The sequence below is a fragment of the Notamacropus eugenii genome, chromosome 2 (genome assembly GCF_028372415.1).
Source record: "Notamacropus eugenii isolate mMacEug1 chromosome 2, mMacEug1.pri_v2, whole genome shotgun sequence".
Classification (NCBI taxonomy): domain Eukaryota; kingdom Metazoa; phylum Chordata; class Mammalia; order Diprotodontia; family Macropodidae; genus Notamacropus; species Notamacropus eugenii.
In genome coordinates, this window is record NC_092873.1 from 3,221,117 (window position 1) to 3,343,012 (window position 121,896).

Below are 121,896 nucleotides of genomic sequence, written 5' to 3' on the forward strand. Positions count from 1 at the left end.
TATAGTAACTGCTGTCGTAACTGCTTTAAAATGGATGTGGATGTCAAGAATGGGAGGATTGGAATTTGAGTGGTGATGAGCAGTCGTCTGGGTCTTGATAAGAGGAAATCAACATGGACTAGTGGAAATAGTGATGGACTTGGAATCAGGATACCTGGGTTCAAATCACAGTACAGATAATTATTAGTTATATAATCTTAGGCAAGTCACTTTCCCTCTATGAACTTCATTTTCCTTACCTAAGAAATGAGAATAATACTTGCATTCTTCATCTCACAGGGTTGTTGTGAGAAGTGTTTTATTAACCTCAAAGCACTTAAAGAAATGTGAGTTATTATTCTGATAATCATCAGAGGTTGTTTTGTCAACCTTCTTAATCTGCTAATGAGTTGACCTTTCATTAATGGAATTTGTCAGCTTGTCCTTATAAAGCCTGGGGCCAGTCAGTATAGTTTAATAGATTCCCCAAGGGAGGAAAAAAGGAAAGAAGAAATCAGAAGAGCTTCCTATCCCTTTTAGGCTGACTTCTGTAAATTATTAAGCCATTGGATCCTACCTACCCCTTCCCTGAGCCCTTTGAAATCTGCTCTCCCAAAAACAGACTGCACCTGGCTTTCTTCTCTTCTCCCATAATGGAATTGTCACTTTCCCCTAAAGTTCCCATCATTTCCACCCCGGGAACTACTTCTTCCTTACTGATCAAAACTAGATTCAGAATAAACAGTTCTCGCTGACACTTTCTCCATTTTTAAAAAGAACAAACAAATTTAGGCAAGTTCAGAATTTCTAAACTTCTTGACTTGGCTTTGGGAGAAAGTTCAAAAGGATACTTAGATAATTGAAGTCCTCCATTACTGTTATATCACCCCTCCATTCCGGATTTCTGATCTATTCCGTAAGTTCTTCATCTAATTTCTCCTTCTGTTCAAATATTCTGTAGCAATATAGTTTCTGTTTCTCTCCCATATCGATTTCCCCCCAAATATTCTCTGCTATGATTCTTGGATTTTCCTCATCTCCAATGTTATTATTTCCCAGTCCCTTTTATCTAGCCTATTTCTTTGTGATAAGGCATATCCTTCCAGAGTCATATTCTGGTTGAATCCCTTCCCAGCAAGGCACAATGATGCTTATAAGCAACTATGCCTCCCTGCCTTGGGATCTCTCATCACCCGGTTCTAAAGAATTAATGCATTTCTATGTCAGTACCTGAAATGAATCAGGCAAGCTATCTCATATTATCATAGGTTTTTAGATCTAGAGCTAAGAAAGCTCACAGGGGTCATCTAGTAAACCCTCTCATTTTACAGATGAGGAAAATGAAACCTAGGAAAGGAACATGGCTTGCCCAAGGCTACTCAGGTATTCCTAGTGCTCTTCTTGGATATTGTCCCTCTGTGAATACTAGTCCTCTTCTTCTACAGTTCTTCCTACATTATACCTGCTCCTATCTCTGGTACCAGGTCTGGCAGATATATGTGGCCAATTTTCTCCCTCTTTCTTCTTTTTCATTAAAAATTCTCTTGATCAGATTAGTAAGGCTCCTGATAAATGCTTTGACAGACCATTGCTAAGTATACTCCTTCCTAGGTCAAATACTTATTATTCCTGTTTTTTAACTGACTGTGATCCAGAAATCTAATCCCTAGTTACCATCTTTTTAGCTTGCTGTTGACTTTCTAAGTCAGCCTTCCTGTTCTGAACCTCCATCCTTCCATGAACAACGGTGAAAAAAGCCATCATTTTCCTTAAGGTCTTTGATTTTTAGCCCCAAAGCTGGTAATCCTCAGCAATAGTTTCTATGTTCCTCCTAATAGTATTATTTGTCCCCACAAGAATTGCCAAGCATGAGTGAGTAGTAGTCACTGAGTGTGACAAGTCTTGCAGGCGCTTAATCAATACTGGTTGATTTAACAGCTATCAGCACAACCTCTGGCAGGCTCTACCAATCTGTTGGAGACATTGATCCCCAACAGGCCATATAGGGGTTCCCATTCCATTTCTCAAATGGCAGTGGATACTGAGAAACCCAGAGACTTGAAGAAGGGCAGAGGGGACACCAGAGTAGATGTCTTTGCAGAGGCATGGATCAGCTCTTTGGGACTCAGCTGACCCCTTGGCTCATTCACTGACATTGAGCCCCCTCTGTGGGTGATCTTGGGAAACCAATCATTTTGTTTGCATCTCCTCCAGTAGATAGATGGTAGATCAAAAAGTCAGGACTCCCCAGTTTCTGTGCCTCCATTTCCCTTTACAGTAGGATGAGGAAATCACATAATTAAGAGGGAAAGGATCAAGAGATCATTTGATCCAACCATCTTGTTTTCCAGACTTGGACACTGAGGACAAGAGAGGTTAAACAACTTCACACAGGTAGTAGGAAGCAAGGTTAGGATTTGAACTCAGAATTCTCAGCTTTAAACCCAGTGTCCTCTCCGCTAACTGAATGGTGAAGAAAAACCAGCTTCTTGCAAAAGGTGGGAATGGTGATTCTTCCATGTTGTGTTTCTGACTATGCAAACCAGAGGGGTCCTAGCTGTATCCCTGGCCTTCAGCCAGTAGGTTACAAACTGGGGCTCCTCATGGAGTCCTCCTTCAGCCCAGCCTGATTTACAGGAAATCACAGCCGAATCAATCATCCTTAATTTTTAACAGGCCAGGCCAGTGTCCAGGGCCAGCCCATGGCTAGGGCTGGTCCTCTCCACCCCATCTGGGTTGGACTCTGGGGTCACTCTTCTCTGAAGCTGCCCACTGATCAGGAGCTGGGGAGCAGGTTTGGCTCTGGGCAAGGTGGGAAGGGTAACCTGTCATGGTTTTGAGGAGAGGATGGCCTCCTGTCTCTTAATTCTCATTGGAGAGGCCCCAACTCATCCCATCTCATCCCTACTACTGTCCCTAGGGTTTTTCCTTGAAATTTTTCTCGACTTCTCTCCTTCTCCGCTGTGCCCCTTAGCCCCCTCAGCTCTCCCCCTACTCCATTCCTACCCCGCCTAATCCAGGGCCCCATCTCCTGCTGCCCTGCTTCTGTTTTCTGCCAGAGCCTGGACCCCCTCCGCTGAACAGATGGACAGAGACTCTGGCCTGGGAGGAGAGGAGGAGGGGAGGTGCAGAGTTGGGGTGGGGTTGGTGGGGGTAGGGGAGAGGGAAGGCCAGCTGTGCTGGGAAATGGAAGAGATTACAGGAAAACAAAACCGAGGGGTGGGGCCCAAGAGGGGAAGGCCCAGGGACAGAGAATCAGGAACGAGAGAAAGAGGAGAAAGGAGGGCTGAGGCAGCCCAGGGCCCCACCCCCAGTCCCCAGTGCCCCAGAACTGGAGCCCGCCCCTTTGGTCTCAGCAGGCAGGGGACTGACCCGGGACCCCCGGCATTGGTTCAGCAGGTCAAGGCGGACAGCGACGCCCAGATGGCAGCCCGGCTGACCCCGCTGCTGACCCTTCTACTGCTCTTTCTAGTAGCCCGGGCCTATGTAAGTGCCCCTACCCGAACACACAGTAATCTGGGGGCGGAGGGGGGGAAGGAGGCGGGGTAAAGAAGAGAGGCACGTGATTAACTCTTTGTGTTCTGCGAAGAGTAGCCGGGAGCTACCCGTGGCGTAGCCCAAAACGCGCTGGATGTATAGGGCATCCCAGGCTGTTCGCACTAGACCGAACCTTAGGGATCATCTCATTTGACCCTGTCGTTTTACAGGGGAGGTAAATGAAGACCGGAGAGGGAAGAGACTCGTCCAGGTTCACTCAGCTCGGTAGTGGGAGAGCCAGAACTCGGACCCATTGCTTTCTTCCTTTGAAGTCGCTGAGTTCAAGCCTGGCTCAGCCACGATTACCTGTGTGACCTTGGACAAGTCCCTTGTAGAGCTAGGAAGAAAAAAGACAGAGCAAAACAAAACGTAAACAAACAAAACCCTAGTTCCTGTTCTCTGGGAGCTCAAGAAATATTTAAAATATAGGCGTAAAATGTGGTTTCAGACCTCCTGAGACAAATCTACCTGCCCCTTAAGGTGGCTGGCTGGCTAACTGTATGTGTAGTTGGGGGTGAGAGGTGAAAGGGGCATGGGAGTGAAACAGGACCGTGAATCAGATATGCCTCTGGACAGTAAAAACCTGGAAAGAAGTTTAAATTTCAATGGAAGAAAACATTTCTTTGAATTTGGGCCTTTGAGTCTTTGAGCCCCTTTCCATCTCACTCTCACAGGATAGAGAGCATGGGAAGGCCCAGCATTCTCAGTCCCCACCTCCTGTACGGTCAGGCTGACATACTGAGTCCTACCTGAAATAGGACCCAGTCCTTCCTTCAGGCCTCCAAAGCTTGAGAGAGTAGCCTCAGTATAGATCCTATTCTGGCCCATCATTCCTCACTAGAAGTTTCAAAAAGACAAATTTAGGAATAGACTCGTGGACTTTTTGATGAAGGGGTTCATAGAGGCCATATAGTCTAACCCTCTCTCCCTCAAGGCCCAGGAAGATTAGTGACTTGGCTGAAGTCACACAGGTGGCAGAGCTGTGACTTGAACTCATGTCATCTGATTCCAGAGCTAATGCTTTTTACACTATGATCGGCTGTTTGATGTGAGGATTAGATTCCTAACAACAAGAGTCATCTTAAAGTGGAATGGGTTGCCTCTAAAGACAGCAGGTCTTGTTTAAAGTCTTCAAAAAAAAGGTCACTTTTGAGGTATCTTGTGTTTTATGAAATTTCCTGTTTAGATATGGACTAGATGGTCTCTGAGGTCCTTTCCTGATCTGAGGCTGATTATATGGCTTTTGACATTTTAAGTAGCCTGGTCTCCCGGACTATATACTTAAGACAACTTCTCCCTTTCTTCTGGGCATTTGAAGGTGGACCATGATAGCAGAGAGGGACGGACAAATAAGAATGGTACATCATTGACCCAGTCAAGTGGAAAGAATGGCTCAGAAGCTGATCTGGATAACCTTAAAGACCACATCATATCCCAGAAAGTGGTACAAAATGAAGAAACTGGCGAAGAGATGGTAGAAGTCCACACAAGATCAAGCAAGAAGCCATTTGTGAAGCCTTCTACCAAATCTCCTTCTGAACCCCTCACAGAATATCCCATAAAGTTTCCTACCAACCTCCCAACTCATACACCAACAGAATATTCCACGGAATCCATGACCCAACCAACTACTCAATGCCCTACAGAGCCCCCCACTCTACCAACTTCCCAGCCAACCACTCAGTCCCCTCCTGAGCCTACCTGCCTGGTTCCTGACACTTTCTGCTCTGAGATCAAGACTCAAGAAGCACAAAAGATGTTGGGGGTAGCCTTGACAGACTTCTCCCTCAAGCTGTATCATGCCTTCTCATCAGTGAAGAAAATAGACTCCAATATGGTCTTTTCCCCATTCAGCATTGCAAGCCTTCTCACCAACATCCTGTTAGGTAAGGGCCTACGTGGACACTTCCCATCATAGCTGCCCCTGGTATCTTCATGGCTACCCCAATCATAATCACCCTATATGGGATTACACCCACTTCTGTCATAACAATATGGTTTCAAGAGGAAATCTTCCAAACAGTGGTGATTGCATCAGGTGCTAACCCATTCCTGCTCAAGCACCACCTGGGTGGGGGGGGACTTTGCAAAGGGTTTCAAGGGATACCAAGATGCCCAAGATGTTGTCCTTGCTCTTAAGAAACCCATAGTCTAGTAGAGGAGAAAAGCCATATATATGCATATAACTATAGTATGCAGCAGTATGTGGTGAGTACCCTATAAGTGGGACAAAGTATTATAGGGGACCAGAGAAATGAACAGCTGGTGAGGTCAGCTTCTTGGAAAATGGAGCAATATCACTAGACCTGGAAGGAAAAACAGAATTTAAATAAGGACAGATGTGGAGTGGGAAGAGAAGGACATTCAGAGAAGCATAATAGTACATATAGAGGGACAGAATGCTGGGTTCATATTCTAGCTTTATTACCTTTTAGCTATGGGCAAATCACTTCATGCCTCAATTTCCTCATCTTTAAAATGGAGATGATTATAATCTTCACACTATCTCCTTCACAGAGAGGTGACTTACTAATCCTAAAGGTTAGGGTTACTCTATGCCTCCAGATGCAGAATTTCATCAATGTGATTAATCACTCGAATGATATAGATAGCAAATCATCCATGCCTGCCCATCCCATGCCACCCTCATCCATGTCCTCCCACAAACTTGGCACAGGAAGTCGAACCAGCATGCTGAAGTCTTTGCTCCACTTCTCTCTGGTTATCCTAGAAAACAGTTGTTGCTATGATATTCCAGGCTTGGGGGAACGCTAATTATTTTATACCCACCACTGTATCTAAGGGCACCAAAATTCATCTGACAACAGCTTACCCAAATTGCAGGCCTGGAGCCTAAAAGGAAAGAACTAGCTTCTAGAACAGGGATATGTAACATTTTGTGCCTCCTGGACCCCCTAGACTAGGGGTGGGGAGTCTAGTAAAACCTGCCACTCCTAAATTAGTGCTTTATTCATTCATTTACTCATTCCCTACCATTAGAGATCCCCAATCAGGGCCTGGATGACCACTTTTCCTTGCTGAGAATGTTACTAATGGCTCTCTTCTTAAGGTGTCGCTTAGATGAGATGTCTCAAAGTTCCCTGTGATTCAGTGAAAGATGGGCCAAAGAGGGCAAAGAACAGAGGCCAAGAGAACAGCCTCAGTAAGAGGTGATGAGTAGGCCTAGCTCAATGAATAGAGCAGAGAAGAGGGATGTTTTTAAAATTCATGGGCATGTAAAAACTAAATACATTTCATATATATATAATATATATTATATGTACATGCACACATATGTATTTATATGTGTGTACATACATACATAAATACATATATATATGTTTGCTGTATTGAGGATTTCATGGGTGCAGGGGGCTCTTGGTAAGGAATTTCCTTTACCAATTCAGGTTGGCCCTTGATTTACCAGATATCACCTTAGAGAGTTGCCTTAGAGAATCAAAGAGAAGTTAGGTGTCTTGCCCAGGGTTGCACGGTCAGTACAGGTCCAGAGACAGAATTTGAACTCAGATTTTCTTGACCCAGATGTCAGCTTTTGTCCATGCCACATTGTCTATTAATGAAATTAGAAAGGGAGGGACTTTAACAGATATAGAAATGAAGAGGTAGGAGTCCATTCTAGTCTGGGGAGATGGCTAGGGTGAGCAAAGCCAAGGAGACAGAGCACAGGATGAGAATGAAGCATGGTCAATAGCTCACGGTATACTGCAGAGAAATGCTGGGGAACATGTGTCCTGCTTCTTAGCAGAGAGGTCATGGATTCTAGCTGTGGAGTGATGTATGTTTGCATATATAACTTGTTCTTTTGTTGTACTTTACTGTACCTTAGCTTTGTTGTTACAAAGGTGGTTCCTATTGGGTCTGAGAAAACAGTCCAGTTTGGCTGGAATTTTGATTTCATAAAAGGGAGTAATATGGGATTGATCAACAAGCTTTATTACTGTACCTACTACAAACTGGGCACTGTCCTAGGTACTGACAATATGAAGATAAAATGGAAAACAGTCTCTGTCCTCAAGAAGCTTAGAGTTTAGCTGGGGAGGTGACTTGTCCATATCAAGGCCTATCCAAGATAGAAGGTGATTTTGAAAGAAAGGCAGTAGCAGCTGGGGGTCTCAGGAAAGGCTTCTCATAAGAAAATAAAACTTGACTTGAGGCTTGAAGGAAGCAGTAGATGTTATAGCTAGCTCATAGAGGACCTTGAATAGCAGGATCAAATATTTCTGTTTTATTTGTTAGGCTATGGGGAATCACTGAAGGCTTTTGAGTAGAGGAGTAACATGATCCTAGCAGTACTTAAGTAAACAGAATTATTTGGGCAGCAATGTGGGAGGTTGATACAGGGGGGAGTGAAGCAGAAGGATTGGATGCAGGAGATACTGCTAAGATAAGAATGAGTCTAGATACAAGGATTGAGGGAGAAAACTAGATACAGCTAACTAGATACAAGGATTGAGGGAAAAAAAGAGTCCAAGGTTGCAACTCTAGGTAACTGGAAGGATAGTGATACCCTTGACAGGACTGGAGGAGTTAGAAGGAGAGACCAGTGTAAGAAAGAAGATGGGGAGATTAGCTCTAGACAAGCTGAGTTTGAAATCTTAGCAGAGCATTTATCTGGAAACTTTCACTAGCTACTTGGAAGTGTGTCATTGGAGCACTAGGGAGAGATAGAGGGTGAAAATATGGAGGGGAGTCATCTGCTCAGAGGGTAAAGCTGAAGCTGTAAGAGCAGAGGCATTCACCAAGTGGGAGAGTAAAAACAAGCAGTTCTAGCCTTGTTGGGAAGGAAGAAGCCTCAGTTTTTGACATTTTCCAAGGCTTCTCATAGCATGAAAATAGACCCTTTTTTGTGGCCTGTCCCAACTTGGACTCCGTCTTAGCTACTAACCTTCAATCCTGTCTCATTTACCCCAGGGGCTGGCAATACCACCAAGAGAAATTTGGAAGACATTCTGTCTTATCCTAAGGACTTTGACTGTGTCCACCAGGCCCTGAAGAACCTGTCATCCAGTGGTTTCATTTCAGCTTCTCAGATCTTCCACAGTCCTGGTGAGAGGCCATCAGCAAGGGTAGACGAGTCAGCTGCTCCCCACTGCTAAGGAGTTCTCTAAGGGTTCTTGGCAACTGTGTCTTCTGAGATCCCAGAAGTGGAAAAGTTGGGGAAGTGTAGACATGATAAGAACCATTAAACCAGAGTTCAAGACTTTTGTAGAACTGTGTATGACACTGAATGAATGAATGAATGAGCATTTATTAAGTGTCTCCTGTGTTCATTCAAGGGCTGTGTGTCAAGGTCTAGTGATAGAAATACAGAAGAAAGCTGCCCTTGAGAGGCTTACATTATAATGGTGGGAGAGAACCCTCAGGGGAATGGTAGGTAGGAAAGGATTCTTTGGCCTGGGAAATCACAGGGATGTTAAATAGAGTCAAGTGGCAATCAGTTGACATACATACTCTTTCTAGAAGCATTGGTAGTGTTCATTTGACTACCATTCTCAGAGTAAGAGGAGGAAGGGGCAGGAGCCAGATACAGACCACGACATAGCAGGAGGATAGATGGGAAGGAGCATGATTGGGTGCCAGCTAGATAGAATGGGCTTTCATCAATCATCACCCCAGGAAGGGAGATCCAGAGCTGAGTGGCTTAGCTCCTTTAGGGCATGGTCTCTAGAGATCCAGTTTGGAGGGCACCGAAGCATCAGCAGAGTAAGGCAGGAAAATTGCCAAGGTGCTTGTGTCATACATTAGGAAGACTGAGTGTGAGCCCAAGGGAGCAGGAAAGACAGGGAGGAGAAGGAGACCTTGTAATCCAAACCTTGCAGCTTTGATGAAACATGAAGTTAATACAGAGACTAGGAGAGTGGGGGTGTGAGGGACAAGAAAAGAAAGGATTCAAGGTTGGACTTAGATAAAGGAAGACCTCCATTCAGATCCTGCCCATGCAGGATTCTTGTCCCTGGACCCCAGTTTCCTCATCTATAAGAAAAAGATAACAATAATGTTGTTTTCCAGCTCTGCTCTAAAGGATTGACTGGCAAACCCCTTGTGCCTCAGTGTCCTCCATGCTGAAATGAAAGAGTTAGACTAAGGTCCCTTACCAGCTTTCATACTTCCCTGGAGTAGGAAGAGGAAGACTAGTCTATACATGAATTCAGCTAACAGCTACCCTGGTAAGGAGGTGAGGAGGTTCCCTCTTCTCCTCTCACCATGACCTGCACATTATCATTCTCCCAGACCTGATTCTAAAGAAGAGCTTTGTGAATGCCTCCCAGACCCTGTACGGCAGCCAGCCCATGGTTCTGAGCAGTGACAATGAGGCGAACTTGGCCTTGATCAACTCATGGGTGGCCAACCAGACCAAAAACAAGATCGTCAACCTCCTGAAGAGCCTACCATCCGAGATCAGGCTTGTCCTAGTCAATACTGTCTACCTTAACGGTAAGGGATCAAACATGAGGAGAACTCATGTAAAAGGCATGATCAGATTTAAAGCATGATTTAAACACCAACTTCCACTGTTGCCTGCCACATGAGGTCATGTGACACACTGGGTTGGTTACTGGGCTTGGAGTTAGGAAGAACTGGGGTCAGATACCTCCTTTGACTCTTGAGGCAAGTCACTTCATTTCCACATTGCTTATCCCTGGTTACAAATAGGTAGAAATCTGGATTTGAAGGGAAATTCCCACACCAAGAGTTCTAATCCCAGAACTTTTGGGTCTTTTTATAGCCTTATGGTGCTGACTCCCTAGAAGTCTGGAATAAGCTGGAGCTCCAGGAACAAGCCCTTCCTGTCCTAAAACTTCTTCATAGGTTCACCCACCTCAAGGTTTTCCACATTTCATCTTAGAGCTTATAGCTCAGTCACTACCAAACCCTCTAGAAAACCTGCCAGGTAGCTCTCCTCCAAGAGGCAGCTGGGTATGGTGCAGACAGCATGAAACCTGGAGTGACTTGACCTTAGTAGTCTTTCATTTGTCAGCTATGTGACTATGAGCAAGTTATTTATCTTTCTGACACTTACTTTCCCATGTATAAACTTTGGTAGAGCTGTGAACTCAGTGATGTGACTAATTATGTAATTTATTTGATTCATTTCATAGTTGAATAGGCCTATTATTTAGTTTGACTTTTAAAAGTTACTTAATAATTTTGTGTAAATACTCCATTTACTATTAATTTAATAAAAATTTCCACTTTTGTTGTTATGAGGAAAGAAGTACTTGGAAAGTTGAGATTGACAGAGCATGTGAGCCATTAGTAAGCCTTTCTCCAGCACAAGGCACATGGCTTCCTGCCTCTGTCTCCTTACTCTCTCTCTTCTTTCCTTTAGCCAAGTGGAAGATAACATTTGACCCCAAAAAAACTTCCCGGGAGACCTTTTACCCCAAATCTTCCAAGGTGAAGGTGAAAGTACCCATGATGAAGAGTGAGAAGTACCCGGTGACCCATTTCACAGACCCCCACTTGAAGGCCAAGGTGAGAATAAAGAGTCTGGCCTCCAGTCATCTCAACCCTACACTCACCTCCTAGGATACTTTTGTATTTCTTGTTTTCATAGACATGGAAGGATCTTTCTGCTCCAACCACTCTCCCTCCAGGACCATAGAGTCTCATTCATCCTCTGGGTTCCTCTCCTTCTCTTCTTTCTGTTCTGCTTTTTACAACTTTCTTCTTTCCAGTAGTTGCCTGAGGAAGGCAGGGATCCCTGAGCTCCTTCACCTCTCCAGCAGCAACTGAGTTCATATGAGTCACACTGAGACTCAGTATCCTCTTCTGGCCAAACTACAAGAGAACCCAGAAGGCTGAGAAAACTGTGTTTATGTGGTGCATGTATATGTGTGTGCACATGTGTGTGGTGCCCTAAATTCCTCAACAGAATGAGACTAGCAAGAACAGTTTACACTTCCAAAGTATGAAATACAAGGATCATTATCCCCATTTTACGGATGAGGAAAACTGAAGTCACTTGCCCACAGACACACAGCACATATCAGAACCTCAAAAAGGATCAAGAGGGACAAAGTGAATGTGTCCCTGATCCAGCTACAGAGGAAGTGAGTTGAGACATATCTCAAAGCCTGGAAAGTTCTGTTTCATTACTTCCTGTGTGCCTAGCACTGTTCCAAGTGCTATTCAGACTACAAAGAAAGCATGAGAGACAGCCCTAGCCCCCTGAGGAGCTTACTGTGCTCTTGGAGAAATCAGAGGTTCACACATAAATAGAGTACAAGAAGATGGTGTCCATTTTACAGACCAACTGGATTAAAGCAGACAAGTTCTATAGGTGATCAAAATCCAGGGCTGGAAAGGACCTTCAAAGTTCTCTTATACAAACCCTTCATTTAATAGGTGAGAAAACTGATGCCCAGAAAGTGAAGAGTCTTACTCAAGGTCATCCTTGGCAGGAAGCCTGAGACTTAAGATTCAAAATCAGGTTTTCTTACTCCCACACCAAAGTATTTCACTTCTACTGTACTTCTTCACAACAACCAGTTGAAATAGACAATGAAAGGGCTATCACCCCCATTTTGCAGATGAAGAAACTGAGCCTTAGAGAGTTGCCCATGGTCATGCAACTAGTCAAGGTTGGAGCTTAGACTAAACCTAGGTTTTCTGATACCAAGACCAATGCTCTTTCCAATCCCCCCCCTCACTACCCACAAGTGGGAAACATTTGAAGTGTGATTAAGTGCTGGGGCAGGGAGTAGTAGCCTATAAATGCAGGAGAGAGGCTCAATGGGAAGGGGAGGTGGGAGGTAGTTATAGAAGGTGACTTTGTGGAGCAGGGGACATCACAGAGAGGTTCTGAAGGATGACTAAGAATGATACCCAAACGTGAGCTTTGGCAGATGGTTGCTCCTCCTGTGGAGTGAGAGAAGTTGCTGCTTGGTGTCCTGGCTTTCTCACCAGCTTCAAATATACACCATCTCATGTTTTTTTCCACTTCCAGGTCTTTCAGGATCATACAAATCCTTTAAGGTTTACAAAGTACTTTCCTCACTACAGACCAATTAAGTAGGTGGTACTGGTAATGCCATTCCTATTTGAGGGAATACCCAGTTGAGGAAATTAAGGCTTAGTGGCATAAATTGGCTTGTCTAGGGTCAAACAGTTAATTAATATCAGGACCGGGATTCAAACCCAGACCCTCCTATATCCAGATTCCAAATGCTGTCCTACACTGACTCTTGTGACCACCAAATATTTGCCTGAGCCCCAATGTCACCTTGTCACAACTCACACTGCAGAGCCCATTGTTCCTCCCTGGAATTCCTCAGAGGCATTAGAGTTAATATTTTCCATCACCTGAGGAGCTCCTACCCATTTGGAGTCAAAGGATCTGAGTTTGAATCCTCTCTCTGATATTTGTGTGACCTTTGGGAAATCATTTAATTTCCTGGGCCTCAGTTTCCATATATGAAAAATGGGAGAATCATACTAGATTAACTCCAAGATGCCTCCCAGTCCTGGATTTCTTATTCTATGACCCTGTAGCTCACAAGGCAAGGGTGAGGTTTCCCTGGGGTTCAGCAGATCTAGTAAAACAACTGCTCAGATCTAGCCAGTGATGAGAAGGCTGAGGGACCACATCTTTTGGTCCTCAGGTGGGTCTTCTGCAGCTCTCCAATGATCTGAGCCTGGTGATCCTGCTGCCTCAGCACTTGGGTATTCAGCTTTCTGAGGTTGAACAGGGCCTCAGCAGCCCAGTCTTCAGTGCCATCTTGGAGAAGCTGGAGAAAAGCAAGAGTCAGTCGACCCTGCTGACCATGCCTCGACTCAAGGTGAACACCAGTCAAGACCTACTTGAGATCGTGGAGAAGATGGGTAAGCTCTGTAACCTCATTGTTTTTCCCCAGTGTAGAGCAGTAACAGGGATCACAAGGGAATAAGAATGCAATCCATCCAGATAGGTCTTGGGACTCTCCTAAATACTTGACTCTTAGAACAATCCCTCAAAATGGGCAACATGGCAGAGTGGAGAGAGCACTGGACTTGGTGTCAGGAAGACCTGCATTCAGATACTGCCTCAGATACTAACTGCATGGCTCTGGGCAAGTAACTTCCTGTTTCCAACTCTAAATCTGATCCGATGATGCCATTTGACAGGTGAGAAAGCTGAAACTCAGAATTCAGTAACAAGTTTGAGATCACATAGCACAGAAGTACTGATCCAGGACTAGAAGTTATGGCTCCTCATTCTTAATCCCAGGGTTCTTTCCATTTCACTAAGTTGAAGACACTGGAGGGAATGGATGGCTATGGTCAATTCCAGACTCTGTCCCGAGGGCCTTTCAGAACTGGGTCCAGTCCCATGGAACAAGTATAGCCTTGGCTGGGGGAGGGGGTGGAGAATGGAAAGGATGTTTGCAGATCCCTTTTCATGCTGGTAATCTATGGAGTCAATCAGTCAATCAATAAGCATTTATTAAAAGTCTCTTATGAGGGGTAGCTAAGTGGTACAGTGGATAGAGCACCTGACCCTGGAGTCAAAAGGATCTGAGTTCAAATCCAGCCTCAGACACTTACTAGCTGTGTGATCTTGGGCAACTCACTTAATCCCAATTGCCTCCAAAAAAAAAAGTCTATTATGAGCCAGACATTATATTAGACACTGAAGTTACATGCAGGAAAGAATAAGATAGAGTATCATTCATGAGAAACAGCAGGAAGGTCTATTTGTCTAGACAGCAGACTGTGGGAAGGAGAGTCATTTATAATGAAACTGAAAACTACTAGGTTCCAGTTAGGTTATAAAGGGCTTCAAAAATCAAGCAGGGGAGTCTCTATTTTATTCTAGAGGTGATAGGGAGCCACCATAGTTTATTGAATAGGAGAGTTAACATAGATCTGTACTTAAGGAAAATCACTTTGGCAGATGCATTGAAGAAAGGAGAGGCATGAGGCAGATACGCCAATGAGAAGCAATTCATAGCAATAATTCAGGGGAGACATGTTGAGGGGCTTCATGACCAGGGAGAATTGGATGGATGTGAAATATTGTGGAGGTAGAAATGGTGAGATTCAGCAGCTGATTGGAAGGGTGAGAGAGTGCTGAGGCTGTAAACCTCAAAGAATGGGAGGATGGTGCAGCCCTTGGCAGAAATAGACCATTCTGAAAAAAGGATGGCTTTGGGGAACATAGAAAATGAGGTGAGTTTTAAACATATTGGGTTTGAGATATCTATAAGCCGTTTGGTTTGAAATGGCCACTAGGCAATTGGAAATGCATGAGTGGAGCCCAAGAAAGAGACTGGAGCAAGATGTAGAGAATCATGTTCATGGAAATGAAAATGAAACCCATGAGAATGATGAGATCATCAACAGAGATGTCAAGGGAGAAGAGAGTAAGTCTCATCACAGAGGGTTGAGGTCCATCCACAGTTATGGCACTTGATCTGCATGAGCCAGCAAAATAACCTGAGGAAGAAAAGACAAACAGGAATCCTGGGAGAGAGAGGTGTCACCAAAACCAGGGGGAAAGAGAGTCCAAGTGAACAAGGTGATCAACAGTTTCAAATGCCTCAGAGAGATTAAGGATAAGGCCTGACAAAAGAAGCCATTGGTGGAGGGATTGCTTTCACTGGAGCGCCAAGGATGGAAGTCATTTTGCAAAGGATTTAGAAGGGAATGAGGAGAGGCAAGAAATAGAGGCATCTTTTTTTCCAGGAGTTGGGCAAGAAAGGAGGAGATAGAAAAGTATAGTGAAGGCTTCTTTTCTGGATAAAGATGGAAATGTTTGTAGACTGGAGAGGAGCCACAATGACAAGCGTAAGTGAGACACAAGAAGCTGGAACTATGTTGTATTGGAAGAGGAGAACACAGCACACACAACAGACACTTATTAAATGCCTACTGTGTACAGACCCCTCCCCATTGTAAATGTGCTGAGGGAGACACAAAATTTAGATGAAGGCACTGTCCTTAAATACTTTATATTCTAGGATTCGTGACACACATATAGATGACTGGAAAACACATTTCTTAATTGTAGTAGCGTTATCAGTCAATCATGAGCACTTATTAAGCACTTACTATATACCAGACACTAGACAGACAAATAAAAGCATGAAGCAATTTCTACATATTTTTCTTTTTTACTTTTAAGTTGGGGGATGGAAGGAAGGAGATGAGAATTTAAGGACCAGATACTTGCTACCAGGCACTGTACTAAATACTTTTACAAATATTATCTCATTTGAGGTGGGTGGAAGAGAGAAAAAAAATATGTGCTTATTAATTGAAAAATTAAATAAAGTAATTGGGGAACCTAATTTCTGCTCTCAATCTAAAATCTAACAAAATGCTATGTGAGGTCCAGTGAGGGGTCTCATTAAGAGTCAGGGGCTTCCCAGAGAAAGTAGCTGGATTTGAGATGAACTTTAAAGGCTGAGGAGAATTTCAATAGATGAGAAGAAGCAATCACTTAAAACATCTTTGGAAGGTTCTCAAGGAATTAGCATTTGTGATCTACCTTTAAATTAATTCAAGTCAACAAACATCGATTAACCACCTACTGGGTAAAGGGGCTAGTGATAAAAAGAGAAAAAATGTGCCAGTCCTTAAATGAGTGTTCATTCTCCTTGGGGTATGATGCTCATAGAGCAGTATAATATAAGTATAGTACCAGGGGCTATGGAGAGGCCTAGATCAAGTGTTCCAGGGCATTCCAGGAAGGAGAGAACACTTCTAGCAGTAGGCATTAGGGAAGGCTGGGTGGAGATGATAGCACCTAGGTTGATCCTTGAAGAAAGAGAAGCAGGACTAGCTGAGGAAGGAGTGCCTTCTAGGCAGAGGGATTCAGCTGTCTCTTTGCAAATATAAAATGGAAGGAGGTAGAATATCAGGTTCTGGAAATAGGTAGCAGTCCAATTAGACTGGAATGTAAATGAGACTGGAGAGGGAGGTTGGAAGCAGACTTTATGAGTTCATTTCCTGGGGTTGGGAGATAGGAATGCAGAAATGACTTCATTCTCCAAGGCTAAGAGCATAAGGCAAGGCCTGTCCACCCTCTGTGGGTAAGGATGGCCCTGGGTCTCCCACCTGTCACACTGACACTGACTTTCTCTTCCTTGCAATCTTCGGCCCAGAATTCTTTGACTTCTCCTATGACCTCAATCTGTGCGGTCTGACGGATGACCCGGAGATCCAAGTGTCTGCTGCCCATCACCAGACCATGCTAGAGCTGAATGAAGCAGGGGTGGAGGCCTCAGCAGCCTCCACCATCTCTCTAGCCCGCACCATGTCGATCTTTGAGGTGAAACAACCCTTCATCTTCCTCCTGTGGCACCAGAAGTACAAGTTCCCTATCTTCATGGGGCGTGTGTATGACCCCAACTCCTGAGTTTTGAGGAGACCACTGGTTGCAGAGCACCCTAGGCCAGCCCAGGCCACCTCCTTCCTGTCCTCAAGCAGCCAACTTTGGGCCCTGGCTACTACACAGTAACTACTTTACACCTTACCAACTTCTTCACCCTTCCTTTCTACCTTTGAGGGCCCATATGAGCCCAGCTTTTACTAATAAACTTGGCAGGGCAGACAGTTTTTGGGCTTTTATTTATCCCCCGCAGCATTTATATATGGAACTGCGTGGTGATTGATTTCACCATGAACCACTGATTATTCTTCTAGAGTTGGAAGGAATCTTAAAGATTCTCTAATCCAGAGGGCCTTAACCTGTATCTAAGGATCTCCCAGGGGACTGTGGATAGACTTCAGCAGGCCCATGAACTTGGATTGGAAAAAAATTACATTTTTATTTTTATTAAACTCTAGCTAAAATGTAGTACTTCCTTCAAATATATGTATGTGTGAGTGTGTGTGTGTGTGTGTGTGTGTGTGTGTGTTTTGCTCAATTACTCTTCCTCTTAGGGTAGCTAACATTTGTATAATGTTTTAAGGTTTTCAAAGCACTTTACAATTTGATCCTTATGACAATCCTGTGTGGTGAGTGCTATTATTGTCTCCATTTTACAGATAGGGAAACCAAAGCACATAGGGTTAGGTCACTTGCCCAGGAACACACATCTAGCAAGTGTCTGAGGCAGGATTTGAACTCTGGTCTTCCTGACTCTAAATCCCACGCTCTATCCACTGTGCCAGTTTGTGTAGTCCTTTAAGGTTTGCAAAGTCTTGGCTGAGCCTCACAATTAACTCATGAGGTTGGTATGATTATCTCCATTTTACAGAAGAGGAAACTGAGACTGCAACAAGTTAAGTGACTTGCCTATAAGTATATGATAGGTAAGAATTTGAACTTAGCACCTTCTGACTAAATTCAGGGCCCTATTCATCAGTCCATAATAAGGTTCTTAGTTGATTCCTGAGACATGTGATTCCAAGGAGCCTGCTGACTGATATACTTAGCTCTTTCCTGCTGGGAACTGTTTTCTCCTCTTTAATGTCCCAGTTGCTGCCCTTGTTCCCCTTTGCTCGGTTCTTTATTATCTTATTTCCCAAGGTCTCCAAGTCTCTTATCTCCTACTATCCGTCCCTCTTACTCTTAGTGTTGGCCTTTCTCTTTTATCTCATTTCTGCCTCTCTTATCTCCTAATATCACTTTCTCATTGCGTGGTTTTCCAGGTACCTTCTCCTCCCAACCCTTATTCTCCCTTGCTCATATTCAAGGATATTCACACTTCTGCTGCTTAGTGTGACCCACACAAATCTTTCCTGTATTCTCTGGATCATGGGATTTTGAGCAAGGACTTTGATTGGATAGATGATAAAATTGAGGCTTAGGGAGATGATGTGACTTGTCCAAAGTCACACAGGTAGTAAATAACCAAGCTGGGAATTAAGTTCAGGTCATCTGACTCCAAATGCAAACTCCTTCCACATAAAATGATGCTGACTGTAGAACACAGAATGTCAGTAATGGAAGGAACCCTAACACATAGAGCACAGAATACTAAAGGTAGGAAACAAAGAGATTAAACATTCATTTAGCACCTACTAAGTGCTTTACTTTACAAATATCATCTCATTTCCCCCCTCATTTTACAGTGGAGAAAACTGAGTCAGACTGAGGTTAAGTGACTTGCCCAGAGTCACACAGCTAGGAAATGTGGAGGCTGGATTTGAACTCAGGTCTTCCTGATTGAGGCTCAGAGATTTATCCACTGTACCACCTAGCTGTCTTAGGAGATAGAATATGAACTACCAGAGTCATTCCAGGACCTTATTGATTATCTATCTAGTCCAGCCCAGGGAGATGAAGTCACTTGCCTATAGATCTTCCTACTTCTTCAACCCATAAGATGCCACACTTGGACCCTGAGGTATGACTACTCAGCAAGAAGGTTGCTTGGACACCGACCAGTATAGGGAATTGTTGATTCCAAACATCCTACACCCAACCAAGGTGACTCACTGAGTTGATGGCCTCTGAGGGTTCAAAAAAGGCCACTCTTTTCCCTACAGCCCCCTCATCCTCTTGTTAGAACTGGTTTTTCTAAGTCTTTCCATGGTGGTGGTATCACCTTGGTGCAGAAGAACTGGGAATCCTGCTTTCGATAGCCTTGGGTGACATTGGCCTCTTTAAAGAAGTATGACAGAGCACATAAGCTCAAAACTGATATGAGGCTGCAAAGGAAGCTCCCCTCCAGTCTCTGGGATGGGACAAGAAGGAAGAAGAAAGATAGCCTGAGTCTCTGAGAAGGTTCTTGCTAGTCAAGGACCCTAGAATAGTTCATCTGTGCATGGAGTTAGAACTGAAAGGTACTTCAGAGATAATCCAGAGCCAACTTAGGTTATTTTACAGAAACTGAGAAAGAAAGGGCTTCTCCTTTCCCCTTCACTGCCTAAGGTCATCTAGAAAGCAAGGAGCAGAAATAGGATTTCAACCCAGACTTTTTAAATGTTTTTACTTTATTTTTTCAGTAAATAAAAATACATTTTCTCTCCCTCCCATCTCCTCTATCCCTCCACTGGAAAAAAAGATGATGAAAAATAAAACTCTAATAAATATGTATAATCAAGCAAAGCAAATTCCTATATTGGCTATATCTAAAAAAAAAAATGCCTATTTCTAAATCCTGAGTCCATTCCTTTATCAAGAGATGGGTAGTATCTTTCATCATCATTGGTCCTCTGGAATCAGGCTGATCATTGCATCAATCAGAGTTCTTAAGTCTTTCAGAGTAAACTCAGGTCTTTCAATGCTAGATTTAGTTTTCTTTCCCTAGCACTCCACTCAAAGATGCAGACCAGTAACAAACAGATCCTTCAATGAGGGAGACAGTTCATTGTCATGAAACAGAATGAGTTTTTCCCTTGAAGGTAATATTCCCATTGTATCAGAAGATTCAAAGAGAAAAAAATTTTGCTTTATTAACATATATTTGTGTTGCATCAACAAAGGAGTCCAACATAAAAGACTGAGAACACGTTGAGTTCTCAGTTAGAAAAGGTAGTAGAACAACTGGCATTAGCCACAAGACTATACTGGAAGAGAAGGAAAAGATCAGACATTCAAACAAAATGAGTTGGGTTACCCTACTTGGTGGGTAGAAGTGATGAGTCCATGGGAGAAACCAGGTTGGAAAGGTGGAAAGCCTCAAGAATTTACCAGTTCCAGGATGATGTGGGTGGGTTGGCATAGAAGTACCAAGAACAAGGTTGAGACCATGGGCATATCTTATTTCCTTGAAAAAAAGAAACAACTCCTAGAGCTAATGGAAATGAAAATCCCTTTCCAAACAGAGATGAAATGTTCAAGTCTGTTTCCTAGGGGATTGGTGTCAGACTGTCAGTGGTGATAGGGAGGGCCCCAGGCCATTGGCAGTGCCCAAGATTTTCTAGAAGGAACCTATATCAAATCTCCCTAGACTGGAGAAAAGAAGAAGCTGGAAATAAAATATCCAATTTCAACAACCCGAATTGAGGGAAAAGCTCAGAGGTACCAACAGCCCTATTTGGGAAACTAACACAAAACACCAAGGGGAGAAAGGGTCCATCTAGTCTAGCTCCCTCATTTTATAAGTGGGGAAACTGAGGATTGGAGGGGAAAAGTGAATTACTTAAGATCATCCCACCCAGTAAGCAACAGGCAGGATTCAAATCCAGGTCTTGGAGCTCAACATGTTGAGTTCTCGGTCAGGAAAAGTGGTAGAGCAACTGGCATTAACCACCAGACTAGACTCGGAAGAGAAGGAAAAGAATAGACATTCAAACAAAATGAGTTGGGTTATGCTACTTGGTGGGTAGAAGTTCAGCGTCCATTTGGCCACCAGAAGGCTTGGGGAGTGGTCAGCCTTGTAAGAAGCATCATGGAAGGTTTGCCTGGAGAACTGGAAAAAATAGAAGAAAAACCCTGAACAGGAAGAAGCTTTTCTGACTGGGTTTCTAACCAGGCTGATGCTCATGGTGTGAGGCTAGACACTCTTGGATATGTACACAGGCTTCTCTGAAAGATCTCTGTCATCTTCCCTTGACATGGAGCACACATACAGGCTGCACATGTTGTCACCATTCTAGGAACAAGCGAAAAGTGTAATACTTGGTAATCAGAGCTATAACTAGGGTAAAGCAGTCAAGGATTTGTCCCAGAGGGCCAACTCAATGGGGCGAGGCGGGGGTGGGAGAGTAGGGGGGTTGTTTTATCTCTTTATCGATCCGGATTACACAATCCTTAAGTCTCATGGTCTTACATAGTTCTGCACCTTCAAAGGGGATGAGAAAGGAGGAGAGGTAGAAAAGGGTAAGGCAGTCAAGGATTTGTCTCAGCTTGGGGTGGGTGGGGGTGTTCTATAGCTTCAGTGGTCCAGATTCCACCATCCTTAAATTTCATGGGCTGACATATTTCTGCACCTTCAAAGGGGATGAGAAAGGAGGGGAGGAAGACCCTGGAAAAGTTCTTCACTGACATAGTTGATAAGAGAGGAGGAATGTGGTCCAACCCCATCTATGAATGTAAAATTGTACTTATCACTTTCCCACTTTCCCCAACTACTTTTTATCTTCAGGGAAGGAAAAAATACTAGTTATTGCTCTGCTAGTGATATCTAGGTCTTTTGTCCTTGAAGGAAAGTGTGAATAACTCTCAAGTGAGAGGGCCGCCTAGGATACCCCCGGAGGCATTTGTGCTCTGAGATAGACAAAGGTTCTCTCCTCTTACTAAAACCTTTGGAATCTGCCTGGAAAAACTCTGAGGTTCCTGTTTTGAGAGACCTCAGCTCCTCAACTCCTCCTTCCTGGATTCTCCTCGCTAAGCAAGCAGATCACAGAGTTTCCATTGAAAGTCACTTAGTTCTGATTCCACTACCCACTTCCACCCTATACACCCCATTCTCTGATAGAGTGCAATGAGTCAGCCCCTGGAGAGTTGGTTGTATATCCAGTTCCTGGCCTTGACCCATTTCTCTCATCTTCTAAGAGGCTTTTGTGGCATTTCTGGTCCTATTCTCCCCCTGTTCATTCCCCTCTCCTCTGTGTGCCATCAAATCTGCCCAACTGCATTCAAAACCTTCCAGGAAGGTCTAATATAGAGTCATGGGCCAAGAAAAATGTGAGTACATGCCCAAGACTCAATTATCAATCCTTTATTTTTCTCCAGCTCCACTCTCTGCTCTGTAGATAGAGGAGTTTGGGCCCACTTTGCAAGGCAGTTATAGAGCAGTTAAAAAAGGAGAGTTCGTCTTGGAGTATACTAAACAAGGAATGGTACCTTAGTCTAAGGAAGTAATAGCCCTAGTTATTCTAATGTCCGGGGTTATCCTATATAAATGACCAGATAGTTACCTCTAGTAGGTAGTGCAGTGGACAGAAGATTGGTCCTGGAGTTAGCAAAATGTGACTTCAAATCTAGCCACAGATGCTTCTTAGCTGTGGCAAATCATTTAACCTCTGTTTCATTTCCTCAACCGTAAAGTGGGGATAATAATAGCACCTACTTCTCAGTGCTGTTGTAAAGATTAAATAAGATAGTGTTTATAAAGGGCTTAACACAGTGCCTAGCATATAATAAGTGTTTAATAAATGCTTTTTAAAGTGTTTAATTAAATTTAATTAAAAGTGTTTAATAAATGCTTTTTTCCTTCCTCCTTTAAAAAAAAGCCTCAAATAAAGGACCTAGGCATCACCAGCAAAATAATGATTAGAATATGTTTTCGATGAAGTCCAGTTCTTGGCACACCATGATTATAACAGTTAGTATTCACATAACACTTTAAGGTTTGCAAAGTGCTTTATAACTGTCATCTCATCACACAAAATTCCTGAGAGGTAGCTAGTAGTATTTATTATTTCTGTGTAAACAATAAGGAAAATGAGTCTGAAAAAGACTCAGTGACTTGCCTAGAGTTGTACAGCTAACAAGTGGGCCATATGGGATTTAAACTCCAGATTTCCTAACTCTAAAATCAGCTTTGTAGTCACTGATAACCCAGTGCCTCTATATAGCAGGCTCTTCAGGAATGCTCATTCATTCATTCATTCATTTGTGCATTCATGTATTCATTCATTCCTTGTCCCACTCTATCCTGATTGGGCCCCATCTATAGAATCTGGTTCAGTTCTGGGCCCACAAAGCTAGAGGGTGTCCGGAAAAAGGTGACTAGGATAGTAAATGACCTCTACATGATGTCATGTGAGGATTAGGTGAAGGAAATGAGGATGCTCAACCCAGAGAAAAGAATATCCTAGGAGATAGGACTGCTCCCTCCAAGAATTTGAAAGGCTGGTCTGTGGCAGTCCAACCAGATTTTGTTTGCTTGGCTCCAAAGGGCAAACTAGAACTAATGGATGGGAGTAGCAAAGAAATGTTTTGAGCTCGACACAAAGTAACACTTCCTAGCTATCCAAATGTGGAATGAGCTGCCTCAGAAGGGAGGGTCTTTAAACCTCAAGAAAGATCTTCTAAACAAATGCTGGATGGATACATTTTAGAGGGATTCTCAAAGAGGGCTTTTTGTACTACAGAGCTCCACTCTAGATCTCAGATTCTTTGAGATCTCATCCATCTTCACAAGGTGGAAATGATTCCCAATCTTCATCTCTGATCTTGACCTTGGTCTTTGAGCAGGAAGTCCAGAAATGGGTGTGGGCCACTCTCTAGGAAAAGGGAAACTTTTCCAAGTTTATGCTTCAGAAACAGCAAGGAACAGAAATTTACAAGTGCTCCTCAACCATTTCCAGATATGTTTCCCAATGGAAACTCTGATAAACTTGTACATGTGGTTTTTTTTTTAATTTTCTACAATGAATTGTGTGATGTCTAACTGCTCCCAGGTGTCCCATTTACTAGTTCCACCAAAAGGATAGGGTCTTGGGGGGATAGATTAAAGGAGTCTGAACAAGATCGTATCAAAGTTCCCTTCTCTAATATTCTCTGTTCTGTTTCTGACATCAATCTGGACTCAACAAAAAGTCCATTTCAGCTCTGACATCTTGGTTCTAAGGTTTCTTCTGGATCAGTCATTCTATCAGGCCCCCTATGCTTGGAAATTTAGTAGCTATTGACAATTAATCTCTTGGAGCCTGTTTCCTCCTCTATGAAATGGGGTAAAAATGCTTGCACTATTTATGCCACAGAGTAATTGCCAGGACAACCTTTTGTAAACTTGAAAGGGCTACATAAATGTGAGCTGTTCTTATTATTTTCTGTCTTCCATTGTCCCTCCCAGATTTGACCTTCTGCATTCCAAGGTTCCTTCCAGTTTAAACATATTGTGCCTCTGATTTCAAGTTTCTGAGCAGATGTGGGAGTCATGACCAGATCAGCACCAGGACCCTCATCCTCCCCTGTCCCTTCCTCTTCTCATCACCCCACATCTTCAAGAGGCCAACTTACTAAGCTGAGACTAGAGGGGCAGTGTGTCTCTCATGAGATACATCTAGTTCTCTGACCTGAAATATAGGGGCAACCCCTCCTAGGGTGGAAAGGGAAGGGGAAGAGGGGGGACAGTTGTAAAAAGTGGGAGATGGGAAAAAAGATCCAGGAATACTAAGGAACCTAGAGAACTGGATGAGACAGGAGCACGAGGGAGGGAGGAGTGGCCCAGGGCAAAGTTGGAAAGGGGACCTCAGAACAAAAGAGGCTTATCCCAGCATGGGGCTTTGGAGCCCAGGGTGATGTAAACACTGTGGCCAGGGCTTTCCCATTCTTCTCTAACCTCTGTTACTTCAGGGAAGTTTTTTCTTATTGCTTGGCTGGGCTCCTGTCACCATCTTCCCCACCGTATGGACATGAAAAAGGGTTCCAGTCTGGCAAACTCAAGAGTCTTGGCCAGTGTCCCTACCCCAGCTGGTCTGGAGCTGCCCCTGCCAATGCCTCCTTCTGCTTTTTGGCAAGGCAACAGATGGGTTCTGGGCTTTCTCTCTTTCCCCAATACTTCTTCTCTTTGCCCTCTTCTTAGGGGGAGAAGGAGATAGTTTGGCATGGGTGCCATCCTCTCCCCTTAATTTGCTGGTGTCTCCACCACAGCTCCAGTGATTGCAGTATGCCTGACCCACCTATGTTTGAGATCCTAGGCCAGCAGAGGCAGGTTGCTGTGGTGATCCCACCTTCCTGTAAACTCTGTAGACTCTGCTCTTTTGGGGGCTGATTGATATTCCCCAGTGTGAATTTTCAATTCAGCCCAGACTGGTCCCCTTTCGGATCTCCCAAACACTTCTTAGTAATATCTGTATTGGTTTAGAAAGGACCACAGAAACAATGGAAACATAGGCTAATAGATCTCACTCTAAAAGGAACCACAGAAATTATTTGGCCCAACCTATATCTGAACAGGAAATCCTTTCCACTTGAAGCCCTCGAGTAATGGGAAACTCTTTACCTTACGGCACAACCCACTTCATTTTGGTTCAGCTCTGGTGAGTAGGAAAGTTTTCGCTCTAACAAGCTAAGTACTGGTTCTGGGCAGTTTCCACTCATTGCTGCCATCTCTGGCCAAGCTGAACAAGTCTGATCCCTCTTCCATATGGCAGCCCTTGAGATTTTTAAGGTAGCTATTATTCCCCAAACCTTCTTGAAGAAATCCCTCCTTCAAAGTATAGCTGTTCTTGTGCTTGAAGACAGCTTGCATTATGACCCACCCCTTCTCGAACCTTCTCTTCTGCAGACTAAACATTTCCAGTTCTTCTAATCTGTCCTTCTAGAGCTTGGTTCCCAATATCCTCACCACCATTGTATCCCTCCTTTGGGCAAACTCCAATTAATGTAATGTCCTTCCTCAAATGTAGCACTCAGAATTGAACCCAGCACTCTAGGTGGGGTCTGACCAGAGCAGAATATAGCCAGAATGTGATCACCTATCTCCTTCTGGAATCAGACTCTATCATCACTCTGTGATCTGGACCCATGTAAGGAATGAATGAGTACATCAATCAGCCAATCAGCAGCTGGGTGTTATTCATGGAAGTGTGGATCCATAGTGATATGAATGTGTGCAGATGAAAGTGCGTTCATGTGCGGATACATACTGTGTTGTTTCATAAACCACTTCACCTTGCTGGGTTTCTGTTTTCTCACTGGTGAAATGAGAGGACTGTTCTCTCATTTCTAATTAGTTTTAAAGTCCTAGGAGAAAGGAGAGAACCAGGTAGATGGAGACAGAAAGACAGACACAGAAAGAGACTATTTTCTTACTTTTCGTTCAGGACACTTTTCTGAGGCATAGGGACAAAGGAGCACTTTTGCCTCCCCTGGCAAAAGGCTTTCCTTGCTCATTTTGTAGACATTCAATGTCTGAGCGCACTCATGCTTGCGAGTTAGTGCATATATTTCTGGAAATGAATAGGAAGGCTTCGTTCTCTCCTCCATTTTTTCTCTGTTTGCTGGATGAGACTCCATGTCCCTTCAGGAGAGCAAGCTGTGGGAGTCCCAGAAGGAAAGTCTGGCCTGAAGAAAGGAGGGAGGAAGCTGAATCCCAGGTAGGGAAACCACCCTGATGCCTCTTCATTCCTCCACAGTTTCAGGTCTGCCTGAATCAAACCCTGCCCTTTAGGGACCTGGAGAATGGACTCATTTCCAGAACCAGCCTGGACTAACTAGGAGGCCCCAGACCTTTACGAACTGAGCTGCCAGACCACTACTTCTCCGAACTAAGCAGCCAGACACTCCTGTGTTTACCCGGGTGGGTGTGTCCCAGGGACTCTGGGCTCAGTGGGGCCAAACTGAGGGTGCTCAGTCCAGGCTGAACTCTGTGATCATCTCCTCTGACCTTCTGATATCTCCAAGCCAAGAAGTAGCCCCAGAGTCCAAGATGAATCCTATGAACACCTCTGATATTTACTTGCGAGAGAAGAGGCACAGGGCTGGTTGGATATGAGAGAGAAGCCAGAGCTGGGAGAACTGGGGCTTCTCCTATCCCAACCCTGGGGCCACATGGAGGGGTGGGAGTGGGGGTGGGAGTGGGGGTGGGGGTGGGATTCAATCCGCCTTCGGCTCCGGCCAGCCCTGCTGAATCCTCTAGGGAAAGTGTAACAGGAAGCGCAGGGAGTGGGGAATTCTGGAGGGAGGGGGTGGAGGGGCGAGAGGCCAGGGGAGGGGGTGCCCGGGGAGCGCCATGACATCATGGTCTATTGGGAAGGGGAGGGGGTGGGAGGGGAGGGGAGAAAGAGGGGACCTGAGAGCCAATGAGAAGGAGGATCTCGTTTCAAAAGGGTTAACCTGCAGCCAATGGGAGCCAGGGGGAGCGATCCTGCTCACTCCATTCAAGAATCCCAAGTATTCAAGATGGACGGCAGGGAGTGTGGAAAGAGAAAAAGGGGGAACAGGGGGATGAGAAGAGCAAGAAAAGGAGAGAGGGCACCGAGGGCCAGCCGGCCGGCTGCCTGCAACTCCCCTCCCAGCCGGCTCTTCTAAGGAGGCTGCACAATCTCATCTCAGCCAAGACTTGGGAAAGAGGGAGGAAAAGGAGGAGGAGATGGAAAAGGCAGGAGAGAGAGGGAGTGGGAAAGGGGGAGCTGAGGACAGACACAGGAGAGAGGGAAGAAGAGAGAGGAGAAGGGAAGGGGATGGAAGGGAAGGGAAAGAAGAGAAGGCAAGAGATAGAACAGGGACAGAGGGAAGTAGCAGGAAATTGACCATAATGAAGAGATCTCTAGATATCCTCAACTCCTAGAAGGGTAAAACCAAAGATTTTCTCCTTTTATTTTCTCTTCGTTAAAGGGTCGGGGTCTTCTGGTCTCTATTTCCCCCTTCTTCCCTTTCTCTCCTTTTTATCTCCCTTCTTTTCCTACTTCACTTGTGGGCATCTTCTCTCGCTCTGAGCTGCCTCTACACAAACAACCAAAACAGCAATTAACAATTCTAAAGCGCTAGGAATATCTTGCTGGGTTTGTTTAACTGTCATTTTCCAACCGGTTGATTGGGAGGGGGCAAGAAAGAGAAGTGGGTTTGCAAAGACATAGATGGGGTTGACTACTGTATAGTGCGTGTGTGTGTGTGGGGGGGGGGTTGTGTGAAACTGTAGTGTGTGTGTGAGGTGATTGACAAAGATGATTGTGTGGGGAAGGGTGTTCTGGGTGGTTTGGGGATTCCTGAAGAGGCGGGCTGTATGCATATCTTGATAGGAGTTGTAACTAGCCAAGTGCAAATGGACTGTGTGTTTGTGTTGTCTGTATCTGAGGTGTGGCCCAGAGTTGTGTTGGGGCGACCTGGTCCTGCCTAATTGTGGTGAGGGGCACGGAATGTGCTGAAAGCTGTGAATTCAGTTTGAGTGAGGGGAGACTGTGAAGTAAGTGTGTGTGTGTGTGTGTGTGTGTGTGTGTGTGTGTGTGTGTGTGTGTGTGTGTGTGTGTGTGTGGTCTGTGGCTGGGAGGTGTGTGGGAGGCACAACTGGGTGCTGGCGGTGGGAGTAGGGGGAACTTCTTCCCCCTCCCCCCTTCCCAGCTGCCCTCTTCTCTCTTATCCCATTCACATAACTTGGCTTTTCAGGTCCCTCCTGGTCTCCTCCTTTGGTCTCCATGGCTGCAGGGAGGGGGTGGGAGGGGAAATTCGACCAACCCACCCCTCTCTTGAGCCCCCGGCCCCTGCTGCTCTCAGCTAACCCTCCACCTGCCCTTTTCTCTCAGATCCTAAGGGCTTGGTCTCACATCCCCTGCAGCTCTGGGGCTGGGGCTGGGATTGGGATTGGGGCTGGAAGACCAAAACCAGCCATTTCGGGAGAGTGAATGGGATGGATTCAAATTCCTCCCCTCCCCCCCATTTCCTTCGAGATCTCTACACCATGGTCTTGGGAAGAACTTCGAGGAACGCCTGGCTCCTGGGCCCAAGGTGGGGGAGGGGCCATTGCAGACTGGGTGAGTCCCAGGGTTTTTCTCTTTGGGGATGAAATGGAGGCGAGAACCGGGGGGAGCTGTAGTCCCCCACCCATACCCTGTATCCATAGCTTCCATAGCCCAGGCCCCTATCTTTACCCTGCCTGAGTAGATCAGTAGTGGGAAGGACTCCTCTAACTAAGGAGAATCAATTCTCTCCTTGCCCCTTTGTCCCTGGTTGGTGTGATCCATTTGCTAGCTCTGACAGGCTTGCCCAGCACTGGGGGCAGAGGTCAGGACCCACCCCTGGTGACTGACCCCAAGCTAGGCTCCCACTTCCTTCCATTAGGACTATTTCTGCAAACAGGGCCCCTATGTTTAAAGATCGTTGGACAAACTGCCCTGTTGAAGCTGGGAGGTGGAACCTGGTGTGCAAACAGGAGAGGGGCGGGGTGTCCTTTAGGCTGCTGCTGCTGAGGGATTCAGTGGGAGGTCCCATCCCCTCCTTATAAGGCCCTGTATGGTGGAGGGATCCCGAAACCCCAGGAACCAACCCTTGACTTGTCCTTTCTTCTCTACACCAGCTCCTGGGAGAGTCTTGTCCTTGAAAACCTTTTTCCAGCTGGAGGGAGGAATTTCCCAGGGTAACGAAGGGCCCCACGCTGGGAACAGTCTTTCTCTTTGGCTGATGGTATCCACTGCAGAACAACTGAATATTCTCTGAGCTTCAGCTATCTCTTACCCTTGGCCTTTCACCAATCTTGAGGGCATTGTATAATTTACTTATGAGAAGGTAAAGTCCTCAAAGGTCAGGAAAGACCAAAGAAGCGAGTCTTCTATCTACCAAGGTTCATTTTTAAAGTATGGTGCTTATTCATAAGCCCTCTGGGCACAGAACAGACACCCACAGACAAGAGTCAGGGCTCACAAGTTTTTTTCACTGCCATTATTTGACCATGGTTCTGCTTAAAGTAAAGAGGTATCCTTCATGTATTGCTCAACAGTGTACCCATACAGTGTTTTGCAATTCTTAAATAGAAGTCCCAGGGGTCAATGGCAGCAACTTGAAACCAGTCTACCTAAGTAAGTTGCCTGTTCCCTGTTGCATATGGGCACTCTCCCTTCTCCCTTTGTCTCCCTGTTGCCCACCCCCATTTCCCACCCTACCCCCCTAGACAAAATCTCTTTAAGGTCTAGAAATGGAAAACTGCTGCCCAGGGATGGAGGGAATGGAGTTCAGAGCCCAGGAAGGTCATCATGTTCTAGCATAACTTCAGTTCAGTCTGGAAAGTTGGGAGAGAGAGGTGCCTTCAAGATTTATGAAAGAGAAAGACTTGATTAACATAGCACTAGCACCCTTCACACACACACACACACACACACACACACACACACACACACACACACACACACACACACACACACACTCTCTCTCTCTCTCTCTCTCTCTCTCTCTCTCTCTCTCTCTCTCTCTCTCTCACAAAGGCTTCTGAACTGTCCACCTCTCCCTGAAGCAAATGCCTGGGGTCAAACTGAAGGTAAGAATCAGCATCTGGGCATTTCCTTGGTTGAACCTGTATCTCATACTTAAACAATGAAAGCACCACACAGCCAAAGGAGTTGTCATCTCAACTTTGGGCAAAAATATCCCTGTCTTCTCTATGCTGGGAATAGGGATTGGAGAGATGAAGAAAAGGAAGAAGTGTGGAAGTGATGAGATTGAAAATAGAGACAAAAGACTAAGGTAAGTAAAGCCAAAGAAAGCCAGGAACAGAGAAGAAGGGGAGGGGAGAGGAGGGAGGAAAATTCAATGAAACAGAAGAGATGAAGACACAGAATGAGAAGAGGGGAGATGCCCGCCAGAACCCAGACGGCTTCCACTCCTGGCCGGGGCTCTTTTCACATTGTGCTACTGTCTGCGCTTGTCACTAGCAGTGCAATGTAAAAAGGGCATTGGCTGGGCAGTACCAACTAACACCAATGTGACCTTTTTCCTTGGACCCTTCCTCAACCTGTGCCTGCATTAGCTGGATTTTGGTGTTGGAATCTGCATGGGTCCTGGCATCATCCTGAGACTGACCTCAGCTTCGAAATCATCTGGTACAACCCTGTGTGAAGGAATGATTTGTGTGGGTGAAAAATCAACATATTTGTGGGTTTACTATGGGGATGGAGAGGGCAAGGAAGGTAGCTATGCCATCTGTGGTTAAATGAGGGTCAAAGTCTTTAGGGGTAGAGGCACCTCCTATATAAGGTCCCTAGTTGGTCTGGAACTTTTAACTTGAGCACAAGAAAAGAGCCATCTGACTGCCCCTTTTCTTTTCTGGCAAACCCAGAGTAGGATTGGAGGGGTACAGATAGAGGAGCACAATAGAACCAAAAGAACCTCTTGTTTGGGACAGGGAGAGAAAAGCAGAGAAGAAAGTGAGCCCACTCATTCCTGTCAGCCCACACCAGCTGCTCCATCCCTGTGTGTTCAGGGAACAAGAAGACAGTGAAGGAGGCAGCCATCATTCTCTTGTCCCCAACCATAGGATCTCAGATTGAGAGGACCTTGAAGACCCTCTACCCTTAAAGGTTCAGAATTGGATGGGACTTCAGAGTCCTCTAGTCAACCTGTATTTGGACAAGTACCCTCCATAGCATACCCAACTAACAGTCATTCAGCCTTTGCAATTGAAGACCTCCACAGGTAGGAAATGATAACCTCCTCATTGTATAGATGAGAAAACCAAGGCTACCAAACTGGCAAGTATGAGAGCCAGGATTCAAATCCAGATTCTGTAACCCCACAATCAATGCCCTGTCAAGCAACATTGAGAGTAATTCCTTAGATTCAGGCACAGGTAGTAAGGGGTGGGTCCTCCTGGAAGAATCTTCCTCCTTCCTCCCCCTCCCCTATCCCTTTTAACCCTCTGAAACGTTCATAGGATTGCCCAGAGCCTGATCAAATCTCCCATGGTGCAAACAGGACAAGGCAATCCAAAGGAAGCCCATAGGGTGAGTTTTACTGACTAGGTTGTAAGCACCTTAAGGAAAGGAACCACACCAAATTCTATTCCTGAATCTCTCATAGTTACTAGTATAGGATAAGGCATGCAGCAGGTGCTGTCTAAATTACTTGTTTGAATTAAAATTTATTCACTGAAATAGACATGATTTCCACGATGACATCAGCAGCCTGGACATGGTCTGCAAGGGCAGCTTCCAAACAGACCCCAATAGGTCACCTCTGGTCACATGGACCAGAAAACTTAGTGATGGAGTGAAATTCAAAGAGAAAAGCATAGTATATACCTGAAATGAGCCTCTGAGAGCATCTCCATCTTGCTTTACAGTTGAGGAAACTGAGGGGAAGGCATTCTTCCTTCCCAGTGTCCCCAGTCACTTGGGTAGGCAGAATCCAAGACGCTAGAGAGTTCCACCTGGGACCTGGAGGCTCAATATATAGGATAGCGGCCCCTTCCAGTCCAAGTGCTTCCATTCTGTCCTTCCTTCATGTGTGCTGCCCCCCAGTGCCCTCTCAAGCAGTCTGGGTACTGCCATCTTCAGCTGGGTGGGCTCTCAAGAGCAATGTTGTTTTGTGAGGCATGCTTAATGCTACTTATGTCTGTTAGAACCTTGCCATCCCTCACTGTCCTCCCTCCATTTCTGTTCTTCAGCCTTAAGTATTAAATAAAAGAATGGATTTTGGTTCATTTGGTTTGTCGTAAAATGTAAACTGATGAAGACTTTGAGCTCCTTGAGAGGAGGGACTTTTTTGCCTTTGAATCCTCAGCACTTGGAGCACAGTGCCTGGGCATATAGTAGGCACTTAGTAAATCCTTGTTGAGCAGAGAGCAGAGATGAGTGGGTCCTGGAACTTTTTTATGAAATACTTAAATTTATGTTTGAAGTAGGAATTGAATGAGATGACTTCCAATTCATCACTCAGACTTCATGGTTTTGTGATCTGTACTATCTTCCCAAGCACTTCAGGTACTGATTAAAGTACCCCAATGATGGAATGACTCAAAACTGACCAATAGTGACCCATGGTTGACTGAGCCCCAGTGATCCTACAACTTAGAGCCACTCCCTTCCAGTTTCGGCAGATTGTGGGTAGAATCTTTACTGATCAATTTTTTTAAAACCTAAAGTAATGTCAGACCACGAAGTGGATAGAGACAACTATCTGAAAGGAAGACCTGCGTTCAAATGTGACATATGACCTCATTAGCTATGTGACCTTGGACAAGCTAATTAACTTTTCTGTGCCTCAGTTTCCTTATCTGTGTAAAAATGGGATAGTAGCACCTACCTCTCAAGGGTGCTGTGAGGATAAAATGAGGTACTATTTGTAAAAGGCTCAAATGTTATCAGTATCCTGAGAATCGACAGAAATCAAGAAGCATCTCTAAGCTCAGATCACATCATTTTCCCAAACTTGAAGTCAGGCACACCTGGCTGAGGCATGTCACAACCACCCCAACCTCCAGCACAGAATACTAGGAGTCAAACTGGCCTTTCCAGATCATGAAGTACGTGACACCCTGTAGGCAAAATTTCCTCTAAAAACCTAAAGGCTACATAGAGTTGGGTCTCCTACTAGCAAAGGAGTTCTGCTGCCCCCTGGTGGATGTCAAGGGGAAATTATATATATATATATTTAAAAGCACTTCTCCCCTCACGGACAGTTGGCCTGCCCCTGGTGTGGGTACTACAAGGTAGAAAGGGCAAACCTCTGAACTCAGCTGTTTTTTCCCATTTTTATTAAAAATAAACTCAAACACTTTTTAATACAAAAGTTTCGTGCGCTGGTGGCAGCCACAGGAAAGTCCGGCCTGTGGCACTGATTTCCCACCTTGTTCCCAGTTGTCTGAATCCCAGGAAAGCAATGGCCTGAGCCGTGTGGCCCCCTGGGGACAAAGCCAGCTGGGGAGGGAAGTCACGGGGGCAGCCTCCCCCACCCAACCCAATGGCAAAGATTATATATGCAAAAGTGCCTCATTAGTGCCAAGTGAAATGGAAATCCCAGTGCTCCTTCTATATCTTCCAAGGACTTGGGATTGAGGTCTTCTCTGTCCCCAGGGAGGCCTTTCTTCAATCACATTCTAAAGCTGTGAGCTCCCAGAACTGGAGGACAGTCTCCCTCCAGTCACTGAGGCCACAACCTCCTACTACTTGCCTGTGGCCTAGGACCTCCCCACATCCTAGGCTGGTCTCTGAATGCCTCAGTGGCAGAGTTCTTCGCCCAAGTATGGAGGCTAGGCCATATTTGAACCCCTCCCTGCTGGAAGGAGAGGTTGTACCCTGCCAGTTCCCATCATCCAAACACCCCAAGAGTGGAAGGATCTGAATTCTGTGACTCTGGAGCCAAAACCATCACCCCAACTTTTTCTAACCCCCATTGCCATCCACTGTTCCTGTCCCTTGAGCATTCCCCTCTGGATACCCCAGACCAGCCCAGACCCCTGTTCTGAAGGGGCCTCCATAGGGATGTGGTGGGGTAGAGGGGCTAGACAGAGCCAGGTTTTCCCCAGGGGTCGGGTTGGGACAGTACTGGTGCTAGGATGGACAGCATGTGGAGGCCAGGGGCAAGGTATGGGGGCAGGGTGTGGGGCATGCGGATGGGGCATCCTGCCTGAGCCCCTCAGTCCCAGCCGTTGTCCTTCACCATATGCGACATTTCAATGATGTACTTCCCCTCCTTGTACTTCTGGCTTGTCTCAAAGGCTTGTTCCTGGTAGAGTGGGAAGCAGTGAATGGAAAGGCTCTCTAGCACACCCTCTAGGCCCACATCACCCCTTCCCAGCATCTCTGGCCCTTCCCTGGAGTCTCAAACAATGGCAAGTGCCTTGGAGGGAAATGGGGGTCTTGGCAAGTTTAGATGAGATGGTTGCCTCACCTCAGGGAGCAGATGTCCTGTTCCCAGAATACTCACATATTTCCAGCCCAGGGTGGTTTTGCAGCTCTCACAGAAGATGTCAGCCACAGAGTGGAGGCCAGTGAGCAGGAGCCGTTGTTCAGCTGGCCCACAACCCACGTTGACCCTGTCTCAGGAAACAGGAGGGCCCAGCACAGCCACGCAGAGGGGAGGGGTTCTGTTACTCAGGTCAGCACCCTGACCAACCCATAGGGTTCTTCTCTAGAAGGATCTCACCCCAGAAATCTGGAAATATCTCTTTTGAGACCCACCCACCCTTTTTTGGTTGATCCCTGGGAACCACTTTCTCTAGTGATGTGCCTTTAGCACCTCAGCCCTCCCCATGGGCTAATTCCTGGGAGGACCACAGGCCAGGCTCCTCTGCTATGGAGGTGCAAAGAGGGACCTTTGTCCCACTGTTGGGTAAGGGAGTTTCAACACCTGTTTGCTTCCCTTTGATTGCTAGGGGGAACTTGACCCCGAAGCCCCTTGCTCCACAGGGAAAAAACAAGGAAAGAGGGAGACTCACACAGAGTTAAACAGGTAGGCCCGGCCATGGCTCCCCTGGAAGGACTGTGGAGACACAGGATAGAGAATGACCACCAGGGACCCCATGGCCCCACCACCTGTTTCCCCTCAATGCCACAAATGTGGGAGGAATTTTTTATCAGAACTGGTCAGCTCAGTCCTGGTAATGTTCAGATAGGTGGGATCCTAGCTGGAGAAGAGCTCCCTCACTGTTTGTAGGGGAAGGGAGAAATTTGGGTCCTTGGCATACCTTGGATATGAGTTCATCATGCTTGGCCAGGTGTGCCCGGCAGTGAACACAACTGTATGTACGATGACACCGAGGCAGGTAGCTGCGGAAGGTCTTGGTGGGGAGGCAGGCAGGGCCTGGGCCAGGCTCGCAGCTGGGCATGACAGGCTGGAGGGCAATGCCCTGCCGGGCTGGGGGGGCTGGTGCTGTGCAGCCCCCACACAGACGATCGCAGGTGAAGCAGCGAAGCAGGTTGGCTAGAGCCGTGTTTCAGGACAGGAGAAATGTGGGGGGGCTGCCCAACCAGGGCCCCCCCCAGACGAGAACCAGGTAGAAATGAAGGTCACCTGCAAAAAGAGGAAGGGGTGTGTGAGGAGAGCACTGAGGCAGCTAAGAGCCTCTCCTGGAATGACAGAAGGATCCTGTCACTTGGGGCTCCTGGTGATCATTCACCCTGACCTGCTGTCTCCTTCTGCCTCCAAGACTAGCCCTTTCCTAGGAGAGCTTTCCTTGATTCTAATTCTGCTCTGGCAAGTCCAGCAGCAGCTTCAGGCTCCTGGCATGAGTCAGGGAGTCAATATGTGGGGTGGGGATAGGGAGGCTAGCAGCAGCCTCCCTCATTTCCCACTGAGAGCTTGACAACAAGAGGAAGGATGCTTAGAAGCCCCGTCATGGGCAAGTGTCTTCTTGGTTGTGCATCCATTTGGGCAGCTTCCAACTATGGCTGCATCCAGGTGCAGACTTGGGCCTTTGAAAGCTGAGGTGTTTGATTTCTTAGTTTCCATTCTCCCATTTTTCAATCCACAGTATTCCCCACATACAACACCATTTTCATGTGAGTGGAAAGGTGGTGCCAAGACTTCGAAAAGATAGGATGTGTGCGTGGGGAAAGGGGGAGGGTTATCGCGGCGCGTGCGTTTGGGGGAGGGGCGGGGAGTGGCACTGCCGCGCGTGGGGAGGGAGGGGGGAGTGGCGAGGCGGGCTGCCGAACACACGCACACAGCTTTCCTGCTTTCCCACTGTTTTATATTGTGGAGTTCTTCTTTCACCACTAGGAGAAAGAACGTCGCTTTCCCGGCTGCTGGATAGCAAGGCTCACTCATCTCTGGGGATGCAGCACTCTTAGTGATGGAGGTACGCTATGCTCTGTAAGTTCACTTTCTGGAGCATTTGGTTCAAAAGTACCATTCTTTTTGTCTTGAGCGACTGATGTCCATCATGCATCCAGAAAACTGAAAAGATTCTCTTCTCTCTGCTCTGTCCCCACCTATTCCCCCTACTCATTCCCCCACATGGGAGCTCATGGGAGCATGTGTACACAAAGTTGGGAAGAATAAATAAAGCCTCCAGTCCAAGTTGATGGATCCAGGACTCTTGTTCTAGAAAGGCTTGTTTGGGAGATTAGTTCAAGTTTCCTACAAAGGAGAGAGTCTCATCTTTTTAAAGTTGTGAAGTGAGAGCTTTCCTTCCAAGGCCCATCTTGGTCTGGAGGGTGTGCTGGAGCCTCCAAAGTTATAGTATCTGAGCACAGGCTTTGGCAGGTTCTACCAAACTGGAAAGGTTTTGAGTGTGGCCCTAGCGAGATACTTGTGGCTCTTTGTTGTGTCAATGTTCAAGAAGCACATGACCAAGTTAACCACAGGATAATGACTTTTTTGGCCACAGAAACTCTTAAAGATCAGTCACTAGATGGTAGAAGGGTCTCAATACACACTGGTGGACAAAGTGACAGCTCTCTGAAGTACTGAAACAGGGACAAGCAGAAAAGACACTGTGGGAAAGTGAAGAACTACATTGCTAGGATAAAGAAGGGTTCTCTCACGAGGGATTTTGAAGATGAATGCTCACTTCTAGTGAAACTACAACTCTGCATTGGTGTATAGTGAAAATAGGGTAATATACGCATCAGTAGGCAGACTGTGTGGCATTGTGCCTCCTTAGTCTCTTCTGTGCTCATTTCAAATGGCCTGACTGATGGATAGTCTGGAAGTACAGGTTGCTTGGAGCGAAACAGGTATGTCTTTGGTGCAGATAAAAGATTCTAGGACTCAGATCAAGCCAAAGCAGAACTGGATTCCCCTTACCTCAGGATAATGCCTCATCCTTCAAATTGCCTCCTAAAGATTTCTCTTTTCCCCTCCAGGAGTCAGACTTCCCTACTGACTCATATATCATTTCCATTAGAGGTTCTTCTCTCACTACATATGATCCAGGTAGGAACATCGGCTGTTGTATTCAGGGTGACATTGTAGTCCAGAATAGTGCAATTAGTCTTCGACTTCAGCGCCTTTTATTGGACGACTTTTCAATTTCTCCTTCATCTCTTTGACTTCAGCTTTCCTGCCAAATGTTCTGCTCCAGGAGATCCCAAACCTGCAAGCACTTTGGAGTGCCCCAGACCTTCTCTCTTAGTCAGTTCCCCGCCCCCAGGAAGGTGGAGACAACACCAAACATCAGAGGATAATGGAAAAAGTGACAAGAATAGGGATGGGGAGGCCGCCTGTATTATTCTCCCTCTCAAATAACAGCAAGAAAGCAGGTTGAAAACAACAACAGAAGAGCAAACCAAGCGGTGGGAAGAGGATTTTCTACCCGAATATAAGTGGGGCTGGTCTGGAGGAGGTGGGGAGAAGAGGAGGAAGGGGAGGAGGGAAGGAATCCAAGCACCCCGATAGCCTTACAGGAGCGTTCTAGGACCAGATGCTAATCCCACGTCTCATTGAAAAAAAGCGGGGGGGGGAGGGGGGGGGAGGTAAGTAGCACAGAGCGCACAATGGAGCTTCTCGTCAGCCCCGAAGTCTCATCACCCTTGCCCCCCGCCCCCAGCGTTGAATTCTAGAGCTTGAAAAGGTTTACTGACCCCCCCCCCCGCCCCAATCACTTGGAGTGCTGTCCACTCGCTTGAGGAGGCCAGAATCTGGAGGGGTTTTTCCTCCGTTGCTGGCCAGCAATCTCATCCGCCAAACAATGAGCATCACCGATCACCCCCGCAGCGAAAGTTGGTGGGGGGCGGGGGGAAGAAAGCCTGGGGAAGATGCGGAGCTGGACGGGGCTTGCAAGATGCCCCAAAGAGAGGGAAGGAACGCGGCGGAGGAGAATGAAGGGGGCGCGGGAGGGAGGCAAGCGGGGAGCAGAGAGAGGACAAAAGGCGGCTGGATGAATAATGCATTGGCAAAGAAGATCAAAGCGCCGCAGAGCGAGGAAATTTGAAAAGAAAAAAAAATCCGATTGGAGCTGCCCCCTCACCTTGAGGTCTGCTCCAGAGATCTCCGTATGTACGTGTCTCTCACTCTTCTCTCTTCCTTTTTTTTCCGCCTTCGATCGGGAAGGGGATGTGGGTCCCGAAGGGCCTGGGCCCGGGGCACGCTGGCAGGGGGCCTAATCGAACGCTGGGGACATGAAGGGGGGGTGTGTGAGGGTGGGAGGGGGTCTCTCCTGCTCGGGCTCTGTCTGTGGGTGAATGTGGCTGTATGTTGTGGAGCTGCCTCATAACACTGTGAGTCATCCAGCCCCCAGCCCCCCCCCCTCCCACGTCAGAGCAGGGCTGGGAGACACAGGGGGCGGGCCAGGAGGGAGGCAGGGAGGGGGCAGAAACTGTGGGACCGATGCGGGGAGTGCAGCAGGGTGGCAGGGGATCAAGAGGACGAACTGGCTCGTCCCTAGGAGCATCATGGTGAGAAAGGGAGCTGCTGGGGAATTGGGAAGGCAGAAGATGAGACGCATGGAGAAGGTGAAGGCTACTCGGAAGACAGGGTGACTGAGAGAGACAAAAGAGAAAAGGAGAAAGGTGGAATCAAGGGAGGGAGAGGGGAGAGGGAAACGCAGAGAGCAGTCAGTGCCTGCGTACACTCACGATGATCAATTTGCACATTTCAGTCCTGACACCAGTCCTGACGCAGAGCAAAAGAAGGGCGGACTCTTGGATTAGGGACGGCGAATGGAGCCCCAGGCTTGGTAACAAGCACCTCCAAATCACTGAGAGCTTCCGTTGGACGCTCCTAATCTACCAACCCCTTTCCAAAGGAGTCACCAGCCAACAAAAACAAAAACAAAAAAACCCAACAACAAATACGTTTCAACTCTTTTCACTTGCCATCGGGTCTAAGGCTGAGTATCTCAACTACTTAGACCCTCCATCAACTGGCTGAAAATTTCCAACTCTTAGAATTGATAGCCTGAATTCCTTTTGAACCCCCAGATTCAACCTTGACCAAGCTTTTTGACCTGAATCATACAAAATAATGTATGTAAAAGCGATTTGTAAACCTGAAAGTTCTATTTATAAAATGATAATAGTTAACATTGCCGACTTATAAAATGTAATGTCTCCCTCCCCCTTTCTCCACATTACCCTATATATATGTATGTGTATGTATAACATTGGGCTTAGAGATATATACACACATATGTGTGTATCTATGTATGTATATATGTATGTATAATATTACCTATTGATATAGATACATAGATCTATTACTCCTCTTCACATGTATTTTCAAGGCACACTGGCCTACTTAGCCTTCCATCTCTTCTTGACCAGCCCTTTGCTCACACTAGCCCCCATGCCTGAAATCTGCTCCTTCCTCACTTCACCTCCTGGATTCTCCTAGATTCCTTTAGGCTCAGCTCAGGGGCCAACTTCTCCATGGAAACTGTTTCTTATCCTCTAGCTGTTGGTGTTCATTTCTTCTTCTCAAATTGTCAAATTTATGTTTATCTGCTTACATTCTGCCTCCCTCCCCTCCCCCCAAGTTCTCAGAAGGCAGGGATGATTTTTCATTTTTGTCTGAATTCAGTGTCTGGAACATAGTATGAGCTTAATAAAGCTTGTTGGATGGCATGCTTAGTATGTATCCAATCCAGAGGATATGATTGACACCTCACTCATCACTGAACCTAACACAGCCAGTCCTGGGATCCTTGGATCAGAAGATTTCTCACTAAGTACTCTCCAATGCATTTCACTATCTATTCTAAGTGCTATACAGAAGTCAGCACCAAAGACAGACCTTGCCCTTGAAGAGGAGATTATATTCTGAAAATGAAGTGAAACACTGACATAGATGTACAGAGAAGATGACCTGTATCTAGTTTCAGATATCTAGGTAGGGAGAAGGTAGAAAAGGAAGCACAAGTAAGTAGTAAGAAACAAGTAGTAATAAAACAAACAAACAAGATTTCAATCATTTCATTGGGAAAGTGGCCCCAGAAAAGGAAGAATTCTAACTAAATTCTGACGACAACAAGGAGAGGCCCTGTGGTTAAGTAGATTAAGAGCTGGCCTTGCAACTAAGAAGACTGGATCCAAGTCCAGTCCCTAACCTAACCGCAAGTCCCTGAGCAAATTACTTAACCTCTCTCTGCATCTTAAGCATCTTTCTAAAACATGGCATCAGTGAACTTGTTTTAAAATATTTTGGTAAGTATATTTCAATAAAGGGCTGCTACATGGCTGAGTGGATAGAGCCAGTGCCTGAAGTCAGGAATTTTTTAGTTCAAATCTGACCTTGAACATGTACTAGTTATGTGACCCTGACTTAACCCTGTTTGCCTTGGTTTTCTCATCTGTAAAATGAACTGGGGAAAGATATGGGGAAAACTCCAAACAGGGTCATGAAGAGTTGGACAGTATTGGGGGAAAAAAAGACAACAACAATTTCAGTATAGTTACCTTAGTAATTCTATGTATTTATGCATTTAAAAACCATATTTCATGGGTTTCAACAGACTTCCAAAGGAGTCTGCAGCACGAAAAAAGTTAAAAACCTTTACTCAAAGACTATTATAAATTGTGGAGAAGATGCTAACCTACATTGCTAGAGGGAGTATCCCAATCTGGGGTTTCCTTATATCCAAGAAGTTGAAGGTCTAGCCCCTAGCTGCTTTCAAAAAAAACACCAAGCAGATGGTAGCTTGAGAAGGAGCTGGTAGAAGTGGATTAAGAAGGCTATAGGTAATGGTATTTAGGTAGGCAGAAAGGAGGTGGAAGCTGACAAAGCCTGGAGTCAGAAGGACCTCCAGGAACTATCATAGAACAAGAAGCAGAATTAGAAGAACTGGAAGATCTTAACCTGGAGGATGAAGCTGTCAAAGGGGCCAAGGAGAAAGATGGTTTTGGTGGGAGTCTTCTTCCTGAAGGATTGAGAAGCTGGAACTTCTCAAAAAGACTGATCTCTACAGAGGGGAAATGTTTAAGGACTTAATTAGCTGTGGGGAGACAGTGAAAAGGGAAGGTATTTTGGAGAAAGGAATGGCAACAGAGCTTGTCAAGAGATTGGAAGTGAAAACAAGAGCAAAAATATTTATTAGGGTATCTTTCCATGTTCAAGCAGCAAAATGAGGAGGTGGATATAAGAATAATAAATGTAAAAGCATATTAAAAACTTCATTTTTAATTTCTCTAGAAATGCAATTTCTAAAACTTTCTAAACTTTTCTCTTTAGGAAAGTGAGTAGTACAAAATCTAATGGCCTTTTTTGGGGAAATGGTTTAAAACTAAGCAACCAAACTTAATTCTTGTCTGAATAAGATTAATGCCTTCTCCAACCTTGAAGCTATTGTCTCTAGGACCCACCTAAGGGAAAAGTCCTCCTCCATGGAAAGGGAAGCACCCTCTCCTCTTTAGTTTAGATTCTCTGAGAAGAGCTCATTGATTCCTTGAAAGGAGTGATCCATGAGGGTTAGGATAGCAACTTGCTATTGTTCAAATAGTAATTTACTATTGCTCAAATTACTCACATATACATATATAAATATTACACATGTACATATATGTATAGATTTGCTACTATATAGACATAGACATGGATCAGAATATGACATAATATGCTACATACATACACACATGCACATGTACACATCCTTGACAAATTGTAGGTTCTTTAAGTGGTACACTAGAGTGCTGGGCCTGGAGTCAGGAAGACCTGACTTTAAATCCAGCCTAAGATACTTCTTAGCTGTATGAATGTGGGTCAATCACTTAACCTCTGTTTGTCCCAGTTTCCTCAACTGTAAAATGGGAAATAATAACAACACCAACCTCACAGGATTGTTATTAGGATAAAATGAAATAATATTTGTAAAGTACTTATAACCACAGGGCAGATGTTATGTAAGTACTTGTTTCCTTCCTTTCTTGAATATTAATCCAAATGTTTTTTTTTGACATCTCTTTTCCTCGTTCAAGATTCTTAAAAATGTTACCTGAAATCATCTTGTGGTAGATAGTCATGTTGGAGTGCATGAGAAACCATGCCATTTTTGACCTCTTTTTTCTAAGCTAGAAATGGCTAGAATATTAGATGAATATTAAATAAAATTAATTCTGTCAGACTTGAGCCTAAAAACAGTATTGGTATTAATATTTTACTTAATATAACTGACAACTCTATAACAAGATAATTTGGTCACATCGTGTGCATAATTAAATGGTTTTACTCTGTTTAAATAAATATTCTTTTGCAAATAAAATCTAAAATAAAGTAAAGCCATTAAAACAAGCAGATAAGTGGTAGTGTGTTAAAAGAGAAAAAAACAGGTATATATATATACACACACACACACACACATACATGTATACATATATGTGTGTATATATATACACACATATATGTGTATATACATACGTGTGTGTGTGTGTATAGGGGAGTTCTGGAATGCCATCCCTTCAATTTACAACAGTCAAAGGAATTTGCGATTCCCTGAGGCTTAATTCAGTTCAGTGGTAGTGGATAGAGTGCAATAAGAGACTGGATGACCTGGATTCAAATTCCACTTCTTAAGCAACTGTAATTATTATTAGTTCCATGAAAACATGTGTGGAAGAAAAATGCTTTTTGCCCAGATTTCAACGTGCATTTGGTTGGACACCCTCTAGTGTTATCCCAACTGTGTGTGTGTATGTGTGTGTGTGTGTGTGTGTGTGTGTGTGTCTGTCTGTCTGTCTGTCTTTCTGTTTGTCTATCTGGGATACAGTACAGATGGCCAATGAGCTGGTCTCAGAGTTAAAAGGATGAAGATGGACTGGATTGCTTCCCAGGAAGTGCGTACCTCTCTTACTGACCCCATGCTTCCCCAAAGCAAAGGCCCATCTTTTCAATACTAATATTTACCATTTGTGTTGCTATGTGCAACACAACTGGATAAGAAATGCCACTGTCCTTGACAAATTAAAGATGAGTATTACACAGGGATCAACAGAAAGGAACATGACAGGTGTGGGCTGGCTGCAACACCAAACCAATGAGAACCTCTGCCAACAGGAGCAAAGGATGTCAAGGAAGCACAGGACAAGAGAAAGAAATGATGGTCTGTTCATGCGTAAAGAGTGAGGGTGACAGCTGAACAGTCAGAGCTCCATTGGTGCCCTGAAAATGTCAGGAGAAATTGAGAAAGTCTTCCAATACACTGGCTGTAGCCCTTGCAGCAAACTTTTGTGAGAACATGGGCAAGTATGGATAAGATCAGGTCTGTTTCATTTAAGTGAACTCGAATTAATGAGATCCCAGAACCAGAATTGAATAATATTTATTGAATTTCACTCAACTTCCATCTCATCATTCCTTGTAAAATAAGGATTTTAGTCCCTAGAATGCTTACCTTTAAAGTAAAGTAAAGCTTGAAAGCTCTATCAGTTAGCATTATTAATCACTTAGTTATTAATGTTATTTTTGCAAGGCATCTCAGTAGGTCTGGAAAATACAAAGGCAGTTCCTACTGTCAAGAAGCTTTTATTCTACAGAAGAGGAAACATTTACACAAATAAGAAAATTCAAGGTAATCTGAAGCCACTAGCAGCTGAAAGATCCAGGAAGACTTCCCAAAGGGAGGGGTTTTGGAGATAATCTTAAAGAAAGGTCAGGATAAGTTGGTTTGTTGTTGAATCTTGTTCTACCCTTCGTGACCCCCATTTGAGGTTTTCTTAGCAAAGATACTAGAGTGGTTTGCCATGTCCTTCTCCAGTTCATTTTACAGATGAAGAAACTAAGGCAAACAGGGTTAAGTGACTTGCTCAGGGTCACACAGCTAGTAAGTGTCTGAAGCCAGATTTGACCTCAGGGAGAAGAGTCTTCCTGACTTCAACCCTGGCACTCCATAGGCTGAGTCACTTACCTGCCCAATGGATTAGTGTATCATTTCCTACTTCTCTAAACCGAGGGGTCAAGAGAAGAAATATTAAGAGAAATCAAAGGATCACAGCTGGAAGAGACATTAGACATCACTCTAGTCCAACTCACTCATTTTGCTGATGAGGAAACTGAGGCCCAAAGATGTGAATAAATTTGGCCAAAGTCACACTGATTTGCAGATTGTAAAGGTTTTCATGTACACATTCCAACCACCCTGTAAAGTAACTAGTATCAAATTTTTTACCCTTATTTGACAGTTGAGAAAACTGAGCCTGAGGGATAAGTTTAGACAACTAATAAGTTGTAGGGAATTGATATTGAAGACCATGAGATGTTACAGTAGGGTAATATCATCTGCTCCTCTACTCTCGTCACTGTACTATAAAGAGAGGACTTTTTGTCTGGAAGTTGCAGTGATGTCTTAGACTCTGTATCCAGTCTCTTCTCTTGAGGATCTATTCATCCTCCACAAAGCTATAAAATTCAAATTCCTTAAACACAGATCAACCCATATCACCCTCCTACTCAGGGGTCAATGGCTCTGTATGGCTTCCAGGACAAACCTAACCAGGCACATAAAGCCCTCCACGACCTGGCTCCCACTTATCATTCCAGGCTTCCTTATCGAACTTGACCTCATTGGTTTTCCCTTCCAAACTAGGCTGGTAACAATTTCCTACATGTAATACGATATTTCATCCTTCTCTTCTCTTACACAAACTGCACCCCCTCGACTCATAATCTTCCTAGCTTCCTTCAGACTCAGCCCCAGTGCCTTCACTAATCTCCCAATCATGACATTCTCTCCTTCTTGACATTTTTCATTACTTTGTATTTCTTTCCTCATGTAGTTTCGATCCCCCGCAGTACAATGTCAGCTTCTACAGGGTGGTTTTATCTTTGCCTCTGCCTACTCCAAGGCCTACCATAGTGCTCAGTATAAAATAGACACTGAATGAACTGTTGCATTGAACTTGACTATAGCAGTGAAGACACCAGAGTTAAGAGTTTTTCACCAAGTTAGTGAGATACCTAAGAAAAGTTGCTGTCATAATATATCATTAGTGTTAAAGAACTTGGAGACTGCCTAAGGTAGGCATTCTTAACCCTTCTTGTTTCTCATGGACCCTTTTGGCAGTCTGGAGAACCCTATGGACTCCTCAGAAGAATGTTTTAAAATATATAAAAGATACAGGATTGCAAAAAAAAAATTTATCAACATTTTTTTAAAAAGCTCATAGATCCCTGGTTAAGAACTTCTCTGAGGACCTCTGAGGTCATTTGGCAGAGAGGGAAACTGAAGTTTAGAAAGGGAAAAGCTCTTTGTCCAAGGTCATACAGGTTGTATTGGAAGTTGGGTCTTCCAACTCCAATGAACTTCCCCTGATACCCCCTTACATTCCTTCAGACAATTGGGAAAATTAGATTAAAAGTGAGGAGAAAGCCAGTGATAAAATAAGAGACCAAGATCAGAATTCAATTTTATTCAACACATATTGAAATGACAGTAAGGGCTCTGGACTCCTTAAACATAACATATAGTATAGCGAGAATTGACTCCTTCATACTTGGCTGTTTGGTGTGAAGAGCCCAGAAAGGTTAGGGAAGGAGAGTATTGGCTGAGTTAAATAATAGTATTGGTTGTGAAGTCAGGAAACCTGGATTTAAATAACAGTTCTGTCTGTAAATTTCCTGAGTGGCCTTAAACAAATCTTTTCTCCCTTCTAGGCTAGTTTTGTCATTTGTAAGATGGGGGTGCAGGGTGGGAGGAGCGCATTGAGAATGATTTATCTAAAGGTTACTTCTACAGCTAGATTTTTGTTTATGATGAAGCTTGTCTGCGGTTCAATTTCTAAAGGAATAACACCTGTAGTACCTTCATGAAAAGGGTTGTTGTGTAGTTACAATAAGGTCAATGTATCACAAATTAGGACTGAAGAGGTTTTAGAAACCATCTAGTGCAGGCCTACACAACCTGTGACCTGTGAGCACACCAAAGGATTTCGGGTGACCTCTTCTTTTGACAGATGAGACAACTGAGGAAATGTCCTGAGGCATCATTCAAACCCAGTTCTTTCTAATTCCCAGTCCAATGCTTTATCCTAACTCCTTGCAAACTTTAAAGGATATGGATTAAAGTACAGAAAACTCAGCTGAGGAAACTCTCTCTACTAATGCAGGTTTACACTTTCTCTGAAAATTCATTATCTTAGAGAGATGCTTTGAGTGCAAAGTGGTTGTGTCTTTCTTCCTAGTTCTGAGGGCTGCTTTCTATCCATTATACCAGGTTTCCTCCTGCAAGTCTGAAAACTTTAAAAGCACCATCAATGTTACTATGCTTTGCCTCTAACAAAATCATTCCCCAGGTAGGATTACAGAATGTAGATCTGGAAAGTGCCCCGACATTATCTGGTTTGAACTCCCTTATTTCACATAATGTGAGACTTAAACCAGAAAGGAAGTGACTTGGGCAAGGTCATGAAAAAGCAGAAGTCCAAACCAGCATCTGACTTCAATTCTATTACACTTTACTACACCTGGCTGCTTAACACCAGGTGAAATTTAAATATAAAATGCTTTCTTCGAGCCTCAGTTTCCCTGATCTTTTTAAAAATAAATTTAGTTTCTCATTGAACACAGTAACAGCAACACTGTGTGATAATCAGTGATGAATGACTTAACTCCTCTCTGCAAAACAATGATCCAAGTCAATTACAAAAGGACTCATGATGGAAAATGCTCTTCAGGTCCAGAGAAAGAACTGATGGAGCCTGATTGCAGATTGAAGCAGATCATTTTCACTCACTTTATTTTTTTCTTGTTTTTTTTTTCCTTTTGGTCTGTTTCTTCTTTCACAACTGTGACTAAAATGGAAATATGCTTTACATGATTGCACATATATAACCTATATCAAATTGCTTATTTGGGGAGGGAGAAAAATTTGGAACTCAAAATTTTGTAAAAATGAATGCTAAAATTGTCTTTACATAAAATTGGAAAAATACTATTAAAAACTAAATAAATTTAGTTTCTACAAATTAACAAAAATCTAGTTTCTCTCCCTCCCACCTCTCCACACCCCTATTGAGAAAAGGAAAAAAAAAGACACTGTAACAAATATGTATGGTTGAGCAAAAGAAAATTCCCACTTGGCCATGTCCAAAAAAATATTTCTCATTCTATATGTTGAGTCCATCAGTCAGTCAATAAACATTTATTAAGCACCTACCCATAATGCCAGGCACTGTGCTAAGTAAGTTCACTCAGGAGGTGAGTAGAAAGCTTCATCATTGGTAACTCTGGAATCCTGATTAGTCTTTTCGTTGCTCATAAATCTTTAGTCTTTCAAAGCTGTTTTTCTTTATAATGTTATTGTTTAAATTATTCTCCTGGTTCTGGTCACTTTACTTTGCAGAGGTTCATCCCAAGTCTCTCTGAAATAATTCCTTTTGTCATTTCTTGCAGCACAGTGGTATTCCATTATAATCATATATTGTAATCTGATGAGCCATTCCTCTGTTGATGAGCATCTCCTCAGTTTCTAGACAGTTAATACAATTTAATATGATAACTGGGGGCACAAAGACAACTAAAAGACAGCGTCTGCTCTCAAGACTTCAGTCTAATGGGAGAGACAATATACAAACAATTATATATAATCTATATACAGGATAAACAGGAAATAATCAACAGAGAGAAGACACTAGAATTAAGGGGAACACCAGGAAAGGCTTCTTGCTGAAGGTGGGATTTGAAGGAAGCCAGGGGTAGCCAGGAGGTGGAGATGAGAACATTTCACGTTATGAGGGGCAGCCAGTGAAAATGCCTGAAGTCTGAAGAGACAAAGATGGTCCAGGAATTGTAACGAGTCTGGTCTAATTGGATTGTCGATGCTGAGAAGCTAGGTAGTGAAGAGCTAGTATAAATATTTCTGTCCATATGGATCCTTTTCCTCTTTCTTTAAACTACCTGAGGATATTTATTTTCTAATGCCAAAAAACTAGTATAAGACTCCTCTTCTGAAGGTCCTAGAGAAAAATGTTTATGAGAAGCCATCACTGTCCCTGTATTGTTTAAAGTTATCAGTGAGTTGAGAAATTCCTGAATTCCTTGGTCCATTTACTCAGCCCCCATCCTGTCCTTCCCAGACCATCCAACACTTGCATTCTGGTTGTCAAGAGTAGTGACTTGATTCCTCTTGCCCCGCCCCCCAACCCCTTCCATACAATAGGTTCCATTAAATCCAACGTGACTGGATGACTCACCATCACCACCACCACCACCACCACCACCACCACCAAATTTATGCCAAAGCATTCATTAAGCGCCTATTATACGGAAGGCAGCAAAGGGGACACTGATGATACTAAAATAAACAAATCAAATAAAACTTAGCCTTGAAGGAACTGACATTCTAGTGGGGGAGGGGAGAAGGGACAGGTGTTGAATAGATAAGTAAGGAATTTCAAGAAGAAGACAGCATTATTAACAACTGACAGAACCTGAATTTCGAAGTCAGGGAAGGGACCTCAGAATCATCCAGTACACTTACCTCATTGGACAGGTAGGTGGAATAGTGGATAAGGGCTAGGTATGGACCCAAAAAGACTGGACTTCAAAAAACTCAACATACCGTGTGATCCTGAGAAAGTCGCTTTACCTATTTCCTTTAGCTTCCGATAATAATAGCACCTATCTCACTTGCAAGGATCAAATTAGATAACTGCAAGGAGCTTAGCACAGTTCCTCCTACATAATACATACTATATAAATATTAGCTACTTTTTTTTACAAAGGTGGGATTTGAACCAAGATCCAAGATTCCAAATCCTTTGTAGCACACCACTTAAGATTATCTCTAATTTATTTTGCATTATATATATATATATATATATATAGTTTGGGGGTTTTTTTGCTTTTCTTTGTAATCTCAGCATCGTAAGTGCTTAATAAGTGCTTGCTGATTTGATTAAGTAGATATTTAATAAAGTTCTGCTAATCTATTTAAAACTGAAAGGTTCCTTAGTAATTTAAAAAAAGCTTAAGCTTCTATAAGGCATTTAAGTTTTGCCAAGACCTCTGAACTTTGTAGACCATCTAATCCAAATATTCCTCCCCAATTTCACAGAGGGGAAAACTGGAGACCAGAGATGTTATTTTCCCAAGGCCCGCACACAGCGAGTAACCCAACCAAGAGGTTAAATGGGCACCATGTTGGGGAGGAGTCCGTCCCCCTCAGGCACCCAAAGCAAGGTGCACCCACCCGGGGATGCCGCAGCACTCAGGGGAACTGCAGAGCGAGGGCGGAGGGAGGGCAGAAGGCACACGAGACCCAGCAACAGCCGGCTGTTGATGTGTTCCGCGGCCAATCAGGAAAAGGGAGCTCAGCCCCGCCCTTCGCCGCGTGCTCCGCCCCCCAAAGCGCCTTCGTATCCAAACAATCGACCTGACTCCAACTCCCGGGATGCACCGCGCGACGCTGAGTAGATCTGGCGAGGGACGGACCGGAAGCCCATTTCCCAGGAGACCTCGCACGCACTACCGGAAGAGCCGGGTTGTCAGCCTCATCTGGCTTCCTCTTCCCCGCGGAAGGGCCGCGAGGGCTCAGGTTTCCGTCTAGGCTCCCGGTGAGTGGCTTCTTCTTGGGTGGACGGGGATTCTCCCTGGGGGGGAGCGGTGTGAGTTTTTCCTGGCTTCAGGCAGGCACTGTGGTGGTGGGGACTCTCGCTTACTAACGTAGGGGACGGAGGGAAAGGGACGACCCCCTCGCCACTGAGAGGGGAGCTCCTGGGAGGAGAAGGAGGGGCTTCCCTCAGGACCTGCGTCTTCACGTGATCACCGTCTTTGTCACGTGACTCCAACCCTCGGCTTACGCGGGGAGTCTGTGGGGCGGACGGCGAATTCAAAATCGGACTGTCTTAGACCCGTTCTAGCTTTTTACTTTGATAGATGACACAGACTCGGGGACGGGCACTGACTTATATGTTTAGATCCGGAAAAGACTCCCTCTGAAGACGAGAAACTGAGGCCTAAAAACGGTTAAGAGACTTGCCTAAGGTCCCCCTAAGAGCTACAGAACCAGGAGAGCAGGCTGGGGTGGGGGGTGGGGGCGTGGAGGGGGGCTCGGGGGATTGGGGGGGGGGGTCCTCTCACTCATTTTCCACTACACTTTGTGAGCTGTTAGGATGAAGACGAATTAATTCATTGGACAAACTTTTTATTCAGTATAGCGTCGGGGGAGGGGTGCGTTCCGGCAACGCTATCCTAGTCTCATGGGTTTAACTAGGCCAGTCAGTCCAACCCCGTCACATGACAAACGATGGAATCGAGGTATTGAGGACTAAGGTGACTTGATCGAAGTTAAGGCTGGCAATTATATATGTACATATTTGTTTGCATGTTGTCTTCTCTGTTATAAAATGTGAGTTCTCAGAAGTCACAGACTTTTGCTGCTTTGTATCACAGACTATGTGCTTAATAAATGCTTGTTGGTTAATTGACTATTTCCATTTTATGAGGAAACGGAGGCTGGGAAAGATTAAGCTAACTACCCATAGTCGTACATATAGTAAGATTCACTGGCAGGCTTTCTTATTCCAAGCCCAGCTGACTCTTCACTAGAGAAGTGCATCTCTTAAAAAGTGTCCTTTGGGGCTTTTAGGTGTTGCAGTGGATAGAGTGCAGGGCCCTGGAGTCAGGAGGACCTGAGTTCAAATTGACACTTACCAGTTGTGTGACCCTGGGCAAGTCACTTACCCCTGATTGCCTTGCAAAAAAATTTTTTTTTAAGTGTCGTTTAGATCCAGAAGTCATGTGGGAAATGAAAGTTATAAATCCATCACATTTTTCGGGAAATTATAATCAACACACTTTTATGCTTACTGGGATTTCTTCCCAGGGATGCAATAGATACTTCTTATTGATCTCTGGAGTTATAGGAGAATATTTAATGGCCAGGAGGTGACAGAACTGGAAGCTCCTTTATTAATGTTATTTGCATATTCATGGTAGCAAAATAGGTACGGCAGAAAAAAAACAGTGTTTGAAATTAGAGAACTTTGTTTGAATCCTAATTGTATGAATGGGGTACCTGACCCCATTAGGTCAGGGAGACCTAAGTTCAAATTCTGCCCCAGACACCTACTAGCTGTGTAACCTCTGTAAAAAGACATCTCATCCTTGTAGGCCTCAGTTGGCTTATCTGTAAGATGAAAAGGTTGGACCAAATCATTTTCACCCTGCACCTTGTGATGATCCTGGCATGATGGAGAAGCAATGTCCTGTACTCAAAAGACCAATGGACTTAAATCTGAGGATCTAGGTAAAACTTTTGATGTAATTTTGGCAAAGTTACTTCATCTTCATAAGTCAGTCATCCGTAAAATGAGAGGTTTTCATCTCTGAGATTTTTTCTCGTCCTTACAGTTTGTACTTCTGTGACTTTCTTTGAAACAGCCCATTTAGTCTGGACAGAGACAGAGAATTATGTAGCCCCTGTCCTTGAGCTTACATTCTATGATGGATAAGACAAGTACACAAAGAAATATAAGGTAGGATGTGGATGAGAAAGATAATAGCAACCATCACCACCACCACCAAAATACGTATGGTGATTTTGGGTTATCAGAATCTCTTTTGATCTAATTTGATCTTGTACAGACATGTAAGGTTATTACATTAGGTATTATTTATCTCCATTTTACAGATCAGGAAAGTGAGGTCCAAAGAAGATTTACATGACTTGCCCAGGTTCCCACAGCTAATGTGTCAGAGACAGAGATTTGAACCCAGTTCTTCCCAAGTCCAGATCTAGCGTCATATCATTTCTGACACAGAGGATCATAGATTTAGATCTAGGAGTGAATACTTTCTGAACCTCTTCCTTTGCCATATAACTTATTGTTTCTGGTTCTTGTTTCCTTCTCACCTACTCTAATAACAATAGCTAGCATTTATATGGCATTTTAAGATTTACAAAGTGATTTGCATATGTAATTTGATGCTCACAACAACATTACGAAGTAGATGCTGTCATCCCCTTTTTACTAATGGATGAAACTGAGTCAAGAGAAGTTAAGTGACTTTTCCAGGTTGACACAGTAAGTGTCTGAGACAAAATTTGCACTCAAGCTCTTCTGACACCTAGCTTTCTAAGCCCTTTGTAAACATGTTGTGCATAGAGTAGGCACTTAAATGTTTGTTAATTTGAGTCTAGCTCAAACTGTTTTGCCAGACAGAAAGGCCCTCCATAGTCTGGCCTCATTCTGCCTTTCTTGCTTTATCTCATCTTTCTCCATTCCTTGCATTCTATGTTCTAGCCCTGGGTATCAAATTCAAAAAGAAACTGGGTCCACAGCTGTACTTAGGGATCTCTGAGGGTGCATATTCGCTTAGAAAACCACAGTGAATGTTTCCTATGTTCTATGTATTTTTTATTTATTTTGATAAATATTTTCTAATTATATTGTAATTGAGTTCAGGCCCCACCCAGTGTGTTCGACACCTCTGCTGTAGCCAAACTGGTATGTTGAGAGCCTTCCCTCTAGTGTGTCTATAACTTTCCTGCTGCTGTGTCATTCTTCCCCCTGCCTAGAATGTCCTTCATTTCCTGGCCTGTTGAATTTCTATTCACCTTTAAAATCTAGATCAAATGTCACCATGTCTAAAAAACCTTCCCTAATTGCTGCTCTTGGTAATGGTATTCAGCTTCAGATCCTGCAAAACCTTGTTTGACAACTCTATAATAAAAATATTACAAATTACAATTTATCCGTGCTTGTGTCTCCTTGTACTAGACTGAGTTTATGAGGACAGGGACAGTGTCTTAAGTAAAATTTGTATCTCCCAAAGATTTAGCACAGTGGTTTGCATGCAGTAGATGCTTAATAAGTTTTTTTTTCAAAATTAAATGACTCTCTTTTTCTCTTGTCCTCTCATCTTTAACCTGTGTGCTTTAGAGACAGTGACCACACAGAAGAGAAGATGGCAGAAGAATCCAATGATGAAAAGAAGCCACTGACTAAGTTTGAGTTGGAACGGGAGACAGAACTACGTTTTGAGGTGGAGGCCTCCCAGTCAGCCCAGCTAGAACTACTAGCTGGTATGGCAGAAATCTTTGGCACAGAACTGACTCGAAACAAAAAATTCACTTTTGACGCAGGTGCCAAAGTTGCTGTCTTCACATGGCATGGCTGTTCTCTTCAGCTGAGTGGGCGTACTGAGGTGGCTTATGTTTCCAAGGACACTCCCATGCTCCTTTATCTTAACACTCACACTGCCCTCGAACAAATGAGAAGGCAAGCCGAGCGTGAGGAAGAGCGAGGTCCTCGAGTGATGGTAGTTGGCCCTACGGACGTGGGAAAATCCACAGTATGCCGCCTTTTACTCAATTATGCTGTGCGACTAGGCCGGAGACCCACCTATGTGGAGCTGGATGTTGGCCAAGGCTCTGTGTCCATTCCTGGAACTATGGGGGCCCTTTATATTGAGCGACCTGCTGATGTAGAGGAAGGTTTCTCTATCCAGGCTCCACTGGTCTATCATTTTGGCTCCACTACACCTGGTACCAACATCAAGCTTTACAATAAGGTAAGATCTAAATTGGGATAGACAGAGGGGCTGCTGTCAGGGATGAAAACTGGGGATGCTTTTGGACTGGTTAAAACCTGTTGTTGTTCCATTTAATTCCATTTTTGCTATATGGCTTTCGTTGTGTCACCCATACTTACATACGTATATATGTATGTATAGGAGTGTGTGTGTGTGTGTGTGTGTGTGTGTGTGTGTGTGTGTGTGTGTGTGCGCGCGCGCACATATACATCTGAGTTTTGCTTGAAAGTCTCGGTAAGCATATTTTGGATTATAAAAGTTAATTCCACAGGTAAGTACATAATGCTTTGGAGTGGGGAAACCAGAGAATAATTCAGAAAATACCTTGATTTCCAACCATATTGATGTATATTTACCCCCAAGCTATTATTTCAAAGAAATTACTATTCACTTTTTGATATTTCTTGTAATGCCTCCATAAAAATCAGCCTCTGGTGCCACATAATCATTGTATGGAAGCATCCCTGACTTTTTGAATCCTCTGGCACATTCTTACCAAACTAGAAAGCCTTCAAGTGTGGACTTAGGAAAAAAAGGTGGAGGGTAAATGGAGGTGTGTAGTTATGAATGTACTCTGTGTCTCTTGTCTGAGGACCAGCCTAAACCAGGTTCTGAGAGAGCTTTAGTAGGTTGACCTCAGGAGTGTTGAATTTTTGGGTCTTTATTAAGTCCTGGAGGGGTTAAGAACTTGTCAGTGAAGGCAGTATTCCCACACCAATAAAATCATGGATACCAAGACTTGATGAAAAGTGAAAGGACTTTGGATATCAAATAAGAGAAATTGGATTTGAATTCCAGCTCTGCCATGGAGTACTTGTGTAATATATTAAGGTGTTTGGGCAAGGCATTGAGTTTCCTAGGCCTCAGTTTCCTTGAATAGAATACAAACGGGTCAGATGAAATGGCCCTTAAGGTCCTTTACATCTTTAAATCTGGTTACCTACTTAGGGGACTGATTGAAAATAAGTGGGCAGTGCTGAAAATCAGATGGAAAATTACAGCAGAATTGAGACTAAACAGTTATGGGTCCACTTCTCACTGTGACCCTTCCTTCTGCAGATTACATCACGCCTTGCAGATGTCTTCAATCAACGTTGTGAGGTGAACCGCCGAGCCTCCGTCAGTGGCTGTGTCATTAACACCTGTGGGTGGGTCAAGGGCTCTGGCTACCAGGCCTTGGTGCATGCTGCTTCTGCTTTTGAGGTGGATGTGGTGGTAGTGCTGGACCAGGAACGACTGTACAACGAACTGAAGCGTGACTTGCCCCACTTTGTGCGCACTGTTCTACTCCCCAAGTCAGGAGGAGTGGTTGAACGGTCGAAAGACTTCCGCCGGGAATATAGGGATGAGCGCATCCGAGAGTATTTCTATGGTTTCCGAGGCTGTTTCTATCCCCACGCCTTCAATGTCAAGTTCTCCGATGTGAAAATCTACAAGGTGGGGGCTCCCACCATCCCAGACTCATGTCTCCCTTTGGGAATGTCACAGGAGGACAATCAGCTGAAACTGGTACCCGTTACCCCAGGGCGAGACATGGTGCATCACCTCTTGAGTGTCAGCACAGCTGAGGGCACTGAGGAGAACATCTCAGAGACCAGTGTGGCTGGCTTCATTGTGGTGACTAGTGTGGACCTGGAGCACCAGGTTTTTACTGTGCTCTCTCCAGCCCCTCGCCCATTGCCTAAGAACTTCCTCCTCATCATGGACATCCGCTTCATGGATCTCAAGTAGGGATTTCTGCATGTGTCAGAGGGACCCTCCACATACATCCATGGGGGGGAGGGCTCAGGTGGTTGGAGGCACTTGTGGCCAGAAACTCCTGGGTAAAAAACTGGTTTAGTGGGAAACAGGCCATCTCTGAGAACTCATGGTAACCTGACCCTTTAAGATTGTATTTTCCTCTTGGTTCATGACAGGTGACTTGGCCTCAGAGTAGATCTGGGATGCCAAATGAGATTTTCAGAGACCCTGGGAAAACACTGACCCTATCTCAGTATGTTACTAAGCGGTCCAATAATGTTCTTCCTTTTGGCTTTTCATCCTTAACTTCTATTTCACACACTATCCTTTTGTCTTTGTCCATGGTGAGAGTACAAATTGAAGGACATCTTTCAGGAGAGTTCAGACTTCTAAAAAAGATTTTTCTAGTTTTAATAAATATTTTTGCAGCCCTTCATCCAAGAGTGTGTGATTGATTCTTAAGTACTTGAGAGAGGGACAAAAATAAGAGGGTATGTGTCTGTTTGGTTAAGATTGTAACAACTCAGAACTAATACCAAGAGACATTTGATTTGGGAAGGTCCTGCAAGAGACACCTGACTCTCTGCCTTCTGGGCACAGACGCTCTTGGCTTTGGACCTGTAGATCCCCTTGGAGTCTGGTTGGTGAGTTTATTGTATTGGTTCTCTTTTCCTTTGCACTTGGCCAGGCGCTGAATCTGCTGTCGACACCAGCCTTACCGAGGACAATTCAAGAGGCAGGCAGTAAATGTGGGGCAAAGTGTCAGATGTGCCCATCATCTTCAAGAGAGAGCTGCAGAGGAGAGTAAACAAACTAGCTCCCCTGTTGCCTATCTTGATACTTGGAGCCAATCCTTGCTTCAAACTTCAAGGTAATTTAAGCCTTAATGTGGCAAAGAGCCAGACAGCCCATTCCTCTTGGAGAGACAGCTTCGTTCCTAGGTAGGACAACATCATTTAATAGACAAGTTGTCAAGTGATGCTATTCCCTCAAACCCAAGATAGATGTAGGCACACCTTGGTCATCTCTGTACAGTTCCCTACCCCCATGATCTTACAAGGGTCTGATGCCTTGCCATGTGTGGTTATGAGATAATGCTCTTTGAAAAAATATAAAGTGTATTCTACAGCATTATTTTTTGATGCCCTTATAACAAAATCAGTACTTACTTCAAGGATCAATGGGTTGCTTTGCTACCTTATGTTAAAATGTAAAGCTGAAGCCTAGATTTACCTCTAGATATGTCATAACGTTTGTGGAATGTACCCCATAGAGGCTGCTGGAAGTTTATAGGTTATATACTAAATATTGTGAGTGAAATATCCAGTGCTAGCTACGTAATAGGTGCTCAATAAATTTTGGCTAATGAGGATTTTTTTTCCCAGAGCAATTTAAATCATTAAGCCAGTTATTCCCTTTCTAATTTGTGGAGGACCTGGCACTTCAGGCCTTCTGTAAAACGAGGGTGATGGCTCTCCTACTTAGCACTTAAATGCTATTCCAGAAGCTCAGTATCGGCAGGAAATGCTTTACTCTGGTTTGGGGGAGGGGGGGGAGTCCGGGTTGGGGGGTGGTGTGTGTGAAGTGGAGTAATTTTTCCATTTGGCCAGGAGGTGTCAGTATTGACAGACTCCAGACACCTTGTGTGAAGCAGAGAAAAGTTGTTAGAGGAGTTAAGAGAATATGAAATTTAAAAAAAAATTATCGATACTTTTTGTTTTTACATCACTTCCGTTCTGAATGGATCTCTTCCCCCTTCCCATATTTCCTACCTGCCCTCTTTTAGCAAAGAATTTTTAAGGTGGAGGGGGAAGGTAAACAGCCAAGTCTTAAAGCCACAGAAAATCACAAAAGAAATCTGAGAACTTAAATTGACATGGATTCCAAGGAAACATTCCAAAACACTGAAGCACTTTGCAAATGAAAATAGCAATAATAATGTCCTGTATTTCTTAGATACTTTATTTTCTATATAGCTTAGTGGATTTGATTTTTCCTCACAAGATATTGGTGAGAGGTAGAAAAGGAGTTCTTTTGAATTATTTGGAAAAAAGGATAAACAGGCATCTTGAAGGTTCTTGGCAAGAGATCTTAAACCAGATGAATTAAATGCAAGAAGGGAACTAAGTCCTAGAGCTCTTAATCCACTCTCCTATCCCCTTGACCATGCCACCTGATGCTGAAATATTAGTAAGAACCTGGAACCAATTAAAACTACAAACTTGTAGTTGAAAAGAATGAGGAAAACTGATCTGCCCAAGAGCTTACATATTATTGGAAGCATAATATATGGTGTTTGCCATGCTTTCCAAAGAAGGGAATGGCTTCCCCAGTTGAATAAGGGTAAGGAGCATTTAGCTCCTATTGTAATAGGTGATGAGTATCAAAGGGCAAGAGGAATAGTGTGGAACTTAGTAGGGTGTCACAGGAACTTGTCTGTAGAATATAAAAACATAATTTGTATGTGTCTGCTGTGTGAGAGACAAAGTTTAGAAAGGCATAGCCTCTGCCCCCAAACTTTCAGTGTAGTTGGGAACAAGACTGAATTAGAGCTTCCAGCAATAACTTCAATCTTATACAACTTTAAAGTTTGCAAAGCATTTTGTGCTCATGTCATTTGATCCTTGCAACAACCCCATGAGGAAGTGTTATTGCTGTCATTAGCACAGATGAATAAAGTGAGATTAGAAGCTCAGGCTCACGCTGCTTCTGAAAGTCTCGGGAGAGATCCAAACTCCGAGGTCACCACTTACCCAGCTTTAATGTGATAAGTACATTCCAGCTGCAAAATCCTTACCTAGTCTAGTCCACCTACCTCCGGAAAGCCCTGCCCTTTGAAGCATTCCGGCTGCATGCTGGCCTGTTCAGTTTCTTTTATAAGCTGCCCAGGGAGCTCTACACCCTACCCTCTGGGTCCCTTCATCATAGAAAACCAGTGAGTCTACGGGGAGTAGAGGAGAAGCCAGGGCCCTTCCCAGCCTCTCCCAGGCTGTCCCTTCTCGTCATCTGAACCCGAATTACTCTCCCCTTTAGGCCCCCTCCCAGGCAGCTCACCCCCGCTCCTCCCCCAGCCTAGAAAGAAGGTGGAGTCTGCGGAGGGCCCTTTCAGGAACCTGAAAATCTATTTCTGCCACCAGGCATTCTCGATGGCCTATGAACTGGGGTTCTGAGGGTTTTAAATAAAGTTTCTCCAACAAAAGGGACTATTCAGTTTCCCTGGGGCTGGCCAATGAGGGAAAGGACTGAAGCAGGAAGAGGGCGGGTCCTTGTTGTGAGTGGTCGAATTAGACGCTCGTCTGGATTGTACCACGCATCTTGAAGAGACTTGGCTCAGACGGGAGCGAGACTGCCTGCTTGACCTGCTTAACGCTAGGGTTTAAGAGTACTATGTGCGCAAATAGGTGTTTTCAGATCTGTGAGCCTTTGGGATTGGATACCGGAGTAGTCAAAGAAGGGATAAGACAGATGGAAATATTCCCCTCGCCACTTCCTTTTTCCAGAACACCTGCGCAGTACGCCCACCCTCTACCCAATCGTCTGCTGAGTCCTATGGTCATGCGCGCGCAGTTTCGACGTCTCGTGCGCCTACGTCGCTGTGCCCCGGCCGCCAATTAGGAAACGAGTGAGCCGCGGCCACTGGGGGCGGGGGAGGAGGAAGGGGAGAGGATCTTCCGTACGTGCGCGCGCCTGAAAACGAGGTGGGCGGGGGCGAGAGGAGGGCGGTCAGTGAATGGGAAAGTAGGCGGGCAGGCGGGCGGTGCGAGCCGCATGAATGGGCGAAACGTGCCCCGCGCGAGACCCAGCGCGCGTCGGGGCTTGGGCAGCCAATGGGAGCGCGAGGGAACTCGAGACCGGCCTCCGAGGCCCAACGGCCGCGCGCCTGCTGCCGAGAAGGAGCGTCGCCGGGCTCGGGAGCGCGCGGGGAGCGGGGGCCGCGCGGAGCGGGGCGGGCGTGGAGCGTGCGGGGGCCGCGCGCTGCCTCTTACAGCCCGGGCGGACGGACGGACGTACGGACTGGGTGGCTGCCGGGCTGGCGGGCGGCACGGCCGGGGGGCGGCGGCGGCGGGCACCGCGCACGGGGTGAGTACCGGGGACACCGGCCCCTGCGGAACCGGAAGTGCCGGGAGGGAGGGTGGGTGACCTCCAGGGAAGGGGGAGCCGGGGCCAGGGCCACCCGGGGACCCCACCCCCCGGCCCAGCTTTCCTTGGCTCCGAGGCCGGCCCGACTCCCAGAGGGGCTGGGGGCCCCGGGGCCGGCATCCTGCCCCACTTTCCCCTCGGCCTCCGGGAGGGCAGCAGCCCCCCCACTGTCCCCGACCAGCGGCAGCCGGGGCCTGGGCGTGAGTGCGCTGCCCCCATTTTACCGCTGGGGAAACTGAGTCTGCCCGCGGTTACACAAATAGGGCTCCGAGTCTAAGGAGGCGGGGGCCCAGCCGAAGCCCCACGCATGGAGTCGAACTAGGAGGGCTGGAGTTGAGACTCTGCCACCTCGGGGGAACCTGGGCGAGCCCGGCGAGTCCTCCCCTTCCCTGAGCTTCAAGCAGAAGCTCCCCGGGCTCCTGTCCCGGGAGACTGCCCCGAGCACCCCCAGTCACCCTCCTGGGCTCCTCTCGGTTTGTTCCCCTGCTACCAGGGCTCCCTCCCCTCTGTGGGTCCGACTGCCTCTAACATGGAAGCAAACCTAGCCTTGGTCAGCAATTTCCACAGGGTCCAGCCGGGACGACCGCTAGCATCTACCTAAATGTACTTTGTGCCTAGATGGGACTTTTGTTCAATCGTGTCTGACCCTCTGTGACCCCATTTCGGGTTTTCTTGACAAAGGTACTGGAGCGGTTGGCCATGTCCTTCTCCAGCTCATTTGACAGATGACGAAACTGAGGCAAACAGGGAGAAGTGTCCTGACCAAGGTTACACAGCTGGGACGTGTCTGAGGTCAGATTCGAACTCAGAAAGCTGAGTCTCCCAGACTCCAGATCAGGTACCATCCACTCTGTCCACTTAGCCCTCCCAGAGTGGGACTGGACTTGTGATTTCTTGGTGCAGGGATGGACATCACCTGGGTATTCCCAGAGGAAGAAATTCTTTGTACCAGTGCTGGTCAGTACTTTTTCTTCCACTTACTGTTTTAGAGAGTAATCTGGAGCACTGAGATTAAGAGCCTTATTTAACAGGATCACACAGCTAGTATGTGCTGGGCAGGGCTGGAACCCCAGCTCATTCTTGCGCAGTGCCTCTCTTTAGTTATTGAAAGAGTATTTCTTGTAGCCTCATTCCTTGTTGAGGTACCTATATTTTGATCATTTGCTACTGTTAGATTCCAAGCCATTCCTAAGACACAAACATGTTCAGCATATTCTTAGGTTAGTTAGGTGGTGCCCTACCCTATAGCACTGTAGCCCACTTTCTTAAATATTGTGTTTGTGCTGGTTTCTTAGTTTGGCCTGTCATACACACTCTTGTACGAACTTCCCATATTTTTATGGATTCAAATTGCTTTCTTGATCCTTGTAACATCAACCCTGTCAACAAGCACCACATCCTTCTAATGTGACCGGAAGCTTCTTTACCTGTCCTTTGTGCCTTCCTAGATTTTATCCTGCTTTCTTTCATGTAAATCCCCCAAACATCTCATGTAATGCTCAGTTTATGTTTGCCTGCAATGTGTTTCCAAAATCTTATATCTTTTTTTGACCCTGGCTTTCCTCAGTATGGGCCCACTTTTGCATTCATTTCATTGTATAAAGTACAATATGAAATAATATTATATTCTAGGCTAGATGACAGCACGCTGTTATACTTGGATTTCATCTGCTCTAATCTTTGGAATTCAGAAAAAATGTTTTTGTGCCGTGGGTATTGTTTCTTCTATCAATAAAAAGTGAAGAATTTTAGTTTTTTATTTTGCAACTGGTTACCTTTGTCACTGTTCCTAAATTCCAGGTAGTAAGCTCCCTGTTCTGTTGGGGAAAGAGTTGGATGCTTTTGCATTGGTATGTCATTGATTCCCTTCCAAAATTGAGGCCTTCGGTTCTCAATCCTGAGCTAGTAGATCTTTCTGCTATTCTCCTGAAGTGGAGGGATAAGCAGATGAATTAGAACTGCCCTGAGAGATACCTTGTTAGATTGGAATGAAAGCTGGCCTTGGAGTCAGCCTGAGTTCAAATCCTGCCTCTAACACGTACTAACTTTGTGACACTGGGCAAGGCACTTAACCTCTCAGTGCTGTGGGTGAATCTCTAAGACACTAAATTGCCAGGAAGGTGCCAATCTGCCTTGGTGGAGGGAGTTTTCTCTTTCCCTCGATGAGTGAAATCCGTAAGTCCTGCCCCTATTCACTATTACATGTCCCTATACCTGAGAAAGATAGGTTTTCAATTAAATCATTCACTTAGCTGTATAAACTTGGAAATCCTGTGTTACTGAGGCTCTCTCCTTGAAGTATGCTTATGTTTTAATTGCTATTTACTTTTAAAAGTCTTTTTAAACAAAGAAACCTTTTCTTTTAGTTTTAAAACAAACAAACAAACCAGTTTAGTTGGTAAATCCAGAAGGTGGAGCTGACCCCTAAGGGCCTCCACCCCCTGAGGTGGGAGAGGAAGTGTTGATTCCAGTTTGTGCCTTCTTGTCCCAACTGCCGTTATCTCTGGGTCTCCTCTGGGTCTCCGGGTGGTAAAGGAGGAACTCAACTGTTGGAGGGAAGCGAGAACCTTCCTGCCTATCTGGAACTTGAAGAAATCACATTCTTGACCTATGTTGATTCCAGAATAGTTCTTCCCTATGTGGCTGAGGGTTGGATGAAGAATAATATGTATGTATTTGTGGGAGGTCAGGGGGTGTGTGTGTACTCCCAAGTTCTGATCCAGTGACTCATTAAATAGCCTCTAGCACATCTCTAGGCTTAACTTTGACAGAGTGGGGAGGGAGGCAGTGTGTCATCATATAATAAGAGTAAAGTGCTTTGAGATCACCAGATGAAAAACATTGTATAAAATCTAAAGGGCTAGTGTTACATTGCTGCTGTCATAAACAGTAATAATTGTTACTGTTAATCTCAATTAAATAGGTGGAGCTGAGCTTACATCCTAATGAGCCGTTTTAAGAAAGAACTGTTGAAGTTTGCTTTCAGGATTGTCAGTTTAAATTAAGTAAGAGTCCTGAAGTACATTCAGTTCTTTACCACTCACCTTTCAGTACCAAGTTCTGATTTCCTTGACTAGACAATTCTGAGTTGTCTGAGATAATTACCCAGTCACTACCCCTTTAGAGAGGTAACTAAAAAGCAAAGTGTGTGTGTGTGTGTATGTGTGTGTATGTGTATATATACATATATATGCATATACATATTTGATCAAATAGGAGGAATGGAGGTTGGAGTATCTTATTTTGCTTTAGAGGTGATTATTTTCTTCCTGCACTGTAACAGTAATAACAACAGTAATGCACTCTTGGCTTAAAGGCCAATTCCTTTCTTTCTAGTAGGACCTTGTGTGGGTTTAGGTTTTTTTTACACACATGAATCTGTGACTAGCCAACTAGTCTGGTTGAACTTGGCAGTCCCTCTCGAGGGCGATTGGATTCTGCTCAGTGAGCTGGGGAGCAAGCCCTTTACCCTCCCATCTGCTTGAAGTCATGGGCTTGAGATAGGAAATGTTCTGATCTCTTCCTCCTCCTTTTGGGTCTGAGAGAAGTGGAAGAGGTCTCCTTAGAAGAGAGCAACCTGTCAGGTGCCAATGCTTCTGGCATGCATTTGGAAAGCTTCCTCTTTGAATCTCTGACATGACCATTGGTTTTCTCTAGGTGACTCCTGGTTACCCAGCTGAAGGGTGAAGAGAGGAGAGAGCCCAGAGGGGTTAAGAAGAGCCCCAACTCAGGAGAACCTCTGAACCTCTTTCATCTGCCATTATTTGCCAAAACCTAGTCAAGTGGAACCAGCTCCTTTATCTACCTTTGACCAAGTGGAGACTATGGCTTCTGGGATTTCAGATTTCCTCTTTGTTTTACATGAACTCTACAGAAACGGTGGCCCTTGACGGGCTTTGGAATAAAATAAAGAGACCTAGGATAGACAGGCTCTCCCTCCCTGTTCCCTTCCCCCCACCCCCTTCAAAGGGAAGGATTTACAGCTCAACCTTGCAGCAGCTGTTGCTCGGCTTTAGCCGCCAAGAGAGAAATAAATAAAATTAAACCACCATTGCCAGGCAGCCGGTCCTGGTGAAATTGAGGTGTGGGGGATGTGGCACCAAGGAGACTACTCGAAAGGGGCAGAGATTGCCATGGAAACAGACACTCTTTGAAGCTGGAAGGGGTACCCACCTGAAGTTTCTCATTTGGATTAAAGTTGAGCAAGACATAGTTTGAATAAACCCAGGACACTCTTTTGGAAGTGTGGCAGACTTGGTATCAATTGAAGGGGCATTTGTGCTTCCTAAAGGAGGCCTGTCAGCAGCTCTCCTCCCTTGCCCTGGGGGCTATTCTTCCCTGTTCCTTCCCTTCAAAGACCTGTCTCCACCCATGAGCTCAACCCTGATCTCTCTGCCTGCCCATGTTGTCAGCCTGCAGCCATTTGCATGTATACAGTCCACAGCTCCTTTTTGCCTTTTAAACTGTATAAGTTGTGCTGCTTAGTCCCCCTCCTGTCTCATCCTGGGGAGGGGGTTTATTCACCTGTTGGTTTCTCCTTTCCCCCTCCCATGCTTTTTGTTTCATTTGAAATCCTCTGACCTTTGCTTTTATTTGGGAGGGGGAAGGGCAGTAGTTTCAGACTCGAATCCCCAGGTTTCCTCCTGTGCTTTGCTTCCTCCCTGTCTCCATTGACCCCACATCCCATTTTCTTACCCATTCTGCCATTGTGTGGGCCTGGGCTATGCGGCAAGGCAGATCTCCCACCAGAGCTCCAACATGCCCACAGAGTCCGGAAAGAGATTCAAACCCAGCAAGTATGTGCCCGTCTCGGCAGCCGCCATCTTCCTAGTGGGAGCCACAACACTCTTCTTTGCCTTTACGTGAGTTTGAACCTAGTGGTGTTCTTAAGGGGGAAGCAGGGATGTTTGCTAGCAGTGATGGGGGCAATTCGATGCCCAGAGAGATGGTAATAAAAGGGGCAGTAAGTGGGATTCAAACTGTCATCCTTCCTTTTGTCCAACTTCCTGGTGGCTTTATAACCAGTTTCCCATTCCATGGAACCCTAGATGTCTTCCCATTATGCCTCAGAGCCCTATCATTAGATAATCCAGGAAGGGCTAGGGCGTGGGAAGAAGCCGTCAGAGACCTGAAGAGGCTTAAGCAATTAGTTGTGAATAGACCTGTGTGAGGGAACCAGGGAGCTTAGGGAATGGGAATGATTTTTGCAAGGCATCTTGAGTCCTCAGACTTTGTGGACTAGGAAAGTTCAAAGGTTTTCAAGTGATGATATTGTGCTGCATGCAGCATATAGTTTTTGCTAAATGTTTTCACTGATGGTTTGGTCCTTAGACTCAAGAAGGCTGAGAGTGTGTTGGAGAGGCTAGCGACTGAGTCTTCTGTCTCAGAGGACTCCTTTAAAACGTCCCTGATACAGGGGGCCTTTGAACATAGTGGTTAGTTAGAAAGCCTTCTGAGTTCATGCTGGAGTGAATAGGAATCATTTTCCTCCTTCTTGGTTCAGTTTGGAAAACTGGGCATTGGAAGTTTCCCTTGCTTCTGTAAGTCAGAGTTGGGCTTGTCTGTTACTGGATGGAGATCCAGGAGACAATAGGTGCTGGCCCTTCATACACCGATTCCCTTCTTAGTCTCCTGTGTGTTACCTGCTCACCACCCAGCACCTTCTGAAAACTTGGCTCCTTCTGTCATAAAGGCTGGCTTAGCTGGACATCAGAGGCTGAAGTTGTTGAAGTCATTTGGGTCTATCTGATGGTTCAGAATAGTACTTTTTCAGGGTGGCAGAGTTTCAGTGCGCCACTCTTTGCCCTGATTATTTATTTGTGACTGAATCAAGTGAATGAATGAATCATGCAGAACTAGATTTTCCACAATAAGATGCTCCTGGGAAGAGAAATAAGAGATATCATGGATTAGATAAAAAGATACAGAGTAAAAAGTAGAGGTGATATTTTGAAGACAGGGTCCTCTTGGCTTGACTTTCCTTTGGAGTCAGTCACCATTTGGTGGGTGCCAATAAAGAAGGGAGGAAAAGGAAACCCTAAAAATAGGAAAGGGAAGCCTCCTGGTCTGGTGGCTAGAGTTCTAGACTTAAGGTCAGGTAGTTCAGCTCCTGACTCCAATCCTTACTATAACAGTGACTAGGAGGTGAGGCCCTTAGCTCTGCTGAGCCCCTACTGAACAAGGTCTTCCCTGCCTTGTAAGGGTATTCATTAGGAAGTTGGGTTATAAGCCTTAGCCAGTGTCAAGGATCTGGGATTTTGTGGGTGTGAGAATGCACTCCACCCAGGCAGATGAAACCCAGCTAAGATAAGACTGAGTTGCCTGAGGCTCAGAGCAGTTCAGAGACTCGTCTCTTGCAGATCTTGGAAATGTGGCACAGGAAGAATCTGAATCTGGGGTCTTCCTTACTCCTGCTCCATCACTTTCTTCACTATCCCTTGCTGCTTCTTCCTCTCTTTTTCTTTCTTTTTTTTCTTTTTTGACAGATCTTAAAATGCTATAAAATATGAACTGTTAATTGAGTTGGTGTAACTTAAATGAGAAATTTGAGAGCCTTACTTGAAAAAAATCAGTGAAATGATTACCAGCTTCTGTGTCTTGTGGAGGTAGCCAGTTGAAGTTTCATTCTGTTTGTAATATGCCAAAAAGAGGGAGAAGCAAAAGATGGGTGACTGATAGAATCCCTGGGCTCCCACCTTGGTAGCCTGACCAGGCCGGCTAGGCCCCATCAAAGATGAGAGGAGACCTCTACTTCTGTACTCTTCTGCTCAGGGGTGATCCATTGTTTTCTGGAAAGTAGTGGGTCTTGTAGGCGACTTATCCTTTATCTTCCTCATGAATCCTTGTGTTTTCTGCCTATATTGTCCTTCATGCACTGGACACCAGGAATGAGGGCTGAAGTCACAGTGAGAGAGTTCATCTGGCAAGTAGAGCCATTGTTGGCCCCAGAGGATCTTAATGTGGAACTCTAGCATTGTAGTCACAGCAGGACCAGTGGTACTGGGTCAGGTAGTGTATACTGAATGGTATTCTGGAACATAAGATGTCGGGGCAAGACGTGTGTGTGTGTGTGTGTGTGTGTGTGTGTGTGTGTGTGTGTGTGTGTGTGTACATACATAAGCCCATATTAAAAATGAGGCAGTTGAGGATAGGTTAATGGGGGTTCTCTTGAATCACACTGTTGCTGAGCTACACTGAGCAGGAGGCACCTTTTCTCCCATTTCTTGACTTGCTCATCACGGACCAGTGAAGTGTTTGCCTGGTTACACCAGTTTACCCAGAACAGAAATGTTCTGAAATAGACGTTTCCTCAAACTGTAGCTGAAACTGTTTAACTTCCTTTCTACATTCTGTGAAAACTTTCTCCTTTCCTTAGTGCCAGTGACAGGGCCCTTTAGTGGGCTGTGGTCCCCTCATCCTTGTGCAGAGAAAGGATGAGCTTTGGAAAAGAATATGGGGTGACTCTGGAGGCTCTCAGTTTAGGAGAGGAAGTTTTGAGCCGGTGAGATTGCCTTCACTTGCAATGTTTTCTAAGCTGCTTGTCTAGGCTAGGGTCTTCTTTTTCCCAGTTTCAGAGAGACAACCCTAACATTTCTCTTCCCCTGGTTAGCCATCTCATTGTTCTTCAGAACTCTCATCTCTTGCTTATCTGACCAGAGTGTTTCCCCACAGACGCAAGATAATGGACAGAGCCATCAATATTTCAGAACCACAAGTTTTTCTTCCTATCCCCCAAACTCCTCTCAAGTCCTATATGAGAAGAGAATTTTTCAGGTTTGGAAAACAAGAAGGAGGTCAAAGCTGAAAGTAAACCAACCCTTTCCTTAGTTTTCTCTTGGCCTTCCTCAACGTTGCTTTTAATTTCTTCCCCCCTCCACTCCCCAGTCTTGAGTCTGTTCCTTATACTGCTGCTGTGTAAGACCCACTTGTGGAACCTGGGAGGCTGGCAGTGGGAGGAAGAGGCCCTTTTAACTGGCAGATTTAATTAGCAGAAGCATGTGGGTTTCAACTTATTAGAAATAATTTTCCCTCTCATTTGCTTCATCAGGCGAGGAGAGGCTATGAATATAAAGCAACAGTCTGTCCTGTGGATAAAAGATGGGGTGTTGGCTGGGGGTTATTTCAAAGCCCCTCTATCCCTCTGGGGACTTGGACACAGCTGCTGACCTTCCCATTCCTCAGGCTTTGTGGCCCTTTTCCCATTCTTGTTTTCTTACGTCCTGAAGTTAAGTGGTTGTATTAAGAATTTGGGCTTGTGTGTTTACTTTTTATACTTTTCCAAAGGGAACCTGCCTGGTGGAATAGATTTTTTTCTGCTTTTCTTACAACAAGAGGCCTGATTTCTAAATTAATTAATTCTAATATTACTGAGCAAAGAGGCAGTGCAGTAATGGAGAGAGTGCTAGTCCAAGGTCAGAATCTAGGGATCTCAGCAGGCTTCCTGTCTCACCTCTGCTACCACTAGCTGTGTGACTCTGGGTCAGTCACTTGACCTCTCTAGACCTAAGTCATCATTACAATGAAGGGGTTGGGCCAGCCAGTCTCCAAGGTCCCTTTCTGGTCCAAAAAGCCTGTTTCTAAATTACTTAGCTTGTCAGTTCTCTATTTGTAAAACTGAGTGGGGGAAAAAAAAAATCTGTGATTGCATTCATTGTTCCTTCAAGGCATGGCCAGGGGCTGGCTAGTCCTTTGTCAGACTGCTTCTGTGTAGGCTCTTCCTCTGTTCACCTCCCAACCCTAGCATCCAAGAGACTATTGGAAAGGTAGGTAGATGGCTTTGTTTTGCTGGTCCCTTGGTGTCTTCCCTCTCTGCAGTGGTTATAGTTCCTCTTTATGGGACTGATTGGGTAATAGTTGGTTTTCCTCCCTGTCTTTGTACGTATTCTTCACCAAGAATACCTGGGTTCTCTATAGATGCTCCTGGGTAGCAAGGAAGGGGCACAAGGCAATCATGTTTTGGGGCAAGAGGGCAACTTCCTCAAAGATAAAGTGCTTTTCTTCTGGAGTTTGGCAAAGGTGCACCATGGGAGAGGGGAGCTGGTGTGGGAGAGATGGGGCAGGAGGGCAGGAAGGTCTGGCTCATAGCCCCTGTGTCCAGGGGCATGCAGCTCCCCCAGGGGTGAAGGAAGCTTCATTCATCACAGCTTCACCCACTGTTAGTGAGCACATGAATCAGATGCTTCTCTCATGCCAGGCATTGGCGGAATGTCCTTGTTCTTGAGAGACTTACTTGTTTCCTGCTTGCAAGAGTCTTTCTTCCTTTGAACCTCAGACAGGAAAAGTGGAATTGGAGATAGAGAGACTGGAATGATAATAAATAATGATGATGGCGGATAACAATGTTTGCTTGTTCCTTTTGGCCAATGAATGTTCAGTATTGGGCCAGGTGCTTTTTAAGAATTCCAAGATCTTTGTAAACATTGTCTTCTTCATTCTTACATTTCATTATACAGCTGAGGAAACACAGAAGCATGGGAGAAATTTGGTGACTTAGCTAACCATGGCCACCTGGCCAGGTAATGAGAGGTCCGCTCCCCTAGATCCTCCTGAGTCCCAGTTCAGTTTCCTTCTCCTTTGTTTGGCCTCTCATAGAGGCATTTTGGGGGAAGACCCCACAGAAAGTAGGCATTGGAACCCATCCTCTACTCCTTCCTTTTGCCCTTGCTTGACAGAGTGGGGAGAGGAACCTGTTTTTCCTGGGGTGGTGGGTAGGTCGACGAGTCCTGTCAGTGAGTCAGCCACGCTTCTGGGCTTAGGCCGCTCCCCAAACCTCTGGAGCTTTGTGATTATTGCCATGGGGTGAAAACGAGCCCTAACAACTCCTTCCTCAGCCCATGCCTCACCACCCTCTGTCAAAGGGAGCAAATTCAGGCAAGCTGTTTGGGGAGGTCACCCAGGAACCCTGCTGAGCACCATAGCAACACAGCCCCTCCCCAGTCCGGGAAGAAAGTTCAGGGAGGCAGGAGAAGACTGTGCTCCCGCATGCTTCTTCTTTGTAGGAGAGGCATTTTCTGTTTTGACAGCTGGAGCTCCATGGCTGAGAGCAGAGGGTCTTTTAGCAATCTGGGAGCAGGAATTCTGGCCTTGTTAAAAGGAAGGTTGTTGGCATCAGCTCCCGAGGCTCGTTTCTTTTTAGTCCAGATTGGAATTTAGCCCCATACACCTTGACTGGATCAGATTTAAATTCAAAGATATTCTGAGGGGAATAAAGTTCATCATCTAGAAAAGGATGCCTTAAAAAGTTTGAGGAGAACTGGATGAGTTAGTTTGGTTAGGGAATGAGGAAACCCAGTGATAAAAAAGGGATTAGGGAAACTGGCACATCCCCATGGGTGCTGCTAACCCTTATCCTCTTATTTAGTAACTTCCCGGGAACTTCCAGGTCGCCTGAGGGATGGAGAAAACCCTTTTGTCTTTTATCATAAACTAAAAAAATCAGAGTAGTATCTGTTTTCTTCTGAGAAATGGCTTTTTTTTTTTTAAACATGGTTATCTCCCATGATATCTATGAGAATTGATTAATTTTACTCTTTCCCCTTTCAGTTTGCCTCCTTAGGGAGAGGTCGTAGGCATAGGTAGCATGACAGTCAAGTGAGTCACCCTCTTTCCCCCAGAAACAAGAGACAGGACCCTACTAGGGAGAGGTTCTAGCCTAGGTGACCGGTAACCATCCCTCCCTCCAAAGAATGAAGAAGGACAGTCATTAGTGTGGCATTGGGTAGGGTATCCTCCTTCTGCTTGGTTTACCATACCTCCCCATCTTTTCTTGTTTTTTGCTTCTGTAAACCCTAGACAGAGCAAAGGATCTCTGTCCTTATTTTAGTTTGAGGTACATTTCTGGCAAGAGCAGAGAACTTAACCTGAGCCCCCTCTTATTATAGGAGAGTGGTGGCGCCCTCTTCCTGTCCTCATCTTCTTGTCCAGAGGAGAGATAGGTCTCTGATCTCTGACACTGAAAGAAACAGAAGGCCTCTATGACAGTGACCCTTGGGGCTCTTTGGAGGCAAGTCAAAGTAGATTCTCTAGTATTTCCAGGGACATAATCTTCATTCCCTCCGGTTTTCCTCAGATTCTTTTCTTGGGTCTTGAATTATTTTTCTTTGGGGGCTCTCTTGCTCTCTGAGAAGCCTTCCCTTATGTTGGTTAATAGAATGCTTGGCTACTATGGATTAAGCCACTGGGACCATCTGGCACCTTGTTCTCCTGGCTCCTTCCTTCTTTACTTCAGACTAGTCTAGGAAAGGGGGACAAGGACACATGCTGCCCTAGTTCGGGGATTAAGCTCCTAGCCACAAAGTAGATTAGTGCATTATGCCAGTGACTTCCAAAAGGAAGCAGGAGAGAAGCCCTTCTCTCAGGGTAGACAGTATAGGACAGTGCACAAGTCGGAGCTGGGTTCAGATCCCGTCTGTGATGCTTATGCCTTTGGGACTGTGGCCAAGTCACTTAAGCTTATCTGTAAAATTAGATGGTCAGAATGGAACGTGGAGGATGGGAAGGAATAAGCATTTATAGAGGTTTATTTTTGCACTATGTGCCAGACATTGTGCTAATTACTTTTATCAGTATCTCATTTGATCCTCACAGCACCCGTGTAAGCATTTTACAGCTGAAGAAACTAAGAGAAAGAGAGGTTAAGTGACTTGTTCAGGGCCACACAGCTAAGTATCTGAGGCTGAATTTGAACTCCCATGTTCCTGACTCCAACCACAGTACCACCAGGCTGCCTTTGAATACCCTCTACTTCTCCATGTCAGCTCCTGCTGTCCCATTACCGGGTGATTCTTTTGGCAGGCTCTCAGCTGTGTGAAGTTTCTAGAGAAAGAGGAGATTTCTGTAGGACTTCCTCAAGGAAGGAATTGAGCCATGTTTCCCATCCCTGTCTTAAACTAGACCATCCCTTCTGGCAGATATTTGACTTTTCTTGTGAGTTGGCTGGGTAGGTTTTTGTAGTTTCCATATCCCTGTCATTATTCAATTAGGGGTCCTTTAGTCTGAGCCCCATTTGCTCTGATTCATTTTTAGTCGTGGGGGGAGGGGGGCAACTCTGTTGTTTTGTCAACCTTCTCTTGAATAGAACTCAGTTCTGTCCTTGAAGAAGCTCTGGGCCCCTGAGAGTTGAGTGGGAAGCTGAGCCACAGGGCTTAGAGTCACCTGGGAGTGGGGGCAAGGGAAGAGGAGAAGAAGCTAGTGTTATGTGTTTTGAGCCTGTGTTCATGTCAGTGGAACCTGTCGAGGATCCAGAATCTCTAGGCAGCTCTGGAAAGAGATGTGCTTGTTGGTGACACAGTCTGTTCCCAGTCCTCTCTTCTGCTTGGATAGGAGGGAAGGATAGGTTCCAGAAAATTCTGGTCAGTTCCAAAAAGAAATTGGCCTCTGGTGTTTCTGAGGTCAGTTTCCTAAGTGGCAGAGGGTTTATACAGGGGGATTCTCCTAGTCCTTTGTTACACCCTATGGAAAATCAGACCCATTTGTCCAGAGGTTGAGAAATAGGAACAGGGATTTGAGAAAATAAAGAGAAACCTCCAACCAGACTTGTGTGTGGTTCTGGGAACTGAGACAAAGACAGTTCCTTGTCTGTAGGATCCCCTCCTGGAGTAATGGGAAGGAGAACCCCTAAACCTCATTCACTCGTCTACTGTAGACTAGTAGACAAGGGGATGGCTTTCTCTGTGGGGAAGGTTTGGGACGTCCATCATCTGGGTCTCTGAGAGGCCTTGTACTCTATGGAGCAGGTTGGTAAGGGAGATCTATCACTCCAGGGGGCTCCTCTTATTACCCCCTTCTCATCTTCTTTCCTCTGCACAGGTGCCCAGGATTGAGCCTGTATGTGTCACCTGCAGTGCCCATCTATAATGCTGTCGTCTTCCTCTTTGTGCTGGCCAACTTCAGCATGGCCACCTTCATGGACCCAGGCATTTTTCCCCGAGGTAAGACCTCTCTCTTCCCTTTGGGAGCTCTGTGAGAAAGAAGAGCAAATACAATTAACCCTAGACTTTATGAGTTTGGGAATGATGAAATTTATTTATGACTAGAAATAGGGACGGGACTCTAGTCCCCAAGTTTGGTATAGGTTTTTAGGTCAGGATTGGTGAGACTGGGGTTCTCCTGACCTTCGTGTGTGGCCTGATTCACTGTAAATCCAGTGATCCTTTATGTTAGCATAGGCCACTTCCCTGCCATACCCTTCCTCACCCCTTTCTCCCTTCTAGTTTCCCAATAAGTGGTAGAAGGAACTGAGTCCCAGGGCTGAGGCAGTAATATATGGAACCCCAGGGGATCGTTCATTAATTTATTTATTCTTTGTCAGGGGTCAGCGGTGTATAAGACTCCACTAGGCATTGTTGAGGAAATAAAGATTTTTTAAGACACATTTCCTCAAACTTTTAGGCTCCTAGGGCAGATGAGACGCATGCTTCATTCTCCCTTGTGTTGTGGTTATTTGCATATCACCAGCAGGATATGCGTAGAGTATCAGAAGAATTCAGCAAAGGAAGAGATCACTTCTTGCTCTGGAGATTAGGGAAGCCTTGAAGGACATGACTTTTGAGCTAAACTTTGAAAGCTGGGTAGAATTTTCATTCATTATATAGAGAGAGGGACTAATGTGAGCAAAGAGTTGTAAGAAGAGGGAACAAAGCATGTTTAGAAACTGGAAACAACTTGAGCTTGGCTGTGGAGAGGGAACCAGGCTCTCTGAGTTCGGAGCCTGCTGGGGATGCGAGAGGCAGTGGGCGTGTCTCCCGAACTGGACTCCAGTTGGGCTTCACCCGTCTTCCTTTTGCTGCAGCTGAAGAGGATGAGGATAAGGAGGATGACTTCCGAGCCCCACTTTACAAAACTGTAGAGATTAAAGGGATCCAGGTTCGAATGAAATGGTGTGCCACCTGCCGCTTCTACCGTCCTCCTCGGTGCTCCCATTGCAGCGTCTGTGACAACTGTGTCGAGGTAAGGGCCTTGGCTACGGATATTCTGCCCGAGCAGAATACCTGCTTCTTTGATGACTCCATCTTCCCCATCATATGAGAGAGACGGAGATCAAATCACGTCCATTGGTCTTTGGCTTTCCAGGCTCCACTCCAGAGCTTGAGGACATCAGCTGTATGTTCCAGCTCTGTGTCAAAGGCCACAATAGTCAATGACATTTATGTAATGCTTTAAGGTTTACAAATCATTGTGTATGCCTGATTTAATTTGACCCTCGCTAGCCACCCTCTAAGGTAGATGCTTTGGGTATTATTGTCCTCATTTTATAGATGAGCAAACTGAGCTAGTAAGTATCAGCATTGAGATTGGAACCTAGGCCTTTTCTAATTTCCACTCATTGTTAATCCTACTCTACCCCATGCCTCTCTAGCATGCTCTACTGACACAGAAGGCAGGAGAGAATAAGATCTCGGAAGGGAAAAATATTGACTAGATCCCAGTCTCACTTTTATTTGGGGTTTTTTGGAAACACTTCTCCTGACTTCTGCCCATGTCTAAATTCTCTCTTATGTTCCCGTTCCCTCAGTTTGAGCCTTCTGTGCCTGCTTAGGTTCTCTGATCCCCCTTATGTGATGCTTTGCTTTTGTCTTCTTTCTCTCCCTGACTATTGTCTGCTTAGCTGCTTCCATTTCCCTTAGGCTGTAAGTAGCCGTCAGCTCCATAAAGAACCTGATTCACCCAAGCCTCATTTCCCTTTGGCACAGAGTCCTGTAGCAGGTTGGGCTGGTATGGCCATTGCAGCGGAGAAAGCCACAGCAGCTCCTTGGGAATGAGCTGTGGCCTCTGGGTGACTTCCCCTTCATGGGCCTTCCTGAAGTCCTCTCGGTCATCCGAGGCACATAGACCAAAAGCAAAACAAACTTGGGGCTGTTTCTCTTTTCATTATTGATAGAAGCTGGTAGGGTGATAGGCAGACCTGTTTCAGCCTTTCTGTCATTGTGTTAGGAATTTGACCACCACTGCCCCTGGGTGAACAACTGCATCGGGAGACGAAACTACCGCTACTTCTTCCTCTTCCTCCTCTCCCTCACCGCCCACATCATGGGGGTGTTTGGCTTTGGCCTGCTCTACATCCTCTACCACATGGAGGAGCTCTCAGGGGTCTGCACAGCTGTCACGTATCCTTCCAGACTGCTCAGTGTTGGGGATGGCCCAGAGGCAGAGGGAGGCTGGGAGTGGGGATGATGGCAGAAGGAAGGCCCACTTGGTGGCACTGGGTCAGTCAGTCTCTTTAATGGTTCCCTTGACTCTGAGGCTGCAGCATGGCAGTCATGTGTGTGGCTGGCTTGTTCTTCATTCCTGTAGCTGGCCTCACAGGATTTCATGTAGTGTTGGTGGCCAGGGGTCGTACAACCAACGAACAGGTATGAAGAGATAGGGGAGGGGTTGCAGGACAGTGGGGCAGGATTTTTTTATACTTAATTATGCTTGTTTTTTATACTGGTATAATACTGTCAACAAAGGGTTATATTGATAATGGGAGAAGTGGGGGAAGTAGGGATAGGGATAGGCCTTTTCCTTTGTGGGGTAGTCTGCTCAGCACCTTGTCTGTTTCCTAATGCCCTATCATCTGACACAGCTCACAGTGCTTTCTTGTCTGCAGGTTACGGGTAAATTCCGGGGAGGCGTCAACCCTTTCACCAATGGCTGTTGTAACAATGTTAGCCGTGTGCTCTGCAGCTCTTCAGCACCTAGGTAAAGCCTCCTCCCCTGGCTCAAATGTGGCTTTTGAGAGTCCATTCTAGAGTGGAATAGTGGTAGGTGGAGATTGAATTCAGTCATGGCTCTTCCTCTTAGAGAGTTAGGTGGCTGTCAGAAGAGGAGATTTCGGCCTCTCCTGGTTATTTTGGCTACTGAAATAGCCTGCTAATTGGTCTCTACATCAGTTGGTTTCCTCTCTCAAACCCACATATATCTCAAAGTGACTTTCCTAATGTGAAGATAGATCTTACTGTGTCACTGTCTTACTCCATAAACTCCTGTGGTTCTCCATTACCTGTATGAGAGCAGAGAGAAGCTCTTCTGTTGGGCCTTGAAAGCTCCTCCCCAGCCCAAGCCCACCCCCCTTTACAGCCTTCTTCCTAAACTGTGTGCACTCAGCCTAGGCTTCTCTGTGGCTGTCACTTGACTGGATCTGGGCCTTGCCCTGGCTGTCCTCTAAACCCCCAAGGCCCTCTCACCTCCCCTCTATTTAGAATACCTTGTTTCTGTAAAATTCAAGCTGTATTTCCTGCAGGAAACCTTCTTTTCAGTTTTGAGTGTCCCCACCCCCATACTTTATTTTAAATCTGTTTTGTATGTGCCTGGATCTGTGCCTGGTGTTTCCCCTGATAAAATGTAAGTTCTTGATGGCAGGACTATTTGCTTTTGATCTTTGTAGCCCTAGCACCCATCATAATGTCTGGCACATAGTAGGTGCCTAATAAACAAATGGTTGATTGGTTGGGTCTTTTTTCTATTGAGGAATCAGATTCACCTTTAGTGATCTGAGGTAGGGATTAACCTTTAGTGACCCAACCTTCCCATTCTTCAGAGAATGAAGAGAGTTGGTTCAGTGCTGGCCTCTTCTGTGTTTCAGTGGAGGCCCCTGTCCTATATTATTGGTATCCCTCAGAATGCCTTGCAGATGGTGAGTGCTCAAAAAGGATCTGTTTCTTCAACTACCAGGTACTTGGGGAGACCAAAGCGAGAGCAGACAATTGTGATTCGGCCTCCTTTCCTTCGACCAGAAATATCAGATGGACAGATTGCTGTGAAAATTATGGACAATGGTATCCAGGGGGAGCTCAAGAGAACCAAGGTGAAGGGGCCAGGGGATGGGAAGTAAGATCAAGAGGGAATCAGTTTCCCCCAGTCATGAGGAAAAAAAGATTGTGATGTCCTTGGTCTGGCCCTTTTATGCCATTTGTAACATTCTGCCAGTCTTAAAATTACCTGTACCTCCTTATGTTACCTCTGATGCTAGACCAGATGTTCTTAAAATGTTTTTGTATGTTGTAGACTCCTTCTGGTGAAACCTATGGAACTAGCTAGTTCATGAAGTTAGTTGACACCATGAATGAAGATAGACAATTCTCTTTTTTCCTTACCATGAATGTTTATGTTTAAGGTTATTGAAAAAAGGACAGAAAATGTGAACAGAATTACTAGAAATATTTGCTTTAATATTAATATTTTAAACATAATTGATTAAGTCAAGTCCTGGAGGCCAAAGGAAAAGATGTAGAGCGTGTTTTAGAGATAGGAGATAGTCTAGTTTGGCTGGAGACTAAAGTGCTATGTGGATAGCATTGGGCAAGGTTGGCAAATGGTGCCTGATGGTGGGTGGCCTTGAGTGTCGAACTTGTATATGAACTTGAGTCAGCAGGCCACTGAATGATGAGCCAGTGAGAATGATGGCAGTTTTGTGAGGAGTGAATTGGAATGGGAATGGGGTGAAGGCTCCAGTGGGTGCTCCTGGGGGATTCTTCTTGGTATCTTTTGTCAACTTTACCAATTTGCTGGCTAAGAGGAGAAAACTGGAGTGTTTTGGTTTACATTTCTCTCTTTCTAAGTGATTTGTAGCATTCTTTGTTAACATGGTTGTTAATAGTTGGCAATTCTTTTGAGAACTGTTCATATTTTTTTGTTCAGTCATTTGCAGTTGTATCTGACTCTCTGTGACCCCATTTGGGGTTTTCTTGGCAAAGATACTAGAGTGGTTTGCCATTTCCTTCTCTAGCTCATTTGACAGATGAGGAAACTGAGACAAACAGGGTTAAGTGACTTGTCCAAGGTCACACAGCTAGTAAGTGTCTGAGGCTGGATCTTTCTGACTCCAGGCCTAGTGCCCTATTTGGGCTTCACCTAGCTGCCCCGTTCGTATCTTTGCAATATGACAAAGGAGGAGTGGGTTTTCATCTTACATTTCTGTTGTCTGTATAAATTGGATGTCAGACCCTGTCAGAGATATTTGGTATGACAGGTTTTTTCCTGGTTGATTATTTCTTTTTATTTTGGATGCATTTGTTTTGTTTTGGAAGCTTTTCAATTCCATGTAATCATAATGGACTTATCTCTTTTAACTTCCGCTATCTTTTTTTTGTTGTTAAGAATTCATCCCCTCCTCATACCTGTGAAGTTTATGGTCTGCACACCCATAAAGGGTAACTGGCAGGTGGGGAGCCTTAGTTGGAGCTGATGTCCAGGAAGGGAGGACGCTGATAGCTCACATATCAGAGCCCAGGCGATGGCAGTGGGAGTAGAAAGGAAGGGAATGAATGAATGAATTGGTACTGAACCATGAATTTGTGGGACAGAAGGGCCTTTTTGCATCTCCCATCTGTCCAACTTGTTTAGAAAAAATGTCACTTGTGACCTCTTGATGAGGTGGACTTCTACCTCATCCCAGATAACCTTCAGTTTCACAAAGACTGTGTTCTTCCATGTCTAACCTCTTCCTTTTTGCAAATCTTAGTCCAAGGGAAGCCTGGAGGTAACAGAGAGTCAGTCTGCTGATGCTGAGCCCCCACCACCTCCTAAGCCAGACCTGAGTCGCTACACAGGCCTCCGGACTCACCTCAGCCTAGCCACCACTGAGGGTAAGAACAGGCTGGCCATACCTGAATTATGGGGAGAGTAGGATGGTCAAAGACAGCAGTATTGAGGGAGCTTCTGTAAATGGGGAGCTTGGAGGGGGGCCTGGAGGCCCCATTGAGATGGGGACCCCCTGCTTTCTCTGCTAGAGAATCAGATTCCTGTTTAAAAGTGGTGATACCTATGTCCCACTGTCATCACACTGGGTAATCGTATCCAGTTCCCTGCTGGCATCATTAGCCTGATTGAGACCAGCATCACATGCGCTGGGCCTCCTCTCTTCTGCTCAGTCGGATTCTCCATTGGCCCAGGTCTTTCTAGAAGAGGGCTAGGGCAGCTAAGTGATATCATAAGAAGTGTCAGAAAAGTCTGAGTTCCAGCCTTGTCCTAGGTACTAGCTGGGCCACCCTAAGCAAGTTATTTAAGTTCTCTCTGTTGGGAGAGTCAAATAAGCTAATATGTGAAGGGTTCTGCTAACCTCAAAGTGATTCATTATTGCTGTGCTTCTGTATTTCCTCCTGTAGACAGTCTTTTGAGCAAAGACAACCCCCCCACACCCACCATGTACAAATACAGGCCTGGCTACAGCAGCAGCAGTACGTCCGCTGCCATACCTCACTCTTCAAGTGCTAAGGTACAAGATCTGCCCCAGTGGGGATGGGGAGGGACATTGGCACAGAGAGTCAAAGTGGGTCCTGGGTTCTTTAGGAAGATGGGAGAGGAGGGAAGGGCAGGAATGCATTTCATTAGTTGCTGACTGGGGAGGGACCCGATCCCATGAGTGGGGGATTCCCTGAGCTCAGGAGCCTTCCTGTTGGGCACCAGTGGAATGAAGGGGGTACCTTTAGACCAGGTTTTGATGTGCTCTTGGGCTTCCTTCCTCAGCTGAGTCGAGGAGACAGCCTGAAGGAGCCAGCCTCCATTGCTGAGAGCAGCCGCCACCCCAGCTATCGCTCAGAGCCCAGCCTGGAACCAGAAAGCTTCCGCTCTCCCACTTTCGGCAAGAGCTTTCACTTTGACCCACTGTCAAGTGGCTCACGTTCCTCCAGCCTCAAGTCAGCCCAAGGCACAGGCTTTGAAATGGGTCAGCTGCAATCAATTCGTTCAGAGGGGACAACTTCCACCTCTTACAAGAGTCTAGCCAACCAGACACGCAATGGGAGCCTCTCTTATGACAGCCTGCTCACCCCTTCTGACAGCCCTGATTTTGAGTCGGTGCAGGCAGGGCCAGAGCCAGACCCCCCCTTGGGCTATACCTCCCCCTTCCTGTCAGCCCGACTGGCCCAGCAGCGGGAAGCTGAGAGGCACCCACGCCTGGTGCCAGCTGGCCCTCCACCACGTGAGCCCTCACCTGTGCGGTACGACAATCTGTCGCGCCACATTGTGGCTTCCCTTCAGGAGCGGGAGAAGCTGCTGCGCCAGTCACCTCCTATTTCAGGCCGGGAAGAGGAGCCTGGACTGGGAGACTCAGGCATCCAGTCTACGCCAGGTTCTGGCCACGCCCCCCGTACCAGCTCATCTTCGGACGATTCGAAGCGTTCACCCTTGGGCAAGACCCCACTGGGCCGCCCAGCTGCCCCCCGTTTTGGCAAGCCAGAGGGGCTTCGGGGCCGGGGCCTAGGGTCCCCTGAGCCAGCCCCAACTGCCTACTTGGGCCGATCCATGTCCTACAGCAGCCAAAAAGCCCCATCTGGTGTCCCTGAGACAGAGGAAGTTGCCTTGCAGCCATTACTGGCCCCCAAGTAAGTATCAGAGCTGCCTTGTAGACTTTACCCTTTCTTCTTGACCTGTATGAGGTGTCATTGCCTTCAGAGCACATTTCAGCTCCAGTGAACCCAGGAGTTTGGTGATTTCCTCATTTTCTCCTCACCATGTCTAGCCAGTCCTAGTGCCTATCCATCTTTCCTCAGGAAGTACAGGGATGTGCCTTGTGTGCCAGAGGAAGTGAGTATATGAGAAATTCCCCCTAGAGAAAGGAAGGGGGAGTGAGTGTTAGAGAAGGATAAGGGTCAGGTTGTTTTCCCCTGACGTCACAAGAGAATCATTGGGGAGACATTTGTATTTTGAGGGGGTGAATGAACAGCTAGGAGAGGAAACATCCATGACTCTATCCTTATCCCTTTATACTCTGCTTCTCTGTTCTGTCACTCCGTCCTCCTCATTTCCTGATACCCATCTGTCCTTCCTTCCCCAGAGATGAGATGCAGCTGAAGACTGCCTACAGCAAATCCAATGGGCAGCCCAAGACCTTGGGTTCTGCCTCCCCTGGCCCGGGCCAGCCCCCCCTCAGCAGTCCCACTCGAGGAGGAGTCAAGAAGGTGTCGGGGGTGGGTGGCACCACCTATGAGATTTCGGTGTGAGCCCTTGGCGCCTCTGTGCCTACACCAAAGGGCCCTGAGTGGCTACCCTCCTTCCCCCAGGGAGTCCCCTTACCTGCATGGACACTTTTCAAACCACAGATCCCAAGAGGATGAGGAGGCAGGGCATTGGGGGAGAGTTGGCACCTGCTGCCTAGGGCACTAACTCCTTTCCCCGCCCTCCCTACCCCTGGGCCAGACTCAGTGGACATGTGTGCAATTGCTTGCCCTGGAGGGAACCGGATCGTTTTTAAACCAGAAATAATTTTTTTTATTATTGTTACGGATTCTATTTTTTTCCTCTTCTGCGTTACCAGGTGTGTGTGTACATATATATATTATAAATATCAAAGAAATTATATATCTACCCTGGGATGGGGAAAGGGGAGGGGTGAGCATCAGGAGAGAAAGGGAGCCCCCTCCACTTCTCCCTGCTCCTCACACCAAAAGGAAAAGGGGAGCAGCATGGGAGCATTTAACTCATGCTCTTCCCTCCCCTGTGGCTTCTCCTGTCTTCTACCCCCTCAGTTGTCACTGAGGAGCTTGGGAAGAGGAGAGGAGAGGGAGGATATTCTCCACAGGGGCCTTGGTCAGAGGGAGAGATGTGGGGATGATGCGGTTAGTTTTCTAGTCTCATTGGCACTTGATTTTCCTCAGTGAGTAAGGCCCTGCTGCCTGCCCCCTGGCACAGCAGGAAGGGAAGTTGGCCATACTAGCATATGGCCAAGTACCATATCATTGGATCCCAATCCCCCCCACCCCCCAGGGGGCTACAGGGGCGGGCAGCCCCTCAGTGCCTCCCCCCAACTCTTACAGTTGATTTTTCAAATTCAAGGCCGGGAGAGAAGAATCCAAAAAGCAATATTTCTCATCACATGCCAAAAACTGGGAATGGAGGGAGAGAGGCAGGCCTTGGTTCCAGCCTCTCCAGCTTCCTTGGGGATCACCTTTAGCCCAACTCTCCTGGGTGGCAGGGGATGCCTGGGTCCTGGCCTCTGTAAGGGGGACCCGCCTCCTTCTTGGCAGAGGCCCTTTTATTTTTTATTCTGATTAGCCATTTTGAACCAACAAGGAATAAAAAGAAATCCTGATTTAATCTGCTCCCCTGGATTTGTGTTCTTTTCTTGCCTCAGGGCAGGTTTCAGTTATATACTTTACCTTGTGGGAGACTGATGGCCAGGGCAGTGAGGCTCAGGAGGCCTGGGCTTCAGGCAAACCTGCTTTGAAAGTAATTCACTTTACTTTAGTCTCTTTTGCACAAAGGGTAGGCCTTCTTAACTAGGCTATGGCTGAGCTGAATTCAGCTTAGAGATTCAGAGCCAGGGCAAGCCAGAAACCAAGATCAGGGTCCAAGTTTTAGGGTAAGTTTGGAGAGGCTTTTTTTGCCTTTGGAAAGGCGATGGCTGCTATGGTTATTGCCAGTTGCGGGCAATGTGCTAGCACCTAAGCAGGGCCATGGCCACCCTCATCCAGTCAATGTAAAGTGGGGCCAAGGGCCACCTGCTGGCCTTGGAGGAGAACTACAGCTGCCCTCTGTGGCTTGGTAAAAGACTGCAGGCCCTGGAGGCCGCAACCAGTTACTTCCTTTCTTAGCCTGACTGCTCTAGACAGTAAAAACTGAAAAGGTGAACCCTCTGCCAGGTTTAACTTGAGAGATGGAAACAGATAAGGAGAGAAGGTAAGCACCTACCTTTGCTGGAGGTTTGCCTCAAAAGCTCAGATCCAGGAACCATCCTGGTTAAAACCATACTAGTTGTACTGGTTTTTACTCGAACTCAAGGCTAGAGTTGCTAGAGGCTATGGCGGCTAACTCAGATTGAACTAGAATTGGTGTCAGGTAACCCTGATTCCCCTCCCCCAACCCCCCCCCCCCCCCCAAATAATGAGATTGTTTGAGTCCTCCAGGATTCCTACCTCTGGAATTGTGTAGCTGTGTGATAACAGACAACCTCTCGCAGGCTTGTCTCCTTATAAAGGCTGGGATACTGTGAATATTTTGAACCTTAGGGTGCTAAAGAAATGCACTCTCATCATTCAGGAGCCTAAGCTCATCATTTAAATGGGAGGAAGAATACCTTTTCTTCAAGCCCTTAGCAAGATGCTATCTGTTATTGCCAGACCAGTCCCTTGCCCTCAGTTTTCCATTAGATAGTGGGGATGTACTAGGCTTAGCAATGTCAGTTTTGATCACCCCTCTCCGTGTTCCAACACTTCTGTACCTTTTCCTCAGAAAACTGACCCAATATTGGTCCCCATTCTCAATGGATCCCTCTAGCTATTCCCAGAAATACAGCAAGGACCAACTCTAGAATAATGGTAGCATCCTCAACCCTGTCCCTCAAGGAAAGGGTTGGTTCCCAACACCCAAGTGTTACAACTCAGCCAGTTTGGTACAATATGAATTTTTAAAAAAAGAAACCAAGCCCTAATAAACCAATCCAAATCTCAAAGCAGACAAACTGTACAAAAAGACATGGAGAGAAGGCTCCTTGGGAAAGGAAAAGCGGCTCCACCGGAGAGCTTGATTGGCCTGTGCCCTACATAGGCACTGCCTTTCCCACCCCTAGTGAATCCACCTCATTCGCCCCAGCCAGAGCTGTCCTGGCCTGCATTCTCCCCCAGTCACAGGGGAATGCTCCAAGGGCAGTGTGTCCTCTAGCCTCCAAGGCTGCTTCTGTTGGCAAGTTCAGTGTAGGAGAAAAGAGCTCCCCCGGCCTGTGTGTCATCCAATGGTCTTGTTAACGGAGGCTACTGCTGCTGCTGGCCTGGGAGCTGCCCATACCGGGGTGCTCTGGACTGTGTCGGTTCTGGGGAAAAAACAGAAGCAAATGTAGGAAACCATCTCGATTCTAGGGAGCTCTGTACAAGTGGTGAAGTACACAACCTGTCCTGTCCCACCTTAAAGGACAAGTAGGCAAAAGGCTAAATAGAGGTAGCATGGGGAGTCGAGTGAGGCCTGGCCTGGCCATCAGGAAAGCTGGTTTTTGTCTCCCTCAGCTTGGCCACCTGCTAACTTGTATAGCCCTGGGACCTCCCTTCACTTCTGAGCCTTACTTCCCCTCACAGGCACACGGGACGGGCACTGTGTTCAAGGCACTCTGCTAGATGCTGGGAATAGAAACACAGAAAACAGTCCCTGCCCTCCATGAGCTTCCATTCTACTGGGAATGGGAATAAATACCATACAATTGGAAGAAAGAGAGCACTGACAGCTGTGAGGAGAAGGAGCTTTCTGTAGGAGGTGGCACCTATGTTGAGCCTTGAAGGAAGCTAAGGATTCTCAAAGTCGGAGGTAGGAAGGAGCAGATTCTAGGCATGGCCAGACTGCAAAGGCACCACTGAGTCAGGAAATGAAATGCTTAGTTTGGAGAACAGTAAGCAGGCCAAGTGGGCTGAAAAGTAGACTGTGTGTGAAGGGGAGTACCAGGAACTAAGTTTGCCAAGGTAGGCCACCACCAGACTGTCAAGACCCATCAATGCCAAGCTGAGAAGTTCGTCTTATTCTCAGAGGAAATACACTGAAGGTTTTTGATCAAGGAATGCGATGTGTGACATGGACCTACCTGTGCATTCAAACTACTGTGGCAGCTGAAGAAGATGGTGAAGAGAGGAAAGAAGCTGAAAGCCAGGAAACCAGTCATTCAGACAAGAGGCGATGGGGGCCTGGACTTGGGTCATAACTGTGAGTAGAGAGAAGATGGATGGGAGAGATGTAGAGACAGAATTGACAAGACATGAGGGCAGAGAAAGTAGAGCCAAGAACAGGCCGGGTGGCTATAAGGATGGCAGTACCAGCAACAGGAAAGAGGGTGTGTGAGAGAGGAAGATAACGAGTTCCTTTCGAGAAATGCTGAGTTTGAGATGCTGATGGGACATCCAGGTAGAGATGTTGGGCAGGCAGTTGCTCAGGTGGGCCTGCAGCTCAGGAGACAGATTATGGCTGGATATATAAATTTGGGAGCTGTCTCCCTTGGGATGCTCATTGAACCCGTGGCAGCTGAGATCACTGAGAAAGAAGGTGGAAAGAGAGGAGTGTTCTTTGAAGTGGAGAGTGGGGTGTATATGGTTCAGCAAAATAGGCTGAGAAGAACTAGCTAAGCAGGTAGGAGAACCAGGAAACAGCAATAGAAGGGAGACCCATGTGGGAGAGAATATCAAGAAAGGGGGAATGGTTGAGTGTTGAAAGCTGCTGAGTGGTCAAGGATATGGACTTGGTAAAGGCCATCAGAGAGATAACTGGTATCCTAGAAGAGAGTGGCTGTAATTGAGTGGTGGGATCAGAAGGCAGACTGCAGAGGATTGGGAAGTGAGTAGGAGGAGAGGAAGGGGAAGCAACACATGAAGACAGCCTTTTCTAGGAGTGTGGCTGTGAAAGGGAAGATAGATACAGGTTGAGCCAATCAAGTGAAGGTTTTCTGAGACTGAGGGAGATCTGGACCTATTTCTGGGCAACAAAGGAAGAGCCAGTAGGTAAGACTGAAGATGAGGAAGAGAGATAGGAGGTAAATGAAGGAATGAAGCTCTCCAGAGAGATCTGAAATGGGGTTTGGGGCACAAGGAGAGGGGCAGCCTTGGCAAAGAGAAGGACCATCTCTGGCAGTGATGAAAGCAAAGGAAGAGAAGGAGGCGTACTGCAGCAGGGCTCTGAGGTAGCAAAGAGGGAGTTCAGGAAAAACTGCCTTTGCGTTCTCAGTAAAGGAGGACACAAAGTCCCCTGCTGAGAGTGAGTGGGGAAGGAGGATGTGTAGGAGACTTGAGAGACGAGGTCTGCAACAGTCGCTGTAGGGAGTTTCCTCAACTGTAAAGTGGGTGTAATCAATAATACTTGTAACACTTGGGTGCCAGGCGTTTGGTAACCCTTAAAGCCCTACACAATGTGAGTGGCCTACGACCCCATGGGGTTCCGTGTGCAGGTCCAGCACCCGAGGGAAAGGGCTTGGATTCGCCTTAAGATACAAATGAGATACACAGGCCCTCAGTGGGTACAGGAAGAGACCACTATCCTACCTTCTTCTTCTTCTTTTCTTTCTTCTTCCTTTTCCGCTCAGGGTCTTCTTCCTTTTTCTTTTTCTTTTTCTTGTGATCCGAATCAGATGGAGTTTCTATAGGAGACAGTATCACCTGTAGAGTTCCTACTGCTTGTGAACTCAAAAGCCAACATGAAAACTGAGTCAAGGACAACTGTTATTTTCCAAGCGGCTTGAAAGGGGGCCTCAGGCTCTAGCAGGGACTCGGTGTCAAGTCCCCCCCCAGGGTACTGGTTCTTCCTGGGCTCAGCAGGAGCTTTTGTGTTAAGAGAACAGCCAGCGCACTACAGTGAATCTGGAAGATTCTTGGAATCTGGAGACCTGGGGTCAAATCCCAGCTCAGAGACTTCCTAGTTGTGTGGCCTTGGGCAAGTCACTTCCCTTGTCTGGGCTTCAGTTTCCTCAGCTACAAAATGGGGGTTTTGGTCCTGGCACTAGCTACCTTCCAGGGATTCTGCGAGGACAGTGCTCGAGGAAGGAACGTGAGTGCGTCCTGTTTTCAGACTGCTTGAGGGCAGCCAGAAGCAGATGCAGAAGCCAAGGAAGCTTTCTGACCTGTAGGAGCAGCTTCTTACCTGGGGGCACAGGGTCCTGGGTACGACTCTGTTTGTGCTTGTGCTTATTCTTCTTCTTGGGGGGCTGGATGTGCATCAGGCGACACTGCTCTGGCAGCTGGAAGAAGGGCCCAGAAGTGCCATGAGTAGAAGCTGAGGCTGTGCCCTCCATGCCCACCCTCCTCCCCTCAGCCCTGGGAGGCAGGACTCACCGGGCCGGCGTGCAGGCGGAAGCCTGCCAGCATGGTGCCAGTGATAGGGTTGAAAGAGCCCCCGAGGATGGGAGGTTTCTCGATGAGAGAGCGGAGACCGCTGTTGTCATGGGAGCCAGGCAGGTCGATCATCCCTGGCAGGTCCGGCAGGAAATTGCTCAGCTTCTCCTTCACTTTCTTCCCACAAAATTTATTGTAGGCATGTTCCAGGTTGTAGTGTGTGATCAGATTGGTGCTGCCCGTCAGCTCTGTGCTGCCTGCAGAGAAGGGGGAAGGGAATAGGACTCAGGGCCTGCTGCTGCCAGGCAGTAAGAAGGAGCATAGGGAGCTACTTCGCTGCTTTTCTTCCTTAAGAAAAACAGAAAATATTGAACTCGCACAGAGAACAAGAATGTAAATTGTTAGAATGAGATTAGAATGGGTGCTGGCTCCATCACTAACTAGTAGCTAGGTGAACTAACATGAAGTCACTTGCCCCTCTTTGCCTCAGTTTCTTCAATAAATAAGGGTTAGACTAGTTTAGGGGTGGGGAACCTGTCCCTGGACTAGGCAAACTCTTCTGTCCTAACTCTCAAATGATACAATTCTTAAATATGGCAGACATTTTAAAAAACCATAAAAGCGCCTTTATATTGATAGTACTTCAAACTAGTTCCATGCTATGGCCTGATTCCAATGGGGGCAGGAAGAAAGGAGGGGACATGCAGAGGTGGGTAGATGGAAAGACACAAGAGAAGAAATAGGGAAGAGAAGAGATACATGGGAAAGCGCTAGAGAGATAGACAGATGCAGAATGGGAAAAAGACAGGAAGGCTGAGAGTCTCCAGGAAGCTGGGGTTTGCACACAGCATCCCTTGGGTTGTGGCCTTCAATGTTAGCAACACTGAAATGTCTACACCCCTGTGCAGCTGTTCATTTTCTAAATAAGAAACCTTTAGAATAAGGTTCTATTTGGAATGTACTTAAGCAGGGCAACCCACTAAGACAAAGAAGGTTTTCTGAACAGTGGCTGCACTTAGAAATGGGATATGAACTCAAGGGCTGAATATAAATGTTCTCTATTCTTGGTTTATTTCCTGAGGAACTTTCAGCTTCTTACTCACTGACCAAGAAACACAGACACCTTCACCAGTTAATTCTCAATTAATTTTTTGGGGTAATGCCTTATTTATATTTTGCCATCTGCCTTTTGTCACTCACTGTCAGATGCTTTTGCACTGTGAAAAGATCACAGCATTATGATATTCTAACCTTTGCTGTTATTAATGCAATACCTGACCTCCTTAAGTAAGTCACAACACCTGGAAAAGTGGGGGCGGAAAGTTATGCAAGTTATGAAGGACTTTAAAATCAAAACAGAGGTTTTGATATTTGATCCCGGAGGTAACAGAGAGATACTGCAGATTATAGAGTGGGGGTGACATAATTAGACCTGTGCTCACTTTTTGACAGGTTAGTGGAATATGATCTGTAGTGTGGCAGGCACACCCATCAGCAGCTACTGCAGTAGGCCAAGGCTGAAATGATAAAGGCCTGCATCAGGATGGTGGCAGGAGAGGTGCTATGAAGGTAACTCTGACAGGCCTGGCAACTGACTGGATAGAGGGAGAGAGAGGAGGAGTCTGGGATGACACCTCAGTTGTGAGCCAGGGTGACTGGGTAGAAATTGGACAGAGGAAAAGTCACGAATTTCATTTTGGACATGTTGAGATTAGAAAAGGACAGCCAGTTCGGGGTGTCCAAAGTGCTCTCTCTACTGTGCTGTCTCTGAGCTCTGCCTCCAAAGAGGGTAACTTGTTAGAAGCCTGATAAAATTATACCATGAAAAGGTCTCAAATTACCTACACAAGAATGGCAGAGATGAACAAGGAGCACATCCACCATACAGGCCTTTCATTAGAGATTTTAAAAGTAGTTTACAGGCACCATTTATTCCAATCCCTTTAGGTATTTTTCTCCTTCCTTTTAAGGCCAAACAACAGCATAATCCACACCTGTTGTCCCCATTTCTTAAAATTCACAGGGCAACCGTCTGCAGTCAATACTCTATATTGACTTGGGTTTTTTCAAAGCTCATCAGTGACCTAAGTACTGGGCTTGGAATCAGAAAGACTCCTCTTCTTGAATTCAAATCAGACCTCAGACACTTCCACACTAGCTGTGTGACCCTGGGCATGTCACTGAGGGCATGCCTCAGCTGCTCATCTATAAATGAGCTGGAGGAGGAAACAGCAAACCACAGAGCAGAACATGACTGAAAAAACAATTCAAAAGCAACAAAGGGCTACCTGAAAAAGGATGATTGTCTAGGTATGGAGCCAACATGCCTTGGAGACAGCACGAAATCTACCTTTCTTCCTCCTTGACTTTTTTGAAGCTTTGGATGTCCTTCTCTTTTGGTCTCTGGAACACTCCATAGTGCTAGTTCCCTTCCTATTTCTCTAGTCAGTCTTATTTACGGTCCTCTATTTACCCACTATATGTGATTATGGGATTCACATCATAGGGTTCAGTTCTTAGCCCTCTTCTCTTTACTTTTTCCTTGGCAATCTCATCCGGCTATACTCTTGCTTCCAATATTGCCTCTGAGGAGGATGGACACACCTCTATCTCCAATCCTCACTTCTTCCTCAAACTCCAATTCTATACCTCCAACCTGCTGTGAGACAATTCTACTTGGTTTCTCCAGTCAACTCAAGTTCAATATTTCTTTTTTTCCTAATCTTTTAAAATAAAAATTAAGTTTTGATTGATCACAGCTGGTGGTACAATGGATAGAGGGCTGGGCCTGGAGTCAATAGTTCAAAGTCAGAATCAGACACTTACTAGCTGTGTGACCCTCAATAACCTCAACTGTAATATGAGGATAATAACAGCATCTACCTTAGGGTTATTGTGAAGATCAAATGAGATATTAAAAAAAAAAGCACTTAGAACAGTACCTACCACATAGTAGACACTACAGAAATGCTTATTCCATTTCCTTCCCTTTTTAATGTTACCATAATTTCCCCCAATATTCTTCCTCCCCCCCAGATAATAAATAACATTTTTTAAATAAAAGAAAAAAATTTAAGAATAAGAGGAAAAAAATCAGCACAATTGATCAATAAACTGAAAAGGTCTGAAAATATGTACAATGTACATTTGTGGATGGGGTGGGACTCATATCTTCTTTCACGCCAGGCTTGTTCTTCATAATTTCGCACCATTCACTTTTGATTCTGTTTACCTTGTAGTGATTGTGTGCATACGCTGTTTCCTTGGTTCTGCTTACTTCAGTCTTCGCTAGTTCATGTAGATCTTTCCATCCTTCTGTGTTCATCTTATACTTAATTTCTTATAGCATATGGACGCTTTAGTCACTTTATACGCATGGCTTGGTTGTACTAATTTGCAGCTCCAATATACTAGTGATATCTACCCACAACTGCTCTAACACTGACTTCCCACCTTTTGTCATCTTTGCCAATTTGCAGGGTATGAGGTTCCTCAGGGTTGTTTTGTTTAGTATTTCTCTTATTTAGTGACCTGGAGCATAGTTTCATATGGTTGTTAATAGTTTACAATTCTTTTGAAAATTGTTCATATTCTTTTTACCACTTATCTACTGGGGAATAGCCTTTGATATTTTATTTATCTGTTAATCATTTCTATATCTTGACAAACTCAACGTTTCTAAAACGAAACTCACCACCCTCCCCTGAAATATTATTCTATACGACCATCTTCTTACTTATCAATTTCTGTTAATGGTCACAGAAGAGTAGTTTTAGAGCAAGAGTGAGCAGGGACCTTAAAAACCATCTAGTTCAACTCCCTCATTTTACAGAGAACCGAGAGGTTAATAATCCAAACAGGTTAAGTGACTTGTCCATGGTTCCAAAGGTAATCAGTGGCAAAGTCAGGATTTCAAATTTTGATTTTTGTAGTGAATTCAACACTTTCTACTGCACCAAAGACCACCCTTCTGTGTCACTCAGGTTTGAAACATCATCTTTGACTCTTCTTTTTCTCTTGCTCCTACATCCAAACAATCATAAAGTTCTGTTGATACTTTGCATATATCTCTTAGATCTTATATCTAACCTCCCTTTACTTCCTAGACTTATGACCTTAAAATCTGCCATTCTGCTTCCAGTTTTCCTCTCTCCTCCTGCCGCCCAGGGCCATCCACTCTTCTTTTTCTTCAAGATTATGAATAACTTCAATATTGAGCTTAGCTGTCACTGTCTCCCCCACCCCTATACTGATCTTGCGATGGTTCCAAATGCTCCCAAGGTCTGTGAAAGGACTCCTCTTTAACTTGCCAAGTGAGGGTAGGTCTGCAGGCTTCGTTTAGTGGCCCCGCACTGTGATGAATGCTCCTATTCATGGGAACCTCCAGCCAGGTCATTCCCTACGACATTCCTGAAAAACACCACAAGCCCTCTCCCCACTGCTGGAAGTGCGGGGCCCTGTCGGCTAGTCAAAGAAGACAAGTCTGCACTGAGACGGCGATCCGCATAAATTAGACTACCTGCCCATGCGCCAGTCCACAGTGGGCAGGACGTTAGGAGGTGTTGGGAGGTGGTTTGAGGCGCTAGATCCTGCCTTGCCCCGGTCTCTTCACAACTTGTCTTACTTGGGTAGCTCACCAGGAGGAGCCACCCTGGTCTCCATAGCGAATGTCACAGGCTGCTTTATGGAGCACCTTACGAAGACTCACCCATTTTACCCCCTCAACAACCCTGGAAGATGAGGTGCTACTATTATGAAATCCAGTTTACAGATGAGCAAACTGAGGCCGACAAAGGTTGAGTGACGAGCCACCAACAGACAATTCATACGGCACTTTAAAGACCCAACAAGCGTTTACTGCATGGTTACTAGGCCGCGGTAGCACCGCTAGCTAAAAATTTCAGGAGTTTAGAACCCGGGTCCTCTAGACTCTATTAGCCTGGACTCCACAAGCCCGTTCATTGGCTGGCCCGCTCATTCGGTCCCGCCCCTTCGGCTCTCTGATTGACAGAAATACCTATATATCCCCGCCCTCTTTGCCCCATTATCTGTCGCTTCCGCTCATTGGCCCACAGCCCCAACCGTCAAGCCCTCCCTAGCAGCTGATTGGCTAGTTTCCAAGAGCATCCGTACTCACCTGGGAGCTCCCGCATCAGGTAGAAGGGCCCGCACCCAGCTGCGGCCTTGTCAGCACCAGGAGGAACTGAGGCCGCGGTGGGCGGCGGGACAGTTCCAGGGCCCCCACCCGGAGGAGGAGGCGGAGGAGGGGGCGGCTTCCCCGGCCCAAAACCCAGTGCGGCCGGTGGCGGCGGCGGCGGCTCAGTCTGGGCACCGAAAAGAGCTGTGAAGTTCTCCATCGCGTCGACCGCTCTGCCTCTGCCTCTGCCGGCGCCGCCGCCGCCGCTGCTGCCACTTCTGCTGCCGCTTCTGCCTCCGCCCACTCGGAGTCTAGCACCGCCGCGGCCTCTCATTGGGCCACCCTCTAGTGCAGCACCGCCCTCCTCTTCCTAGCGCCTCTATTTATTGGATGCGTCTGGCTCCACTGGCCGAAGAACTTCCGTCGCTCTAAGATGACGTAAAGGAAATGTAGCTCAGTGACCAGAAAACGCCTATCTCTCCGCCCACCCTGTTCTCAGCATCCAATCAAAGAGGGAAGCCCTGAGAGGCCAGCCTTTCAGAAAGGCCGTTCTTTCAGCTACATCCAATCATAATTCAGCTTCAGGCTGAGGTTCCGGAGAGACAGAGGGGCGGCCCAATTGGAAAGCCCGGATGGCAGGAGGTCGAGGAACCGGTTCGGCGTCCGGCAGGTACTTTGGCTGAGCTGCTGCGGCGGTGGTGGCGCTTGCTGCTTTAGGGGGAGGAAGATGGCGGTGTTGGCTCCGCTGCTGGCGCTGCTGTACTCGGTGCCGCGGCTCTCGCGATGGCTGGCTAAGCCGTACTACCTACTGTCGGCGCTCCTGTCGGTGGCTTTCCTGCTCGTGAGGAAGCTGCCGCCGGTCTGCCTCGGTCTCCCCACGCAGCGCGAGGACGGCAACCCCTGCGACTTTGACTGGGTGAGCGGAGGAGGTGGCCCCAGGGTCACCGAAGGGCAGGGTGGGAATGACCCTCCGGAGCCCCGGGGGGGCAGGAGCCTTGAGCCAGGCCCGACCGAATCGGGAGGTGCGGGAAAAATTGCCCCACAGAGCCCAGGCCCACCCGGTGCCACCGCCGTGACCTTGGGCAGCGCCTTCCATCGCGTTAGGACTGAGGGAGAATTGGCCCGGATGCCTCGGCCCAGATCCAGGATCCCGCGGCCTCTGCTGTAAAGCCAGTCTGGAAGTGAAGGGGGCGGCGAGAAGCCGGGTTACAGAGTCGGGCAGGAAACAAGCCCTTGCCGCCTCCCAGGGCGGCAGCCTTCCTTTCCGTGTCCCTTTAGAGCCTGCACGGAGCAGCACCGCCGCCCTTGGAGCCCAGGGAGGGGAGGGCGCTTGCTGGAGCAGAAGACCAGCTTCTCCATTGGCTCACCGTGAAGTTTTAAAGGACAAAAATCAATTTTCTCTCCCTCCTGCCACTTCTCATTAAAAAAATCTTCCGAGTAAAATTAATTCCCGTATTAGCTTTGTCAAAAAAACCATCTCTTCCTTCACGTTTAGTGCGTCATCTTTCAGGAGGTGAGTAGCTTGCTCTCTCCAGTCCCCAGGATGATGTGTTGGTCATTTAACTGTTGTCATTCATCGTTCTGGTCTGTAAAAGTTATTTGATCTTTTCATCGACCGTTCAGTCTTTTGACTCCAAATCCATTGGTCTTTTCACTAACCCATGCTGCCTTTCCAAGCTTAGTCACAGCGGACCCCATACCTGAATTTACAGCTGGGGAAACTGAAGCATATAGAGGGGAAGCAACTTGACAAATGTCAGAAAGTTAATAAGTAGTGGAGATGGCACACACACCTGGATTTTTGGACTTCTTAAGTCCAGGGTTCTTTCTAGTATATCATGTTTCATTAAGTGTCTGTTGTATATGTAGCACTTCATCCCATCCTAAAGGAGATTAATAAGGTCTTCAAGTAAGAGTATCTTTGATATGATGATAATAAATTAGAATACCTCCCTCCCTCCCATTTCTGTAGTAATTACAAAGCTCTTTCCTCACAACCTTCACATGAGACTACCAAGGTGAAAAAGATGATTATTGCACTCCTCAGAACTCAAGTTTCACAGAGGAAATATATGACATTCCTCCTCTCCATCTCTTGTTTTTGCTCCCATGGCCATCATCCTTGTTCTAGCCTCTTTATCATCCTGTTGAAATATTGTCATAACTTCCTAGAAAGTTTTTCTGCATCTATTTTCCTTCCTCCAGTATGTCCTTTATGCCATTGTATAATAGGTTTGCCCAGAGATTGAGTTATGTTATGCCAGGTGAAAATATCTTCCCTTTTGCCTTTCTTTAAATTAAATTTTGTTTTTCAGTCAATATCTCAACTCCAGTTCCCTGCCCCAAATCCTACCTCCATGAGAAAGAACGAAAAAAAAAAACAACCGCTGTTATAAACATATAATCAAGCAAAAGAAATTCCCACATTGACCATGACCAAATAAATTGGTCTCATTCTTCATTCCTCTTTCAGGATGTGGTAGCAGTTTATCAGGAGATCTCTGGAATTGTGTTTGCTCACTGCTTTGATCAGAATTCCTAAGTCTTTCGCAGCTCTTTACCTTTCCAGTGTTGCTGTTATTACATAATTGTTCTGGTTCTGCTCACTTCTTTCTGCATCAGTTCATACAAGTCTTCTTAGGTTTCTCTGAAACTGTTATCATCATCATTCTTACCACACACTAGCATTCTGTCACATTCATGTAGCATCATTTGTTCAGCCATTCCCCAACTGACAGGCGCTTCTTCAGTTGTCAGTTCTTTGCTATGGCAAAGAGAACTGCTTATAAATATTTTTGTACATACGGGTCCTCTTCTTCTTACCTTCCATTGAGACATAGTAGTGGTATTGCTAGGTCAAAGTGTATATATGAACAGTTTAATCGCTTTGTGGACATAAGTTCCAAATGGCTTTCCAGAATGACTGGACCGGTCCATAGCTCCCGCAAGAGTGCATTTTGCCTTTTTTTTTCCCACAGGCCTACAATATTTGTTATTTTCCATTTTTGGTTAATTTTGCCAATCTGATAAATGTGAGGTAGAACCTCTGAGTTGTTGTAATTTGCATTTCCGTAATGATTAGTGGTTTGGAGCATTTTTTCATGCAGCTATTAATAGCATGGATTCCTTCATCTGAGAGGCCTATTCAGATCCTTTGATCATTTGTTGTTTGAGGAATGGCTTTTACTCAAATAGTTCTCTCTGTAACTTAGAAATTAGACCTTTTGCCTATAAAAAGCCTATTGCGTTTTCAAGTTCCAAATTCATGGTATTACCCTGCTGTTTCTCCACCCCTCCTGTTATATTTGCTATGACTTCCCATCCAGGTACACTTTGCTTCAACCAAACTGTAGAGCTTTGTCTCTTACTCCCTACCCTCCCTGCAGCATGTGTTACTCTGTTCTCATTACTGGGGTGTTCTCCCTCTCCCCCTCTGCTCTTTGAATTCCTACTTGTTTAAAATCCAACTTTGATGCTACCTCCCCCAGGAAGCCTTCCTAGAAGTCTGTCTTCCTGTCCCTTATCCTCCCCACCCCCATAATTCAGGCGGTATTCTGTTTTGTACTTGGGCACATAATATCTGTGTGAACTCGGACAAGTCATTTCACCATTCCTGGATTTAGCTTCCTCACCTGAGCAAAGTTTCCTTTCCTTCACCAGATTTTCCTTCCCATGCCCCACAAAGTACTTTGAGGTGGTTAGCTAAACTTTATGAGCTCCTCCACCCCTCCAGGATCCACCACAATGCTTTGCTCACAAGCAAACATCTATTAGATGTTTGTTTCTGTTGTTCTAAGCCATATTTCCACCTTTGAAGCTGAGGCTTTCAACAGACCAGTGTGGAGAGGTGAAATGTCTTCCCTTTTTATAAAATGTCTAACAGGTGAGGCTGTCCCTACCCACAGTCAAATTCTGAATTTGTGAACAATTTTACACTGTCTTCCCTGTCCCCCTTCTTTCTTCCCTGTCTCTTCTTTCCTGCTGTCCTGCTGTGTCTGACCTCAGACTTGTTCTCCTACTTTGAACACTTGTAGTTCACCATTAAACCATGAGTTCCTCCAGGGCAGACTGTCTTTTGCCTTTCTTTGTATCCGGCACATGGTAGGCACATAATAAATGACTGAGCAGATGGACACCTTCTCTAGCTTCTGCTTCAAGCATGAGACTCACCAGTGTTCGCTCCCTCTGCCTTTCATTGATGACAGAGAATTGGGACAGAAAATTCAGATTTCAGATGTGTGCTGAAGTCCATGTTGATTTTGGCTCATTTGCTTACCTCTTTGGGGTTGAAGCAGGTTGAATGACTGCTCTGCTGTTGACAGTGATATTCCTAAAAGAGACAAGAAACTTGTCCTGGAAAATTCTTATTCCTAAGCCTAGAGTAATTTGGTTACCCGTAATGAAATATGATTGTATTTGAGTATGAAAGTATCTTTTTCCAAATTCTTCCTGAATGGACTGTTGGCAGTTTAGTGATCACAGATGTTCACCTCATTCAGAGAGCTGCTTCCAAGTTGGTGGCTTTTTGCTAGGTTTAAGTCCTCCATACAGAAGTAGTTATGTTTGGTGAGTAGATGGATGGCATTGATACAGGTTTCATAGGCATGGATAGTTTCACAGTTTTCCTGTGCTTTGAGACATAGTCTGTAAATATAATGATCCCTCACCATCCCACACCCCTAGCAAGTAGCCCAAGGGGATTTATAGCATGAAATTGTGTAACCTAGATATTATCATCAGAGGAAAAGGTACTACTTTTCTTTTCAAACTTTAGAGGATCATTATATATCACTCTATATGCAGGAGAAAAATATTTTGATTTAAATATATATGAATTTAATGAAATGTCACGATATTTCATTGTATCAGTTTTCCTACAACTTTGTGATTATTTCATAATTCTCCATGGGTCCCATGCTGAGTCAGTGCCTCAATTTTGGTTTGGATCTCTTGGCTTGCTGCCACCTTGGTTTTTCATATGCGCTCACTGTGGTTCTCTTACAGAGGGAGGTGGAGATCTTAATGTTCCTCAGTGCCATTGTAATGATGAAGAACCGGAGATCAAGTGAGTATGGCCCATTGCTCTTTATCTTTTCTGGAAAGCCGGGGTGGGGGGGGTGGGGGTGGGGGGGGGATGGGGGGGTGCGGAAATGACTGGTCCTTCACCTCTTGGAACCTGTTTCCCCATCTTGTAGTGGGGATATTAATAGCTGAAGTACCTGCTTCAGGAACCAGTTGGGAAGATTCAGTAATTTCATTGTGAGTAAGGAGCTCCTCTAACTCTGATTCTATCACTTTTAGCTGTTGTTTTCATGCCATTTACTTTTCTCCATTGGAAAAGCATTGTTTGGTGGGGTGGAGCCAGGCTGCTTGGAAGAACCTTTCCAAACCTGTGCTAAAGTGGCCTCAGAGATAGGGACATGGAAAGTGGTATAGGATCATTCAGCTCCAGGCTGACCTATGACATCTGCATTTCAGTCACTGTGGAGCAACATATAGGTAACATCTTCATGTTCAGTAAGGTTGCCAATGCGATCCTCTTTTTCCGCCTGGACATTCGAATGGGCCTGCTCTACATCACGCTCTGCATAGGTGAGGGTCCTGGCTTTTTTAACTGTGGGGAAATGGGCTGATTTGCTTTAGGTTGGGCATTGACTTGACTTGGCACCTAGTCCCAATCAAAAACCACATTCCCTATTCTTTTCCCTAACTCTTTTGAGACTTTCAGTTGACTCAAGCTCAACTATAAAGGAAAATGCACTAGTGTTTTGGGGAGCACATGTACCTACAGTTGGACAGGGACCACAGATCCTCAGGGAAGGTCTAGTTGGTTTTTATGCTCTATTTTTGTGTTTAGTGTTCCTGATGACTTGCAAACCCCCTCTCTACATGGGCCCTGAATACATCAAATACTTTAATGACAAGACAATCGATGTGAGTTTTCATTCTTTATACCCCCTGAGGTTCTGGGGAAGGAATATATGTTGTGGTGGCAGAGGGAAGAGAAGGGAAGTCTGTAGTTCTCCTTTTGCTAGGAGGAACATCTGTGTTTGGGCATGTGACACTGGATCAGGAACATGTACTGTGGTTTGTGTCTGTATGGCAGAAAAGGGGAGGATTTAGATTCTAGGGTCCAAGATTCCTCAGGGACCTGTTATCATCAGCTGACAGATCTGACTCAACCTTGTATATGGCAGGAAGAGCTGGAACGGGACAAGCGGGTCACATGGATCGTGGAGTTCTTTGCCAATTGGTCTAATGAATGCCAGTCATTTGCTCCTATCTATGCTGATCTCTCCCTCAAGTAAGTAGCACACCAGGAGGGACAGTGGGAACAGCTGCCCCCTCACTGTTTTTAAGCCTTGACTGAGGCATGTACTACTCCATCCAAAGCTCTTGAATACTAAAATATGTTGAGCACGAAAAATCAGAGCCCTTCCTTCCATTTGTCACCGCTCTTCCCTCCCTGGAATCTGTTCCTTTGTGACTTGTTCAGTATATTAATGTTCATGTCTCCCTGCCAGGTACAACTGTGCAGGGCTGAATTTTGGGAAAGTGGATGTCGGACGCTACCCTGACGTCAGTACGAGGTATGTATGCGGTACTCTAGGCAAAGGAATGAGCAGGAACATGCTTGGCGATGAGCTTACCTCATCCTTTACTTCCCGTTTAGGTACAAAGTGAGCACGTCCCCTCTCACCAAGCAGCTTCCCACCCTGATCCTGTTCCAGGGGGGGAAAGAGGTGATGCGCAGACCCCAGATTGACAAGAAGGGTCGAGCCGTCTCTTGGACTTTCTCTGAGGTACCTAAAGAGGCCTAGGGATGGGGGTGCTGGAAGAAGGAGCTGCTCCCTTTTAACAGCTGCAACACTTGGAGGGTGGAAGAGGTTAAGGCCTCTCATTTTCCATAACTTTCATTTACAACAGCTTTTGAGGCTCCTAGGTTCTCCTTAAGCAGTATTCAAATACAAGGGATACACACCTATCCAGCAGACTTCACCTGTGTTGACATATAAAAGGTTCAAGTGACAGTTTCTGGGTAACCAGTCATTTTATTAATTATGCTACCTGGTAATAAAAGGGGTCAGTAGCACTCTCAAATGCTGAAGACCCCTTATAGAACCCATTTAAGGGCTTGCTGCTGTTTGTCCTTAGTTCTCAAAGAGGACCATGACATCAGGGAGGGGATGCCATGACATGCAAGTGAATTGGATTTAAGCGAGGGAGGGCAGTGCAAAATCACCAGCCTCATTTTCCTTTGGAGCCCTCTAGGTTCAGAGGCCAGATGTGGATCTGGACAACTGGAGATGGTTCAGGATGCAGTGGGGACCTTGGCCTTTTCAAGCTGAGGTCTTCACAGGCCTCCATTTGACTGAGGCAGCACTCTTTCAATGATGGATTTATATGCCCTTGGAAGAGTGGGTGTTCCTAAGGGTGGCAATCAACTCTGATTAGTTAATAAGAAGAATGAATATTATAATGAGAGGGAAACCCTTTCTTAGGAGGGACTGGGGGACATGACTTTGATCTGTCTCCCTCCCAAATCAAATCCCAGCATGGGGTAGCGTAGACAAAGGCTCTACCCATGCTTGAGTAGAACTCCTGCCCATTTGGGTTCGGAACAAGATTGAGGAAAGTTAATCCAGTCTCTTTATCAGCAATGTCCTTCAGATGCCAACTTGACCCAGGGGAGAATGAGGAGATAGGAAGGGGAAAAAAACCTGGATCTCCCTAATTGGTTATTTAGTGATTATTTCTCACCTAATCTGTGTGTCTGTCTCCTTTCTGTAGGAGAACGTGATCCGTGAGTTCAGCCTGAATGAGCTGTACCAACGTGCCAAGAAGCAGACCAAGACCCGAGACACAATTCCTGAGGAGCCACCTGAGTCTGCAGCCCCTCACACACAGCCTGATGAAGAAAGCAAGAAGGACAAATAGGAGCTATACTCTTCCTGAGGTCCTTTTTCCTGGTGGCCTTACTGTGGCTGAGGGACTAAACAGACTGCTGCCTTTTAGTATTTATATTTATTCCTTCTTTGGAATAGACCTGGAACCAGGCCCGAGACTGCTGAGGGGGAATTAACAAAGGCACACCAAAGAATGTCCTTTGTGGCTAAGCACTGCCCCCAGTTTGGTCTACCATTTCACCAATGGGGAAAAAAATATCATTTCCTTATCTTGGAAGAAGGAAGTTTCCTTCTGAATGTGAACATTTTTAATACTGACAGGGGCCTGGAAGAACTAAGGAGGAGTTAATCCAGAAGTCACATGTTTTTGCCATCCTGTGGTCCTTCCAGAAGGCAAATAGCAAATGCTTCAGACCAAACAAGTTTCAGGTCAGAGGCACCACTAACACATCTTCAGGATCATTAACTTGACTTCCCTTAGGTCTTTCTGGCCTTCCTTGTTGCTGTTTAACATTTGGTAAAGAGTTTAAGCTTTATTGGATACTAATTATAAAATCCATTTATAACAGGTCTGCCCTAGGGGAGTGTGGAAAGATGGAGTACAAGTTGCTTTAAGAGAAGTAGTTAATTAATTGCAACTCTCCTTTCCTTTGAGCCCAGGAAAACCAAGTTTTTGCAGTGTCTCTTTGTGTGTTGGGGTCTGAAGGAGAAGGGCCCAGGGCAGCAGGGGTGTTCCCTTGACACTTTTTATTGATATCTTTAGTTTTTTTCAATCAACTTCATTTCTTCTCCCCCTCCAAATCAATCTGTGCCCTACACCCCAATATGGAGCAAATAAAAAGAACAAACCTAAAAATTAAAGACTTCATTACATAGTGGCAGTTTGGCTGATCAGATTCCTACCTTGGCCACATCTGAAAATGTGGGCCTTCTTTCTCTAAAGAGGCAGATGGGTTGTTACACCTTCGTTCTTTTGCCTTTATGGTTTATCATTGGGTTGATCAGAGTTCAGCTTTTTCTCTGTGATATTATTATATGGATTGTTTTAATTTTGCTCACTTTGCATCATTTTGTAGAGGTCTTCCTCATTTCCTCTGACACTGTCCTGTTTCATCACTTCTTATGGCACAATAATATTCTATTACATACATCCCTTTGCCACAATTTGATTAGGCATTCCCCCTGGGTTTCAGATTTGGGACTACCATACAGTAAGCTGCTAGACAAGTTTTTTGCATATATATATATCCTTTTTCTCTTTGATTTCTTTGGCCTATACCTCTAGTATTGGTATAGCTAAGTCAGTGGGGGTACATTTTACTGACTTGGTGGGTATAATTCCTAATTGCTTTCCAAAAGGGCTGGACCAGTTCACATCTCCACTCACACTGCATTCTGTTTTCCCACAGCTCCTCCTTCTTTGTCATCTTTGCCCAGGTGTGGGACAGAATGTCAGAGTTGCTTCTTTATTTTGCATTTCTCTTATTATTTAGAGATTCAGACCATTTCATTTGGTTGTTGATAGCTTGGGTTTCTTTCTTTGAAAACTGTATACTTGAATCATTTTTCATTTGGGGAATGGTTTTTATTATAAACTTGAATCATATATCTTGGAAATACAACCTTCAATCAGAGGAACTTGGAAAGATTTTTTTTTCCCAGTTGCCTGATTTTCATCCAGTTTTTCTTTCATTAGATTTGGTTGGCTTTTTATTTTATATAAAAGAAATCGTGTTTTATCTTGTGTGATTCTGTCACATTCAGTTCTGAATTCTGCCATCCTTGCGTCCAACAACTTGGTTTTCTAATTTACCATGTGACCTTGCATGTATCCGCTGGGAACTTACTGCTGCCGGACAGGGGCGGGAGACTGATCCTCCGGAGTTCACAGGCCACCAACTCACTTCACCCAGTTGGCCTCAGTTTCCTCACCTGTAAAATGAGCTGGAGAGTGAATTGGCCAAGGACCCCGAGGTCTCTGCCCAGAAAACCGCCATCCCCCCACCCCCCCAAGCAAAGGAGCCCCGCCCACGGTCGCTCCCACAGGCCGTCCTTCCTGAAACTCCCAGGATAGGGACTCCGGCCTCCCGTGTAAAGTACCTGGCCCGGGCGTGGCGCCAGCCCATCGCACGCAAGCCCCTCTCACCGCGGCTTCTCCGAAGTTCGTCTGCTCGCGCTCTCGCGACCCGGGAGCCGGAGGAAGGGCTCTCCACGTGACCTGAGGGGCGAGGCCGGGCTCCTACCATTTACAGAGGGAGGGGTGAGAAGCAGCGGTCCCCGCGGCTGGTTCGACGGCCTTCGCCATCGATATGCCCCTCCCCGCGGGCTTTGCTGAGAACGGTCTCTGTTCCGGAGTGCAGAACGGTGGCAGGGCTGCGCCGGTGAGGCTATCCCGAACCCCCCGCACTCTGGCGCCGGGTGGTTGCGCCCGGAGGTCCCGTTCTCCACGTGGGGGGCGGGGCTGGAGACTGCGCACACCGCTCCGGATCGCGGAACTCGGCGGCGGGGAAACGCGGGCTGGTGGTGTACACGTGCCTTGTGCCCCACGCGTGCCATGGCTCCTCGCGGGAGGAAGCGCAAGGCGGACGCGACGGCGGACGGGGAAGCCGAGAAGCCGGAGAAGCTGGCTCAGGGCGGCGATGCGGGAGAGGCCCGCGTGGTCATTGAGCACTGGTACGGCGGGGGTCCCCCGTGAGGGGAGGGAGGCTCGGGGACCTGAGACCGACCCCGCCGCCCGGCGGCCGCTCACGCCCCTTCCACTTCCCCCTACCCCGTCTCCCCGCAGCCGGAGCTGACGCGTGTACGCGCGCCACGCGGAGGCCGTGAGCCAGGCGCTGCGCCTCGCCCGCCCGGAGCTGCCCGTGCTGCTGAACCCCACTAAGCCCCGCCGGAGCAGCTTCGAGGTGACGCTGCAGCGCCCCGACGGCAGCCGTGAGTGTGGGCCCCCAAGGCCCGGTCTGGGGGGGCTGCCACGCCGGGACCTCGGGGAAGGCCAGGCGTGGGCCGCAGAGACCCACACAGGGTTAAGTGACGTAGTGGCCGAACGGCCTCCGTGGGGTGGAAACGGGCCGGGAGCCCGTGGGTTAGCCGGCCTCTTCCTTCTTGTCCTAGGGGCGGAGCTCTGGAGTGGGATTAAAAAGGGTCCTCCAAGAAAACTGAAGTTTCCTGAGCCGGGGCAGGTGGTGGAGGAGCTTAAGAACCAGTTGGCTTAAGCGCGCAGCCTTCCCATGGGAGCAGGGCCACCCGTGACCAGGTTTGTTTTTGTTACAAGGAGGCTGTTGCGTCGTTCTCGGGAAGGAGCAGCTCTGGCTGTGTTCGCTTGGTGTTCTCCGGAGGCCTTGTTCCCCCCTCACCCCCCAGACCTCTCTTTTTCCTTTTTGCAGCTGCTTGTCCCCAGTGAGTTTGGAGCTTCTATGATGGAACATGACCAAATCTTCCAGTCACGTCCCTGAAGCTACAGCTCCTTCCACTGGGAAGGGCGGTGGGTGCATGGCGAACCTGGTGGTGTTAGACCGTTAATAAAAGCTTTTGGTACATAACTTTTCTGGCTGGCGTAGTGCAACATTTATTTGTAAGGGTGGCTTGGAGGAGCTCAAATTCGTGCATGGCAAGTGTCCCCTTCCCTCTTGAGGCACAGTCTGGAACATGTCTGCTGAAGGCTGAGATACACACGTCAGTCACAGGGAGATTTAGAATTGTTTATTTCAAGTTAAATGCATCTCCTCTAAACTCATTTCCTGGAAGGGAAGAAATGGCCTCCCTGGGGTTTTCCAGCAGGGAGCAATCGGGACAACCAGAGGCTGAAGACGTGAGAATATTAATGAAGGACTATAAAAATCCTGGCTGGGGCCTTTCCCCCCCCTCCTCCTCCCCCTCCCCCCCTGGTGCCCTACCAGACTTGAGTAGAGGTTTTTTTCCTCTTTAGTTTCTTTCCTGGGTTAGGCTGTGCCTTTCTCTCCAGCTCACTTTTCTGGATTACCTATTACTAACACTCCAGCTCTGTGAAACCATGGCTTGATTTTAGAAGTGATGCTTCTATGCTGTGGATTCCCCTCCTTACTCCAAAGTAAGGCTGAATTGGCTATCACCATTTAATTTAGAACTTTCCCCCCTCCCCCCCTCCAACACAGATGGAAATGCAGTTTAGTAAATGGCTATGAGCCAGTAGTCACTACCTCCCTGTCGTGTACCTGATTCCCAGAGGAAAGGGAAGGTGGGCAAGGAGTGGGTCCCTTTAAAGAAGAGCCCCTGGTGGGTGGAATGTCCCTGCCTCATTCATGTGATCAAGTTCATGCTACCGATGCAGCTCTCCCTAGCCTCAGTGAGTTAACTTCCACCCAGCCAAGACACCTTCAACTACGTCAAGACGTCCACCTCTGTTTCTGATTCCGAGGATGGGTCAGGCCACACAGAGAGACCATGGAAGGGCAGCTGCCCAACTTGTGCTGTCCAGTCCACTACATCAATCTCCCCTTCTTCCTCTAGGCTACAAGGGGACAGTCCCAGCTTCTCTGAGTTTACAAGCTCTTCCTCCTTGATCTCTGGGCATGCCACTACTGAGTCTCCATCTGGGTATAGAGTATCATCAGTGACAGAGGGTTTTCCAAAACTAGTGTCCACCCAGTTGGAGCAGGGAGGTGACAAGTCTCCATAAGGTGCATGAAAATGGACAGGGGACTCTGTGCAGAGTAATTTCTCTCCTTGCTCATCTGGTTGGGGGCTGATAGATCCAGGCTCTGAAGTCCACGTGGTGGGCACTGCTAGTCCTTCACCTTCTCTCATGTGAGAGCCCACGAGGGGGCTAAGAGGCTCTACAGACTCCTTATCCTCTCTGACTTTAATGGAGTCCTTCTCTAATCCAGCAAACTCTCTTGGCCACAGCTCCACATCTGGTAAACACCATTCTTCTTCTACCCAGTTCTTTTCAGGCTCAGTCAGGGGATAGGTGGGGGTCCTTGAGTTTCCAGCCCTGGGACTCTCCAGGGAATCTACAGAAGGGCCAATGTCTGAGTCACAGAGCATGAAGTCCAAGATTTCCTCTAGCTCGCTGGTTGCGGCAGCACTGGTGATTCGGTATTCCTCTGCCTCACAAGGTTGACCCAACAAGGCAGGAACAAACTCATACGGCTCTCTGCAGTCTCCACTTAACAGAGCTTCTTTCCCCACCATATCAGGGATGTCTGGAAATTCTGACTTCACCATTGCCTGGTCTGGAAACTGACTGGCAGGCACCAGGGTTTCTTGGAACCTGGAACAAGCTGGGGAATCCAATGGGCACAAACTGATTTCAACAGATAGCTTATCGTCTTCTTCCATGAGGTCCATCCCAGGTCTCTGAGTCTCCTCTCCAGATTCTCCCCCTGGCCCTGGGGTCTGCTGGCTCTCTTGAGAATCCCTGGAAGAAGATTCCTGGACCACCTCCCAGCAGCTGCCATTAACAATCTTTCGAAGCTTTACCCGTCCAACCTGTCCTTCCTCTGCAGAGTCTGAGCTAGGTGCCCTAGCCTCAGGGCTCCGCTTATTCCCGCCCATCTTGGTTGGAAGGGTAGGACTAGAAGTCCCCTCCAGAAGGCTGGCTTTTCCTGGTTCCTGCTCCTCTTCTGTGACCTCCTTGCTCAAAGTCTTCTGCCTCCAGAGACGGCGGCTAGGTGCCGTGGATGCTGAACTGGGCCCTGTTACAGCACTGAGAGACTTGGCTAGACAAACATCGGGGGAGAGTTTTGAGCGGCTTAGCCTAATCTTCCTGGGCAAGAGAGGTTCATCCACAGTGGGGCTGGGTGGGAAAAGCTCAGTAGCTACAGGGCCTGGCACCCTCCTGTTCTCCTTGGGCCCCTGACCCTGGTTCTTAGGTGAAAAGCTTTCTGCTTGAGTGGGAGGACAGATCTTGGCTTTCCCCTTGATGGGGAAGGGACCTGATATCTCTGACAAGTTCTCTGTGCTCTGCCCTCTGCTTTCTTCCTGGGGATCTTCCTCTTTCCCCAACAGCTTGAGCTTTCCAGTCTGAGCAGGACAGGCAGCTTGGGAAGTAGGCAGGGGAGTTCGGGGACGGCGGCTGGGGCTGGGCTCGACCACCCTGGCAAAGATTGGTGCAGTGGGTGGGGGCTGCAAGCATTCCCGATTTAAGCGTCTGCCCTGTGCTGCCCGAACCAGCTTTCCACCTTCCAGCTGCAGGGATTCCAGCTCTGAGACTCGAAGCTGGCGGGCAGCTAACAGCACATCCTGGGCTTCTTCCCGGGAGACTTCCATCTCTGAGGTATAGAGGAAATCCACCAGCTTTCGAAGAGTCCCAATCTTCAGGCCCCCCAGCTCTAATACCACCTTTCGGCCCTGGGCAGGCCACTCCCGTTGGAGACGCTCAGTGAAGAAAGGGCTGCAGGCTGAGAGGATGCAGCAGTGAGCTGGGACTGCCTCACCTGGAGGGGAACCCACCCAAACATGGCAGTGTCACAAGCAGGAAGCTGTGTCAGTCAGTGAACAAAGCATGTACACCCTCTCCCCACCCCCCTCTTCTATGGAGTCTCAGTAACAAATTTGAAACAGAAGGGAGATAGAGAGAAATGAGGCCTAGCGAGAAGGGAGGAACCTTACCTAAGGTCTCACACTGAATTAGTGGCAAAGAGGCTTCTGGGATATGGATCTTCCTGACTCCTGGGCTGGCATTCCCTTCCATAATACCACATCCTAAACTCTCCAATTGTGCTTTTGCCTTCCAAGAAGACAAACATGAGAAGCAAAGCCCTGGGTCAAATGTAACAAAACTACCACAAAGGGCTGGAGACAACAGCCTAAGACCATCCTCCTAGCAATGACCAGGCAATTCAGAGGCAAAACTCCCAGGAAAATACCATTCCTATACCTATAGCCCTATGCCTCCACCCCCATGACATCAAAGAAAAAGGAAAAGGACCCATGTCTCCATAAAAGTCTTTTTAACAGCTCTTTTGATAGTGGCCCCAAATGGCAAACTCAAGGTTTTCTCTTGGAAAATTTAAATTATGCTAATATGAATATAATGGAATAGCACTATGCCATAGAAAATAACAAAACAGGTTCAGAGGAAACTCAGAAAAATTCTATGAGCTGATGCAAAGGGAAATTGAACAGAACCAGAACAATTTATACAGAGGTTATCAACATTATAGAGAAAAGCAGTTTCGAACTGTCAGTGCAAGAAGTCTGAAGAACTTCAACACTCCACTCCCGCCAGAGAGGGGATGAACTTAACATCACATACATTTTCAAATATGGTTAATACAGAAATCTGTTTTGCTGGACTATATACATGCTTATGAAGAGGCTTTTGTCGTTGTTCAATGGATGGGAGGGAAAGATTATAAACACATGTAAAAATAAATAAATGTATTTACCAAAAAGAAAAAAAGTCCCGACTCTTAGACTGACTACTAACTGGTGTACTTCCCACTGGGTGGTACTGCACCCACTTTCTGCTTCTTTTCTGTACATCTTTCTCCATTAGGATGTAAGCTCCCTGAAGGCAGGGAGCTTTTTGCTTGTTACTTGTATTTCTTGCATTTAAGCACAGCAAGTGCTTAAGAAATGCTTGATGACTGCCTGCTCCTCACATTCTTACTTTAACTCCTAAAACGAGGTGAGGTCTCCCCTAGTTTCCCCAGTTTTAACTTTGTAGCTAAGTGCCCACCTGACCCAAATGACCCTATAGCACCTGTGATCTTCCAGGATCCTTTATTAGCCCACCTAATGGTGGGGAGAAGGGAAAGGGGATCATTCTAATCCAGACATTCCAGACAAGTTCTCTGCCTCCAGCCTTCCCTCCCTCCTATTTCCTCACAACCCTCAATTTACTTGAGGGTAGTGGAGGAGAGTGGTGAAAGGGAGAGGACAGAAGTATAAAGGGGCAATCCAATATGAGTCATATTCCCCCCTCAACCAATTATATGGGTCAAAGATCTCATGGAGATCCTGCACTCTGTAAGAGGAAACAATGAGTCACACCTGGTAGGGATAGTGACCACAGTTGGTAAGAGTAAGGCTCCCAAAAGAATTCAACTTTTATGGGCCTTCCCTGAGTCAAATTAAGATGACAATGAATAAGAATCAATGCCAAATCTTACATTTGGATTCAAAAATAAATTTCCCAAGTAATGGGCAGGGGCAGCTTGGTGAAAGAGCACTTTGTAAAGTATGTGGCCTTGTTAGTAGGTTGCAAAGGTTAACACAAACAGAAGCAAATGAGAAAAGATGTGAAAGGAAATAAGCCATTATTAAAGTACCTACTATGCACTGAGGTACTAGGCTTTACAAACATCATCTCATTTGATCCTCCATGAACCCTGGGAAATAGGCATTATTTTTAGCATCATCTCCATTTTACAACTGAGCAAACTGAGACAGAAGTAAAGTGATTTGCCCAGGCTCACATGATAGTTGAGTGTTGAAGGCCAGACATGAATCCAAGTTTTCCTGACTCCAGGCCCAGAGCTCTGCACTATGGCATCACTCACTGCCTCTGTGAAGACAGTCAATCTTAAAGCATTCTTATGGCATTCTTGTTAGGTGACTAAAAGCCCTAATGCAATATTAGGCACAGTATCCAGGACTAGAAGGGCTGTGTTTTACCCTGGTCAGACCACACCTGCAATAGAATGTTCAGTTCTAGTAGTCACCACATTTTAGGAAGGCCACTGATGTAAGTCACAGCACCTTCTCAGCCCAGATGGTGGGGGGTCTTGAGTTTCTGTAATCAGAGATTTGGTTAAAGAAATGCCCCCCAAAACATTTAGCCTGGAGAGGACATAACTTAGGGAAGACATGCTGTGTTGCAGGCATGAGAAGACCTGTATGAACTCTGGCAGAGTGAACTGAGCAGCACCAAAGGAACAGTTTATGTAACAAAAACAACTTGGTAAAATTTCCGCACTCTGATCAGTGCAATGACCAGCTAGGATTCCAGGGGGTAAGAACTCAGGGTACAGATGGGAATGGATATTTTTTGGTTGTCATCAAAATGAAGAATCTGTTTTGCTTGATGATGCATATTTATCACAAGATTTTCTTTTTCTTTTTATCAGTGAGCAGGAGTGGACAGGAAACAAAAAGGAGGGAAAATAAGATTTTTGTTCATTGAAAAAAACAAAATTAGACAAATGAAAAGAAAGGGTAGATGGCCACCACAATAATATGCTTCAGAGAGGACTCTCTTGAGGTATACATTTAACCAGATGGCCAGTGAGGTTGCTCTATGACCAGAATTTGGCCTCCTAGGCCCACGTTTCTTTCATTATAGGATTACCTTGAAATATATATCCAATATAGTGAGAGTAAATAATATACGTATGGAATACAACATAATCACAGGCAATGCAGTGTTCTCAGTGCCTTTGTGTAGAGTCAGGGAGATCTGGATTTGAATCTTGCTTCTGGATCCTTGTTAGGTGCAGGAAAACTGGCAAGTCATTTGAAATCTCTTAGGAATCAGACCTGTAAAATCACACCTTCAAGAGCTACTAGGGGATCAAATGACATCAAACACTAAAAGTTCTTGGCCACCTTTAAAGGGCTACAGAAACATCAGCTATCATTATTATCAGTAGTCCATTAACCTGTAAAAACTCTCCACAAGTGCATTCTAAACACCAGCCAATGGAGAAAGGGGAGCCAGCAGAAGTCAACTTGCTGGGTTCTACCACCTCAGTTGTCCCAACAACAGAACTGTCTGGCACAAAATCTCTAACTTCACAATCACAGAGCTTTTTATAGCATCAGTTCCTTCAGTGGACATGCTAGCAGCCCTTGGGAGGGGGCCCATCATTTTTCAGATGCAAAATCACAAGCCAGAAGAGTGAAAGAAGCTCAAGTGGGGAAATCCAAGAGTGAAAACCTGAAAATCTATTCACTGAGACTTTCTCATGCTGGAATAAGTGTATTCTCATGTGATTTAGGGCTGGAAGAAACATTAAGAAATGAGCTAGTTCAATATCCTCGTTTGACAAATGAGGAAACTGAGGCTCACAGAGAAGTGGTTTGGTCAATGTCACAGCAATAATCAAATTGGCCCGAAATTCTGTGTCTCCAAATTGAGTCCTCTCACCTTCATGCCACATCAGTGTCCAGCTGGTGATTACTAATGAACTTTTTTTTAGGAAGCAAAGAGAAAAATCCCTCCTGTCCCACCAAAAAAAAATCCCTAAACTTCCCACAAACTGATCTACAATCTGTTGAGTAATAGAAAGTTTTATAGACATTTCAATAAACACAAGCATCTGCAATAACCCTCACCATTCACCAGCAAAAGATAATTCACCCCTCTTCAGTAGTCTATCAATCTCAAGACTGAGACCAAAGTTCAACATGATGCCAAGTAATAATGACCCAAGGGAGTTACTGGATTCAAAAATTTCATTATGGAGGTCACAACAAACTGCAATGATTTGCATGGAGAGTCTAATGTCTGTATTTTGACAAGTAAGTGATTTCTGTCCATGTTCCAAGTGTAAGTTGGTCTTTCTCTTCTGGAGAAGATGAAGGGGCTCAAGGAACACCTCTCCAGAGTCCAGGTTGTCAGGGACAGTAAAGTGTTCCCCTCAAATGGGAGCAAGGTTTTCATGGAAGGAAGATGTGAGGCTGAGGAAATGTGTGAACTGTGTATTAAAAGAAGCTCAGTTTCTTTTATGCCTGTACTGTTCTTTATATACTGAAATGTTTATGGGAAAAAATCCAACAAGAAACTATTCTAAGTGAGTAAGAATGTAACCAAAAAAAAAAAAATCAGCCAACAACCCCTGCGCAATAGGGAGAGGGGAGAGGAAGGGAAACCAGCAAACCTAGCACCAGCCTAGGCAAACAAGGTGACAGCCTCCCAGAGTCGAGGCAGAGATGTCTAGCATCTCTAAGGCTTTCTCTCTGAAAGTAGTAAAAGTAGAAGGTTCACACAAGAAAGCTCCAGAGTGACTAGAAACCCGCAGTGAGAGTGATGGAAATCCTAGGGAGCAGCACTGATCAGCGCTCCAGGGAGGAAACCCCAGGGCTCCAAGAGACTTGCTCAGAGAAGTCACAGAAAGCCCTGAATATCTAGTGTTCTGAACCTCAAAGATCCAGAGGAACTGGACTCCAGGGATGGTCACTACTAGATTCCAGGTGACCTAGGATAAGACCAAGCAGTATCAATCACCCTACCCAAAAGTATACAGCGGACAAAGCCTGCCTTCAACAAAGCTTTAATTTGAGAACCAGAATTTGAGAGATGAGTAAACCAAAGATAATGAATGACCAGCATAGAAAATATTGTTAATCTAAAAATCTCACAAAAACAAAGAATTCTGTTAAAACTACAAGCAAAGTCTCAAATAAAAAAATGGATTTTCGACAATTAACACCCCAAAGAAGTAAGAAATAAAAAATGAAATAGCTTAGAAGAGAAAATGGTAAAACTTAGCTAAGTGTTGAACTCCCTGAAAACCAAGAGTAAAAAAGAAAATAACTACACCTTGCAATAGCAAGAAATATTAGAACAAATCAAGAGTGGGGGAAAAAGAAGAAGAAAATGTACACTATTTGATATAAAAGAAACCACTGACCTAGAAAACAGGACAAAGAGATAATTTACAAATCATTGTACTCCTAAAATCCATGTATGACCTCAAAAGAAAACCTGGATACTCTAATCCAAGAAATCACAACTAAAAACTGCCTACATCAATCAGAGCCAGGGCAAAGGAATCCCCTCAGCATCTCCTGAGAGAGACCTCCACCAAATCCAGAGCTCCCAAGCAGCCAGAATGTAGTAGTTCAAGTAACAAGGAACCAGTTAAGGTCTATCACATGAAACCTGGTAGCTCCTACTTTAAAAAAGAGATGTTAGGAGTACAGTGTTCTAAAAGGCAAGAGACAAGCTTACAGGTTATTCTTCTAACTTAACTTACAAAGCTGAGTATAATTCTCCAAGGGCAAAAAATGCCCTTTGACTAAGTAGCAACTTTGAAATGCAAACAGAAGAATCAAGAGGAACCTAGAAAGGGAAAGTAACTGGAGCACTGAAAGGGGCAGTACATAAAGTAGTGCTAACATTCTAAAAAGAAAAAGAAACAAGTATCCTTCAGAACTTTCAGTCTTTAAAGGATATTGAGAGAGTTAAATCAGAACAAGAGGACCTGTGAGGAAGGGGAGATGGAAGATTGTTCTCTTCTGAAAAGGAGAAAGAGAAGGGTGAGTAAAAGCAATACACTAGTTCTGAAAGGAGGAAAGGGGTAGAACTTGCAATTTCTCCTAACTGGGGTACAGGAAAACAGTCTGAACAGGTGTGGGAGAAGAGTGTACATTAGATGAAACCTCAGTCTTACTTACAATGGACCAGCGAGAGCTGAACGTACATGTAAACAGGATGATGTAGATATATACAAAATTCAACAGTTTGGGTGTTTGGAGTAATATAAATATGTTGGAATCCCTCGGTCTTAGAGGGTAGGAACTAGGGAAGAGAAAAAAAGACAGTGACCCAGGCATTGAACTCACCGAGAAAGGAAAATGTCTTGGAGGTTAGCAGGTAATGGGCAAACATAAAAATCTTAGAATCTTAACTGGATGATATATACAGATTGAACAAAATTCCCAGAAGGAAAGGTCACTGAGTGCCAGTGGTAAAGGCAGAGTGTAGAGGCACATGGCAAAGGGAAACAAAGAGTATTCTGACCTGCATCCTGACTATTTAGTCAGAGGGCATGAGTGAAAGTGGGACCAGTGCAGCAAAGGGTGACCTGTGATGCCCTATTATCAGGAGGCAGCCAGATGTCAGTGAGGACAAGATGGATGGATGGTGTGAGAAAGGAAATGGATTAAGATACAAACAAGTTTGTTACTGATGAAGCAGATGTTCCAGAGAACACAATGAAAGGGGTGGGTAGACTGAAGTGGGACACTGAAATGGGAACAAGAGAACAGGCAGTCACAGACAGGGAACTGGGTTTGTTCAACGACAACCAAGGGTTTGCTGATGTCAAAACAAAGAACGTCACTGAAACACTTCTTTAAAATGCATAAAAAAAGAACAAAGTTCAGAAGGAAGCACAGGTAAATAGGATAGTATTGAAAGTAGGTGCAACATTATATACTTCTAAAAAACAAGCAAAATCAAATGGGATATTTTTGTGTTCCGCCGTGTACATGAAAATGCTTTTAGTTTTCATTGAAAAAATTTAAAAAGACTGGAAAGACTGAACTGATGCTGAGTGAAAAGGGGAGAACCAGGAAAATTTTGTACACAGCAACAATCACAGTGTGTGAGGAATTTTTCTGGTAGACTTAGTACTTTATTGCAACGCAGGGGCTTAAAAAAATTTACAATGGACTCGAGGCAAAATGCCTTCCACATCCAGAGAAAGAACTATGGAATTGGATCACAGATAGAAGCAGATCATTTTCTTTTGTATTATGTTTTGTTTTACGGTTTCTCCCATTCATTTTAATTCTTCCATGAAACGTGTATTTAATAGGAATGTATGTGCAGAACCTATATGAGACTGTATGCTGTCTCAGGGAGTGGGGAGAAAGGGGGGAATAAGGGAGAGAGAGGGGAAAAAAATCTAAGACATGTGGAAGTGATTGTTGAACACTGAAAACAAAATAATTTAATAAAAAAAAATTTTAAAAATAAAATTGTTTCAAAATCAATGCAGGAGCAAACAGGCTTTTGTGATATAAGGGACAGGGCACTGCGCTGGCAAGACCTGGGGTCAACTCCTACCTTAAGATACTTATTAGTTGTGAGGTCCTGGGGAAGTCACTTAACCGCTTGGTGACTCAGTTTCCTCATCTGTAAAAATGGGCATCATAATATTGCTTTTCTCATAGGATTGTTGTGTCAAATGACACAGCATGAAGTACTTTGTAAACCTTAAGGCTAGTGCCTTAACATCATAATTCTTATTATCAATTATCAGTCATAAACATCATCATTGTTGTTGTTACTACTGGGGTGAGGGAGTCAGCAGAAGTAAAGAGTAAAAATAAAACATTTCAGAAAAATCAATAGATGAAGAAACAAAGGTAATTTTATCTTAAAGCCTGCTACAAGCAGCCTGGCCTGGAGTCGCAATAAAGCAGTAATGGAAGACTTCACTTATCCAGACATCTGCCGGAGCTCACGCACATGTGCTCTCTCTCTGCCAAAAGCAGGACAACTCTCTTAATCTGTCTTCAAAAATTTCATCCATCAAAAGTGGAGGATCCACCAAAGGGGAAATTCTATTCTGGATCTGGTTTTCAATTATACAGAGGTTCAGATTTAACAACTGGTTGCTCGGGTAGAAATATGAAAACCTTAGGGTGGACCTGACCACTTCCTCCAAGAACTTTTGAGAAAGGAGAAGAAAGATGGTCATATTCTGCTGGCAGAATCTGCCAGCAGATCTCAGGGAAAAGATAGCTAGGTAGCATCCCAAGGACTCAAATTCTATAGAGAAAGTCAGTTTGGGAAGGATGAGTAGGAAATTCTGAGGATAGAGGGAAACAAATATAAAAAGGAGGAAAAACAGGAGTTGTGTGAAGAGACTAATGGAGATACACAGGGAACACACTAGCTTCATCATTTTCAAAATTAGCTAACTTAAAAATTAACTTTTGAACAGGACTGCACAGAAGACAGAAGTAAGGAAAGGTCCCAGAGAACAAATACAAAGTACTCTACCAATAATCAATCCCCAGGGTGCTAAAGCTCAGAATGAGTTGAGGCTGCCAGGGTGGATACGAGCAAAAAAAAAGGGGGTTTTGTTGTTTTTAAGCTGTACTGAAAGAGAAGGATGGCAGATAGGAGAGTAGGGCTGCTTGGGATGGGTGAGCACAGAGAAGACACAGTGAGGACAGATGATTGCTGCTCAATCCAGATTTTGCTTGTTTTTCTCTGTCCTCTGGGTTGGAAAGGGTACAACAAACATGTCTAACGGGCTGACACCCAAGAAAATGAGGATATAGGAGAAAACCTATTTGCCCTTAAAAAGGTGGCCCGTGAGTACTACATGCTCAGAACAGGCAGATACAATTCCCGAGCCAATGTCAGTGATATATGAAAGCCTGGTAAGAATGGAGCAAAACCACAGTCCTGGAAAAGGGTGATGTCGTCCTCTTCAAAATAGAGAAGAGAACAGGGCCTGCAAACTCTAGGTCAATGACTTTGTTGCAAGAGGCCTGGGAAAATTCTAGAAAGGGTCATTAAAAAGATGCTTCATGAGAATGTGCAAAAGGAACTGGTGCTTCCCAAGAGCCAGCAGGGCTTCATTAAGGACAAATCATATCACCCTAATCATCTTTCCTTTTCTGTCAGGGCATGAAACAAAGAAAACAAAAGAATGCTAGAGATGGAGTTTGCCTAAATTTCATAGCTATTGTAAACAATTCTGTAGAGCTTTAAGGTTTGCAAACTGTTGGCAAATGCCATCTCTTTTGATCCTCCCACCAATCTGGGCAGAGAGGTGCTATTAATATCATCTTACAGACGAAGAACTTGCATAGGATCATATTAATCTAGTTTCAGGCTGGGTTTGAACTCAGGTTTCTTGACTCCAAATCCAATTTATTCACAGTGCCAAGCAACACATTTAATAAAGTATTTTGTAGCACTCTTGTGAAGATTTGGAACAAGTTGAATGTCTGGAATCAAAGAATCACTGCAACTGATGGTTTGATGTCACTTGGCAAGAGGTCTCCAAAGGTATCTATGCTAGGCCCCCAGGTTCATACTCGAGGCATCCCAAAAATCTTAGCTTCGTTTTAAGCTACTAGAGAAAGTTTAGAGGCATTAAGTAGCAGAGCTGGGATTTAAAGTCAGGTTGTCTGACTCCAAACCTGTTTGTTCCATTGTGCCATACTCTAGGATGCTGAACACTTTTATCAGTGATGAGGATAAGGGCATATTTGAATACTGGATAAAAGTCAATATCTAAAATGAACTCAATAGGTCAGAGCCTTCAGATAGATCTAATAAGATGAAATTCAATGGAAAGTCTCACTCTTGGGTTTAACAAACCAATTTCACAAGTACAAAGGAAAAGGGGTGCATGACCAGACAGAAGTTGGTCTGAAGAACACCTGAGGATTTTAGTGGACCACAAGCTCAATCTAAGTCAGCAGGGTGATGGGACAGTCAAAAATGCTAACGCTATACTGGGCTGTCTTAGGAGAAGTAAGGCTTCCAGGAAAGGTGTCAGCTGCACTGACTGCAGTCTGGGTCAGAATCTTGCAGTTCATAAGTTAAACTATTACCTAGAGCAGCATGGTTTGTGGACCTCTTTCAAGAGCCCATTAAATTTTTTTTGGGTGCAGTTGGATGGAGAGGGTCCTGTTTTCGCAACTGTTCTCATAATAAATACTAAGATATGATTTGCTTATTAAACTATTCCCTTTTCCAACTGCAGATCTGCATGAGGCCAGATTTTATGCATATACTTCAACCAAAACAATATATCACAATAGACTGAATGTAGTAGACAAGAAAATCCAGCTGGCTCTGATGAAGATTTGCAAATAAGTCAAACACTCTTCTCATTCACAGTTCTTCATAACCATAAACTAAAATGTAATGGCTTTATTAGCTATTTTTAAATGAATTAATACATGAATATTTTAAACTTTCATCAGTTTTAATTCTGTATGTGGTGAATATTGATGTAAGCCACATAAACAAAAGCTCAATAAACATTAAGAGTTTAAAAGGGCCATAAGACCAAAGTTTGAGAACTGCTGCCCTAAAGGAACTTCCTTCCTGGGGCCTCTCTCCACTATTTTCAGGAAAAGTCTGAGCCACTGCTTCCATTTACTCTTTTCCTCTCCAGCCAAGGCCTCCACCCTATGTTCCTAGACTTTCTTTTCCCTACTCCTCATTGGATCAAAACTGTTCCTGGATGGGGTACGTCAACCTATTCTCCCTCCGGCCCCATTTCCCATCCTGGTAACTCTGAGGACAAAGGAACCTCTGTTCTATTAGAACGTAAACTGTGATCTGACAACAGGGATTATTTTTGTTTTTATATCTGAATCCTCAGTGTTCATCTCAAGGTTTGACATAAAAGTTTAAAAAATGCTTTTTCATTCATTCAGGACGTTTGGCTAGTAGAAGGAAAAAAATATTTTTTGGGGGGGAACTTAAGGGGAGAGGCAGACATAATAACTATCTTCAAAGGTGTGAGGACTGTCAACACTGCTTGTGCTTGACCCCAGAGGGCAAAATAAGGAGTACTAGGTAGAACCTGGGAAGAGAAAAATTTAGACTTCGTATCTAGAAAAACATTCTAATAATTAGAGCTATCCTCAAATGAAATGGGCTGCCCCTCACTGAAGGTCTTTAGCGAGCATGTGCCAAGTATGCTCTAGCAATGCCATCCCTTTCAGGTACAGGCCAGACTGGATGGCCACTGAAGTCCCTTCCAACTTTAAAATTCTATGATTTTGCCCAGACTCCTTCCTTTCCCAGAAAGTCCATTACCCAAAGGGTTTTTCTACCCCACCAACCAGCCTCTTACCTTCTGCCTGCAGAAGAACATCACAGAATATACCACTCTGCTGCTGGTGATGGAGTTGGAGAAAAGCTAATCGGAGGAGTCTGGGATTCCTGTAGACGATTTTGGGGCTCTCAGGAGAGCACATGATGACAGCCCCAACACACTGCTCTCTGTTCACAAATCAAGTACCTGGTGAGTAAGACATAGTACTTTAGAAATATATTTTTTTAACTGGGAATCACCAAGGGGAGAAAACAACTCACAATTATATAGCCTTTCCTCCACAACAGTCCAAGGGAATGGGAAGGGGTCAGTGCTATTCCACCATTTTACAGGTGAGCAAACTGAGGCTCAGAGAATTTAAAGGATTTACAGAGAACTTACAGAGAACTGAACCCATATTTCTCCTGAATCACAGCTCTTTCCACTAACTCCAGATGTTTCTAAAGATAAGAGACTGCTTGGTGGTATACATCCATGGGACCGGTAAGGTTGCAGGAGATCCCAGAGAAAGCCAGGTCCCCTCACCAACACACCTCAGGAAATAAGCTCAAACCCCCATCTGGCCCTCCCGTTCTCCAGCTGTTTCATCCTTCACAGAGAAGTCCTCAGGTGCTCAGCTGCCCTTCCAGACTGACCAGACAAGACACCTTGCAAAGGCCACTTGAGTTTTCCTGTGACAGCCCTTACCTTGGATGGGTTCAGCCTGGTATGTCCCCACTAACCAGCAGGGGGTGCAGGGTGTTTGAGAGAAGTCAAGCAAGTCTGAACTGGACCCAACTGGAATGTTTCCCTGTATGGAAATAGGGCCTTTTGCCTGCAGGGGGCCAATCCCTGGTAGGAGAACAAGGATCTTTACCTGGGTTCCATGATCTTGTTTTTAAATATTTTGATAACTGTATTTCAATAAAACTGGTTTCCTTTATAGCCCTACGTATTTAATTTTATGCATTTAAAAACACTGTCCTGTGAAAGGGTCCATCTGTAAGCTTCATCAGACTGGGAGGGGGCCCCCTGGCCCAGAAGAAACCGGGCCGGATTTATGCTGGCCACCTTGTCAACTTGGCTCATTCTCCAGTCACGGATCCCCTAACCCCTCGGAAGGCCTGGTTCACCCAGGGATGATTTAGCTTTTTACACCCCGCAAACATTAAGTGCTTATTGTGTGCCGGGCACCCCTCCACACACACCGTCCCCCGCCGCGGTCGGGCGGTATCCCCAGGACCCAGCGCGGTACCGAGCCCAGAACGTGAGCTTCCTAAACGTGATGGGGCATGGGCACGAGCCCAGCCCGGCTAAGGGCAGCCCTGGGGCGCAGGGTTCCCACAAGCACTACGGACAGGAAAGGGGAAGGCCCGCAGGCAGGACCCAGGCTTTTGTACCCCTCTCTTTGTACCCACCCCATGCCCAGAACACAGTGGGTGCCCCACAAAGGCTTATCCTGGAAGGATGGGGTGGGGTGAGCCCCAGGGCGCCCCCACAGAAGGCTCCAGAGAACAGCCCGGGGAGGGCGCGGGCATGGGGCCCCTCTGCTTGGCGGGCCAGAACGGGCAGGAATCTAGAATTGGGAGCGGCCTTCAAGGCCTGCCCAGCGGGCACACTCACTGCAGAGGCGGGCCTCCCCCCGCGACATGCAGGACATGCAGCGTTCTGGGCCCGGCCCGAGCTACGGGGAAGACAAGGGCACCCGGCGAGGATTCCGGCCAAGGCCCTCCCGGAAGGCGCCGAGCCACCCCTTACAAAGAAGGCCCGCTACAACGTAGGGAGGGCCTCACCGGCCCATGGGACCCGGAGGAAACAGAAGCCCGTGGCGGGCGGGGCCCCTGGCCTAGCTCCGAGGCCAAAAGGGACGTCGGGCCTCCATTACTCGCCTAGCCCTTCCCCTCCCCTACCGCGGCCCCTCCAGGGCCAGATGTGCCCGGGGCTGGACCTCGGAAGCAGCGGGAAGTCCACCCGCAGGGCTAGTAGCCCTCCCTTCCCCGGTGCCCCACCCGGCGCTTCACCTCCAGGGCGCCCCAGGCAGGGTTCCTCCAGCCGCAGCTCGCGCTCCCGGACGGCCTCGGGCTGCTTCGCGCCTCGACCAGCCCTGGGGCGCTGCAGGAACCTGGGAGCCAAGGTGGGCGTGGAAGGAAGGGCGGACCCCTGCAGCGCAGTGGTGCCTGGGAGGGCGGGCGAAGGCGGGCTCTCTCCGTCGTCGCGGCCACGCGAGGGGGCCCCCCAGGCTTACATCGTGCAGGAGCTGGTGACGACCGCAGGGGGCGGTGCGGGGCAGCGCCGGGCGGCTCAGGGCCGCAGACGGGGGCGGGAGGGGGCGCGGGGCACGCGGCTCCAAGCGCGCGGCACCAGCGTCGGATGGCCACGTGCCCCCTCACCCGCCCCCGCCGCTGCCGCCGCCGCCGCCGCCGCCGCCGCCGCCGCCGCCTCGCCACTCTATTGGAAGCGGGGCCCGGGCAGCCACACCCAATGGCCTTCGCGGGGCCTCCCCGTCGAAATCCTCCCCCTCTGAGTCTGCCCGGCAATGCCGTTCCCATTGGCTCCGGCGCGCCGCCGAGACCCAATCGCGACAGTAGAGCCGGTTTGGGCGGGAGGAATGAGGCTCCGTGTCTCAGGCCTTCGAGGCTGAGAGGCCGGCGGCGGGGGGAGGGGACGCGTCGCTGACGGGGCAGCGCGAGCTCAGCCCGGGCTCCCCCCGCCCCCGGCCTAGGCAGAGGGCGTTGGGGTAAACGAGGGACCCTTCCCCCTCCGCCTGCCCGTGCCCAGGGTCGCCCGGCCTGTGACGCCATACAGGCTCCACGGCACCGCGACCACAGCGCCTCGAGGAAGGCCTCCCACGCACCGTCCCATTTGAGACCTTGACAAGGCCCGCCTCCCCCGGGCCCTCGTTAAATTCTCCGGGGCCTCAGCTTCCTCTTCTGTAAAACGGAACGGGAAAAGCACCGCCTGGACTTAGAAGAAGACGACCAGCCTCTTACTATTTTTACCCAAATGCCCCTGCCCTCGGGACTCAGTTTCCTCATTTGTCAAATGAGCGGGATGCCCCGGAAGGCGGCCAGCCCCACACCCCTTCAGAGGAGTCCTCGAGGTGCACTGGGACCCTAGGCTTTTCTCTCTCCCTTCTCAGCCCCCGCTGCGAAACCCGGGCAGATCGTTTCATTGAGGCCTCGTTTATAAAATGAGGGGGGGTGGACCAGAGCACCCCTAAGCCCCCTCAGGTCCAGGTGCGTCACGTGATTTTGTGACCATTCCCCTCGGGCCAGGATCCTTCCGAGGCAGGTTCCGAGGGTGGGGTGGCCCCTTTCCTCCCCCTCACGTGGGCGCATTTAGGAAGGCCTGGGTCCAAGGTGTCTCTGACGACATGGTGAAAGAGTCTGGCCCTGCTTTCTTCTCTGTTTAGTTAAGTGGCTGGACCACGATCCCAGCCAGCCCTTTTTGGTTTTCCTCCCTCCAGGCCACTGGCTCTCTGGGTTCCCTCCAGGGATGCCGTTTCCGGCCAGAAGCCTCCACCTGTAAAAAGAGTGGGTGGAGCCAGGCCACACTTTAAGGGGAAATGGAATATCCTTTCTAGCTCTAACCCTGGGCCTGGGCCACCTCCAAGGTGCCTTGTCTCTGACATTCTGTGATTCTGTCTCCTGCAGTGTGGCTGAAACCGAAAAAGGCTGATCCAGGCATCCCCAGGGGTGCGGCTTCACTGGAGGAGGACTGCTGATAGAAAAGGGAGATGTCCAGAGATCAAAGCACCAGGGTGAGTATGTAGGGCAGAATGGAAAAGGGAACAAGGTGGAAATAGAAAAGGAATTAGAATGGGAGGCAGCTTGCTTGAATTGGAATTTTAATTAAATTTTTAAAAAAGGAAGTACTTGCTGCTAAGTGCTGGAGATATAAATATAAAATTAAAATATAAATATATATAAATGTAAAATATATATAAGCGAGCAAGCTCTCGGTCCTCCAAGAGTCGATAGAAGAAGACAGTACACACAGAGGACTGTGTGGCCCCAGAGGGGTTTTCTGATGACTGGCAGGTGCTCTGAGGAATGGTAATATTGATTTAATTGCTGTGATTACTGCTCTTTTATGACTTATCTATATTTGAATCTTATAACCTTAGACACCTTGCTTTGTCTAGGCCTCAGTTTCCTCATTTGTAAAAGGAAGTTAGTAACCTTATGGCCTCTAAGTGCTCCAGATAAAAAGGAAATGTTTAAAAAAAATAAAAATACAGTACAATATAATGTTAATTTGTGGTTTTCAAAATCAATATACACCCCACAGGGATCCTGCTCGAGTTTAACACCGTTGGACTAGATGATCTCTAAAGTCTCTTCCATTGTGTAATCAATATTTTCAAAAATTTCTCCAAATTGAGAATATCAATCTGAGAAGAGTTTGGTTTTTTTTTGAGGAAGCAGGAAAATTGAGAGGAAATAGAACAGAAGGAGGATGGATTTAGATGGAGCCAGCAGGAAAAAACAGACATAAGACAGAACCCTAAATGTTTATAATGTCTCACTGTAGTATCCCTAGATGATTCAGACAGTGGCATTCCAGTGACGAGATAGGGTTGAAATTTGAACAAAGATTAAGATTATCTTTGCTTTATCTTCTTGGAAACGTTACTATGAGGGCAAAGCGAAGTACCAAGAATTATAACAGTCATCTT

The 121,896-nt window shown here is 46.0% G+C and overlaps 8 protein-coding genes and 2 long non-coding RNA genes across 28 annotated transcripts; 7 read left to right on the forward strand and 3 right to left on the reverse strand.

Moving 5' to 3' along the window:
- The first annotated feature begins 2,665 nt into the window (after positions 1 to 2,665).
- Positions 2,666 to 17,076, forward strand: SERPING1 (serpin family G member 1). Of its 7 annotated transcripts, none has more exons than XM_072638655.1 (8): positions 2,666 to 2,773; positions 3,339 to 3,465; positions 4,835 to 5,402; positions 8,449 to 8,583; positions 9,769 to 9,972; positions 10,868 to 11,013; positions 13,143 to 13,362; positions 16,626 to 17,076. In XM_072638655.1, the coding sequence occupies exons 1-8, from the start codon at positions 2,682 to 2,684 to the stop codon at positions 16,877 to 16,879; spliced, it is 1,746 nt and encodes a 581-aa protein (XP_072494756.1). In that variant the 5' UTR covers positions 2,666 to 2,681; the 3' UTR covers positions 16,880 to 17,076. The 7 variants fall into 7 exon arrangements, with proteins under 7 accessions (XP_072494756.1, XP_072494755.1, XP_072494758.1 ...); XM_072638654.1 differs by having other exon boundaries at positions 2,667 to 2,773; positions 3,336 to 3,465; XM_072638657.1 differs by having other exon boundaries at positions 2,685 to 2,773; positions 3,376 to 3,465.
- Positions 17,077 to 27,172: 10,096 nt separating this feature from the next.
- On the forward strand, positions 27,173 to 32,435 carry LOC140524265 (uncharacterized). The gene is made up of 2 exons (XR_011973631.1): positions 27,173 to 27,603; positions 28,696 to 32,435. It is a non-coding gene; the product is annotated as an uncharacterized lncRNA (long non-coding RNA).
- Positions 32,436 to 33,466: 1,031 nt separating this feature from the next.
- On the reverse strand, positions 33,467 to 39,015 carry YPEL4 (yippee like 4). The gene is made up of 5 exons (XM_072638663.1): positions 38,646 to 39,015; positions 35,421 to 35,746; positions 35,172 to 35,215; positions 34,661 to 34,769; positions 33,467 to 34,459 (listed from the first exon to the last, which is right to left on the reverse strand). The coding sequence occupies exons 2-5, from the start codon at positions 35,559 to 35,561 to the stop codon at positions 34,370 to 34,372; spliced, it is 384 nt and encodes a 127-aa protein (XP_072494764.1). The 5' UTR covers positions 35,562 to 35,746; positions 38,646 to 39,015; the 3' UTR covers positions 33,467 to 34,369.
- On the forward strand, positions 39,008 to 41,787 carry LOC140524266 (uncharacterized). The gene is made up of 2 exons (XR_011973632.1): positions 39,008 to 39,186; positions 39,276 to 41,787. It is a non-coding gene; the product is annotated as an uncharacterized lncRNA (long non-coding RNA).
- An 8,179-nt stretch (positions 41,788 to 49,966) lies between these two features.
- On the forward strand, positions 49,967 to 57,246 carry CLP1 (cleavage factor polyribonucleotide kinase subunit 1). Of its 7 annotated transcripts, XM_072638666.1 has the most exons (5): positions 50,063 to 50,154; positions 51,713 to 51,848; positions 53,485 to 54,115; positions 55,196 to 55,863; positions 56,565 to 57,246. In XM_072638666.1, exons 3-5 carry the CDS (start codon positions 53,510 to 53,512, stop codon positions 56,569 to 56,571), a joined length of 1,281 nt encoding a protein of 426 aa, XP_072494767.1. In that variant the 5' UTR covers positions 50,063 to 50,154; positions 51,713 to 51,848; positions 53,485 to 53,509; the 3' UTR covers positions 56,572 to 57,246. The 7 variants fall into 7 exon arrangements, with proteins under 7 accessions (XP_072494768.1, XP_072494772.1, XP_072494771.1 ...); XM_072638667.1 differs by lacking the exon at positions 51,713 to 51,848 and having other exon boundaries at positions 49,967 to 50,154; XM_072638670.1 differs by lacking the exon at positions 56,565 to 57,246 and having other exon boundaries at positions 50,059 to 50,154; positions 55,196 to 56,312.
- A 2,573-nt stretch (positions 57,247 to 59,819) lies between these two features.
- Positions 59,820 to 82,035, forward strand: ZDHHC5 (zDHHC palmitoyltransferase 5). 2 transcript variants are annotated; one of them, XM_072638665.1, is made up of 13 exons: positions 59,893 to 59,956; positions 60,698 to 60,854; positions 63,674 to 64,878; positions 72,824 to 72,945; positions 73,806 to 73,963; positions 74,948 to 75,120; positions 75,264 to 75,366; positions 75,606 to 75,697; positions 76,670 to 76,802; positions 78,459 to 78,582; positions 79,102 to 79,211; positions 79,463 to 80,319; positions 80,772 to 82,035. In XM_072638665.1, exons 3-13 carry the CDS (start codon positions 64,775 to 64,777, stop codon positions 80,935 to 80,937), a joined length of 2,142 nt encoding a protein of 713 aa, XP_072494766.1. In that variant the 5' UTR covers positions 59,893 to 59,956; positions 60,698 to 60,854; positions 63,674 to 64,774; the 3' UTR covers positions 80,938 to 82,035. The 2 variants fall into 2 exon arrangements, with proteins under 2 accessions (XP_072494765.1, XP_072494766.1); XM_072638664.1 differs by lacking the exon at positions 60,698 to 60,854 and having other exon boundaries at positions 59,820 to 59,956.
- Positions 82,036 to 83,320: 1,285 nt separating this feature from the next.
- Positions 83,321 to 92,278, reverse strand: MED19 (mediator complex subunit 19). The gene is made up of 5 exons (XM_072638692.1): positions 91,865 to 92,278; positions 86,728 to 86,984; positions 86,537 to 86,633; positions 85,942 to 86,036; positions 83,321 to 83,741 (listed from the first exon to the last, which is right to left on the reverse strand). Exons 1-5 carry the CDS (start codon positions 92,196 to 92,198, stop codon positions 83,673 to 83,675), a joined length of 852 nt encoding a protein of 283 aa, XP_072494793.1. The 5' UTR covers positions 92,199 to 92,278; the 3' UTR covers positions 83,321 to 83,672.
- A 162-nt stretch (positions 92,279 to 92,440) lies between these two features.
- On the forward strand, positions 92,441 to 100,632 carry TMX2 (thioredoxin related transmembrane protein 2). 3 transcript variants are annotated; one of them, XM_072638689.1, is made up of 8 exons: positions 92,441 to 92,780; positions 96,869 to 96,929; positions 97,343 to 97,456; positions 97,722 to 97,798; positions 98,062 to 98,168; positions 98,389 to 98,454; positions 98,538 to 98,667; positions 99,656 to 100,632. In XM_072638689.1, the coding sequence occupies exons 1-8, from the start codon at positions 92,592 to 92,594 to the stop codon at positions 99,800 to 99,802; spliced, it is 891 nt and encodes a 296-aa protein (XP_072494790.1). In that variant the 5' UTR covers positions 92,441 to 92,591; the 3' UTR covers positions 99,803 to 100,632. The 3 variants fall into 3 exon arrangements, with proteins under 3 accessions (XP_072494790.1, XP_072494792.1, XP_072494791.1); XM_072638690.1 differs by lacking the exon at positions 92,441 to 92,780 and adding an exon at positions 93,288 to 93,377; XM_072638691.1 differs by lacking the exon at positions 99,656 to 100,632 and having other exon boundaries at positions 98,389 to 98,443; positions 98,538 to 98,663.
- Positions 100,633 to 101,580: 948 nt separating this feature from the next.
- Positions 101,581 to 119,583, reverse strand: BTBD18 (BTB domain containing 18). Of its 4 annotated transcripts, none has more exons than XM_072638687.1 (3): positions 119,240 to 119,583; positions 117,258 to 117,425; positions 103,449 to 106,184 (listed from the first exon to the last, which is right to left on the reverse strand). In XM_072638687.1, exons 2-3 carry the CDS (start codon positions 117,379 to 117,381, stop codon positions 104,128 to 104,130), a joined length of 2,181 nt encoding a protein of 726 aa, XP_072494788.1. In that variant the 5' UTR covers positions 117,382 to 117,425; positions 119,240 to 119,583; the 3' UTR covers positions 103,449 to 104,127. The 4 variants fall into 4 exon arrangements, 2 of the variants coding, with proteins under 2 accessions (XP_072494788.1, XP_072494789.1); XM_072638688.1 differs by lacking the exon at positions 119,240 to 119,583 and adding an exon at positions 117,927 to 118,027; XR_011973634.1 differs by lacking the exons at positions 103,449 to 106,184; positions 117,258 to 117,425; positions 119,240 to 119,583 and adding exons at positions 101,581 to 101,703; positions 101,872 to 102,124.
- Positions 102,273 to 103,310, forward strand: SELENOH (selenoprotein H). Its single transcript, XM_072638693.1, has 4 exons — positions 102,273 to 102,444; positions 102,557 to 102,702; positions 102,883 to 103,024; positions 103,155 to 103,310. The coding sequence occupies exons 1-3, from the start codon at positions 102,326 to 102,328 to the stop codon at positions 102,981 to 102,983; spliced, it is 366 nt and encodes a 121-aa protein (XP_072494794.1). The 5' UTR covers positions 102,273 to 102,325; the 3' UTR covers positions 102,984 to 103,024; positions 103,155 to 103,310.
- Positions 119,584 to 121,896: the final 2,313 nt, after the last annotated feature.

What these genes read in the sequence shown, in the direction of transcription:
- SERPING1 (XM_072638653.1), top strand. Translation starts at nt 3,166, where the DNA reads ATGGAAGAGATTACAGGAAAACAAAACCGAGGGGTGGGGCCCAAGAGG. An exon ending in CAATACTGTCTACCTTAACG is followed by an intron (nt 9,973 to 10,867) that starts GTAAGGGATCAA and finishes TCTTTCCTTTAG; the next exon opens with CCAAGTGGAAGATAACATTT. An exon ending in TGAGATCGTGGAGAAGATGG is followed by an intron (nt 13,363 to 16,625) that starts GTAAGCTCTGTA and finishes TCTTCGGCCCAG; the next exon opens with AATTCTTTGACTTCTCCTAT.
- YPEL4 (XM_072638663.1), bottom strand. Translation starts at nt 35,561, where the DNA reads ATGCCCAGCTGCGAGCCTGGCCCAGGCCCTGCCTGCCTCCCCACCAAG. An exon ending in ATGATGAACTCATATCCAAG is followed by an intron (nt 35,216 to 35,420) that starts GTATGCCAAGGA and finishes GTGTCTCCACAG; the next exon opens with TCCTTCCAGGGGAGCCATGG. An exon ending in CCACCCTGGGCTGGAAATAT is followed by an intron (nt 34,460 to 34,660) that starts GTGAGTATTCTG and finishes CCACTCTACCAG; the next exon opens with GAACAAGCCTTTGAGACAAG.
- CLP1 (XM_072638667.1), top strand. Translation starts at nt 53,510, where the DNA reads ATGGCAGAAGAATCCAATGATGAAAAGAAGCCACTGACTAAGTTTGAG. An exon ending in ACATCAAGCTTTACAATAAG is followed by an intron (nt 54,116 to 55,195) that starts GTAAGATCTAAA and finishes TTCCTTCTGCAG; the next exon opens with ATTACATCACGCCTTGCAGA.
- ZDHHC5 (XM_072638664.1), top strand. Translation starts at nt 64,775, where the DNA reads ATGCCCACAGAGTCCGGAAAGAGATTCAAACCCAGCAAGTATGTGCCC. An exon ending in TGCAGCTCTTCAGCACCTAG is followed by an intron (nt 75,698 to 76,669) that starts GTAAAGCCTCCT and finishes TTCAACTACCAG; the next exon opens with GTACTTGGGGAGACCAAAGC. An exon ending in GGGAGCTCAAGAGAACCAAG is followed by an intron (nt 76,803 to 78,458) that starts GTGAAGGGGCCA and finishes TGCAAATCTTAG; the next exon opens with TCCAAGGGAAGCCTGGAGGT.
- MED19 (XM_072638692.1), bottom strand. Translation starts at nt 92,198, where the DNA reads ATGAGAGGCCGCGGCGGTGCTAGACTCCGAGTGGGCGGAGGCAGAAGC. An exon ending in TCCGCCTGCACGCCGGCCCG is followed by an intron (nt 86,634 to 86,727) that starts GTGAGTCCTGCC and finishes CCCTTCTTCCAG; the next exon opens with CTGCCAGAGCAGTGTCGCCT. An exon ending in AAGAAAAGAAGAAGAAGAAG is followed by an intron (nt 83,742 to 85,941) that starts GTAGGATAGTGG and finishes TTTTTTCCCCAG; the next exon opens with AACCGACACAGTCCAGAGCA.
- TMX2 (XM_072638689.1), top strand. Translation starts at nt 92,592, where the DNA reads ATGGCGGTGTTGGCTCCGCTGCTGGCGCTGCTGTACTCGGTGCCGCGG. An exon ending in CTACATCACGCTCTGCATAG is followed by an intron (nt 97,457 to 97,721) that starts GTGAGGGTCCTG and finishes TTTTGTGTTTAG; the next exon opens with TGTTCCTGATGACTTGCAAA. An exon ending in TCTCTTGGACTTTCTCTGAG is followed by an intron (nt 98,668 to 99,655) that starts GTACCTAAAGAG and finishes TCCTTTCTGTAG; the next exon opens with GAGAACGTGATCCGTGAGTT.
- BTBD18 (XM_072638687.1), bottom strand. Translation starts at nt 117,381, where the DNA reads ATGTGCTCTCCTGAGAGCCCCAAAATCGTCTACAGGAATCCCAGACTC. An exon ending in TGTTCTTCTGCAGGCAGAAG is followed by an intron (nt 106,185 to 117,257) that starts GTAAGAGGCTGG and finishes GTTCCCCTCCAG; the next exon opens with GTGAGGCAGTCCCAGCTCAC.